At 36.0% G+C, this 144,179-nt stretch overlaps 3 protein-coding genes across 5 annotated transcripts; all 3 read right to left on the bottom strand.

Annotated features, from left to right (window-relative positions):
• Positions 1-39,944: 39,944 nt before the first annotated feature.
• Positions 39,945-58,955, bottom strand: LOC134842780 (uncharacterized). Of its 2 annotated transcripts, none has more exons than XM_063859265.1 (4): positions 58,769-58,955; positions 41,866-42,114; positions 41,406-41,636; positions 39,945-40,213 (listed from the first exon to the last, which is right to left on the bottom strand). In XM_063859265.1, exons 1-4 carry the CDS (start codon positions 58,890-58,892, stop codon positions 39,987-39,989), a joined length of 831 nt encoding a protein of 276 aa, XP_063715335.1. In that variant the 5' UTR covers positions 58,893-58,955; the 3' UTR covers positions 39,945-39,986. The 2 variants fall into 2 exon arrangements, with proteins under 2 accessions (XP_063715335.1, XP_063715336.1); XM_063859266.1 differs by having other exon boundaries at positions 39,945-40,207.
• A 2,791-nt stretch (positions 58,956-61,746) lies between these two features.
• On the bottom strand, positions 61,747-98,219 carry LOC134841538 (uncharacterized). The gene is made up of 8 exons (XM_063857568.1): positions 97,859-98,219; positions 95,729-95,912; positions 90,822-91,325; positions 86,231-89,916; positions 85,617-85,954; positions 80,964-81,254; positions 79,588-79,778; positions 61,747-61,944 (listed from the first exon to the last, which is right to left on the bottom strand). Exons 1-8 carry the CDS (start codon positions 98,083-98,085, stop codon positions 61,747-61,749), a joined length of 5,619 nt encoding a protein of 1,872 aa, XP_063713638.1. The 5' UTR covers positions 98,086-98,219.
• Positions 98,220-104,686: 6,467 nt separating this feature from the next.
• Positions 104,687-134,451, bottom strand: LOC134842573 (metal transporter CNNM4-like). 2 transcript variants are annotated; one of them, XM_063858973.1, is made up of 8 exons: positions 134,148-134,451; positions 133,360-133,978; positions 132,622-133,069; positions 131,954-132,226; positions 122,644-122,898; positions 110,958-111,143; positions 106,945-107,069; positions 104,687-105,856 (listed from the first exon to the last, which is right to left on the bottom strand). In XM_063858973.1, the coding sequence occupies exons 1-8, from the start codon at positions 134,387-134,389 to the stop codon at positions 105,434-105,436; spliced, it is 2,571 nt and encodes an 856-aa protein (XP_063715043.1). In that variant the 5' UTR covers positions 134,390-134,451; the 3' UTR covers positions 104,687-105,433. The 2 variants fall into 2 exon arrangements, with proteins under 2 accessions (XP_063715043.1, XP_063715044.1); XM_063858974.1 differs by lacking the exon at positions 110,958-111,143 and having other exon boundaries at positions 104,688-105,856.
• Between the last annotated feature and the right edge of the window lie 9,728 nt (positions 134,452-144,179).

The raw sequence follows: 144,179 nt of genomic DNA, 5'->3' as shown, positions 1-144,179 counted from the left end.
TGCAATGAAAGTTTTTTAATAATCAGCAAGATTTCGATGAGCAAAACAGAATTTCGCAACAATATTTGAGTTTGAGGCACAAAATTAATTATGTTGGACTAAATCGAACCTGAACTTTTTCAAACAGAATAATGATTGTTCTGACCATTGAAGATGGGGAAGAAGTTTTGATTCGGGAAGAACTTTTTTCCCGCGCAAAATCAGGTACATTTAATAATCATTGGAATGAGTTGAGTGCTATATTATTTTAAAACTATTTCGATTGTAATTCGAACGACATTGGAAGTCAAAAAAATCTCAGTGTCGAGAAAAACCGGTTTGAGTTTCAGTCGAACTTCCAGCGAGTAAAGCAATCAAATAACATTCTTCATCTAAAAGATTTAGGTTTAGAGCTAACTTTCTACATTTATAAAAATTTAGGTTTAGAGCAAAAAATTGTAGTTTATGTTTGAATACCGTGGAAAATTGTTTGCTACTCTGCCAGTGGAAGCTGGAAACAAACAAGTAAGACATTCACCACTGAGTCCCATACGCTCAAAAGTTCAAACTGGCTATCCTTGTTTCAGTTTGTACCGGGAGAGTGTTCAAAAAGGGCATCAAGTTTTTGTTTTAGTCAATATTTCTTGTCAAATATTCAAGAAAAACCTTGCCTAGCTCACTAAGATTACAACAAAACTCGGTTCACAGAAAACAAGCATCAATTCAAAATACAAAAAAAAATCATTTTTTAGAGCAAAATATTTAGCATTTACAAAAGTAATGACTAGCATTTATTTTTTCAGGCCAGTTTTTCAGGCCAAAAATATCCCACACAAAAACTTCCGTATAATTTCATCCCTAATAGTGCAAAATGGGCAAACAGAAAACCGCAAACAGAAAACCACAATCAAAAGCGGATTTAGAGGAGGCGGGAGAGGGGGGTTATGACGCCCTTCCCTCAGGGATTTGACCTCCTGCTCACCCAACGGGTTTACCCTTTGTACTATCTTGAGATATCCATTTTTGCGGACGGACCCTAAAATTATTCTAACGGCACCTTTATGGCCGAAATTTATCAAATTTGAAGGGAGGAGAGCGCGCCAAAAATACGCAATTTTCCTGAAATACGACTAATAACGCTTTTTTTTAAAAAAATTTTTTGCCTATGGTGCAGAAGCTTTAGTCAAACTAGGCTCTTTTTAGTTGTTTGGGAGAGCTCGGAAAAATTCGACAAATTTCTAGAAATTTTTCTGAAAATCCGTCTTTCACTCGAGAAAACCCTAAATCATTCCCCTGACCACGATCAAAATCTTTCAGATTAAAATAGCAACTGATAGTGTCGTACTAAGTAACCAGTTTATCAGGAGCGGATCTAGGTTTTTCTTGAGGTTTTCATTTAGGTTTTTGTTGAGGTTTTCATATTTTTTCAAAAATTTTAGTAAATTGATTAAATTGATTTTCCGAGCGCTACCGAACGCAAAACAATTTTGATTAGAATCCCCAATCAGGCCTATTTTTACTTGAATTATTTTGTGGCTGATTAGATATAAACGTCCCAGGCAAAATAAATTTAGATAAATAGATAAGAAAACTAGATTTTCGTTAATTTATGCACAACCCGAACAAAACTGATCATATGTGACGAAACCCTGAGTTTTCTCCGTCGTTTAACGTCAATTTTTTTATTGCTGCAACCCTGATCACTTCTAACTGCTCTGACAAAAACAATTACAGGAAATTTGATACGACAATTACAATGTGCTATCACCCTGTTTAGACCCGGTTTAACAAAGTAATTAAACAAATACTCTATTGCAGTTCAGGGGCGGATCTAGAATTTTCTCGAGGGGGGGGGGGGGCGGATTTTCAAAAAATTTTCCAAAATTTTGACGACCTTTTTTTTAGGTCGACCAAATTGATTTTTCGAGCTCTCCCAAAGCACTGTTTTGCCCCTATTTTGACTAAATTTTCTGCGCCGCAGGCAAGTTTTTGAAAAAACAGTCAAAAAAGCCGTTTTTGAAAAATTTTGACAAAAAAATAGCGTTTTTTGGCGCGCGCTCCCCCTCAAAGTTAGTATATATTGGCGCCAAAGGCGCCTTTAGAAAAATTTTAGGGTCGGTCGGCCAGAAATAGATTTCTGAAAAAGTATCAAAGGGGGGGACCCTTTGGGTCAGCAGGGGGTCGAATCCCTGAGATGGGGCGTAGGAACCCCCACGCCCCCCCTAAATCCGCCCCTGTTGCAGTTTATAGTAGGCCTCATATTGGAATAACAATAAAATTGCCCGCATCCAGTTTCAAGCGTTAATAATCAATTATATTACGATTTTAGTACCAATCTCACTGAAATTGAGAAACAATCAATTTTAATCAATTAATAATCGATTATAATCTCTCTTTTTAAAATCAAATTATAATATTGGTCTATTTTTCGATACAATTATAATCGATTTTAATTGATTATAATCCATTATTTTTATTCAAATTTCTAATTCACTAGTTTTGCACAACCAAAATCCATTATAATAGATTATATTTGATTATAACCCCTTTTGTTTGTCCATTTTTGTCTTCGAAGTTGCATCTAAATTGCTTATATTTTATGCTTTTTGTGGACGTTGGTTCCTATGAAAAATGAGAAAAATATTTTCAAAGTTTTCCAATTAATTCAAATTTATAAGTTTATTTCATTTCTTCCTCATTAGAGTTGTTTTGTGATGCATATTTTAAGCTTTTTAAAAAAAAACGTCAGCAAATTGATTTAGTTTCATGATTGATTCGGAAAATTTATTTTTCATCTACCGCGAGAACCTTTCCACTCATATGAAAGGAACTCTATGAAACTTTTGTTTCGTGGTAAAACTTTTTGTTCAGATGAACCAAAGTGTTCAAGAGATCTCTCTTCCAGAGATTTTCTTATTGACACAAAAATAATAACCCATAAGATATAAATCGAATATAGGAAAATTTCGGCAAAATAAGAGATTATAATCGATTATAATCAATTATAATTGATTTTAAGGGTTTTTAGTAAGAACTATAATCAATTTTAATCCATTATAAGAGATTATAACCTCTTGGAAAATATCACGATTATTATCAATTATAAATCCCTTAAAGACCTAATTTTGGTAATTATAATCGATTATAATTGTCAAAAAATCATCATAATAATCCGTTAAAATCGATTATTTACGCCTAAATTGGATGCGGGTGAGCCTGATAGTTAAGATTAAGAGCTAACAATTTCGAAGTCAAAAACAACAAATAATCCTGAGACCGATGATAGGACCCTGGACATTAGAAATATTTACGGTCAATACCAACTCAAGTAATCCAACAAGGAATCAAGTCGAAACCTTATAAACATCAAAGTGGCATATCCGCAGCAAAATTTCACGAAACAAGATACAACGCAGATGAAACAAAACTCTGGAAATGTTTGATAGACAGCATTGGTCTATCACGAACTTTTCCAAAAATATAAATTTTATAGACGTTTTGAGTATCAGAATAACGGTGTACTTGTCCCAGTACAAAGCATATACGTTCACTGTGCTACCACGAAAAGATCGATATGCTATTCTATTCGATCAGTCGGATAACCAGCTGGAAGATTGTCCAACCAAAGCCATGAAAGAGGCTACATTGCTAGACGTCATGATAGACGATTCAGCCTTGTGTACTCCAAAACACCATTGGACATTTTTTTGAGATTGATGGACTCCCCAGAGGGTACAATTGAGACAAAATGAATCCTCAGTACAAAGCAAAAAGGGTCAGAACACTCAAAAGATGGAACAACATGCAATGACGGCATGGAATTGAGTGATTAAAACAAGGAGAACAATAACAGGAAGCAAAAAATGAACACCGTTACAGAGAGCTCATTGATGAGCTCAACCAGAAACGAGGCACCTTCTCTTCTTGTAAATAATAATAATAATAAATTGTTTACAAATTAGATTCCATTCATTGTAAAAGTTACTACATTTACAACCAATCGAAATCTCATTGCGAGAACGCCGTGGAACTATGCAGCCCGTTTTCAGGCGCCTCTAAACCTGCTATGACTTCTGTTATTTTTTAATATCGATATTTAATCAAGAAATCAAAAAAAGATTTAATGATTAAATGATGGAATGACCTTGATATCAACCATGACGTTGAACTAAACCATATCTTTACACTACTTGAATGTCCATGATATTCAAGTGTTAGTTTGGTGACACTTAACTATGCAAGCTATTTTAAATATGATTGTAGCCTCACGCTTTGACAGATGCGGGGGGGGGGGGGGTTTGTAAGAAAAGGGATTATGTGGCATTGACCTCTGCAAGAGACAGAAAAGAAAAGACACGCCTAAAAAAAAGATTATAACCTGAGTTATACGTTATGGTTAAGTTGTTTTTACCGTTGCGTATAAATTTTAGTTTAGTTTTTTCTACCAAATGGTAACAGTAAAGCTATTATTCAATATGCTGAAAAATGACCGGCAAAAAAAATTCAATTAATCAAGTGGGCGATATTAACCAAAATTTACTTTAAGCTTAACACCTCTTTCTTTAAACAAATTGAGACGACAAAAGATTTCGAGGCGATAACAGCTCTTTTGAAATTGTATGAGGGCTTGTATAGCCAGGAAAGTAAGGTTTAAGAGGCAAAATGAAAACATATAACGAGTTTGTATCCACAAATTGAAAATTCGTGTAATCTGAGCTTCGTGTTTGCTTAAAACAAATCGTTTTAACTCTTTTGCTTTTTGCATTTAAATTGCATCACAAAAATTTGTTTTTTTTTTCTGCTAGTTTTTTTTTGAAAATTTAATCGTAATTTTGTCAATTTCAACATGGTGTTAATTTTGTGACCAGGTATAATGAAGGAAAAGTCTTGACGGTTAATTTTTTTGTACCCCAATGCACTCTTTTGCTGATTGTCAAGTATTCGAAAAAAAAATGGTTGGAGGTAGTTGATTTTAATCTTTGGTTGGAGGTAATTTAAAAGGTAAAAAAGGTTGCAAGTTTTTTTATCCATAGCTGAAAAAAGTTAGAGCAGACAGCGAATAGAGTGGCGAATCTTCTCTTTTTAAACTGAATTTTAAAGAAACTGACAGAATTATCTTTAGTCAAGTTTTTTTACCTAGTTTTTTTCTAATTTTTTCGGCCACCAAAAAAAACTAAGAAAGTATAATTTACGTACATTTTTTTCAGCTCACTGATGCTCAGAGTGAATTTGCGGTTTTTTACTTATTCCGCCCAAAGTTTCCTAATTCTGCGATTTTGTAATTTTTAAAAGTATAAATGCAGAGAAAAATTGTTGACCTCGGTGATTGGTTTGGTTAATACAAAGCGGTCAATTTCTGCTTTAGCCGATTTCTAAAACGGCCGAATTTTGAACAGATGTGATAATAGTCATTTTTTTCTGGAGCTATTTCTGGTGTTTTTTTTCCGCTCTGGGTACAAATTTGCAGCTTATTTGAAAAAAATGAATAATTTGCCAACCAATCTATATTTTTGACTAAATCGGCGTCATTATATTGACTTATGACTTATGTAATATTGACTTTTGAGCGGAATAAGAAAAAGGCCCATGATTTTTACGCCTGACAAGTTTCGACTTTTATTTGGTACTGTTGTTGGTTTTCTCCAAACTGTCTGAAGTTATGGATGTTTGAGAGTTGCCAGTTTGGTGAAAATGAGATTCCACAGGCGCGCGTTTTGTAATTTTTTGTTTAATCTTGGCTCAGAAACAACTCCAAGTTGAATTGAAGCAATCCTATAACCACAGTGACGCGTAACTAGAGAAAAAAATTGTAATTTTTAAGTTGATAATACTTCTTGGAAACATTTACAAAGCAATTAATTTTTCAAAATTTTTATTGCTTAAATTTTTAGAATTTTTAAACTGGAAACTATTCCAAATACCCTAAAAGGCAATCGAAAAATCAGACTCCGCCCTGATACGAGTTGTCTAACTATGCTTCCGGTCTGCTATTTGTAGCCCATTTTAATCTGAGCACTCGATGCTTTTACTTCTACTTTCGCTGATAACTGAAATTATTAGCGAAACATAAGATAATCTATTGAACACGACGAAAGCTTGATTGTGGTTGAATTAGTAATAATTTTCAGTCTTTGTCTAAAGTGAGTGTAAGTAACTTCACAGTCTACTGGTTATAGTTTGTTCCATTGCTTAAAAAGCTCTTTAACTAAGGCAGTTGTCTGATCGGATGAAATTTTTTCAAAATAAATGCCCGGTTAAAATATTTCAGCTTTTAAAAATTCTCTGATGCGGAAGTTTGAAGTTTTATTGACAAAGGAAACAAGTTAAGCATAAACTATTCTTTGGAATAAAATGCATTTTAGCTTTTTACGCCTAAAGATTCTGACTAAACTATACAAAATGTCAAGTCCGAAATGTTACGTTCTGTAGCAAATATCAAACTGATTTAAAACTGGTATTAACTTGGTTCTAAGTTATTAATTTTTAGCCAATCAAAATCGAATATTTTACAGGCAGCGCTTAGCAAAATTAGTGTGAAATAAATGCTCAGTTGGCAGATCTTAACTTGGTCTATCTGGGGGGAGGATGTTCACTTGATCCAAAATTTTAGATGAAGAATTCTTGGATTTACTTAACAATTACCCCCTTCAAGAAAAGGGATGGGGATTGAGGTAATTGTTAAATAGGTTGCAGTATTGCAAATACTACACGGACAAAGAACCATTGTCGAAACTGTTTACTTAGTATGTCCCAATTCTAAATTCAAGCGTGTCATTTAAAAGAAAGCCTCTACTCACTAAACCAGATATTGTCTGAATTATTCTTATTAGGACTAAAAAATTTTGTTTGAAAAAACACTTACTTTTAAATACTGGTCCAATTTTTCTCATTTTGTCATGCTCAGTATTTCAAAAGGCGGTGATTACAAACACGTCCCTTTTAACTATAACATTTAAGAAATGGATTAAATTTGAATAGCCTTGCCGGCTGCCCAAGATTTCTCCAGGCTTTGATAAATCAGAGATGCACCTGGAAAAATATGCACCAGAATAAAACACTGAATTTTTAATAACATAGATCTAAAGGCTGCAGTTTTGATCAAGAGGGACTAATAATTAAAGGATGTTTGATTTGAAAAACAAAAAAAGTCTAGATGAAAATTCCCTTATGATGAAGGGAGAATAAAGGAGCAGGTGAAACCTGAATACTTTGATAGATGAATCAGCCGCCGGATTATGCTTACGAGCCACAGGACTGGCCTCAAATCTTCGGTTGTTCGTATTGTTCAGTCAGAAGCAAATATTCAAATCTTGTAATTTCAAATTTCCGAAAAAGTAATTTTCCTTTTTTGTTTTTACCAATTTATAAAATTAGTTTTTTTTTGCAACAAAAACAGAATTCAGTTTTTTTCTTTAAACTTCGATAAAAAGTAAATCGAGATAACAAATAGCGACACAAATCAAGCCTGAAGATCACCGGGCAATTTCTCAGAAGACAACTCAGAAGAATAGACCCACCGAAGATTGACTCGAGAAATCTACCTCATCATCATCATTCGTAAAAAGATAAATTATAGGGTGAAAACAAGATCTAAAACCCCGTCATTAATAGGTATATATCCTTATGCTGATCGATTCCTTTATATAACCTAATAACCCTGTGCTCTGTATTTGGCAATATCAATAATTCATACTCTTTTCTAATTTTTGTTTCCACTATAACTTTTGTCAAGAAACTTGAGGATCTTAGGTTAGACTTATTACTCAAGATTGATTACTAAGCAATCAACCAGCAATGATCGTTTAGTAAAACATTAAAAGGGTTCGAGCAATTTTCGAGCATTTTTCGAGAAATCAAATTGCAGCAAAACTCGAATTTTAAACGGTCTAGTGAAAATTTACAACATTTTCTTATAGGTGCGGCAGTTTTTTTGTAGATACTATAGGGGGAAGGGGTTAGGGCGATTGTTGAGTAAATCCTAAATGTTTTACCCAGGTGGACTTGCAATTCACAAGCACACGGAAGGCAAAAAGAAGCTTGAACGCTCTTGCTAATGAAGAAGATAAGAAAACAAGGCTGTTCGTATCAGGGCGAAGCCCTGAATGTACTGACTGCCTTTTAGGATCTATGGAACAGCCATAATATGGAAAAAATAAATGTAATAGAAAATGTAATTTAAAAAACTTTATAAAAATTCAAGATTCTTTGTGAAAAAAATCCCCCCACACGCCATAAAAAACAAAGCGATAGATTTCGCTCGTATTAACATATTAAATCAATTACGGCAATTAAGTTTCCTTGAACCAGTTTGGAACGAATTCTGACACGGATTAAATCAACGCTTACGCTTTAATAGCGCGAAATATATCGCGCGTTAATTGTCCCAAATAGGCCAAAATGGCAATCTTTAAACCCCAATAAATTTACAAGAAATGATCACAAAATAACTATTTTTTCAAATTTAGGCTCGAACGACAATATTTTTGGAATGATATAAAATGGCTAGTTACCCGCACTGAAGATTCTCTGATAAAAATGTATTGAGAAAATGTTGCGGAAAATGTTGCCATTATAATCGATTATGTGTAACCAATTTAAGCAACACTTTTTATTATAATAGAAAGAAAATAGATTATTTTCATGAAGATTATATTGCCTTATAATTCAACTAAAACACTTTTTTTATCTCCACAAAATCTCAACAAAATCTATTTTTTTTCGCCCTGAAATTGCCATAAAATCGCAATAAAATCTATTGTATTCGCCATAAAACTGCCAAAAAATTGCAACAAAAACTATTGCTAACGCCATAAAATTGCAGTAAATTCTAGGACCCAAAACATAAAGTGGTAAACTGAAGGGAGGGTAAATAGATTATTTTGTCATTTTATTGCGGACCATATTATGACAATATAATCGATTATGATCCATGGGCGCTCGGTGCGGGAATCTATTATAATCCATTATAATTCCAATATAATCGACATAAAATTAAAGTTTTTAAAGGATTTTTTTCTCCATATAATCGATTACTCTACTCTGCGACCACAAAATCACCAGATAATATATTATTAAAAGAACAATTTTTTGTTCGACCACAAAATCGCCAGATAATAGATAATAATCGGAAAAACTTCGGTGCGGGTAAAAATTCGAAAAATGTCTGAAAAAAAATCCACCACGATCACAATTATTCCGTTACTTTCGTAACAAAAGTTGGAACAAAAAATCGTTTAGTGCCGCAACAAGAACACCAAAACAAACCAAAAGTTCAGAAAATTCAGAAGATCAAAGAAGACCAAAATTTTTTTTTAATTCGAACGATTTGATTTCTGAGTCAGTTTAAATCGCCTCCAATACTCACTTTCATGCCATTGGCAAGTTTCAGGAACCCATAAAAATGGATTTCAAGCATAAAATATCAATATTTTGTAGAAAGTGTAAGAAACGTGTCTGTACAAAACAACCCAATACAAAACAGTCCCATACAAAACAGTTCAAAAAATAGTCCAATAAAATGTCCAAAAACAGTCCCATTGATCGAAGTGATAATTGTTCTAGACACTGATAAGAAATTTTTTGTCAAAATTTTCCAAAAAATGCCCAAAAACGGCTTTTTGACCTGTTTTTTTTTTAAAACGTTGCTGCGGCGCAGAAAATTGGAAAAAATGTGGTCCTAATAGTGATTTGGGAGAGCCCAGATAGTCAATTTGGTCGACCAAAGAAAAGGTCTGCAAAATTTTGGATTTTTTTTCTGAAAGTGCGCCTCTCTCCCTCGAGAAAATACTGGATCTGCCCCTGAACCTAGTTTTGTTTTTGCTTAGCAATAGATCTGATAAAATACTGGGTTGCAATATCAGAATTACGAGTACGGCCCTTTTTAGACATTCCACGAATGTGACCAAATGTTTGTGCTGTTTTTCTATTTTTTTGAAGTTTCCTATGTTGAGTTTTTTAATTCGTAGATTTTTGGTGGCGCCGGAATATTCTGGGCGTCGCATTCACACTTTTAATCTTGATCAGACTTTATGCTGCTCTTGATGAAAATATGGTATAATCTAGTTTTTAGTGCGATGTAGGAAGACAAGTTAAAAAGCATTTAATCCTTCAAAAAATTCAAACCAATAAATTTGTTGCATCAAAACTTTTTCTATCTGGTTCCGAAAGCAACTATACACAAAAAACTTCGAACTTTTTTTGACGCACAGTTGGAAAAAAACAATAGCATATAAAAGTTATCTTTTCTTGAAAATCATTTTCAGAAAATTAGATCATTTTTTTTCGAAAACCTTAAAGTTTTCAAACGCAATCATAATGCATCAATTTTAAACACACTACAACCTTAAAAAACTCAACGCAAGCGAAAGATTTTTTTTGTGAACAAAAAGTAGAACCGGAAAACTATTTCAGAAAAACAATTTTCCGTTACCACCAAAAAACTTTCAAATTGCTAATAGTAAGATCCTGGTCGGATTTGAACTGTAGGCTACTGTAGTGACTCATGAGCATGTTCATTCCCTCAATTTCGAATAGGCAAACTTAGAAGCTGGAATTAATGCTAAAAAAGTAAACTGATAAAAGTATGTTGACTAAAGCAAGCTGATGCATTTAGTTGACAAATTTGTAACTTGGCAAAAAATCCGATACCGGGTACCATATTTTTGCTTAATGAAAAGGTAATAGTCTAGATATTTGCAAACAAAACAAAACTTTTGCTAACTAATGTTCATTTTTGTTTATTTCTGCTTGGGTTTCTAAGTTGGAACCAGTTCTAAACTAGAATTTATTATTGGCTATAATTATAATTCTCTATTTCTATACAATATTTTTAACTAACCAATCATATTCCAAAACTAACATTTACACTTGTAGTTTCAGCACCAGAGCAATTTGAATTAAACTTAGAATATATTTGTTCTCCTTCTGGAAACTAACTCGCACAAACCAGTATACATTAGATCTATTGAGACTAGGAGATATAAGAGAAAGATTAAGATCGGTATTAGACTAAGAAGTTGCACGAATCTATCCGGCCGAAAATAAGATAGCGTGACGAGCAGACGGTGTACCTTATCTGAAATTACTCTATGAGTACAGTAATCCATACATAACTCATCTGGTGCGACCAAAAACCTCGAACAAGACCTAAACTAACTTAGATTTAGAAAAAATATATTTTAGAATTAGACAATTGCAAAATTGCGAAAATAATACATGAAATAGACAATTTTTTGAGAAATGTCTCTCCGACTCAATAGATCACGGCCAATTTTCCAAACAATAGGAGAAAAACCAGGTATTGCGAGAAGACCAAGGACAAGGCACGATCTACGATTAGGAAGAAATCTACCAATTCATTTCATGATAGTACAACGGAAACCGGAACAAACCTATGTGTTTAGAATCCTTTACGCAGTAAATTTAGATTTTCATTTACTGACATAAAGTTTGAAGAAATCCTTCAGTAACCTCAATTAAAAACGACAGATATGATCTTGTAATCACAACGCTCAGACAACAATAGGATATATTAGGTCAAAAAGACAAACACAAAAAAGACAATCATAACAAAACAAATGCAAATGATCAAAAAACGATTTTCAAAACGACGAAATGCAGTCTCAGAATCAGAAACAAAAACAATACAGGAACTTCAAGTTTTAAAACATTAAATAAAGAAGGATAACCCGATAGAAGACCATTTAAAATTTTCTGACTCAGAAGCTACAGCATCATCATCAATTAAAGGAAAAAGTCATATAAAAAAAATACGCCTATATAATTGGAATTAACCAATAAGACATATTGAATGTTACACACGTACAGCTCTGCAAAAAAACATGATCGAATATAACAAAAATTTCAATGATAACTCGACACTTCCACTTTTCATACAACTACAAAGTGATCCCGCCCGAGGACAAGTACAATTTGGTCACAACTGAAGTGTAAATTTAATTGAAAAAGTAAATAGCCCATGTAAACAAAAATTACCTGAAGTACAAATAAAACAACAAATCCATGATCATTACCTAAAAGATATATGTAATATCACATCACATTATTGTGTGTTCACAATCGAAATTACATCACCAAAACTAAATCACAAAAAAAACCCAAATACTATATATAAAATATACAGCACCAAAATTCACAAAGAACTAATTCCATATTCACAAACGATGTATTCTCAATTTTTTATAGGTATCTATCCATACTAGAATTGAGAGAAACACAAGGTGACTCACCAACTCAAACATCCCGACACACAGCTGTAAGACAAGGAATAAGTTTTTTCGTCAAAATTTTTAAATACAATCCGTGAAAAGCTCACTAATAACGATATATCACAAAATGTTAAACACGATTTACACAAGATACTAGCAAGTTTTATAATTGAATATTTTGTCCATAATTTTGACCTTAGATCACTAGCAAGAAAAAGTTTTCAACCACAAAATTCAGACGATGAAACTATATTGGCAGACGAAACATATTATGTTTGGGACCCTGAATGGTCTCATCTATCATTTATTAATATACCAACTGACATCTAAAGTCAAGCAATTACCACAATTTCCATTAATAGAGATTATGTTAGAATAACTCCACTTACTATTGATTTAACACCTATAAACTTTAATTCAATATTCACCGATAGAGAAGGAAATAATAGTTTAAACTCTACATTTATTAATCAAGAAAAATTAAACGGAACATAACATTTCAAACAACAAGATATTCAAACTCCATCAAATTTCGTAAATCAAGAAATAGTTCAAACAATGCCAACAACAATACAACAAAGCATTTCTCCTATTAACCCAACACTTACAACTCCAAAAAATAAAAACACAGTATTTCCACAAACAACTATACAATCGACAGTGAAACCTTCAGTTATTCCAAAAAATTACAAAAGGACTATCAAACATTCAGACCAGTAACAACATCAAGACAAACAAATAAGCAAAAGACATCGAATAGAAATAACAACTCAGATCATAACTATAATTTTTTCCAAAAATCCAAAACAAGAAAACACCCCAATACTAGTCAAAGTCAACCGCAGTCACAAAATCAAAATGTACCACAACAAGCTGCTTAATCAGTATTCTTTAACGATCAACCACGAGCTACACTAGATCCTAGCGAAAATTGTCCATTTGTTCAACAAAATAAAAACATAACAAACAAACATCATATTAGGAATCAACCACATACTCAGAAGATGAAGAATATTACTATCAAAACCAACAATTTAATACAAATCATCATCACCATAACTGGAACATCGATCAACCAGATCCTTTCTATCAACCAGATCTTTTCGAACCATATACACGAAACGAACAAAGGCAAAATAGACATCACCCAACGTCATATAATAATAATTTTCAATCACAAAACCCAGTGAATACACAAAATTACCAACCAAGTCAAATGCAAAATTAAATCCCACTACCAGATTATCTACAACAACTCGAAATAACAAAGACTCAACTTACATTTTTTTTCTCAAACACCAAATGCCGCAGAATCACTACAAATGACTATTAATCCATACCTTATGGATGGATCCTCAAAATCTTCAAATAGGCCACTAATGGTATTCAGATAAGCAGATCCCGAATACTCAGTAGAAGATTATTTAGATGCAGTCACAGCAAAACTGATTTTAAATATACGACCTAAACAAGTAAATACACCACTTCATCAAAATTGGATACATAGACGCACAGCTCCAATCCAAACCACAATTGATGGCGCAGCCCAAAAATAATTTTCATTTTTACCTATAGATATTAAACCAAATTGGAAAAAATTCACACAAGAATTTTTAAAATTGTTCGACTCAGAAAGAAACAAACAACACCAAAGAGTTTTATGCAATGAAGTCCCAAACGAAACAAGAAAACGTAGAATCCCAAACGAAACAATAAAACAACATGCAGTAAGAATTGAAATACTAGTAAGAAAAGCATATTCTCTTAATACGCATGATTTTAAGAATACAAAAATGACAGAAACAATAATGATGACTCCAACACCTCAATTACAAAAAATAGCAATGAATACAAGGGCATCACATCCATCTTGTTTTCGAGAACCTGATATAGACTCCAGAAAACTAGTAAATAAACTAGAACAAGCTGAAATCACTATAAAACTGGAAGAATTAGAAAATTTAAAATAACAATATGTTAGTAATATGCAAACCACTTATTCACAAATAAAAAAAAATATTCATGATTCTGACACTGAACTAGCTCAAAAAATTACTCAAATATTAAATATCTACGAGAAAAACCCAAACTTTAAAGGCAAAAAAGGGTGTAACTTTTGCCGTAGATACGGACACAGCACTGTTGAATGTAGACAAAAACAACAAAATAATCAGAACAAACCACAAAAACATAGAGAACCAATTAATTCATTTTACCAATACATGAAAAAAGACCAAAATCTACCAAACAAAAACATCCACAGTAACAATGTTTCAGAAAAACCAATTCCTGACAACTATAATGCCTCTAGACAATAATCACCCTACAGATATAACTATCGTGGAAGATGTCCAGATCAAAAAAATTCACGAAATTTCTCGCAAAATAGATATAATTGATCAAAAAGTCAAAACAATCAATATCAAAATAATTATACAAGATCAAACTCAAACAGAAGCAACTATTCAAATTATAACAGGAATCGTTCAAACTCAACCCCCCAAAACAGATATTATTCAATTAATTGCTCTAGAAACTCCTCATACAAAAGAAACAGAAACTATTCAAACAACAGGAACAGACTATATCAAAAAAACAGATCACGAAACTATTCAAATAATAGTTAAAACTTTAATAATTATCACAAAAGATCACGTGAAAATTCTCAAAAAAGAAATTCAATTTATCAAAATCGACAAAAAAATTAATCTCAATCGCAGCACAGAAATAATATACAATATCAGATTTGACAACAAAACTATAGAAGTAGTACAACTAAACATCAAAGACAAATTAACCAAGTACAATCAACTGAAGAAACTCAATCAGACTCTCCCGGTATTGATAACACAGAAACCACAGAGTTACACCTAAATCACGTAAATTGCGAATCCACAGACGATGAAAGCGATTCAGAAAAAATGCTTTCAATAAACATGCTTCAGATTGAAAATGAATATGAAACACAAACAGAATCGAATTATTTCCAAAACAATAATAACCATCGCCAAAACCCTGGTAATATTCAAGAAAAAACAGACTATACTGAACAAAAAAATGAAGGAAGTTCAAGCACAAACAAAAAATGTCAAAACACATCAAACAGAATAAAGCTACCCCAAGAAAAAATTTGGAAAATACCACTTCATTTTGAAAGTCCAAAAATTAAAGATTTTCAATCACCAGACCTCTAAATTGATTTTTTATTAGACTCAGGTGCAGAAACAAATATCATAAACTTTCCCACCTGGAATGAAATACAAACTTTACATCCAAAATTATTACCCTCAGAAACCTTAAGCAAATTAGCTACAGCACAAGGAGCAAGTTTAACTAACTTTGGAAAAATCCAACTATTCCTTATTCCCATTCGAACAATGGAACAGAATAAACTTTTATACAAACCTTTCAAACAAACATTCAATATCGCAGTTATAAAACACAATGTCGTTGGAGTACCATTTATCACTAAATATAATCCTACTAGTAATATTTTAAATAGCATTATACACATAGAAGACAAATACACAAAAATAAAAAACTCATCCCTTACATTCTTCCAAAGACTATATAAACAACCGCCAACTTTCTCCAAATTATACGCTATATATAACCAAGAACGAAAACACCTGAAACCACTGGCAGGATATGTATATAATTTTTCAGTAACTCAACTCCATCAATATAATATGAAACAGAACAAACAACGACTATATCTGTCTGATTTTGAGCTCAAGCCAATTCACAAGTTTTTCCGAGTAACAAACTCATCCATCAAATACACGAAAAATACAAATTCAGATATAATTTCATTGCATGTATACAACAATTCTCCATACAAAATAACATTATCTCTAGGACTTCTAGGTTATTGCGAAACAAATGCAATAATTTCTCCCACATTAGAAGTAGCATATAGACAAAATAGTATTTTTGAAATTATTAGATAACAAACGGAACACAGACTATGTTAACAAAGTGATAACAAAAGAAACACTGACTATTTTACAAGAACACCTTATTTGAAACCGACATTTCAGATATCAAAATACACCACGGAACAATAAAAATTCCTCTCGATGTTCAATTTTCGACATTCTCAAAATACACAAAAAGAAATTGAATAACTAGCCGAACTGCTACTAAGATACCCAATGGTTTATGCCACATCTAAGCTTGATGTTGGAAAAGTAAACTCACCACTACACCTACCTCTGAAACCTGACCCAATTTTCAAAAAGCAACGAGAAAATAAAGTCCCAATTCACAAAGTTAATAGATTACTGAATATACTAGAACAATATGAAATTATTTTCCCATTAAATAAAGAAAAACAACCAAAAGGAAACACATTCTTAAATCCCGTTATTATTTTAGCCAAAACGGAATCATCAAAAATCGTTCTAGATGCAAGATATCCCAATTCGCTCGTAGATGAACCTAAATGTAATTGGCCTATAGAACCAATTCAAGTGCTTCTCTCAAAGATAAACATAAAAAATGGTTCACAACAATTGATATGAACAGTGCATACAATCAAAAACCACTAGATGAACAATCACGCCGCTTAACAGAATTCGTTATTGGAAACCAACAATACGAATTTAATAGACTTTTCTATAGAATTTCCATAGAACCAGCAGCATCCTCACCATTTTTGAGCAAAATTTGTCGACCACTCATTCTCAGTAAAAAAATCATAACATATTTAGACGATGTTTTCATGCAATCTTAGACCAAAAAATCAAAATGTTTAATGTCTTAGAAAAATATCATCGAATACTACTTAAAGAAAACATGAAAGCAGCCATGGATAAATCACATTTTTTCCTCACCCCTGTAAAATTACTTGGACATATCATTAAAGAAAAACGATCTGTCCATCAAAAGCTGGCATAGACGCAATCAAAAAGCTAAGCTTCAACCTCCATCAAATAAAAAGAAAATCCAAGAGTTTCCTGGAATGCTTAATTTCTTAAGTAAATACGTATAAAAAATGCAAGAATTTTTCATAACTTTCTCAGACACCAAAATAAATTTGAATGGACAACAGAACATCAAAAACGATTTGAGGAAATACAAACACTTCTCACTGAACAAATATCAAACACCATTCCAGATCCAGATCAACCATTTTATGCTATGTGCGACGCCTCAAATTTTGGCATCGGCGCAGCAGTTTTACACAAGCTGAACTTAGACTCTCTACATTTATTAGAGAATGCACAGCTATAAAACACACTCTCACAGAATATGAATTTTTAATACTTGGATCAAAACACCCAACAGTTCTTTTTACAGACCACGAAAAAAGCTTGCACTACCAGACACACTCAGTAGAAGCACACCACCTGAATTGTTAACAAGAAAAACAACAGAAGAAATGCAACAAAATATTAAGTTTTTTCTCACAAAAAACGAAACATCATCAAAACTAGAATGCAAATATGCAGTAAAAACGGCGTTGCTCAATTACAAATAAATAACTTACAACACTTTCCGTTATATCTAGATTTCCAAAATAATCACTACGAAGTAGACCTCTTGGGAAATTCTACATTTAAACAAATACCATATTCATCATGGATCAAAAACAACATACAACAAAAACCACTCAAATAAAAAATGTACAGGACAGACTTATTCCCTTTAAAAAAAAAGAAAATCTAACTGGTAATTTAAATTTATCAGGACCTCCAGATAACGATTCAAAATACACAATAAATCAAGTTTTTGACTTTCACGACCCTCTAGATAATATACCTCTCTCAAAGTTGAAAATTGAAAATATCTTTCTATCAAATACAGAAAAATTAACACTTGATCTACTAAAAAGTACCAAAACCTTGACCCAGTCACTTTAAAATTTTGGCACACTTATAAACTAAAACCCATAAAAGCAGATATCACAATTCTAGGAAACAAAAGACTTCTAAGATACTTTAGAAAATTCAAAAATACATCCATAAATGAGAACACAGATATTTTAGAATATCAAACACCTGGATTAAAAGTACCATGTTTACCACTAAGTTTGATACTTTAACATTTCACATTTCACATTCCTTAAACACTAAAGGACATGCAGGATCAGAAAAAACATTCTCAAATTTCATCCAAAGTTTTTGCTTTCCAAATGCATCGATTTGGATTAAAGTATTGTGCAATGATTGCAAAACATGCCAATTAAAAAAAGCCATACCCACATCAAAAGCAAATAGCAGAAAAACAAAATTTTAAAGGACAAAACTTAAACTTTAACCACAGAATCTCATTCGATACAAAAGAACCAATATCACCCTCTTCAGAAGGAAACTCATATATAATGGTTATAGTTTACGCATTTACACACTACGTAGCACTTAACCTAGTACCTCATTGTAATGCCTATTATGCATATACAACACTTTATGAACACTGGATAGCGAATTTTGGATTACCGCAAATCCTTGTCACATAGAATGGCACTGAGATCATTTATAATGAAATAATTACATATCGCCATCTAAATAATATGAAACACAAACCACGAACATCTCATGCCCCCTGGACTAATGGTTTAGTCGAAGGAATGAACCGTTCACTACAAAAATACCTCAGATGTATCATAAATGGAAACGATACAAAATATACTGAATGGTCAACAGATGTAAAATTATTTTCCTTGGCTTACAATTCACAAAAAAACAACAACCTTAGGACTATCACCTTATGAAATGTTTTTTTTTCAATCAAAAATCACGAAAACAAAATTATTCACAGAAAACTCCTCAAAAAACACACAAGGTTATTGCCAACCCACAACAGAATCAATGTGTTATTATCTACCATTACATACACATGATGAAGATCATTTTCATCACCCACAGTTTTTGAAATTAGCCTCCAGCAATATACCGAATGGATTTTAAACAGAGATAAAAAAAATACAAGGAACTTTATGAAAAAAATAGCCAAAAACTATTACAAAGACAGAATATCCATTCCCAATTGAATTCACGATTCACACCAGCTACAAATTTAAAAATTGGAAAATTCGTCTTAATCCCAAATTTTTTATTACAAAAAAAAATATCTAAAAAGTTACAACCAATCCGAAAAGAACCATTTCAAACTATTGACAAACCCACTGATGTCACATATAAACTTATTGTTTCAAAAAAAAAAAAAATTGTTCAACACAGAAACAATTTTTTACCTTACTACCCAAGAGACTTTTTTTACCATACTACTCACAACAACTCAGACAATAGTCAAAAACAAACAATTGATACAAATTGTTCACCACAATTTTTAGAAACAAAAATTACGAAAAAACTCGACAAAAATCCCAAAAAATAAGAAATAAACAAATACCTCAAAAACAAAGAAAAAACCAAAAATTAGAAGAAAAATTTTACCACAGGAAGTAAAAGAAGCCTCTCAACAACGACAATCACCACCACTTCGAAATCAACCACGAAAAGATTATAAAGCCTTCATTCCACAATCTAAAATATTAAAGAAATATGGATTCCAAAAACCTCCTTCTACTTGATTTCTTTTTTAACTTTCAGAAATATAGCAAATTCTTCTTTCCTTTTTTTATAATTTCATGCTGAAACCTTTGAACAACTAGTTCAACTTAAGCCAATCAGAAGCTATCTAAGCATCACCTCACTCTGACACCACTTCTTTAGCCGACACTTTGCAAACTTCAAACATATATGTAACTATAAATAAAGGACCTCCAGGTCAAAAACAAGCATTAAGCTCAAATTTGACAACCGGAAAAAACAAAATCTAAATGTTACAACCCTTCCCTATTATCTGGTACAAAAATCAACAATATTTTCCCAACTTACACTTCAAATTTCCCTTAAGGAAAATATTAAATTAGCGTAAGGAAAAAATAGGACATGATCATTTAGCCTAGAGTACGAATAACTCCTAAATACCCCCGATCATCCAAAGAATAAAAACAAAATCAAGAAGCTCACTCCTAGACCTTCACACTTCTCTTCGCCAAAAATTTCCCATTTTCAACCCACTTGTCAAAAATCAATAAACAATCTGACCACATTCAAATTTTCCCTCACCAGAACAAAAGTTACGGCAAGAACGAATCATTTGTCAAATGCTTCTTTCCGAATCAGTCCGCCTTCTAAAAAATACAACTTTTTCAAATCATCATATTTTTCATTGTAGATACTTTCGAATTATTTCTCTTTCTCTGCGAAATTTTTTGCAGTTTTTTCATAATTTTCTATTCACTCCACAAAACCAAAAGCCATTAAATGAACAATTACGCCGCTTAACATAATTCGTGATTGGAAACCAACAATACGAATTTAATAGACTTTTCTATGGAATTTCCATGGAACCAGCAGCATTCTCAGCATTAATGAGAAAAACTTTTCGACCACTCACTCTCAGTAAAAATGCCATAACATATTTAGACGATGTTTTCATGCAATCACAGACCAAAAAACACGAAATGTTTAATGTCTTAAAAAAGTATCATCAAATACTACTCAAAAAAACTTGAAAGCAGCCCTGGATAAATCACATTTTTCTTTGCCCCTGTAAAATTCCTTGGACATATCATTGAAGGAAATACGATCTGTCCATTAAAATCTGGCATAGATGCAATCGAAAAGCTAAGCTTCAGTCTCCATCAAATAAAAAGAAAATCCATGAATTTCTTGGAATGCTTATTTTCTTAAGTAAATACGTATAAAAAATGCAACTATATTTAAGAATATTTTATAAATTTCTCAGACAGCAAAATAATTTTGAATGGACAACAGAACATCAGAAACGATTTGAGGAAATACAAACGTTCCTCACTGAACAAATATCAAAGACCATTCCAGATCCAGATCAACCATTTTATGCTATGTGCGACGCTTCAAATTTTGGCATCGGCGCAGCACTTTTACACAAGCTGGACTTATACTCTCTACACTTATGAGAGAATGCACAGCTATAAAAGACACTCTCACAGAATATGAATTTTTAATGTTTGGATCAAAACACCCAACAGTTTTCTTTACAGACCATTAAAAAATCTTGCACTGCCAGACACACTCAGTAGAAGCACACCACTTGAATTGTTAACAAGATAATAAAAAGAAGAAATGCAACAAAATTTTAAGTTTTTTCTTACAAAAAACGAAACATCACCAAGACTAGAACGCAAAGATGCAGTAAAAACGGCGTTGGTCAATTACAAATAAATAACTTACAACCTTTTCCATTATATTTAGATTTCCAAAATCATCACTACGAAGTAGACCTCTTAGGAAATTCTACATTTAAACCAATACCATATTCATCATGGATCAAAAACAACACACAGCAAAAACCAATCAAACAAAAAATGTACAGGACAGATTCATTCTCTATAAAAGAAAAAGAAAATCGAACTGATAATATATATTTATCAGGACCTCCAGATACCGATTCAAAATACACAATAAATCAAGATTTTAACCTCCATGACCCTCTAGATAACATACCTCTTTCAAAGTTCTATCTGCGTTACATTATGGAATGGCTTTTCTCCTATTTCTTTGATAATTGAGTAAGAGTTAGTCGAACCACTTTGTCTAATTATTTTCAAATTGTTGCTTTCAATGGATTGAACTTTTTACACCAATTTATTTCAAATTAGGTCTCATAAAATTTTCTGGGCTCTTTTCCTTCCCCATCCCCCCGCCTGCGAGTTTTGTCTTGTAAATATTATGTTCACAATGTCTGATCATTACAAAAATTGGTATGCAGACTAATTAGGCCACGAAAAACACTGCAACCTTGTAAAACCTCTCGTACACCATAAAACTGATGCTTATGTGAGGTAGGGGGTGGGGGAGGGAAAGAGCAAATTTCTGCTTATGAATTTCCAAATCCAGACATTTTTAACTTTTATGACAAAAACTTCAAAATTAAAATAAAATGTAATGTTTGGAGATAAAGTCCAGCGTTTAGAGATGTGCGGCATCAATCCCCGAACCTCGCGCATGCTAAGCGCGCGCTCTACCATTTGAGCTACATCCCGTTATTGTATTCGGGCAGCAATTGTCAATGTTTAGACGAAGTGTTTTTCTTATTTTTGTTACAGAGTAAAAGCCAACAAAAACATGCAGCTTCACGTTGGCTTTAAACCTGATTTTTGATTTTTTGGGTCCATTGTTTACTTGATACACGGCCGGGGGGGGGGGGGGAACATTAACTTGAAAAGATAGAACGAGTGTGATAAAGGGGTCCCAAGGAATGGCAATAAAAGTATGGCGGCAATAAATTTTCGATGATGGCAATAAAAGTATCGCAAAAGTATCCACAAATGAGGCAGAAAGTTTTGAAACGAACGATCGGGGCTCTTTTCCAGTTTTCACCCCCCTCGTAAAATTACAAAACAAAGCTGTTCAAAATTTATTTACACGGCTTTTTTCATGTAAGAGATGTTGTAGAAACTTGTTAATCTATTCACGCTGACACGTTTTGATGCAATTCATAACAAGAAAAGTAATTTTAAATTGACTGTCATATAATGAATTTCAGAAAAAATCAAAGGGGGACTGGAAAAGAGCCACGACCGACGCACAATGATTAGTTAATTGCTGTTTTAGCTTCAAATAATGCAATTCGGGACCCCTCTATCACACTTGTACCGACCGAAAAGATATATCTAATTTGCTAAAAATTGACGCATGACGTCTTACCCGAATAAGTTGGCGAGATGTTCACTTAACCTGACCTGTTTTGATTCGAGCATAACCATTTGCATGTTATTTGCTGTCGTCTGGTCTATCGAGGACGCAGCAGGCTGAGCGGCCATGCTTGTTGTGATAGTAGCACCAGAGGGGCGGTTATGTTGCATCATAGGAGCGTGCGGGTTCTGTGTGTAGATCGGCGGCTGCTGCATCATAGCATGTTGCGGTTAGGTTGATATGGATTAGGAGCATTGTATGGAGAAAACATCGGAGCTTGTGATGCTTGTGCATTCATGCTTGGATTGTAAAGAGCTAACTGATTGCTGGTTGCATTACTCAAAGCTGAAAAACGGCAGAAAGTGTTTTCTTTTAGCTTTTGAATTTAGTTGCCAAAATTTCAACAATCAAGTACTCCAGAGATCTGGAAATTTTGAATGTAGATGCAGTTTAGAGAACATTAATGAACTAACAAACTGCATCAGGGTTACTGTACGCGCAGTACAGCCCAACTGGTTGTAACCCGAGGGAAACCTAGGTAAATAAGTGAAGGCAAAAACAGAGTTATTAGAGTTGCACCCTTGGATACCACATATAATCATCCTATGAGCCTGTCAACAAGCAATCGCTTGTCATTCAAGTATATTTTTTTAAGTTTGACGAAAATCTTTCTTTTGCTTGTCAGAATATTCGTGAAGGTTGAGGGGTTACAAATCGTTTGACAACAAAAAGTTGAAGCGTTTCAGAGTTTTGTAAGACACCGAATTTTGAGCTCTTGAGATCTTTAATTAAATCGACCCAAACTTAGTTTTGAAACACTATAATTGTTTTCAAGTAACAACAAGGACAGCAGGTTGCTGTGCAACTAGCAAAGAATGTTCCAACCACATTCACAAAACATAGCCAACAGATAGTTGGAAAAGAGTCAATGAACGCACATACAATGATAAAAAACACCGATGAAAAAATCTCAATTTTCGAATTAGCAAGAAAAAAATAGATAAACTCAATGCTCTTTGCAATTTTAGAACATTTTATTATCGACACGTTTTTGATAAAATTAACCCAATTCGGGAAAATTGGATCAATACATACATTTTTTTATTTCGCTAGGAAACTTGATAAGTAAAATTCATTTTCAAAATTATAAGTCGTTCACATTTTTCGTGACCTTTTTCATTTGTGCTGTTCGATGGTGAAGTTGCATTTCTTTCAACGAAAGAAATGAACTGAACTTAGACAGAAATCAAAAATCAAACCGCAAAAAAATCAGTTAGCGTGAACAAATTTCAGGACTTTTTCTGGAAAAAAAACTGAAAAAATCACCAGGACCTATATAACAGCGTACAAAACTAGCAAAAAATGCATATAGAATTACTGAATAAGGCAAAAACGACAAAAGATTTTGCCCTAAAAAATGAAAAAAAAAACTTTTTTTGTTTTTTGCACAATAATTATAAAATTGTTATTGTCAAGAAAGCATTGAGCAAAGCTTCCGAAGCCAACTTATATTTCAGTAAAACAAAATTTCTTAGTTAAATTACTAATTTTCATAACACGACCGTTATTTAATCGCTTAACTCGCTCGAAATTAGACGTAAACTCAAAAGTTTTAAGCCGGTTTTCCTCAACACTGGGTACAAATTTTTTAATGTCGGTTTTCAAAATGATACATCATTCAACCCGTTCTGATGATTTTTTGAGGTACCTGATTTTGCGTGGAAAATAAAAAACTAAAACATGCACGAATACAAAGTCCCCCCCCCCATTTTCAATGGTCGGAATAAAACTACTAAAATGTACAATGGATAATTTTTCATCTCATTTTCCCGGAAAGGTTTTGAAGTTGGAGTTGATACGGCTTTTGAAAGGTTGATACATTTCAACACCAGCCAATCAAAAATCGATGACTTTAAGCATGAAGAACCCTCTTCCCTTAACAATAGGTGTGTTAACCAAGCTGGATTGCTCATCATAGCACCAGGTAGAGCCATCTCAGATGCAGCCAGTTGCTCCTAAATAAATAAGCAACTTGGAATGAATTGAATATGTTCACACTAACAGAACAGAATTGAACTTCTTCTTACAACAGAATTAAAACTTCTATCAAATATTATAAAATCTACTACAATAATTTAAGTTATATGATTGGATATTGACTCATTGTAGTAATTGGGATTAGATCGTCTGCCATTCGTGGATCTAACATTACTAGACGACGACGAAGTAGGCAGAATAGCTTGCCCTAGTCGTGCCGTTTTCTCGATCAGTTTGGCCCTCGTAACTGCATTGGACTTGGAATCCTCGTTCGTAGTCGTGGTTGAACTTCCCTCCCCGCTTTCATCTTCATCTTCTTCGTCGTCTTCATCTTCGTCGCCCGAGGATACCTGTTCCTCTTCTTCGTTGTCCTCGTGGGTGACCGGGAGCTTCGGTAAAGGAGCTCGACCCTTCTTGGATGTCTCAGATGAACGCTTCTTGGAATTGGAAGAATCGTCGAGAATCTGACAACAATAACTCAAATCGAAGACGCTTTTTAACAGCTTAAAAATAATGCTCACAACTCTGTTCAGGATGCTATTTTTAAAACCTACTCTTAAACTTATATAATTCTGAATAACAGTAGCGAGCCTAATTTTGACGAATTTTGAGTGAGGGGAGCGCGCGCCAAAAAACGCAATTTTTTGATCAAAATTTTCCAAAAATGTCTAAAAACTCCTTTTGTGGCCTGCTTTTAGAAAAATTTGCCTGTTTTAGAAAAATTTGCCTTAGAAAAATTTGCCAATTGGTCGACCTACCAAAAAGTCGGTGAAAAGTTTTTCCAAACCCCCACCCCCAACCCCCCAGAAAATTTTCTGCGCACGCCTTTGCTGAATAACCAAGTTTTTTTATTAAAAAATACAACTTTTTCAAATCATCATATTTTCATTGTAGATACTTTCGAATTATTTCTCTTTCTCTTTGTAATTTTCGCAGTTTTTTCATAATTTTCTATTCATTCCACAAAACCTAGCTCAACTTTGCTAAAATCCTTGACAACCTCCTCAGGTACGGTATTTCAACAACTACCTTAATGTTGAGACAACTATTCAACAAGAAAGACATTTTTTATCTTTTAGTAGTATTTTGCACTTTTTAATTTTTCTATTTCTGACAATATGCAAATGTATAAAAAAGGCAATAATAACCTTTGCACTAGCAACAATATTGCTAATCATTTTCATAGAAGAATATTATAATCAACATAAATTTTCTTCATAGGTAAAAAATTTAAAGAATCTTTCAAAATTGCTAATCAACAACCCACACAACAGTCCCCATCGACTAAAACATCCCAGGAATTTCCAACAACACCAACATCCAGTCAGACAAACCATCCTCAACCATCAACACGTATCTCATTTCAAGAAAACCCATATACATTTGAACTAAGACATCCACTATTATCAGAACCTTTAGAACCTCTAGTTCGCCACGCACCCCTAAGCGAACCACAATACGAACCAACGTATAACATATACCCTTCCCTTCAGCAAGACCTTGATAGAACAAAACACCCAAGTCAAAACTAAAATATATCCACATAAATAGACAATTTATAGATCCAAGACGAAATAGAAGTTCTACAACTCCCAGAGTTCATTTTAATATACCCTCATCACCAACCCGAAATCTTTTAGATCTTTCCAGCAGTACAATTCAAAGTACCCCCCCCCCCCCCACCATTACAATCTAGCTCACAACAAAACACTCCGAGCGTAACATCAACCTTCTTAGGATCAACCCCCACATCCGAGCAATTTCGTGAAAATCCATTTAACCCCCGAACTACAACACAACATCTCCCACATTGGATGACACAAGCTTTCACTCAAGGTGAACCAAACTTGGTAAATGAACCAATAGACATCTCATCAGAAACATCTTTCTCACTACCAGAAACCCTCTCACTTCCTTCAACCCCTTCAATAAGTCAGATATCAACAACATCATTCCCTCCAAATTTCCCTACAAATTTAGACGATAGATATAAGGAACATTTATCCAAAATTACACCCCACGATTAGATTGGAATTTATTCGTAGCACCCCCTCCACTATTTGGTCTACACCTCGACAGTAACAGACTACATAACTGGGCACTCAACAGATTACAATATAGACACGACATTCATGAAGACATTTAAGAACACAATATACAAATACTTACACAAGACAATTTAACACTTAAATTTAAAAAAACAGTAAAATTAAACAATTTAGTGCATCATCCTCTCCCCTTAGCTCCACAAAATATAACAGCTCAGTCATTAATCATTGCCTCCCGCATTTATCACACGATAGATATACAAAAAAGGCACTTGGATACATCACATTCTATAATCCCTATTCAAGACTATCCTACACATGTACTTTTGAATAATTTTTCTCTTTCAGACCCTACTTTTTTTTACTTTTCCAGAAACAACAATCAAAAAAACTCTTCCCCTCGAACAGGACCCCAAGATTTATTAGTCACACACTATGACTGTGAAAAAAATGAACAAAAAACACTACATAATTACGCCATAAATCAAGTAACTCAATGCGAATTTGAGCTACAAGAAATAGAAACAACAAATATAATAGCCACACTTTATTCAAATGCCCGAGCTACAACATTAACAGGATACAAATTTACAGCAACATTCTCAGAGAAAAAATTACATTGTTCCCAAATCTCAAATGGAAACCAAAATAGACTTGATTACGAATCTTTCCATTAAAGTAATTTAGAAATAATTTTACATCTTAGCCCTGAAGGTTGTAAAAACGAACTTAATTGATTCAAATTAACCACAAATGAAGGCACAAACCAAAAATTGGTAAATTTTCAAGTTTTTTCAGACTCTGCACATCAAGCAAAACTTGAAAGATACCAAGGTCATATAAAAGTAGATGACAAATACCCATTCCACGGCGCACATGGACAATTAATTTATGATCTCCATGATAAAAAATGATTACCAGACATTGGAACAAACAACCCTTCTAATTGTAAAGCTGACATAAAAAACAAAGAATATCAAGAAATTATGTTTTTTGATTAGAAAAGCCAATTAGAAAAAGTAAAATTAACACGAGATTTAAAATATGACACTATAATTTATCAAGAAATACGGTTACCTTTTATTGTAAAAAAGACCAAGGATATTGCCATCCACCAACAAGAACACAAGCAACAATTGTTTGGTTCCCCGAAGACACTTGTAGCACATTTCAGGTTGCAAGAATACAGGCAAGAGTGATCAAATTTCATCAAAAATACTTTATTGAATCCATCCCATATGATGAAGAAAACCCCTTAAATAATCAGACAAATTAATCAACGTTTCAAAAACATCAATAATATAGAAAACAAATTAACACGTTTTCAAATCTACCCAGAAACGGAAGTCGCTTGCAAATACAACATTCCACTTTATAAAACACAAAACTCAGAAATCCTTGTCGAAAACGAAAAAAGTTTCGACATGAATAATGGAAAACTAATAGTTACACCAAATCCAACACATCACTTTCCAAATAGCGACAAAAAGTCATAGATCCCAGTAACATTCCTAAAAATCATAGGAAGAACTGGTGGAAAACTTAGACCACAAGACAAAAGCAGCACACGCTTACAGCTACTATCACTTATGAACAATACCTATTTTGGTGCAACTCACTATGACTTCCACTTAGATATGAAATTATATTACACAATAAGTAGAATTTTTCAAGAAATGTCACTATCAGAACTAGAAACGCTTCATCATTTATGTGAACTTGAACGAACACAAATACTGGATATTTGTTGTCAGAAAATAGATCAAATTTTAAAGACTACCAAGGAAATATATCATGGTATTACACATGTACGAAAAAAGTGTCACCATTATATGTATTTGAGGACAAAAGATGTTACAAGAGAATCCCCATTTTCTACAAAAATAAAGTACATTTTGTTGACACGCTTTCTAGAAGAACATATTTTTGGGATACAGCCGTCCCATGTGGATCTGAAAATAGCCACAATGATGTAAAGTTAAATCCCGATGAAGATAAATATTATCTTCTCACACCATACCCTACACTTATGCCACCATTAAAGAAGTTTTCACCAGAAAGTATAAAACTATTGCTAGAAACCCAAAAATAGGTCTACAATCAATAGTTATATACTCCAGATCAGATATACAACATCACATCCGCTCAAAACATTTTCAAGAACTCCTCACAAATATGGACACATTACAAAGACAATCCATTGACCAAAATTTCAGAAAACTTGCAGAAAACGCAGGATTTTCAGACATCTACACACAAGACTACAGTGGATACTTTAAAATATGAAATTATGTTTAAATAAATGGTGAAAAATACCGTCCACAAAATATATCACCCATCAGCATCTTTAGTTTTGTAAATTTTAAAAATGAACTACTCGCTTTTCTAGGATGGCCCTACTACATCTTGGAAAAATTGACTATATTATATGCAATGCTTTTTTTTGGATTCCTCTTTTCATTAATGAAAGGAATTCATAATACACGCGAAATCCACACACAAGTAAGCAAACAAGCAAGTGTAGCACGCATACTTTTTGCAGGATTTTTCGGAACGTTTTCAACCTCAATTAACAAAATACTTTTAGACGCTCAAATAAAAGAATACAATAAAAAACTATCAACCACACCTAATACATATGGTAATTCACAAGACACTAGAAACACCCTATCTACTGCACCACAATTATATACATTACAAAATAACCAACCATTATCTTTAGGACCACGAAATTACAGGAACATATCCCTAACAGAGCACATCTCTACAAGTCATAGATACCAACAAAGTCCAGTTACCCACATTGTAGCACAACAACCAATTGTCGACGAGACGTATGAACAGATTATGGAACAGCCACATACCACTAGTTTCCGTACTCAGAACAACCATTTTTTTAGCCCACGATGAGCCGCCAGATTGGATCCCTCAACCGTTACCTTTCATACCCATCCAACCTCCAACGTCACTCCCAGATCTCACCATTTTAAAATATCCCTCCCTACCCTGAACCATCATATACTAATAATTCACCAAGCATGGATTCAGACAACAATTCAACGAACACAGTTTTCCACACTATTTCACAATTTAACAACTCTGATATTGAAATCCCCGTTGAATTTGCAGACTCCGAACCTAACCCAACCACTTTTTCCCTGCCCCACTTTCAACCTCTCTATACTGAAACCCCCGATGAGCCTTCCTCAGCCCCTTCCTCCTACACTGATGCAACCCCAATCTACTCCCCAATGACCAGCGACCCACCCGACCACTCTAGCCCCGTCGAAATTGAACTCGAAAAGGAATTAGATAACTTCATAACCCTTCAACAACAGCTACAACACCCTAACACACTAACCATTCATGACCTATCACAATCCATGATATCCTCAGAATCCTCTAACTCCCCATCCACTACCGGAGAAACCCGAGCCCACCGAGTATTTAAACGAAAACTCCCCAATACTCCATTCCCTTCTAACCCTCGACCAGCTCAAACTTTTATGGATCATCCACTTCATACTAACACAAAGGAATTTCTCCCAGTATGCTTACCATTTTTTCCACAATATATCAACTATCACTCAAATTTAATAACGAACAACCAAATTACCCTAACGAAAATGCATTATTTCCTACACTTTTATGGACATCATACTATCATTTCAGTAACCCGTTATCACTCCCACAATATAATAATCCAGATGACAATGACTATTATCACACTAGGCTATAGCATCTAACTACAGGACTTCACGAAAAACAGTGCACAACCAACGTATTAAACCAAACACTAGCTAGATTCACTGTAAAAAAAGCTAATAGATTTTCCCTTAACCATTATGATCACGCCATTGCACGACCCAATGAAGATATCTTTTCAAATGACGATGCTAACGCTAACCCTCAACTAACTGAGAAATTTTTCCTCAAATCCTCATTTGTATTTACTATCAACTGCATGAATAAAAAATATGATCTTATTATATCCGCAGCACTTCGCGACACAAAAGCAAACGACTCTTATTTCAGTAAATTTAACCATTTTTCATTAACCCTTTCTTTTCCTAACACTAAAAAAACGTGACTTACACTGCTCACATCAAATTATGTTACGCACAAAAGAAACTCGCACATACACTTACTATAAATTCATACAACACCATTACACAACCAATAGACCATCACGAAACCGACACCATCGATTTCAATTCATTAACTCCAAATACACTTCACTATTCTTCTTAATTTTCAAATAGTGTAGCAAAGACAATAACATGCAAGGAATCCTTAAGAACTACGACCCTATCCGACAAATGTCTATATTCTGCCCACTGACCAGAACCTTTATTGTTGATGAATCTCGTTCACTAATTGTCCCTCACGAATATATACAGCCCGTTGAAATCCCAATCCTAGAATACATTCATAACATCAAATATAATCATACGCTTTGTAAACTAATCCAAATCACACCGCATGAATTCTCACCAAGTAGTGAAGAGCACAAGATTATCAAAGCACGTGAATTGCTTTGGCCACTACTGCAAACTAAATATATCACCCGCTACTTGCTAAATTTCTAACAACATCAAACGTCATTCACGATATTTTTCCGAATGTGTTTTTTGCTGGTGATTAAATAATTATATTAAATATCTTACACTTATAAATTCAAAACACAACTAACCATTCTTTATAAATGTTTCACTTTCTTTTTACATCCATCATCTAAAACAAACAAAAAACAAATAAAAAATTGCAAATTTCTTTCTTAAAAATTCTAAACTCGTATAAACAAATCGCAGTATAATTAAAAAGCAGTAAATTTCTCCCAAATAGCTGTAAATTAATAATTAATCCCCATTGCAATAAAATTCTTTTTACCAGGCATTAAATTCAAAAATTTAAATTCCCCAAAAGCAGTAAAATTAATATTTCAACGCAGTAAATTCATAAAAATTTGCAGATAAATCCAGACAAGTACTAACCTTTTTATAGGACAATTTTTTTATAAGATTTGAATCATTCACCCATAATTTTTTTCTACAATCGCACAGCTCGCCCACGAAGAATTGTTTAAATAATGAATTTTAAGTTTTAACACTCACTGATAACAACTTTAACCAGTTTTCACACGTTTCAAACTTTCCTTTAACCCGGTTGGAAGGAATTATATAGTAGGCTACAATAACCAACGCAGCGTTTTAACGTCAAAAAACCAGAAATTAAAGCCCAGGGTACCCAAACCAGATTAAAACTGGATAAATTAATCTTTTGAAGACCACTTTCAAGTCTCACCACAATTGAATAAAACACAAAAAAGTCGAAAGACAAAACCAAAACAAAAGATTCGATTTTTTAGAAAAGGACAGAGACAGAAAAAAAAAGAAAAAAAAACAAGTAATAAAAACGAAACAAAAGGTTGAATACAAAAAGAGACTCTGCACAAAGAGACTTCAAAATTATACCCCACTCCTGGCCTCACCAACCAGAGGGACGTCCTGAGCATGCTCAATAGCCGGCCTAACCCACCGCGCTACATCACGCTTTTTGACCCACACTTCTTTTTTTGCCAAGAGTTGCTCTAGGGTGAGCGACTCTTTAAAAGTAACCAAACTAATATAAAAACGTTTTTGCGATAACTATTAATAGCAAATCATAACTAAAACAATAATTAACAAAGAAAATTATATATGTTAACGATAAACGCAGTATGTATAGTTTTTGTAAAGCCCAAAAAACGAGCAGCAAAGGAGACGACAATCTAATCACATTCCAACTTCGGAATGGCAAAGCTATTTGATTTGCTGCCTGAAGTCACTATCTCAAAGGAATTAAAGTGTGGGCCCAACATCGCAGCAAAGGAAAACCATTGAACCAGACCAATGGCTATCTCGATGTTAACTACACGTACAGATCCTAGTCACTTGGCTTTTCGCACGGAAAAGTCAAACTTCACCCTGCACGCAGTCTCGCTCCAAACTTGACGCTATCGATACATCATTGCATCGATCAGAATCCTTGACACAATCACCCAAGACTACCATGATCAACGAGACCCCTCTACAGTTACGAACATGATAAACTTCACCCGTCAAACACCACTCGAAACTTACAAGACTCGCAACAAGACTCGAAGCCAATACTCGCAACTTCTAAAAGAGCCTATATCACCCGTCCTTCACTACATCAAAACAACAAAAACTAAAAACTCTCTAAACCCCGGATGGGTGGAACCAGTTCTAAACTAGAATTTATAATTGGTTATAAATTTTATTTTCTAATTCTATAAAATATTTCTAATTAACCAATCTTATTCCAAAACTAACATTTACACTTATTTGTAAGCGCTGAAACTACTTGACGTTTCAGCACCAGAGCAATTTGAATTAAACTTAGAATACAGTTGTTCTCCTTCTGGAAACTAACTCGCATAAACCAGTATACACTAGATCTTTTGAGACTAGGAGATATAAGAGTAAGATTAAGATCGGTATTAGACTAGGAAGTTGCACGAATCTATCCGGCCAAAAATAAGATAGAGTTACGAGCAGAGGGTGAACCTTATCTGAAATTACTCTATGAGTACATTATTCCATACATAACTCAAAGGGTATTGGAAACATTGAGGGCGTCGTCTGATAGGAATAGTCTTGTTGAGGATTTATAATGCAGTAAAGAGAATTATACAAGGGTAATTTAGTGTTCAGATACGGCTAAGACAAAACTGCTCGTATCAAGGCGAAGCCCTGAATCTTCCGACTGCTTTTTAAGTTCTACAGCAGTGAAAACATGAAAAAAATAAACAAAATTGAAATAAAAAAAATTGAGTTTTTTTTGTAAAAACATCCCCCCACACGCCATATTAAGTACAAAGTGATAGATTTTGCTCCTATTAAAAATTGAAAAAATAGAGCATTTAGGCTTCCTTGATATAGGGGCATATAGGGTGTGCTCAATCTCAGTTAATCATCAAATATGAAGGTTCAATAAGTTTAAATTAATGAGAGCATTTTTCGGCAAAAACTTATCATAATTTCGGTAGAGCATAACATCGTAACTTAAATAATCAGCTTGTTTTGGTACAAATCGGCGCAATTTAGCCAAAAGAACAGGGCGGTAATGTCCTTGAGAGAAGTTGCTCTTTTTGGCGGTCAGCCTTAATCAAGGCTGAACCGAATTAGGACCAAAAAGCAGTTAAAATAGGATATAACCCCCTTTTTTAGTATATTAAATCATGGGCAGGTAGGGGACTCGAACCTACGTCAATTATCATGTCACATTGTCTTAGTCCGCTTGTCCATCTGGTCTTATTTTATATGCATTTATACTCTTGTTTTATAATTGCGTTGCAACATCCTCCCCCCTGAAGAAGGAAGAACTGGAGCGAGCTTAACGGTCGGCCGAGTGACTTCACGTGTTGCGGTCTTAACAAGGGCGGATTGGGCGCAGCCGTCCTGTCCGTAGTTTAGCTTGACGATTCGGGCCAGAGGGTAGTACCCACGCGGACTATCGGGCTCAATCACCCACACGAGATCGCCTGTTTTAAGAGTGAAGTCAGAATGAGTGGGCCACTTGACATGCTTATTCAGCGAGGGAACATATTCGCGAAGCCAACGAGACCAAATCGCGTTAGCATATGACTGCGCTCGCACGTACCTTTTCTTGTGATCGAAGTGCTCCCCAGGTAAAAGCGAAGGAAAGATTGTGGCATGTTGTCCAAGCAAAAAGTGGTTTGAGGTTAACGCTTCTAACTTACGTGAATCAGAACTAACGGGAGTGATTGGCCTCGAATTCAAAGCCTGCTCAACTAAGCAGAGTATTGTTCCTAACACCTCTTCGGTGAATTGCCTACTGCCTAGTATATCCTAAAGCACGCGCTTCACGCTTCGGACAAGGCGTTCCCAGGAGCCGCCATGATGGGGTGCGCCTGGCGGCTTAAATTTCCAAGTAACACCTTTGTGTGCAAAAATGGTTGGAGCCATGCCATTCCAGCTCTTGATGCAGGCAAGTAGTTCCTTTTCCGCACCAACGAAGTTCGTGCCGTTATCCGACCAGATCGTGCTTGGTGTACCCCGATGCGCAATGAACCGTTCAGTGCCCATGACACAAGAACTAGTGTCCAGAGATGGTACAATCTCAAGGTGTACAGCCCTGGTGGTGAGGCAAGTAAAAAGGAATCCCCATCTTTTTTCAGTGCTTCTGCGAGCCGGAACGTAAAGCGGTCCAAAGTAATCCACACCCGTATGATTAAAGGGCGGTTGCTTGTATCCGAGACGTTCGACAGGTAAATTGGACATAATAGGCTGGATGGTACTTGCTTTGCGTTTACGGCATGTTACACATTGATTTTTGATAGACCGAAGTAGTCGACGCAACCCAAGTATTGCATATTTCATATTTAAAACGGAGCGCGTGTAATCTAAACCTTGATGAAAATGCTTGTAGTAAAGGCTGCGGGCCAACAAACGAACAAAGGTATGTCGGGCGTCGAGTAATATTGGGTGCTTAGCATCAAACTTGGTAATCACCAAGCGCACGATCCGTCCGGTGGAACGAATGAGACCAGCGGGACCTATAAATGGCGAGTATGTGGCAGTTTTACTACTATTCTTGATAGGTTTGCCAGCGGTGAGTGTTTTTAACTCAACGGGGAAGGATTCCATCTGAGCAAGATGAATCAGTTTCCTTTCTGCAATATCAAGTTCAGTGGGATCGGTGATTCGTAAGTCTTTACCACGAAAATGCTTATGTGAAGGCAGCATCCTCAACATAAAAGCGACTACTCATTTATATCTCGTAAAGGAACTGAACCTTTCGCATTTGAACCCGTGTTCGGGATGTTTGATGGATGTGACATCGATGACGAAGGAAGATGATGTCTCCAACCAATTATCAACATCACAAGAAGGACTCTTCAAACGAATTTTATTGATTACACGTTCGTCGGGAATAATCGGCCAATCAGTAGTCCTGAGAATGCTCGGACCAATAACCCAGCTGCTATCCTTGAGGGCTTCTGAAGAAATTCCCCGCGTACCGGTATCAGCTGGATTATCGCCGCTCAGAACATGGTGCCACTCATCAATAGTGGTCGATTCGAGGATTTCGCCGACACGGTTAGCGACGAATACAGGTAATTTTACAGTGGAGTTTAGCCACTGCAAAACTGTTGTGCTATCTGTCCACATATAGACATGGTTAATGAAGACAGTAAGGCCGGTCAGTATATCATCTTTCAGTCGTGTGGCGAGCAGAGCAGCTTGAAGCTCTAGCTTCGGTATAAATAGCGCTTTCATGGGCGCAACGTGAGCTTTACCAAAGATGTGCGAACTCGAGAGTCGCGCACGCAAAATTCCAGCCGCACAGAAAAAGTTCTGCGAGCTTTTGTGCGAACTCGAGAGTTGCGCACGCAAAAATCCAATCGCACAGAAAACGTCCTGCGAGCTATCACCGAACATGTGGAGCTCAATTTGATCCACAGGCTCTGTGAAGTAACAACGGGGAATAGTCAATTGCCCTAAGAGAGGGAAACAGGAGTGCCACTCGAGAAATTTATCTCTTATATCTTCCGGCAATTCATCGTCCCAACTTTGGCCACTTATTTTCCAAATATCTTAAAGCAAAAGACGGGCCCTAACTGTGTATGGAGCTACTAACCCAACAGGGTCAAACACAGAAGAGACGAAACTCAAGACGGTTAGTTGAGTTATTGCCTTATCGAGAGGACGATCCACGCCTCTGCTGACAACCAATATGTATTAATATACTAAAAAAGGGGGTTAATTCCTATTTTAACTGTTTTTTGGTTCTAATTCGGTTCAGCTTTGATTAAGGCTGACCGCCACAAAGAGCAATTTGTCTCAAGGACATTACCGACCGGTTCTTGCGGCTAGCTTGCGTCAATTTGTACCAAACACGAGCTGATGATGAAAAGTTATATGATTTTATGATCGATAGAAAATGCCGAAATTTATCTATTGCCTGAGAGTTATTTACCGAGATATATCTCTTATTAATTTACGAATTTGGATTAAATTATTTTCGTTTGGAGATTAGAGCGGCCATATTTTGGAAAATCACAGTTAAAATAGGATATAACCCCCTTTTTTAGTATAATTATACTTGCGCAGGTGGGGCTTCAAACCTACGTCAACTGTCATGTCACGTTGTCTTAGTCCGCTTGGCCATCTGGTCTTATTTTTATAGCATTAATACTCTTGTTTTATAATTGCGTTGCAACAAATTTGGAACGATTTCTAAGACGGATTAAATCTGCGCTTACGCGTTGATAGCGCGAAATATATCACGCGTTAATTGTACAAAATTGGCCAATATGGCAATCTTTAAAGCCCCATAACTTTACAAAAATTGATCACAGGTGATATATTTTTTCAATTTTAAGCTTAGGACAACAATAGCTTTGGAAAGATATGAATAAAATTCCGTCAAAATGGCTAGTTAAAAAGTCGAAGTTTGCTGAAGAAAAAAAACCCACCCCGAGCACAAATTTTTCGTTATTCCCGGAGCAAAAAAGCTGAAAAAGAACTTCACTTTAAAAAATTCATAATTTTAAAATTGAATTTTGAAGTAAAAACAAATGCTCTATGATTCTGAAAATTTAGAAATTCACTCTGAAATAGATCGCTGATGCATCAAAATAGCTCATCATAACAATGCTGCATCCACTTTTCGATATTTAATAAGTTGATGAATAATGTTTGAAGGCAAAAAAAAAGATATTCTTTTGGAGCAAATAAATAATAGTTTGAAAAAATCATCGAAAAACAACTTTTTTTAATAAAAAACCTAAATTTATGAGTGAACTTTATCAATGAAAAACGTGTTTTAATTTCTAAAATGTCTAATTCTTGTAAAACATTCATAAAATGAGTTAGAAATTTTGAAATGATTGTCGTAGAAAAACTGAAATTTACTTGGGTCAATGGCTCTTTTTTCTAATACACAAGGCGCAAAAAGCGCAAAGGGGACAACTGATAATTGAAACAGCAGCATTTTGTGGGGATTTGAACAATTATGCAACTTAATTACTTAAAATCAAATTGTGGACATTTTTTATCACTTAAATGCTTTTTCCACTCGAAATCTTCGAGGCGAGAGGCTATCAAAGCTAAATAAAATGTCAACAGCAGAATTAAAATGATAAAATTACATTTTCTTTTGGTTTTGATCGTACATTTGCTGCTTCACTTTATCAGTTCCCTTTTTTGGTTGACGAAGACGTAAGCTAGAATTAAAGGGGGAGGGGCTTATATATCAAGGCGTCAATTTTTTGAGAGGATGGTATCTCTCCTCCTTCGCGCGAAATCCACCTCTAATTATTTTTCAATGTTTTTATTGATGTGTATTTGGCTCTTGTTCCTTTTCCACCCCACCTGCAAGTTTTTATGATTAACATTACTGTTCACATTGTCTGATTGAGATGCTGACTAGTTAAGCCATGACAAACATATTTGGTCTTCATAATCAACTTAGTAAAACCAATCGTTAGACCATAAAATTTATGCTCGTGCGAGGTGGGGGGAAAGAAAAAGAGAGCTGTCTAGTTTTATGAAGATCTTTTGACATAGGCAGGGGCGGATCTAGAATTTTTTCGAGGGGGGGGGTCGGACTTTTGTCGACGGTTTTTTATAAAGCGACAAAATTGAAACTTTGAGTCCTCTCAAATCACCATAAAAACCCCTATTTGAACAAATTTTCTGTGCCGGCCAAAAAAGGCCTTTTTAGGCACTTTTTAGAAAATTTTGCCCAAGAAATCGCGTTTTATCAGCGCGCGCTTCCCTTTCAAAATTCAGAAAAATTTTAGGGTCAGTTAGCCAAAAATAGATATCTAAAATTAGTACAATGGGACCCTTTGGGTGGGCAGGGGGTCAAATCTCTGAGGGAAGTAAGCGTCCACCCTTCGCCCCCCTCCCTCAAACTAGTGTTCGATATAGGATTATTTTTATCATTAAAAGAAGCTATTTGTCAAAATAAGCTTTTATCAGCAAATATCCATCTGCACTAATAAACGCTTTATCAGCGAAGAATTACCCAAATAATTTAAGCGTTCGTTATATATTTATATCCGTTGATAATTTTTTAGATCAACCCTAAATTTAATTTTTCATTGGTGATTATAAACAAAAAACTTTTCAAAAACATTAATCAAAGCTCACAAAAACAAGCTTAACCAATAAAATCTGACAGATTTTGAAATATCGATCAAAGCAGTTTCAGAAAACTTCGCATATTATTGTTCCGAGGAATTTTGTATTCGGATGTCTTTTTGTTGTTTTGTTTTCCAAGCAAAATCACGAACCACAGATAATCATTGGAATTCGACTGATATTTCATATTGAAGCGCTTTCAGCCGTGACTAGAAGGACATTTCAAAATTTTCCAAAAAGAGTTTGTCTAATTTCATGAGAGTAAAGAAGCGATCGTGTAAAAACTTGATTTTACTAAATGAAAAATCTTTAGCGTTTCCTTGTTTCCAAATTTTTTTCAATTTAGCGCTGCCTAGGCAAAAAAAACTCCAAAAATCTTGATGATTTTTTTTTTTCATTTTTTTTTCTTAATTTCATTTTTTTGGACATATTAAGTCGATTATGCCTAATTCACTATTTTTCTACACGTTTGTATAATTTTCTCATTACGCCGCGTATAAACGATGACTTTAGTTCGGACAAACCTTTTTTGTACATGGTTGCAAAGTACTGTGGCTCTTGTATACCGGCAGTCCTTGTTGCAAATTGTGAAATGCCTAAAAAAACTTGAAAATCGTTTGTTGGGTATTCTCATTCACTTGAGGCGAGGGTTCTTAATAAGAAATATAGCAATTCACTGGGAAAAAATGAAAATTTAAGATTTAATTCTGGTCGACTGTAATCTCAGTTTTAAAATGCCCACATGTTTTGTATTAAACAAATTGTCGCAGTTGAATAATAGTTGAGAATGAATTTTGGTGAATGAGTATATTTGGCTCAGTTTTGGGACTACCAATGGCTGCTGCTGCTCTCGGGAGAATGAATATTACTGTTCTGGTGACCCGCGTTGACCTCTGGGTGGTTTGACTCTGGAGTGCCTTGAGTTATGGGCTCACTGCATATGCTCGAGGCACCAGTTGTGTCTGAGCCGGCTCCGAAAAAGTTGGAACCGATTGAGAAGTTGGACATCGGCGATTCATTGCGATCAATCGTCTCGGAGTTTTTCAAATCTTCACCTAAAAACAAAAATTAACTGCCTTGGACCAACAAAGCCTTACAAAGTATTCATGGATGTTTAATTTAATTTTCTCGAGCGAGTTGTACGAAAGTCTTTTCCGATCTAATCGAATATCCCCCCCTCGCTTAACAAAAGGTATTCAAATTGATTAATTTGAGCTTGTGAAATTTACTTAACTTTTGATTTTGTATGAGCAGTAATTTTAAGTTATTCTGAATGAAAAATAAACATTCATATTTTTCTTTCTTATTTATTATGCGATGCCACTAATCAAGCGTTTTTTCGCGTGCTTTTAATGGTATTTTTATTCAAGCAATTGCGAGAAGCATAAAACTGACTGAAAAGGAAAACATTTTAAAAAATTATTTGGAATACATAAAAAAACTTTTATACATTTAATTGACCTGATATACTACTATGAATGGCGGTTATGCATGGCACTCAATAAGATAAGCCAAAAATGCATTAACACGGATTAATGTCTTTACCGAGATCGAAAACTGTCAAGTGCGCCAAAAATTATGGACCATTCTCAACATCAAATAAAGATAGAAGGATACTTATATTCAATTTATTATTTTAAATTTATTCCAGACGCGCTTCCTCAGGAATTCGAACCCCTCGTCACCCAGAGGCCGAAATTTTTTTTATCAAAATGTTCTTCAAAAAGGTTTTTGGTACTATTTCGCGGCATCAACTTGCGGTTGGCCGTCTGACCCCAAAAGGCGTTTTTGGCACCATGTGTATAACTGTTTTAAGGGGAGCGTGCGCGAGGAAATTTTTTTTCCAAAAAATGCCCTTTGCCGGTGTTTTGACCTGTTTTTTCACGAACTTTTTGGCATTCTTGGCGTATATGGTCTGTTTTTTCAAACCTTTTTGGCTTTTCGGCCGTTTTTGAATAGTAGATTTTTATACTAATTTAGAAGACATCAGAAAATGAATTCGGTCGACAAAACTCCGATTATTTCGAACTAACATTGAGTGGATAAAAAATCGTCAATAAAAAGTCGTCAATAAAAAATCGTCAAGAAAAAATGTATTGATGGATTTTCTCCCAAGCCGAACTAAGTTTTTGGTTTTCTCGCGAGCTGAACTAAATTATAAACTTACAATTTTAAACAATGTTTACTTATAAATTTCTGGAATTAAAAAAATATTATGATTATGATTATAATTAAATCTAAGCGCACCTGTCTGAGGTTTATAATGGGCACTTGGCGACTTTCGCTTTTTCTTCTTCACTTCTGGCATTTCTATCTGGTTGTGACTCACGAAGGCCTCTTTGATCTCGGGTGGGGCGAGTACCATCATCCAGTAGAGAATAACAGAGAAAAGTGCAATTACTGCTGCCTCAATCACGTGGTACATTAAGCTATCCTTGTCCCATGCGTACACGGTGAAACCAAAAACAGCTGGGCACACTGCAAAACAAAACATTTTTAACGTGTTTTGCTTGACGAAAAAGGTTTTGTGGAAGCGCTATTTCTAAATGTTTTTTTTCTAATAAATAAATAAAATTTGCTTCCTTGAACAAACAAAATTTATTTTAAATAATTCAAATTTTCGAAAAACGAAAAAGCATAATCACTTGGCAAAGTTATTATATTAATTGAAAAGTCAAAAACTCATTTGTTGATAGTTATAACTCACGCATAAGCAGAAAGTTAGTATTTCTGTGAGCCGATTCAAAGTACAGAATAACTTCCTCCTCGTCCAACATCAAAGACATGTTTTCAGTCGCGTTGCGAACAAAGAATGCCAGCAGCGCACCCAGCAGAAGGTAGAGTCCACAGGGACCGAGAGAGAAGGCCCCGGAGATGGAGAGGAAAGGGGGGAAACAAGTATAGAGATCAGAATAGTCCGATTGATCCAGAAACGAGACCAGCAGAGCGTGCGTCACTGAAATTCAAAACAAACTATGAGGAATTGGTTGCTATGCAAGTAGCACAGAATGTTTCGATAAAAATGTTTAACTTCTAAAAAAGCAAACCATGGCAACCAACAGAAAGCAATTGAATTTTAACATTGAGTGTTAACGCACAACGCAAAATTGGTTACATATTTACAATTATTCATTTTTAAACCGTGATATGATTGAAAGTAAGCATGTTTTTAAATTGTTGCATTCCGCAGTTTATATTTAAAAAAGTAGATCAGACTTAAGCAAAAAAGTTTAAGAGTAGAGCAACCAGCTGATAGCATGGTTTATTGTTCCGACTTTCGAAAAAAGTGCGGAATATTTATGCTTGGGGTGATTTTTTTATTCAGTCAACTTTCGACTTTTTTAACTAAGCATTTTTGACTCAATTTCTTATACCATCTGAAAGATATTGTTTTCTTGAGCTCAAAAACGAAAAGATGTTTCACCTGTGACTATTTTTTGTAAAACTATGGGGGTTTGAAAAGTGCTAATTTGTCCATTTTAGGATAATTAACGCGCGATATATTGCGTTCTTAAAAAATGACTACGCGGTTAAGTAATGCGTTTCAAATTAAACTAAATTGAAAAAAATTAAATTTTAAATTGGATTTGAGGGATGCAGTCAGAACTTTCAGGGCTTCGACCTGATATAGGAGCAGTCTTGTTTTATTTAAATGTTTGGTTATCGTTCCGACTATTTTAGAAGAAAGTGGCGGAATGTTCGTGCTTGGGGTGGTTTCTTGTTCAGAAAATTTTACTTTTTAACTAGCCGTTTTTGACTATCCTTTTTTTATCATCTGAAAACTATTGATGTTTTAAGCCCAAGTTTAAAAATAATAATTAAACTGTGATCTTTTTTGCAAATTTAAAGGGTTTTGAATATTGACAGTGGAGTTGAGTCATTTGGTAGTATATTATTGAAGAGGAGTCATTTTTATAAAATGAAGAAAAAAGGTTCAAAATACCTTTTAATACCATTTTTTAGATTTTTTAAATCAATTGTTCAATTGTTCTGTTAATTTGCGCTAAAGTGCAGCCTGAATATTCAGGGCTTCGCATTGATGTACGAGCAGTCTTGTCATTTCGACTTTTGGTGACTGTATAGGAAAACTCGGAAAAATATTTGTGCTGTGATCATTTTCGCTGAGGGCTATGAGTGTTTGAAATCTGCCATTTAGGCCAATTTGTGGTAAATACCTAATGCTAATAAAAATAATTGTAAAAAAATTGTGATGCTTGTGACTCGCAGAGGAGCTAATAGTAAGTTTTATCAGGCCTGCCGACGGATAATCCGATTGTATTATCTCCCCACATTCCACACGGTTATTTTGTTGAGCGACGCTCGTTATTGCGACTTAAGGTGGTTTGTTTTTGCATCTAGAACTTTCATGTGGTACCATTATTGCAGTCCAAATTGGTCATGCTCTGGTAGACCTTATACTAGAAGTCGAGTGGGAGCTCGTCTATTGTTCTGAACAGATGGTGTAGTGAAAATATCTTAAAACGCTGGCACCGCGAAAATGTGTTCTAGTCCTGAGTATTCCGGAAACCATTGCCAGTTTCGGGAATTAAACCTATTAAAGCGTAAGCGGGGATTTCATTGGGATCAAAAACCTTTCCAAACTGTATTGAAGCATGCAAATTCTTCTAATTTATACGATAGTGTCTCAAAATATATCAGTTTGTACTTCAAAAAGCATGTGGAAGATGATTTTCAGAAAAATCAAACTTTATAAAAAGTCTTTTTTTTCTCAAAAATTTCAGCATTATCGAACTCTATTCCAGAAAAATTGAAAATCAAACTCGAACTCTATTACAAATAAAATAAAAACTCTTTCGGAATATTAAGGGTGTCTTGTTATCTATACGCTCCTTTCTCATTTTTTAATTTAATTTTGATGCAATTGACAATTTGAACTATATTCCCTTTAAGGAGAAATATATTTTTTCTGCCGGTCTGAACAGACCGTGAGTAATGCAGAAAATGCTGCAAAGTTGCATATAATTTTGAAACTTTTATATGCAAAAAAAAAGATTTAAAATGGATTTGAAGTCTATTTCAAGCTTTAATGAATTAAAATGGAATTTTTATGGTTTAGAAATCCCTTACAATCTGTTATTTCTCCTAATACTTCACTAAGATTTCTTTTTTCACCATTCCTAGCTTCATTTTATTATTAAGAAATGAAAGAGTTTTTCAGAGTTGAAAATCAAAACAAGGGGTACTGAGTAAAAGGGGGTAGGGGGTATTGGATTACGTCGCTATTTCGTGCAACACGTGCTTGTCTCAAAACTTCGGTGGCAAAAATTTTCCATTTTTATTGGATTCCAGAGTCAACTTCATCTAGAATAAAGATTTTGCCGGGTAGAAAAGTGGCGATGAAGCACTGTGTTGTTCGCTTTACAAAAATCGAGCTCAAACTCGGGCTTTTACTGGAAAGGTTTTTAATAATTTATTGTTAACCTGGACCAAAGTGACCTATCAGCAAATCTATAGAAAACGGACTTAAAAAACTGAGCGAATAGATTCACGACAAAAAAGGTTCTGACGTACTGAAATTTAAATTGACTTTTTAATGAAAGTCTAAAAAGTTATTCATAGAACAGAATATACCCATGTCAGCTAGATATGACGTGTTGGTATGACTTGTAGACCTAATATGTCGGCCATAAAAGCAGAACATTCTAATTGAAGCTCCATTTGTTTTTCAAACTTTGTATTTTCCACTAATTTTTAAAAGCTTCATAATGCACTCAATTATTTCAAACACACAAAAAAACCTTTTTGCTCTCTTCTTGTTTTATTGAAACTAATTTGTAAGTAAAAATAAAATTGAAGTTAAACCCAAAATACGCGTCACAGTCTTACTATCCGACCGTCGATTATAACTTACTTTCAAATACTTCAAGTATTTCATGGCTTTAAAAAGTTATTTGATCATAGAAACAGGTGAATCAGGTTCATAATCTAAAAAACAGTTTATGATTCTTCTACTCCTTCAGAAAAGTGGGAGTTTGTTCAAGTAGAAAAGTCGTATATGTCTAACCGCTGAAATAGTCCTTTAAAGATGTGGAAACTTTATTCTAGGTTTCAGCTGGGGGATGGTTATAACCAGGGGCGGTTTGGGGGGGACGCCCCTCCTCAGGGATTCAACCCCCAAAGTGTCCCCTTTTTGTACTATTTTGATTTTGGCGCCAATATATACCAATTTTAATGGGGGGAACGCGCGCCAAAATAAACGCGATTTTTTTTGGTAAAAATTTTCCTAAAAGTGCCTAAAAACGCCTTTTTTGGCCTGTTTTTTTTTTAATTTTGCCTGCGGTGCAAGAATATTTTGGCCAAAACAGGATCTTTGTAGTGCTGTGGGAGAGCTCAAAAATCAATTTGGTCGACCTAATAAAAAAAAATTGACAAAATTTTCAAAATTTTTTTTGAAAATCCGTCCCCCCCCCTCGAAAAAATCCTAGATCCGCCCCTGGTTATAACTCAATTTTCCTTGCTGAACATTGAGGCTGCGGCTCAGTTACGATTAATTAAAATATCGAGAAAAAAAACAGAAAAATGTTAATTGTTTTTTCCCACTCAATACCTGTTTTACAATCCCTTTAATCCCCCCTTGAAAAGAGCTTGATAAATTGTTGGCGATGGTTGAATGCATGCCTCTCACACATGTCTTGGAAGCTCACGTACAGCCAGACTAATTTGATCTTAATGAAACCAGATTTAAAGCAGAGACAGAACTATCAGTCGAATGGCCTTTGCTACCTCTTTCACAGAATTTCAACTGTTTTACAGATTTTAAATTGCACCTCAAGAGCATTTACTCGCTGCCAGTATAAACAGTTTGCCTAGTATGACGTTTAAATTTACTTACAGTTCGCCTTTTTTACTTGGAATGTTGAAATTAATGTAGCATCGATGCTACAATAGTTTTAACATTTCAAGAAAGAAAGACGTACTGTAAGTCAATTTAAGGTCTTATTAGGCAAACTGTTTATGCGGGCAGCGAGTAGTCGATCTAGAGGTGCAATAACTAAAAAAAATTGTACCCAAAAATATGTGGGTAAAAAAATCATAGGAATTCTGCTGCTCGCTACGGCCTAATCAGGCCTGGAAGAACTTTTTTAAGTCTGGAAGTTTCAGCAGCCAACATTATACTATGATACTTTAATTTAGTTTAAAATATTGTTGCTTACGTCAAATTGTACAACAATGAACTTAAATTTGACGTGTATGTCATGAATGATAGGCCAAAATATCTCGTAGCAAACAAAAGCAAAAAAAGAAACAAGACTGCTCGTATCAGGGCAAAGCCCTGAATGTTCCGACTGCCTTTTAAGGTTTATGGAGCAGTAAAAACATTTAAAAAATTAAAATGAAATAAAATAAAATGAAAAAAAAAAAAATTTCTAAAATTTGAATTTTTTTTATGAAAATCATCCCCCCACACGCCATATAAAGTACAAAAGGATAATATTCGCTCCTTGTAACAAATCAATTATGGCAAATAAGCTTCTTTCAACCAATTTGCAACGATTTCTATGACGGATTAAATCTCCGCTTACGCGTTAATAGCGCGAAATACATCGCGCTTTAATTGTCCCAAATTGGCCAAAACGAAAATCTTTAAACCCCCATAACTTTACGAAAAATGATCACAGGTAAAATATCTTTTCAAATTTAAGCTCAGGACAACAATACCTTTTGAATGATATTAAAAAATTCCGTCAAAAATAGCTAGTTAAAAAGTCGAAATTTGTCTGAAGAAAAAAAAACCCACCCCGAGCACAAATATTCCGTTACTTTCGTATCGAAAGTCGGAACAACAATGAGAACAACATTTCTTATAGAAAGATTTATGATTAACAAAAATGCTCATATCAGGGCTCAATTGTCAATAAAAAAAGTAGTCGAGTTTAAAAGAAAATTGATGAAATTGATGATATTTTCAATAATTAATGAGAAAAAAAAGATATATTTTTTTAAATCATCCCTTCACACGTCATTTAAAGTACAAAGTGATATAAGTAGGGGAAGGCGACTTTTTATTGGATAGAATTTTTACCAGAAAGCAAAAACATGAGCTTTTTAACACACTTGGAGCCTTTTACCAGATAATTAAACTTAAATGACAAATATAGTGACGCTACGCTGTTCACTGAGGTTAGAGACAATTGTTTCAAAATTTCTCAGAAAAACTTTGCTCAATTCAAACACTTCTTCGTCGAATCTCCACTAACTTCGACTCATTTTATTTGAATTTTGGGAGTGTAATGAAAGAGCCAAAATAAAAACCGATCGAAATTGCGCAAAGTACATAATCCAGCCGAAAAGTTACGTTATATGAATGAAGCTTGCATGAAATTATTAATTATTTTATAATAATTAGATATTTTTGGCTGGTTCATGTGGTAGCTGGCTTATACTTCGACTGGTTTCTATACCAGAAATTTTGTATTGTGGTCTGTTAGCAAGTCGGTTTGGCTAAAACATGGTTTAGTAGGACAACTAGCCCCATATTCAGCATATAGTGAAGGTATTGACAAGACAACTAGCCTGCCTCAATTCATTTTCTAACAAATTTTGAGCCGGGATAAATCCTCGCGGTAATTGCCGCTAATCGACAAAATGCGGTTTTGAAATTTTTGGCGGTAGAAAAAGCTACAGATTTATTTTAGTATAGCTCAAAATCATTCAAGTGCTCCGAAACAACACATGTTTCTAAAAATAAACTTTGACACAGTCTAACAAAAACTGAAATTGCCGAAAACACTTGGATCAATCGTACAACCCCCCCCCCCCCCCCTAAGTGACCTACCGTAGAATGCCCTCCGAAAGTATGTGTACGGTTAACTTTAATCAAATAATCAAATCTAGGCTATACTCAAAAATATCTTATGAAAAATCGATATTCCCCCTTCCTAAATCGACTTGATGTGATCCAATCCAATTGGATAATTGGCCAATCAAATTTCAACAGTATTGTCAGGCTTTTCATTAAAAACTGTGCAGATAAAATTTTAAGCCAAAATGACCAAAAATATACAATTTTCTCTGTTGAATCTATTTTACTCAATTGTTCTTGATTGTTCAAATTTCAGAGTTTTATTTGAATTTAATTTGATAAATTGTTTAAGTTCTACGTTTTCGGTTATTTTGGCTAAAAAATTCATTGAAAAATTCAATGATTTGTAGTTAACCTGGACCAAAGTGACCTATGAGCAAATCTATAGAAAACGGACTTAAAAAACTGAGCGAATAGATTCAAGACAAAAAAGGTTCTGACGTACTGAAACTTAAATTGACTTTTTAATGAATGTCTAAAAAGTTATTCATAGAACAGAATATACCCATGTCAACTAGATATGACCTGTTGGTATGACTTTTAGAACTAATATGTCGGCCATAAAAGCAGAACATTCTAATTGAATCTCCATTTGTTTTTCAAATTTTGTATTTTCCACTAATTTTTAAAAGCTTTATAATGCACTCTATTATTTCAAACACAAAAAAAAACCTTTTTGCTCTCTTCTTGTTTTATTAAAACTAATTTTTAAGTAAAAATAAATTTGAAGTTAAACCCAAAATATCCGTCACAGTCCCTAAATCGACTTGATGTGATCCAATCCGATTGGATAATTGGCCTATCAAATTTCAACAGTATTGTCAGGATTTTCATTAAAAAATTTGCACATAAAATTTTAAGCCAAAATGGCCAAAAATATACAATTTTTTCTGTTGAATCCATTTTACTCAATTGTTCCTGTTTGTTCAAATTTCAGAGTTTTATTTGAAATTAATTTGATAAATTGTTAAAGTTCTACGTTTTTGGTTATTTTGGCTAAAAAATTCATTGAACTGCTTGACATTGTTGCTTGAATGTGATTGGCTTAAATTAGCCAATCAGAATCGACCACATGAATTTCAGCTCAAGATAAAAAAATATTGATATTGGGCCGTTTGTGCGCGTCGCTGAGAAACTGTGAAGTCATTGCCTTCAACCAGACTAAACGGCGTCATTGCATCTGTCAATCATATTTGTTTATCGAGTCTTTTAAAAGGTCAATGTTATAAACTTTTGGTGAAATGTCGGTCTGGTAAAAGGTAGGTCCCCAGTGATTATGAGTAAGCACAGTGATTGCTGAGATTTAAAAAAAATCAGAGAGCAAGTACTTGACTTTTCTGCCTCTAAACTGATGCTAATCGCGAATTACCCGTGTATATATTTGCGCTTAATATGACAATCGTATAAATAAATTTTTCGCCTAAAATTGAAGCAGTTCTGTTGATGTTTTGATTTTTAAGAAACAATGTATTCTGTCGTTCTGTAATTGTTCTAAGAGACAGCCAGAAAAGTACAAAAACTGACAACTTATCTCCCAAAAAAATTCTTTTGAGATTAGTGATAATATTGAGTCATAGTCGCCCCGCTATAGCACAAATTTGGGTTTTTTGGTTATAGCCCCTCCCGTAAGAAATGAAAAACGAAAAAGATAAATTTTAAGACAAATGTCGATTGGTATTACAACAAAATGGCAGGCAGTTAATATTGCGCAGGCTAAAAGAAAGCAAGATTTTGAAGTAGTTTTAAACAGGTACTTTTTCATAGTTTTTGCCGTTTTCTTCGCATTTACTTCCTAATATCAGTCCAAGTACGCAAGAAGTTGTTCTTTGTTTCAAGTGTTTGCGACTATTTAGGTTGTTTTGAGGTTCTGAGCTTCATCCCATCATCTAAAAAAATATCAACCAAAAATCGGAATATTTTTTTTATTTCATTTTTGTTCGGATTCTCCTAACGAAAGTAACAAAATATGTGTTCTCGGGTTGCTTTTTTTCTTCAGACAAATTTCGACTTTTTAAGTAAGAACTTTTGACACATTTTTTAAACCAGTAGAATTGTATTGTTGTCCTGAGCTCATATTTAAAAAGCTCTTTACTTGTGATCATTTTTCATAAAATTATGAGGTTGCACAGATTGCCTAAATTAACTTGTAGGCGGAGATTTGATCTCTCGTAGAAATCGTTCCAAATTGGTTGACACAGGCTATTTTTCATAAGTTCTAAGTTACTAGGAGTAAAATCTATCACTTTGTACTTTATATGGCTTTTGGGGGATGATTTAAGAAAATTCAAAATTTTTGTAAATTTTTTTTGGAAAATTTGTCATTTTTTAATGCGAACAATGCTTGATATACCTTAAAAGACAGTCGGCACATTCAGGGCTTTGCTCAGATACGAGCAGTCTTGTTCGTTTTAGAAATCGTTCCAAATTGGATGAAGGAACTTATTTGCCGTAATTGGTTTGTTACTAGGAGCGAAATCCATCACGTTATACTTTACATGGCGCGTGGGTGGATGATTTTCACAAAAATGCCAAATTTACAAAAATAAAATTGTTTTTCATAACATTGTTGTTCAAGTTATTACTGTCCCATAGACCTTAAGAAGCAGTCAAAATTTTAAGAGCAGTTTGTTCATCATTAAAGGTAGAATAGGGTCGGAGATTGGTTAAACCAAAACATCCCCACATTTTCGCAGAGGAAAATTTACCATGAAGTAGAGAGTGCTCCTTATTTCAGAATGAACTCTCTTTGTTAATGTGAATTTATTTCAATTTATGATAGATATATTCGAAGATATTTATAAAGTTAGAACCTACTGATGATGTCCAAGATTGTGTGCAAAGCAGCGAACGACGCAATAATCAAAAAATCATCTCTTCAATATCAAAAACTAAGGTAAAATTCCCAAAAAAAATGAAGAATCACTTTGCTGAGAAATAAACTCAAAAAGTTCCGACCACAAAGAAGCGAATACGAGTCGCGACATAAACGCATTTGACAGACGCGACTGTAAATTTTTTTCATCGCTTTTTTTCTTGTTTGTTTTAGGTGAGGGGATGAAAGCTAGCAAAAACAAAGTGGTATGGATTTATTAAGGATTGATAAAACAATTCAGCAATTTGGGCTTAAATTGAATTAACTAACCCGTCTTAATTAACTAATAAGCTCGCAAAACGTTAGCTGTTTTGAGCAAGCTATACATGCAATAAACAACTTCAGCCAAATTCATATCGTGAATCGGTTTGTGAAACTCAAGTTCTCGACGCAAGTCATTAAATAGATATAATTTTACTTTTTTTTAGCCTAAACCAGTTGGGGAATCTTTTTCAAGCAGGCCAATGTAGCAATGAGTTTTGAAAAGGTTTCTATGCAAGTTATACGAGCAAGGAAATTTTGAAATTTTAAAAGTTATTTCATACCATGAAATAAATAGCTAGAAAATCGTCTATACTGAGTTATTAATTTTGAAAGCTATGAAGGTTTATAATATCATGAATGGGTTTCAAAAAACTTGATTTTTTAAGCAAGCTACTAAAGCAAGGATCTGGAACCTGATCTAGACTACATTTTATGATTGGATAATTTAGATATTTTACCAATGTAAAGTATTTAATATTAACCAATCATGATCCATCTAACTAACAACCCACTTATTTGTAAGTGCTGAAGTTACTTGTAATTTCAGCACCAGAGAGATTTGAATTTAACTTAGAAATTAGTTGGACTCTCCCGAGCACTTCAGCAGCCGCAATAAACCAGTATACCCTAGATCTATTGAGCCTAGCAGAGACTAGTTAAACAACCTGAGACTAGATAGTATAAGAGTAAGATTAGGATCGGTATTAGACTAAGAAGTTGCACGAATCTATCCGGCCGAAAATAAGATAGCGTGACGAGCAGACGGTGTACCCTATCCGAAATTACTCTATGAGTTAACCAACTCGGTCCTAACTCATCTGGTGCGACCATAAGTCTCGAACAAGACCTTAATAGCTTAGAATTAACCAAAATAGATTAGAAATTAGACAAAAACATTTACAAAATGTTATACGACAATAATTTAATCGAAATGTCTCTACGACTCAATAGATCAGAGCCAATATTCCGAACGATAACAGAACTACCCGGAATTGGAAGAAGACCTCGAACCAGAGACGACATACGACAAAGTAGAAACTTGCCATATAGCTATATGATAGTTAGGCAAAAACCAGAACAAACTTTTATATTTAGAATACTACTGGCAATGAATTTAGATTTTCATTTGCAAACATAAAACCTTGAAGTTAATCTTCAAAATCATTTCAGGCGCTAAACAAAATTATTAATATACAATAACGATTGATAAAAAGATCTAAGATCGTTTTCCTAAAACTCTGCAGTAATATACAAAACATGTTTGAAAAATATTTATTGAAAAATCAAAATAAAAATTAGTAGCATGACAATAAATGGTTAGTAATCATAAATCATTTTGTTGTTCCAGCTCCATCATCTAAAACATAACAGCAATCATAAACCCACTAATATCATCAAAACACTAAATCTTTCCTTTACACACATTTAAAATTTTATTAAAACTTAAATTCACTTAATTTTAAAACCAGATCATCAAGGCTTATCCTTGGATCTTAAATCATTTTCTACTTAATTAAATTTCAAATTTGATCACCAAGGCTTATCCTTGGATCAAACAGAACAACTTTGTTCTCCCCCACCCACTTAATTAGTGTCTAACGACCTCAAACGTCGATTCACTATCCAACCCTTTCTAAAGACCTAAGACTAATAGAAATTTTTAAACAAAACTAATCATTCAAATTAGGATAAACAGTGAAGAACTTCGGTTATTCATCCTTCACTTGACCCCCCCCCCCCCTCTTACCAGACCCAGGATAAATCTTAGACTTAGTAAGTTTAAAATAGTATCTAACGAACTACTCGCGTTCTAATTATACCTGAACCTTGTGGATCGATTTACTATTCTCCAACCCTTGACCACAATTACCACCTCTACCAAATAACCATCCACTATCCCTAGTCCCACGAAATTTTCGAAATTTAGCCATCACACATAATCCAAATTTTCGACTCACCACATCACAAAGTCCCATCCAACATATAATGACACACCAGTCACAAGATCAAAATACTTATGAACAAATTATTGAACAACCCCATACCACCGCTTTTCAGTCTCAAAATAATCATTTTTTTAGCCCACGATGAGCCGCCAACTTGGATCACTACACCGATCACATTCCCACCCAACCAATCTTACCTCTCCAATCCCAATAATACCACTTTTTGCTTTTCCGCCACCCGATTTTCCATCTAGTAATGTAACATCAGGCATGAATTCCGACACTAATTCACACATCTCAGTTTTATATCACATCTCACAACTCAATAACCCGAATATTGAAACCCCCGATGAATTTGCCGACTCAGAACCATCCCCATCAAATCATTTTCATAACTCTTCTAATTTTTCTCAACCCCCTTTTCAACCCATATTATCCAATAACCCTGACCCAATCACTCCCACACCCTCTTATGCTTCCCAAGTTACCCCAACCTACTCCTCATACCATTCTGACCAATCATCTCATTCTCCAGACACCCCGCGAATCTCCCCAGAGCTAGATAATTTTATTACCCTTCAACAACAACCCTACCACCTACATACCCCAACAATAAACCAAATCTCCTCCACAATCAATTCATCCAACCCCCCTACCCCTACACCCTCTTCAAATTATACTGAATCATTAGCACCATCATCAACATCAACTGAATCTTCACTCAACACTAATAGAGCTTACCGCACTTTTAAAAGAAAGTTCCCCAACCATCCTTTCCCAGCAAAACCAGGAACAGCCCGTGAATACATCAACCACCCCAAGCATACTAACACAAAAGAATTTTTAGCCATCACCTTACCCTCATTCCCACAATACACCTTAAACACCCCCCACGACACTAACGAAACACACAACTTTGTAGATGAATACGTTTTAATGCCCACTCTCTCTTGGACCTCATATTATCATTTTACTAACCCTCTTTGCTTACCTTTATCTAACACTCACATCGATATAGAGCGAAATACGGACATGCTATATCGACTCACTACACCACTAACCGCTAGACAATTTACTTACGTTGGATATAAAAAATCACTAAAAACACACACTGCACCTAGAGCTAACGAATATACACTCGAATACTCTGATCACAACATCATCAGAGCTAACCAAGATCAATTCTTAGACGACGATCGCTTCGCTAATCCACAAATTACCGAGAAATTTTTCATCAAGACACCATATATATTTACACTAAACATCTTCGACCGAAAGTTTGATCACACTATTTCAGAAGCACTAACAGACACACAAGCATACGAAAGTTTTAAAGAACGCTTCCAAATATTTTCACTAACCTTTCATTTCCTTGCACCACACGAAAGAGATTTGCACTGCTCACACGATATTATGTTGCGCACTAAACAAACCCACACATATAGTTATTATCGCTTCATCCAAAATCACTTTGACCTACACACACCCTCTAGACAACCACACCATCGCTTTCAATTCATGAATTCCAAATACACTTCACCATTTTTCCTAAATTTCACATATTGTATTAAAGACACTAACCTTCATGGTATTCTTCGTAATTATGACCCCATAACCCAAATGTACATCTTCTGTCCCATCACCAAGACCTTCAACGCCGAAGAATCCCGACCCTTCCTTATCCCGCACGAGTTTGTACAACCCATAGAAATCCCAATTTTAGAATTCATCCACAATACTAAATTCAATCACAAATTATATAATCTAATCCAAAACACACCTTATGAGTTTGCAGTTGGCACTGAAGAACTAACCACTATTAAGGCACTTCAATTGCTTTGGCCACTGCTTCAGACTAAAAATATCATCCGCATCTTAGCTAAACTACTAACAACTTCAGAACTAATTCACGACATCTTCCCCCACGGTTTTTTCCCCGACGACTAACAGGTAAGTATGAATTAAATGAATATTACTAACTAATTAAATATTAAAAAACTCACCATACTTTATCCATGTTTTCTTTAGATTTTTAGCCTTCATCCGACGATCACCTACAAAAACCACAAAAAACAAATAAAGATCGCAAATTTCATCAAACAGATTTCAACAATTCTATTAATCTCTTACACTTATAAATTTATAAATTTAATACCAATGTAGTAAATTCATTTCTAAAATTTTCCCCACAAGCAGTAAATCTAATTATGATGAAAATTTGTAACTTAAAATTCCCCCATAACTAGCAGTAAATTTCCAAATTCTTTGCAGTAAATTAGTAAAATGCAAATGCAGTACTAACCTTTTGATATTCTCATTTATTCGCACAGAAATTCTATCCACACTCGCACAGCTCGCCCACGAAGAATTGTTTAAAATAATGAATTTCAGTTTCAAGTTTTCACACTCAACAACTCTAACATATAATAACATGTTTCAAACTTTCCTTTAACCCGGTTGGAAAGGAATCATATACTAAACAAAACTAACCAACGCAGCTTACTAAATACCACAAATCATAGAATAACAGCATGACTAAGAAAAGGAAACCAACGGTACCCAAACCGGATTAACCCAGTTTAAAACTGGATAATTTATTCTTTTGAAGACTATTATAAAGTCTAAGAAAGAAATAATAAAACACAAAAAAGTCGAAAGACAAACCCATACCACGAACAATTTGCTTTTTGGAAAAAGGACATAACCAACAAGACATAAGAAAAACCACAACAAACCCAACATAAAACGTTGTCACATAACAGGACCCCTCACAAAAACCGCATGAAATCATACTCCCACTCCTGGCCTAACCCACCAGGAAGGACGTCCTGAGCATGCTCTATAGCCGGCCTAACCCACCGCGCTACATCCACGCTTTGTGACCACACCTCTATTTTTAATAAGAGCTACTCAAGTGTGAGTAACTCTTCAAAATAACCGAACTAAAACAAAAAGCTTTTGTGAAAACAACTAACTAAAATCATAATTAAAAAATATTAAACTAATAAATGTTTTATAAAATGTAAATTACATTATGCAATACATAGATCAGAATACAACACCAAGGACGAACATCTAAAGACAAAACGACCCCACTACACTCGAGAGAGAATGACCAACCACAATCGATATGCCACTCACAATCACAACTCAAAGGATTTAGAGTACGACTTGACTTCGCAGAAAAGGACTTCATTGAACTAGACCAATGACCACCTCGATGTTCAAGTATACGTACAGATCCGAGTAACCAGGCATCCCCTCCACGCACAATCTCCACGCAGAACAGAAAAACCTGACATAGCAAACCATTCTGAAATCAGATTTGAGTTTGTTGCAAAGACTTAGTCGTTGTCACTAGAAGACACAACGTCTTACGTCTCTAAACTCCAGCTTCCTGGAACTTCTTTAACAAAGAAGAAACAGAAGAAATAAGATGTTCGCCAAACACCAACGTCCATCATCCATCCTTCGAATTGCAGAAGAACTATTCTAAAAAACTCTGTAAAACCCGGATGGGTGGAACCTGATCTAGACTACATTTTATGATTGGATAATTTAGATATTTTACCAATGTAAAGTATTTAATATTAACCAATCATGATCCATCTAACTAACAACCCACTTATTTGTAAGTGCTGAAGTTACTTGTAATTTCAGCACCAGAGAGATTTGAATTTAACTTAGAAATTAGTTGGACTCTCCCGAGCACTTCAGCAGCCGCAATAAACCAGTATACCCTAGATCTATTGAGCCTAGCAGAGACTAGTTAAACAACCTGAGACTAGATAGTATAAGAGTAAGATTAGGATCGGTATTAGACTAAGAAGTTGCACGAATCTATCCGGCCGAAAATAAGATAGCGTGACGAGCAGACGGTGTACCCTATCCGAAATTACTCTATGAGTTAACCAACTCGATCTAACTCAGATCTTCGAAACTTTATTAACGTAAACTTTATTAGCGCTAACGATATTTTTTTAACGTAAATCGGTTCGCATAATCTTCAAAAAATGTAGAGCGCTGAAATTGTGAAAAATAAGCAGATCCATATTTTTCCTAGAGCACAACAATTCGCCAGACATTTAGTTTTTTTAAAGCAAACTATTCAAATTTTTAAGTTGTTTCAAAGCGTTGATTGGTTAGCAAAAAGTAAAAAAATTTCCACCAGGCGATTGAGCATTAACAATTCGAAGATAAATAGTCTACATCTGTTCCGTAAGAAAAAAGCTTTTGTTTCAGCCCATGTTTTAGCCCTTGCCCTTGGTTACATGATCCGCGGCCAACCATAAGATCACAGGGTTGTGAATTTGGTGATATCAACTTATTAGGTACAAAATCACTGAATCCGCCTTTGGAAAGTGTACGCAACTAATCTTCGTAATGTTGTTTTTTAGCAAAAACCAATTAGCAAAAATTTAAGTTTTTAAAGCGAGTGTTTGAGCAATTGAGTTTGAAATATTTCTGCCGGCTTTCATAAACTGAATCGAATCGCAAAGAGTTTTTTTAAAAAAACTATTGAGCGAAAAAGATTTGTACTGTTTCAAAGTATTATCACCTAAATTGATTCGCAAAAATTTGAAGTTTCTTAGAGCCGGTTAATGGGCAAAAAAACTTTCAAGTTAATTTCGTAGCGTGAACCGGTTAGCATAAAGTTAAAAATTTTCAAGTAAACTATTGAGCAATAACATTTCATTTATATTCAGGTTGTTTTAATAGATTGATTTTTTTTTTAAAAATTGTTTCAATCAACATATCGTGCAACTTAAAAAAATGTTTAAGTTTGTTTCGCATCCTCTGAGTCAATTTGGTAAAAGTTTGAATTTTTCAGCTAAGTTTTAAGCACTAAAAAAAATTAAACAGTTAAAACTGATATTTTGAAGTATTTCAAGCTAGTTCATAGAGATAATTGGTAAGCAAAAAATTTAAATTTTCTAAGCAAGCTGTTCAAAAAGCCAAGTTTTGACCAACTCACAGAAAGAATCGTTTCAAAAAAAACTCATGCCATCAAACGATAAAACTTTTAAAACAGCCTGCAGTTTTTGATAGTTTCATTTCATAGAGCACATTGGTTTGCAAAAAAATTGGGTTTCTTACCAAGAAACTTGCTGTCTCTACATAGTTCATTCAGACTGAAACGAACCTGTGCTCGAAAAAATTGGGACAAAAAAAGTATATTTACTGTCTAGACTGGAAGTTGAATTGATTTCATGTGGTCCAAGCAATGTCTTTTTCAAAAATAATTCTAGAATATTCTTGACCTTCCTTCAACCGTTGAACCTAAATTTTTTCTTAAATAGTTGCGCTCCACGAAAATAAACTTTGCCCCTAGCCCCCTAACACTTCGAAAAAGCAAATTTTTCAAAAACAGTTTTTCCTGAAAAAGAACGTGAAATTAAATTTTTTAGACATTTTTAATGTCGGTTGAATCTCGATGGGAGTCCAAAAGGCTGTAATATGATATATCCTTAAGCCGCATCTAATCTGAGGTTTGTTGGCGGTAGCTGGTTTTACGTGGAATTACAAAAAAAAATTGAAACACCCAAATACAAAAAATTTCTAGTCACTTTGCGGTTGGAAAACTAAAAAAACCTGCTCACATGCCTTTCTTGTTAGAAAACAGGTAATATTTAAAACACCATTTTGATATGATTTGTGTCATTTTGAAGAAAATTAGTCGAAAAACAAGCCGGTGCAGACTTACATGGAAGAGGAAGTATGTTGCAGAAGTAGATGAGGTTCGTAGTCTCGGGAAGCAACTTCTGCTCGGAAACTTCTTCCAGGTGACTCACTAGAATGTTGATCACACTGCCCATGGCCGCCGTCATTCCAAATTGAACTAGAATGCGACCGGTGGTGCAGAGTCCAGGGACACTTTTGGAAAAGAGGGAACTTCTATATCAACGGCGAGAGCATTTAATTCAAGTTTCAAACACGTTTCATATTACAAAACCTTTTTCGATCTCTGTAGTTTTCAACTTCACAAGTTTAGTGGAAAATAAATAACGGGGTGAAATTTTTTAGGCAAAGTTTGACTAGATTATCTTAAAAGTACAATAAGAAAGCGTAAATAATGAAGTTGAATAAAATCTATCGGTTACATCAGCTTGAAAAAAGTGTCTCCTTTCTCCTTCAGGAGCAAAAATTTCTAATTCTTTTGAGTTTTTAGAACTTATTTAAAAAATGAAAGGTTTCTGTCGGAACTAGTGTTGTCTAATCAAGACACCGGTGAGGGTCAGGACTCTACATTCGATAGCATTTCGTCAGCTAAATTTCACTATCAGCAATGCGAAACCGAGATACGAGATGCTTATGCGATTCATTTTACACATGCCATTAGCTTGTTTTGACTAAAAAAACTGCAATTTTTCAGCTAATCACTGAATATTATAATATGCATCTGGGGCGGATCTAGGATTTTCTTGAGAGGGAGACGGATTTTCAAAAAAAAATCGAAAATTTTGTCGACCTTTTTTTAGGTCGACCAAATAAACTTTCCGAGCTCTCCCAAAGCACTAAAAAGACCGTTATGGCCAAATATTTGGCGCCGCGGGCAAAAATTAAAAGAAAACAGGCCAAAAAAAAAGACATTTTTAGGCACTTTTTTGGAAATTTTGACCAAAAAATTGCGTTTTTTTGGGCGCGCTCCCCCCTCGAAAAAGTGTATATTGGCACCGAAGGCGAGTTCAAGAAAATTTTAGGGTCCACCAAAAATGGATATCTCAAAATATTAGAAAGGGTGGATGGACCCTTTGGGTCGGCAGGGTGTCGAGTCCTTGCGGAGGGGAGCGTCCGCCCCCTCATCCCCCTAATTCCGCCCCTGATATGCATACATATAAATACACACATACATTCATTCAATTTTTGTCCAGCTCCAATTTTTGTTCCCCCTACCTAAAATTCTTTAAAAAAAAACGGCTGAAACCGCACTAACAAAAATGGATTAGGATCGATTTTAGTATGAAAAAAGTACGTTGATTAAATTTAGATCGATTTTAGTATAAAAAAAGTACGAAGATTAAGTAAAAAAGATGAAAATTGATTTGGATCGATTTAAAATCTATTTAAATTGATCTTAAATCCCAGCTAAAAAAATTGATCCAAATCGATTTTAAATCAATTTAAATGCATTTTTCCTGTCTGAATTTGTTTTCATTTTTAAGGGGATTAAAATGGATTTAAATCGATTTAAATCGATTTTTTTCATTCGAGTTTTATCAGTTTCAATTTTTTATTGCATTTACTTTATGACAATCATTTTTCATTTTTCATCCATAGCGTATTGTAGCATAAAAAAGACCAAATAAACAGACCAAAATATTGATAAAATTCTATGATTTTCTTGCATATTTTGAGTTCAAAAACGGATCTATATTTACCCTTTTCTTGATTCGTTTCATAAGTTGTTGCTTAAAATTTGATTTACTTTCATGTTTTTCTATGATTTTATTGCATATTATTGAGATCACAATTTAATTTTACCTGACCCTTTTCTGGTTTGTTACACAAGATTTTGTCCATAATCTGATTTACAATGGTTTTCTATGATTTTATTGCAAATTTTTGAGTTTAAAACCTGATTTATGTGGATCATTTTAATGAATTCTATAACATCTGGCAAGAGTGTTTATGTTTAAAAAATTGAGAATAAAAAATTCCAACAACTTTTTTAAAGGGTATGTTTTTTTTTCGCCGTGTTAGCGAAAAAAAATTTTAGTGTGTCGGAAAATCCATCGAAATTGATTTAAATCGATTTTCAGGCACTTAAATCGATTTAAATCGATTTAAACTGGATTTAAGTGAGATTCTGATGGATTTAAGTGAGATTCGAATGGATTTTAGTGAGTCGAAAAATCAATCAAAATCGATTTAAATCGATTTTTTAGACACTTAAATCGATTTAAACTTTTCAATAAGATCGATTTAAATCGATTTAAAATCCATTTAAGTTCGTAGAATGTACATGGTTAATCGATTTGGATCGATTTAAAATCGATTTAAAATCAATTTAAATCGACTGGAAAACATTTCTGTCAGTGCGGGAAAGCAACAAAATTGGGTAACAAAAATCTAGGTTCCGCCGAAAAAAAAATAACTTTTACAACAGACAACCAACTTTACTTTACAAAGTGCACCTGAATATATGTGCGTTATAACTCGCATTTCAATAAAAGGGAAAAATTGATTATACTCGAGTTTCATAGTTTTTATCTATAAAAGTGAAAAGTAATAGATTAAATTCTTTTGGAATGGTTTTTGTTGCTTTATTAAGTACAGGCATTCTAATCCATTTTTAGTTGATTGTGAACACTAAATCTCGCAAATTAAATTACAAGGCTTGCCATGTTAACCCAATTAGTATCAAAACAGTCAACCATGTTTCAGTTTTTTTCCGCAAGCAAGCAATCCCGGATTGGCCCTGCCAAAAATAATCAGTCCTACTTCAGTATACAAACAGTTTTACATTGTTTGCAGATATTATTTAAAATCAATTTGGTCGACCTAAAAAAAGGTTCATAAATTTTCGAATTTTTTTTTGAAAATCGCCCCCCCCCCCCTTGAGAAAATCTTAGATCTGCCCCAGCTCGTAAGTATAGAAAATTCGAACGGTTGTTGTAACTTCTCATGCAATTAACGCAGCAAACATCGTATCTCTTTACTCAACTACAAATTGTTTATTTTTTAAATGCCCGTCACTTCCCTATCCCCGCCCAGCAGGTATCCAATCAGCACCAGGTGTATGGCTACAAGGAATGTCATTCTGAGGAGGACGAACTCCTTGTCCAGATCCTCGAACAGGTAGAGGAGGATGAAAAAGGCGAGGAGGGCGAGGAGAGTGGCGAAGATGAAACCCAGCTGGGAGATCCAGTGGAAAGACTCCTGAAACATAATAAGGATCAAGTTAATACCCCCCTTCCCAGCCCTTCCCAGATAGACCAAGTTAAGAGCCTCCACCCCAGTGTAAATTGCTAATTTAAATTAGCTAACTTTGAATTAAATTTGCTAAGAACTGCATGTAAAATGCTCTATTTTGCTCTATTTTGATTGATTGGCTGAAAGTTCGAATTCAGAACCAAGCTAACATCCAACCCCCCTAAGCGGCTTTGAGGGGGGATGTTAACTTGGTCCATTTTAAGGCCGGGGCGAGAGCGTAGCGATAAGCATGCGTGGACCAAGTTAACATCCCCCTCAAAGCCGTTGGGGGGGGGGGGATTTTAACTTGATCGCATGTGTTTGCCTATTACAACGCAACAATTGCTTAAATTAGGCGTTCTTTCAGACGAAAAACAGGTTATCCTCTACTTCTAAAAAACAAATAAAAAAACTTTTAGATCGCTGTGAAGAGAATGGGGACCAATCGTTTACCAGACCAATCTTTGTAGTAGTTAGAACATAGTTAAAAGATGCCCGAGGGGGAAAGAGCCCGGCCTGAGGGTACGAAGTGCCCGAGTGCGGCTCTTTTGCCCGAGGCCATCTTCAACTATGTTCTAAGTGTTGAAAAGTATGTTTTTGAACTTTCTGAGGGGAAGATGCCAGAAAATTATGAAAGAGCCCAAAAAATTGTGAAAGAGCCGGGAAAAGTGCGCGAAACTATGCAAATGATTTCTTTTTTTATTCATGCTTTCTAATATTTCATTTCTCATTCATGCCTTGTCGTGAAAGAACTTTTGTGAAACAGCAAAAATCTACTCTTCTAGCATAAAAAAAGATAAAAGAGTCTTTCAGCAGACCAACGTAATAAAGTGATGGATGATTGATTGACAGACTCAAAAAGACGCTCAGTCTGGGGCCAAGCTTCCCCAGTTAAATCATTTATCTCACGATTACTCAACAAAACTATCAACTTCAAAAACACAACAGTGGAAATTAGCGGCAAAACAAAGATTTAGGCGCAAAATAACACTCGTGTTGAATTGAAGCGCAGCGGAGCAAGCGGTCGCTAATCGCCAATGCCGCGTTTGAAAATAGCTATCACACTTTATAATGGCTCTGAGTCTGCTAAAAAACTATCTGCTTAAAAAAACCGGTCAGCTAAAATCTCTAGCCCCGAAGAGAATATAAAATTTTGTTTTCACATTACTAAATATTCAGCGAAAATCACGCAATTCAAACTTGTAAAGTTGAACTCGATTTTTGAGGCTGCAAACGAATCTTTTACATAGTCTCATGCTATTAGACTGGAGTTCGGTCTCTATTTAGAAAACTGCGTATTCAGACACTGTATTAACCAATTAGAATCGAGACAAGGGAGAAATGGATTTCATATCTTCCTTGTCTCGTTTCTGATTGGTTAATACAGTGTCTGCATACGCGGTTGCCTAAATACTGCTACGTAACCCTTATCTCTAATACGGCTCACAAATTCTCGTTTTTTTAATGTTCAAATATGCATCTTAAGGCTCAACTCTGATTGGTTGAAATCAATTAAAGAGAAAGAGAATATGAATATTCCTTATAAACAGAAACATACTTAACAATTCGGTAATTTCTGTGTCATACTTCTCTGTTTCGACCGTATAACAGAGAAGACCACATTGCCTTTTAAACTGAAGTGTAACCACAGAAGAGCCGCATTCCCTAATAACCGAAAAAAAATATATATATAATTCTTGTTAACGGAATTAGCAAAAAGATACGGATCTACTTAAAAAAATTACGCTCCTTTCAAGAAAAACCCGGGGGGGGGGCTGGGGTTGGGGGGGGGGGGGTGGGGGAGATTGTTAAGTAGATTAAAATGGTCAATTTTACGACCAATCTGAATGCAGCAAAATTAGAATTTTCAATACAAAGCACTAGCGCTAATTGACCGTTGTGGTTCCGAATTTCAAAAAAAAACTGAATTTTTATGCTCGGTGTGGTTTTTTTAATCAGCCAATTTCTGCCGATCGAAGTAATAGTTTTCAACACAAAATTTGTGTACCCCATTGAAGATATCGACTTTGGACTAAATTATGTGCGCTTTGAAAAATTTATTCATAATGCTGAGAGCGTAACGCGAATTATTTATGCGTGGCAAATTATCCCGCACAGCAGAATCGTTCCAAATTGAATTGAGGCTAGCTAATTGATCGTATTAATTTCGTACAACTCAAAATTTCACACTTTGATATTGTTCAAAATGTATAAGTTTTCAATATTTTCTTTTCCCAAAAACTATTCGATACGAATTAAGGGACAGTCGGAACATTCAAGGCTTTGCCCTGATGTACGAGCAGTCTTGTTATTTATAGGGGGGGGGGACAATGTAGATCGAAACATCTTGCAAAATCATACTTTCATAATGAATAGAAAAATTTGTAACAAAATTTGAACAACTTTTATTTGAACAATTAATATCTTTATTTGCAAAAAATATAAACTAATAAAAAATCAAATGAACTCACAGCAAATTCTTTAGGTAATTGGTGTATTTGTTGGTGTATTTGTGTATAATTGGAATATTAATTGGTGTATTTTCAAGAAATTAGATAGCAATAAAAGTGCAACTACACTTGGGCGAATTATTGTTTTAAGCTAACAAAAAATGTCGGTCAACCGGGAACAAAATTGTATTGTGGCTATCTAGTAATTTACCAAATAACAGCACTTTTAAGTAACAGCGTTGAGAGGGAAGCGGGGAGCACGCACCAAGAGAGTGTAGGAAACCAGGATTTTTTGTCAATTTTGAGTCAAATTTGTCTCAAATGATTAAAACAACAATTGACCAAAACTGATTGACCAAAATTGTCGGCATAGTATTTTGGGATAGGTCAGTCAACTTAGGTCAACACAATACAGAAAGGTCGACCAAAAATGTTGTTCATCCGATAACTCAAAGTTTTTCTGGCTATCAGAGAACAAATTTCATTTTGGTTAGCTGAAAACTTACGCTTCTCTCGGTTAACCAGGTATTTTGCTCAGTGACACGCTGCCAAAGTATTGTTCGAGAAAATGTTTCTTATTTGATAGCTTTTTATGCTGTTGATTAACTAAATTATGTTTCCTTGTCCTTTCTTGGCAAAACGTTCTGCGACAGACTAAGCTTGAAACAAATTTGGCAATTAACCCGGTTTCATACACTTTTACTCCTCGCTTCCCTCTCATTACATATATCAAACAGTTGGGGAAACATCAAAGGTTTCCCCAACTGCCAAAAATATATTTTACTGGATAGTCAAAAAAGGTTTCCTCAACTGCCAAAAATATATTTTACTGGATAGTCAAAAAAGGTTTCCGCAACTGCCAAAAATATATATTACTGGATAGTCAAAAAAGGTTTCCGCAACTGCCAAAAATATATATTACTGGATAGTCAAAAAAGGTTTCCGCAACTGCCAAAAATATATTTTACTGGATAGTCAAAAAAGGTTTCCCCAACTGCCAAAAATATATTTTACTGGATAGTCAAAAAAGGTTTCCCCAACTGCCAAAAATATATTTTACTGGATAGTCAAAAAAGGTTTCCGCAACTGCCAAAAATATATATTACTGGATAGTCAAAAAAGGTTTCCCCAACTGCCAAAAATATATTTTACTGGATAGTCAAAAAAGGTTTCCCCAACTGCCAAAAATATATTTTACTGGATAGTCAAAAAAGGTTTCCGCAACTGCCAAAAATATATATTACTGGATAGTCAAAAAAGGTTTCCCCAACTGCCAAAAATATATTTTACTGGATAGTCAAAAAAGGTTTCCCCAACTGCCAAAAATATATTTTACTGGATAGTCAAAAAAGGTTTCCGCAACTGCCAAAAATATATATTACTGGATAGTCAAAAAAGGTTTCCCCAACTGCCAAAAATATATTTTACTGGATAGTCAAAAAAGGTTTCCCCAACTGCCAAAAATATATTTTACTGGATAGTCAAAAAAGGTTTCCGCAACTGCCAAAAATATATATTACTGGATAGTCAAAAAAGGTTTCCCCAACTGCCAAAAATATATATTACTGGATAGTCAAAAAAGGTTTCCCCAACTGCCAAAAATATATTTTACTGGATAGTCAAAAAAGGTTTCCCCAACTGCCAAAAATATATTTTACTGGATAGTCAAAAAAGGTTTCCGCAACTGCCAAAAATATATATTACTGGATAGTCAAAAAAGGTTTCCGCAACTGCCAAAAAAATATTTTACTGGATAGTCAAAAAAGGTTTCCGCAACTGCCAAAAATATATTTTACTGGATAGTCAAAAAAGGTTTCCGCAACTGCCAAAAATATATTTTACTGGATAGTCAAAAAAGGTTTCCGCAACTGCCAAAAATATATTTTACTGGATAGTCAAAAAAGGTTTCCGCAACTGCCAAAAATATATTTTACTGGATAGTCAAAAAAGGTTTCCCCAACTGCCAAAAAATATATATTACTGGATAGGCGAAAAAAGTGATTCTACTAAAATCTAATTGTATAGAGCAAACAAACTAGCCAGAAAAAGTTACTTTTAGCCTCTTGGATTTTTACTAGCTCACAGTTTCAGAAAAATCGACGATTTTGTTTGTTTGAATAAAAGTAGTTCAAATTTTGTATCGAATTTGCGTATTTAGCAGCTTTTTTTTGTTTCTATTTCCCCGAACAATTTTTTAAACGTCTTTCCGGGAATGCAGTTCTGTGGCTAAGCTCCAATATATTCCGCACCCTTGTTTCAGATGCATATTTGCGGAATTAAATTTCAGAATAAATGCGTTGCTACGGGGATAAGTCAATTAGGTGGGACTTCTTACGGTTGATCTATTTTTTTAAGAATATCAATAGAAAAATTATGGTTGAATCTGGGAAGTGCACAGGGATTTTTTAATGAATGGACGTTCTTTTTCAAAAAATGGGGTGAAATTTTTTTAGATAAGACCTTTCGAAGTTTTTGTGCTATGCTCGAACTCCTAGAATTATCATATTACATATTTAGGCGCCGCACGCAATTATTTGATTAAAGCAGGCCAAAAATGACGTTTTAGACCACTTTTTTGAAACCTTGGATCAGTTTTTTTTTCGGTGCGCGTTCCTCTCATTACCTGAGTTTATATAAGAACCAACTTTCGGAAAACTTATAATAGTACCAAAGGGGACCCTTTGAAAAAATGGTAGCCTAAATTGAGATGTGCACAACCCCCCCCCCCCCCCCCACACACACACACACACACACACACACACTCGGCACGCTACTGAAGATGACATAGGCAGTCTATTACAATAGACCCACCTAATTTTGTACGCATGAAGCTATTATAGAGGAGAATTCGTTTGAGGAAACCATGCTATCATTGAAATATTGCCAACACAAGTTGAGCTCTCTTCGCTCTTTTGTTATCAAACGGATTTACCTTAATCTTTAGAAATTTGAATCAAACTACGTCAATCCTTTTCTTATCTTCATCGTCTGAATGAGCTTTAAAGTGTCCGGAAACTGTCATGAAAATGAATTACTGTTCTCGGGGGCGTAGCGTCTTGCATGCGTTACGCTTAGCATGCGCAGCTAAATAGTTGCTCACTTTGTTGCTCAAACTAATAGCCGCTTGCTAAATGGCACGCATGCTAGTAGACCGGTCCCCCTTTTCTCAATACGATAATTATGTACTATAATTAACTACCGTATTCACAAATAGAAATTCATTTTCTTTAAAACTGATTCATTCGTCTGGGTCATCAAAAACATTTCACAAACACTTCACAAAATAGTTTTACTAATTTAAATTGAGGACAAAAAATCAAAAATAGTTTTTTGACAACCAACTGATCACGAGGAATGATAATTTTTCTAGTTGGCCACAATTGAATGACCTAACCTGAAAGGGTTGAAAGAAAGAAGACGTTGACCAATTTTAGAATAAAAAAGACTCAGCAAACCAACCAGACTATTGAAATGAAAACCACAATTATTTTAAAATTCAATGGAGTCGCTAAAGTATTTAGCTAATTGCCGCCGTAAGCGCCCATGCTGAAAAAAAAAGCGCAGCATTGAATGGAATTATTTTTCGACTGAATTGTAAAAACAAAAACTATGCAGAAGAGTGCATTAGTATTAAGTTATAGGAGAAAACCGGTTCCTATGAAAATTTCAATCTATATTGGATTAGAAGAACAACATTGGGGTGTTTTGCAGTTTTTCAAATTAGTTTGAAGGCTCAAACTAAAATTCTTGCAATTTGTTTTGATGACTTGATTTGGTGAAAAAAAGCAAAAAAGAAGACTTTTTTGTATTCCAAACTAACTTGACTTAACTTATGCGATCGACCAAATCGCAGCTAGTTAGAACAAGGGGTCTTTCTGAATGTTGCTAAGACTTTCCTATTCTTATTCAACAGACAAAGTTTCTTTCACTCGTAAATAGGTATATTATTTCAAATATAGAGGACACACATCAATTTTATATCAAGAGACATTGGGGTATGGATTTGTAGTTATCGAGACGGAGATTTGAGATTTTGGTTATTAGGATGGTTGGGGGTCTCAGTATGAGAGTGGTTATGAGATTTGAGAAAGTGATGAAGTGATGAAGTGATGAAGTGATATTTGGTATATTTTCGCTTGGCTTATATACCATAGATTTTGATATTTTCAACATTCCATCTGTTGGTTAAACCAATCAGAAAGAAACAACACATGCTGTAATGTTTGCTTTTGGTGATATTTTATCAACCGAGCAAACACATAATTTCAAGTCAGAACATGTGGTAAAAGTTTAAGAATTATGTTTCTGATTTCAAAAAAATTAAAAGCATAATATAATTTACAAAACATCGAAAAAGTTTTAATAAAGTTTGCGTAAAGTTTTTATTCTGATTTTGGTAGTTTGTTCGTAAAGTGGCGGCTTGTAGTGTAGTCGGTTGATGAATGGCTGCTTGTCGTCGGTTGAAGAATGGCTGCTTGTAGTCGGTTGAAGAATGGCTGCTTGTAGTCTATGTGCATGTAGAGTAGAGCAGTGGCGGCGGCCAAATCACAGCTGGATACTTTTGAGAAATATAACATCAAATACAATTTTTCAAAATTTGGTTTAGCGAATATACTTATCAGCAATACTGGACTATAATTGTAGAAGCATACATACTTTTTAAAGTGGCGGCGGCCAAATCACAGTTGGAGTTGAAAAATAAAAAGAACGGAGGTTAATAGATAGTCTTGAAACTAATAGTTTCCTTCCACCTGGGTTTTTAGGCTCAGATATTTATTGCTGAGATCCTTATTTTTTTCCCGGAGCACTGTTATGGTTTTCTGCATTTGGTTGATGCGATTTAAGTCGTTTATGTAATTCTTTTGCACTTCATCCGTGTAGAAGTCAAGGATTGGACTCTGCATTAGGGCAGTTAAAAAGGCTGCAGGAACACAAATATGTTGATGGTGGAGTTGTGGATTAACCAGACCGTATGCACCATTACCGTTTTGGTAAGGGTGATAGGTGTCTATTTTAAATCGGTTAATAAAGGGAGAGAGCGCATAATTTAGACTGGTGTCAAAATTTGGTGGTTTCTTGGGGCTGAGGTTTTGTTCCTTTTTGACTTGAATCGCGATTTTTGATTCAAGTTCTAGAGAGTTTGCAGATTGGTGAACTATTACAGTTTCAGATTGTAGGTTTTGCCTAGTTGAAGAGAAGGGGAGAATTTTGAAAGGTCGGACAATTGCTTTTCTCTTTTGAATGCAATTAGAATTTTTCACTGGTGGAATTTTAAAATTGGTATTCAATTTTGGTTGATTAATCGGTTTGATTATTTTGGATGGCATTTCCATAGGGTCATTTAGAGACAGAAGGTTTTCGAAATCGAGCAAGTCTTCTTCAAGTGGAGTGTGAAGAAGATCAGTGGGCATATCCTAAAACATAGAATAAATTAGACCGGTACAGCGGGTCGATTATTGTAATCGACTAGTTGGAGTCTAGGATAAATTTTTTCCTGATTTTCATTTTCAGAATCCTCTTGTTGAGGTGCCTGAGGCCTATGATTAAGCTCAATATTTTGATCGTTCTCATTTTGAGCGAATATTGAAGTCACTATAGAAGTGAAAAGTATATTGTAAGAGGCGGCTAAAATAATTTTTCCGAAATGAAGAGTTCGGCCGGTTAGTTTGTGTATGTGTAATACTTTTATTACAAATACAAGAGCGTCGAGTATAAACTTGACGAAAAGGAAAGAGGCGAATATTATTCCGCATCTTTCTAAATAGTACTGTATTGTACCAAAAACACGAGTGTACTCGTTCTTCCAAAAATCAGGCGAGATAAGATAGTCTAAGTATATGTTTTGCTTAGATCCGTATTGACTACTCGAGTCCGGATAGAAGTGTTTTCTTGCATTAAGAAAAGTTTGGGATACTTTTTGTAAAATACCCTTCATTTCAGAGTGATCAGTAATCATGCTCCAAAATTTTTGCATTTGTGCATAAGTGTAAATAGAAGCATCATGACTAGATGCAAGAGAGTGTTTTACTTGCCGTTTAACTTCTTTCGGCTTAAAAAGATCTGGACCTTTTACTATAGTAATAGAGGGTGTGAGTTCGATCCAAGAATTATCGTTATCAACATCTAGTTGATAAAGATTTAAATGCTTATCGGAGCAGTCTTGTTGATCTGCCGATTTAAAAGTTTGTCGAGTGATTGGGTCGACGAAATGAATTTTTTCGCGATACATAATTGGTATCCGATTATAGCATGCATCCATTAATTGTAATGGAGAATAAAATTTTGGGCAGTGGTAGAGCCAGGCAACATTGCCATTGGTCTCTAAACACATAGACCTATTTCGGGTCAAAATATAGCCGGCTAAACGCGGGCTTTCGATAGAGAGCATTAAAGTATTGAGAATCATGGAGCGTTCTAACTCACATTGATTCGTTAAAAGTGCCAATTCGGCAGTTCGAAGCATGTAAAAGCTTCGAAAAAGAATATAATCTAGTTTTGTTCCTAGATGAGCTCCGTAGTCTATTTGTCCCGGTGCAAAGGGATAATTTTCATTTTTTGCGTATTTTACGTAAGTCAAATTTGGTTCCGAATGAATAATTCCTGTATTAGCACTCGGGTTTATTTGTAAACCAGTATCCATATTAAAACCGTTTTGGTATGCTATGAACAATGATTCGTATTGGGTCGGGTAGACTATTTTTGGGTGTCCACATAAAGATTGTGGTTTATTTAGTATTTTTAGCATAAATTGTTGAGTGTCTCTACCTCGAGTATGGTGGTTGGATATTTTAGTAAAAGAGTCTTTTACAATATAATAATTTTCTTCATTTCGAATCATTTTGCTTCGAATTTATTGAGAACCGAAAAATGCAGTTTTTGGGCTCGTTCCAAGTATATGCAAAAGGGTCGAGTGATGTTGTTTCACATCTGTTTTCATATACAGGACAAGGTAATGGAATGTTTTGCCAGTTATTAACGATGCCATCTTTTAGATTGACAGTTAAGGAAATTAAGCTTACAAGTATCAGGGGAAATGTGTATATCAGTTGTGATTAAATTTTGGCGAGCGTCTATTCTGCTTGAATCGAAAGAATCACAAAACCATCGGATGGATTGGTGTTTTATACGACACATTGTCGCGTTAATTTTTGTACTATAATGCCGTTGGTAAAGTGTAACCTCGGCTGTTGTAGTTTCGATGTTTTCAGGTTGTATTTTGCAGGGAGCTACTTTATTAGGTGAGAACATTTTATTCGATGTCATTAGTTGACAATCAAAATGCGCAATTTTTAAATCTTTTGCTGTATTAGCGTAGAGATTGTGCTCTGGATTAAAAGCGCAGATTTGTTGGGGAAATATTAAAAGAGTGTATATAGCTAACCAAAAAATTTTTTGTTTTAGACGGCGGCGGAAAATAGAAATTATACTTACTTTCAGCAAATCATCGATTACTTGGTCCGTTGATTGATCAAGGTCCATTATTTCACCTTCTTCGAGATCGGTGATTTTAGGCATCATTTTTGAAATTTATTGATTTTTGCAATTGCTGAAAAGTATCAGAGGAAGGTTTTGGAGGTTGAGAAGTTTTTGAAAGAATGATTTTGGGCTTATTTTTGCTGGTTTATATAGATCAGATTCTGATAAAATTTGTTTGTTTAAGACAGGTTTTAGCAAAGCCAGCTGTTCAGTAATAATTGATATACTATACTGTGCCGTATTTACTTTTACTGGCACGTGTCTACGGCCGTTGGGAGGGGTTTTATTTGCAATTTAAGACGATGCTTGAACCGATGCTTGAATCGATCTCTACCATCAGTGAATCTTTTTAGGAAATTTTTTTTTAGTTCAGCCCAAGTGGTAGCATTAGTTACCTCATCAGTATACCATTCAAGAGCTGTTTCTCTTAATAAAGAACCAAACAAACGTTTTTGTCTGTGATCATAGTTAGGCTGAGCGTCTGTGGGTCGTTGCCCTAGTGAGAATTCAATTTTATTCTCAACTAAGGTCCAAAAGGCTTTTGCGTTTAGGTCTGAATCATTTCCTGAGAATGATACAAAAGACAAGTTAGGATGGGTGATTGGGTGATCGGCCATCTTACTTTTTTTAAGTCAAGATATCCAAATTAAACTTTTGAAATTTTGAAATTTGATAATTTCAACTTTAGAAAGTTTGAAAATTTGAAATTTTGATAATTTCAATTTTTGAATTTTTGATAATTTCAACTTTATGAAAATTTGAAATTTTGATAATTTCAACTTTAGAATTTTTGATAATTTCAACTTTTTAAATTTTGATAATTTCAACTTTTTCAAATTTTGATGATTTCAACTTTTTGAAATTTTGATAATTTCAACTTTTGAAATTTTCAACTTTTTGAAATTTTGATAATTTCAATTTTTGAACTTTTCAACTTTTTGAAATTTTGATAATTTCAATATTTGAGTTTTTGATAATTTCAACTTTTGAAATTTTCAACTCTTTGAAATTTTGATAATCTCAGTTTTTTAAATTTTCAACCTTTTGAAATTTTGATAATTTCAACTTTTGAAATTTTCAACTTTTTGAAATTTTGATAATCTCAGCTTTTTGAAACTTTGAAAATTTTAATTGAGTGAAATTTTGAAACTTGTGTGCCTCACTGGTCGCACCAATTATTCCAAACTAACTTGACCTAACTTATGCGATCGACCAAATCGCAGCTAGTTAGAACAAGGGGTCTTTCTGAATGTTGCTAAGACTTTCCTATTCTTATTCAACAGACAAAGTTTCTTTCACTCGTAAATAGGTATATTATTTCAAATATAGAGGAAACACATCAATTTTATATCAAGAGACATTGGGGTATGGATTTGTAGTTATCGAGATGGAAATTTGAGATTTTGGTTATTAGGATGGTTGGGGGTCTCAGTATGAGAGTGGTTATGAGATTTGAGAAAGTGATGAAGTGATGAAGTGATATTTGGTATATTTTCGCTTGGCTTATATACCATAGATTTTGATATTTTCAACATTCCATCTGTTGGTTAAACCAATCAGAAAGAAACAACACATGCTGTAATGTTTGCTTTTGGTGATATTTTATCAACCGAGCAAACACATAATTTCAAGTCAGAACATGTGGTAAAAGTTTAAGAATTATGTTTCTGATTTCAAGTCAGAACATATGGTAAAAGTTTAAGAATTATGTTTCTGATTTCAATTCAGAACATTTGAAGCAAGCGAAAGCAAAGTCATTGTTCCGAGCATTGAATAGAAAATTGAATAAAAACCAAAATATCCTGAAAAAATCTGTTAAAAACGGAAGGAAACGAGCCACTAGCGAACATTCTGTTTCTGTTTCATTTAGAAAAACAGCACAAAGACGTCCTAAACATTGAACATTTTAAGCGGTTCTTTAATTATCGTTAACATGTCACCCATCAACTTCTTCAGCAGGTGAAGTGTGCGCCATTAAAATTACGTTCCTCTATTTTGAAGACGTTCCTCTATGTTTATGTTATTGAGCGTCTTCTCGCAGCTGATCGAGAATGGAAACATGCATGTGAGCATTTGAATATGGCTACGACTATTCAAAACTGACGGGTTAAAGTTTTTTGGTAAAGATGCAAAAAGTTTCAGTGTAATGAAAACCAATGCAAAATGAAACACCATCATCGTTATTTTAGCAAAAATAGCAGCTAAAAAGAATGGAGTACGCCGTGAAATAGTTTAGGGAGGGCAAATAAAAACTGGGACATTTCATGTCAAAAATCTGACAGCAACTAAAAAAAATCAAAAAACTCGTCAAGATCATCCAACGAAATAGCATATATTGCTGACAACAACCTAAAAAGGAACAAAGAACCGATGAAAAAAAGTCTTGTAGTTCCAAATTCATCAAGTTATGCTGGTAACTAAACCTAAGAAAGCGATTAATGGGAACTTTCAACACAATTTATCTATAAAAAATGTTTTTCTTGCATAACTATTTTTACTTTGTCTTGTTTTTTTTGCATAAGTGAGTTTGTACAACACAATTTTAAGTTTTTTGCATGACGCCATTATCATCATTTTGCACTTCTACTCGGGCAAGATATTGGTAAATGTTCGACAATTGGGACACCAACAAATGAAAAAAGATCAGACTAAAAAAAAACTTGATCAAAAATCGGATACTAAAACCGTCAAAAACGAATTGTCAATTATTAAGAGCGCAGAGAAATATAACAAATTGTTTCTTTCGAAAGGTCAAACAAACGTTCTTCCATGGCAAAAGTGGATCGAAGACTGTTTCTTATTTTGTTTCGCAAAGATCCAACACTGAATCCAGAAAGCTTTGATGAAGACATTTCAAAGGTTTTCTGTACAATTATCTACAATCTTGCTGATATCACCTGAAAATGGATTAAATAAAGAACTGAAACTTTTCTGACACAAATTTTTTAAAAAACTTATTCTGGTTCAAACCTAAGAAATTGTCAAAGTTTTTAAGTACTTGAAAAAATCAATAACTTTTTTAAAATAAAAAATCCAAATTTTTTTTTCATAAAAAGCATTTCTGAACAGTTTTTCCAGCAAAATTTATCCTCTCTTATTTCCCAATCTTAATGGGCCGATCAATTTTTTAAATACGTTCTCTAAAGTTTGGATAGAAAAAAACAAAAGACGCCTGTTCTTTTTATTCAAAAAAAATATCTTTCTGATAAACGTGTTTGTGTCGATCTCAAAAATCGTGCATTGATGCTTTACATAATTAACTAAATAAATTCAAAAAACGTCCTCGACAAGCTACAAACGGCTTAGGCATTTTTCATTCACCTCAAGAAAGCCTTTGATACGCTTTCTCATGACTTGCTTCTGCAAAACTTTTCTGCAAATATTTCAGTTTTCGCGACCTGTTTCTACCTAGAAGTTAGGTATCTAGAAAACAGACATCAGTTTGTAATAACAACAATAATTTGCTCCAAGAAATTGGTTTTTAAATTTGGTTTATTTGACGTTGGGCTCCAGGAAAGCTAATATTTTATACATTTATCAGCGATACGCCAAAATTCAGAAAATTTACTTTTTGCTGATGTCAAAATGACTTAAACGGAAACTCTTTTCAACAATTTCAAAACAATTGGCTAGAATCTCAAAAAGTAGGTAATGCTTGATTGCATTTTTTGAAAACTCAATTGCCTTAAATTTATACCCCAAAAGCTTCATCAGTAAAATCCTACAGAATTCTGGTTTCTGGTAACACAAACATAGTCCATCCAGAAGAAATACACAATTTTTCATTAGGTTATGGGATCTAACTGGTTCAAGAACAACGGAATCTCTCAGCTAGAGTCTACTTGATTCTAAAAGATGTCTAAAGAAAGAAAAACAAGCAAAATTACCACCTTTACGAAAACATATTCTTCAAGATTAAAATGAATTCTAAACAGCCTACAGAGAAAAAATATGATTCTTTTTGTAACATTTTCTTTTTTTCCGGATACATGATCTAAAACGTTCGAAAGTTTTTTGTTTGCCTCTAAGTTATATCACACGACTTCTGAGGTTAGTTTGCCAGCAGAAAAAATAGTATAAAAAATATAATCTCACAGACAAGCAAAATAAGCATAGATAAAAAGGATTTAAAAAAGAATTAAAATAGATATTAGTGATAGTTCAAAAACTGGGAAAAAAAGATTTCTTTATCCAAATAGCGGAATTTTGAAATTATAAATATATATATATATATATATATATATATATATATATATATATATATATATATATATATATTGTGCAAAGGTTCTCACTTATCAATTACACGAAACATGTTGATACAGTTTTAGAATCAATTAGCACAAATACCAAAGTTAACTTGGTAGGTTATGAAGCATCTCTGACTAAAATAAAATCTCAAAACAAAATAAACCGACAAACAAAAAAAAACGTTCCTGACTATAGCTTATTTGCAATGTTTCAGAACCTGTGAGTCAAAAACTGAATCCAAAAATCTTTGATTTAGACATTTTCAGCAAATTTCTACATTTAGCTCGAATCTTGAAGATAACATAAATAAACAGAATACATTTGAATTTTTCCTACAATGGAAAAACTTTTGAACTAAATCTTTATAAGCCCTCAAAACTGTTTAAGCTTGTAGGTACTTGGAAAATCAGTAAACCACTGGTTAGGATGGAATAAGAAAAAAATAATGAAAAACTAACCACCAAAACAAATGCGGACAGCTAAGCAATTTTTTCAATGAGTACATTCCTGAACGCTTTTATACCAACCGGCTTGAAGTAGCAAAATTTATCGTCATTTTCCAAAACGAGGACTCTTACAACCCCAGTAACTTTAGTCATATCTTCTTTTCAAGTAGTCTTGAAAAATTTGAAAAAAATGCCGTTTTCTCTCCTTAACAAAAAAGTATTTTTTTTGGATCAGTTTTGCGACAACCTAAAAGTTCATCCGTTAATACTTTGATTAACTTTATTAAATTTATTTTATTAGGACCTACTCGACAAGCGTCAAACGGCTTTAAAAAATTTTCAATTGACCTGATACGCTCTGATACGCTCAGTCATGATTTGTTTTAAAAAACTTTTGAATCATTCGGTTTTCGCAGTGCTTTTCTAACTAGAAGTGAGATAAATGCAAAACAGACATCATTCTGTAAAAAATGGAACAAAATTCTCTACAAAGACGGAATTCAATTCTAGTGTATCTCATCGTTCGGTTCTAGGAACGCCAAAATGTCAAACTTTTTTCATCGATATGCCAAAAGAGCTTGAAAAATTCCAAACATAATTTTTTGCTGATGAAAAGAGGAGTTTATACGGTAAAATATTTCAACAATTACCAAAAAATTTTACCCAAAAGTTCTTGTTCATGTGACGCAATTGCTTCAAAATAATCTATCAAAAATGATACCAGTAATTTTCAGCAGAATCTTAGTTTTTTGGTAACACAAGTATTGTTTATTTAGAGGTGTTATGAAATCTATCAAATTTTGAAAAGATGTTATGAAATCTATCTGTTTTAAAAATACGGAATCTCTCAGGGCGATGATGAAGCAGGAAAAAATTCTGAATAGGAACAAAATTTAAGAGGATGAGTTGCTTAAAGAGCTTTATCAATTATTCAGACGCAACAAAAATGATATATTGTTGAAAAAGTTGTAACACACCGTCGTATCATTCGTAGTTTTAGCAAAAGTGTACTTTTAATAGTGTTCTTTCACAGCACAGTCATCAAAAAGTTTCTCAGAAGCAACCTAGCTTTGGCAAAAAATTGGCTTAATTCTCGGGAATATTATGTTACGCTCGTTTGATACTTTCAAAAATTGAATTGTTTTCCACAAATAGCGCAACGATATAGTCATCGATTCTGAAAGACACCAAAAGGCTGAAAAAAGCAAAAGTAACATAAATCTACAAAACAATTCCACTATATAGATAATAGATTATGAATTTTGTGTACACATTGTTTTTGTATAGGAGCCCACTTTTCTCTTGTTTGGTTTGATTTTTCCAAAGTGGTTGGCAATAATCTGGGCAAATCAGCCTTTCCAGAAAATAACTTACGTTTGTTCTTATCATTCTTCTTTTTCGGAATAGAGGGCCTCAAATTATCATATTGAAAAACAAAACAGATAAAACTACCTTGTGCACCGTTAAATTGTATCTTAGGCTTGTGTGGTCAGTTTGTGAGCAGACAACATGGTTACAAAGACGAGCAAAATAAGCATGGGTAAATGAAATTTTTCTACAAGAAGATTAGTAGAAAGCGATTTCGAGATTTGATGCAATAACTCATTGCAAAAGATTTAACTGATAGTTCGGAAAATGGGAAAGTGGGGAAAAACATTTTCATCAATTAGTGCAATTAAAAAAACGAGAAAATTCTATAAAAACTTTTTTTTGATTTTAAAGTAGAAAATCCAAATAATCAGGTTGATAAAAAAAATAAACTCAATTGCAACAAGTATAATAAACTTGAAAGACTATCATGCACCTCTGTAAAAAAAATGAAATTTCGAAACAGAAGAAACCGTCAGAAACGAATAATCAATTGTTTATAGCGCAGAGAAAAATAAAAAACAGTATACTTGGAAATGGCAAAAGAAAAACCAACAATGACCAAACTAGACTGAATTTTAATCAATTTCTAGCGTCATGGTCAAACCATCAAGATGGCAAAAAGCAGGGGAAAATCTAGGATTTTCTCGAGGGGAGGGCGGATTTTAAAACTCTAAGCTCTCCGAACTCTCCCAAAGCACTAAGGAGACCCTGTTTTGGGCCGCAGGAAAAAATTTGAAAACAGGCCAAAAAAGGCGTTTTTAGGCACTTAATGGAAAATTTTGACCAAAAACTTGCGTTTTTTGGCGCGCGCTCTTCCCTCAAAATTAGTATATATTGGCGCTAAAGGCGCACTTAGAAAAATTTTAGGGTCAGTTATCAAATATGTATATCTCAAAATAGTTTAAAAAGGGAACCTTTGGGTCGGCAGGGGGTCGAATCCCTAAAGGAAAAGGAACGTCCGCCCCGCCGCCCCCCCCCTTTCACCTAAATCCGTCCCTGGCAAAAAAAAGACTTTTTGCGTCGTATAACCAAAAAGACCCATTTTTTGTCTAGGGTAAAAAAATATCTCAGTAGAGTTTTTAGTTGGCTTTTTTCCATTTCTCACTAATTTCAAACTTCCTTTCATTGCTGTTTTGCATGGGACAAACGGTTAAATACTGGATGTTAAGATGTAAAAGAATAAAGAAACAAGCATACTCGCTCGGCAAGCCGAAGATTTCCGGATCGATACTCATTCGCAGTTAACTTTTGTAATTTTGGTCTGAATAAAAAAAACCCACCCCAAGCATATATATTCCTCACTTTCTTCAAATGTCGGAACAACAATCTTCTTCCAAATAATTTGTTTGTTCGCCATGTAAAAACTCACAGCATAGTAGCAATGTTAAAACAATTCTTCAAAACTGCAATTCAAGGGGGGGGAGGGGAAGGGAAATAATATATTTTTTAAACTATTTCCCATTTTTTGCAAAAAGGGGAGATTCGTTTCTAGGTAAAAAGTTCATATACTCCTAACAATTGAACTATTTATTTATATAGATGGCAATTCGTTACTTAGTGCCAAAAGGGGATATAGTTTCAGAGATCCGAACATGCTGCTTATACATGTTTCTCACCAGTACAACTGGGTCATCCTTTTGTTGGTCTACAAGGGTGAGAACTGAGAAGACGGTGGTGTGTGGGGACTTGCAGATGGCTCGGGTGGCCTCCATATAAACCACTGCCTCTTCATCCTTCATCATGTTGAATCTCTGGCTTTCCTCGTTGAAGAAGGCACAGTGCGAACTAGTCCGAGTAGTGTACAATCCTAGAAATATCAACTGTTTTTTCAAAAATTTGCCGAAATTTTGGCCATAACAGGGTCTTTTTACTGCTTTGGCAGAGCTCGGAAAATCGATAAGAAAAAGGTCGTCAAACTTTTCGAAAAATTTTTGAAAATCCACCCCCCCAAAAAGGTCGTCAAAAATTTTGAAAATTTTCGAAATTTTTTTGAAAATAAATATATTCCGTCAGTTTCTTCTGAAATCAGAGCAGCAAGCATAGTGTTTAATTCTAGAGTGAAATTGACGCTTTTGCACTGCAGACGAATTTTTAAAAATTAGCCAAAAACGACGTTAGGAAGGTTTCACCAAAAATAGGGCTTTATGTCGGTGCGCGCTCTCACCTAAAATTAGTTGACATTTAAGGCACCTTTAGAAAAATTACTGATGTATTGCAAACTTTAAGTCCCCTAGACCGCAATTACAATAAAATTTTTGAACAGTTGAAACAGTTAAAAAATACAAATAATTTTGAATTCTTTCGTCATTTATTTATAATCACAAGTATACACTTTTTGAATTTGAAAAACAATTTCCTTCATGATTCATTTGGAGGCAAATCATTGGCTGCTGAATTCAAACTTTGATGGTTTATAACGTTCATCTATTAATGAACTATAGATCTCTTTCAGCGGAAACACTTAATTATGACTGAGAAAATTTCACTAAATAGGAACTCATTTAAAATTATTTTTGACGTTTCAGCCGACTTTGATTTATGTGATGAAAGATACGCTCCAATAAGCTATAGGTCTTTCAGGTATCTTCGAAATGAGGTTCGTAATATCCTTTTTGGTCAGTTGTTAATCTTATCTAAAGTTAGTTAATTAATCTAAAACTGCTCTTTTTGACGTCAGTAATCAACTTTTAACTCATTTCAGCAAGTTAATTTTAAATTATCAAAAAATCCAATTAGTCTGAAATCAGCGTTTAGTTAATTAATCAAAATTTGCTCTGTTTGACGTCACATATCAAATTTTAACTCACTTCACAAGGTAAAATTAAGTTAAAAAAATCTAATGAACATAAAAGCACCGTTTTTTGACCGATAAATTTGGTCAAGGTCACCAGTCTAAGCAACAGTTTGGATTTAAATGTAAAAAAACCGCGTCCAGACAATTCGGCCAAAGAATAAAATTATACAAACCTTGCGTGAATAAAATTTTACTAGCCTTCCTCAACATGAAGGGGCACTCTCTCGTGGTAATTGAGAGCGAACTGAGCTCCGATAGAATGAACAACTGTCAAGTTAGGCGTGGACAAACTAGCCACGAACAAATCGGACACTCGCTTCGTGAACTTAGAGTTCATTCTGAATCTGTTATGGACTCCCAGCGGAGTGGACACTGGAAGAGACGCTTTCCTTTGTTTCGACTGAGTTATCTGTCGGTTAAGTAGTAACATCACTATTGTGTAACCTGCCTCTATTTGAGAAGTGACGTTTTCTGTGTAGATGAAACCCTCTAAAATGAGAATAGCCGGCCGGTTTCTCTGCAAGTCGTACATATTGTTCGACCAAACTGATTGAAGAAAAAACAGAAAAATGTTCGAGAATCGAACAAAAAAATATTTGAAAAAGGTACCATTTCTTTTGATTTTTTTCGTTCAGAGTTTTTTTGCTAATTTATTTCTAATTTTTATGTGAAACACTGCAAGAATGATATAGCTATAATCAGGCAGCGGAGACAATTAATTTTTTGGTCGCAAAAGTGAGTTTTTGGTGACCAACAAATAAGAAACAAGACTGCTCGTATCAGGGCGAAGCCCTGAATGTTCCGACTGCCTTTTAAGGTCTAGGGAGCAGTAATAACATGGAAAATTAAAATCTAATAAAGTAGAATGAAATTTTTTTTAATTTGATAGTTTTAGTGAAAATCATCCCCCCACACGCCATACAAAATTCAAAGTGATAAATTTAGTGCCTAGTAACAAATCAATTATGGCAAATAAGCTTCCTTCAACCAATTTGGAACGGTTTCTAAGACGGATTAAATCTCCGCTTACGCGTTAATAGCGCGAAATATATATCGCGTTAATTGTCCCAAATTGACCAAAACGGCAATACAGAATTTTTCAATTGTCGCCTAATGAACTCTTTTATGTACTTACACTTTTCTACACTTTAAACCTTTTTAATATCGGTTTGGTCGGTTGTTAATCTGATCTAGAGTTAATTAATCTAAAACTGCTCTTTTTTACATCAGCAATCAACTTTCAACTCATTTCAGCAAATAAATATAAATAATCAAAAAGTCCAATTAGCCGAAATCAGCGTTTAGTTAATTAATCAAAATTTACCCTGTTTGACGTCACAGATCAACTTTTAACTAACTTCACAAAGTAAACTAAGACAAAAAACTAATGAACATAAAGCACCGTTTTTTGACCGATAAATTTGGTCAAGTTCACCTAGCTAAGCTACAGTTAGACATTAATAGTATGTAAACAGTAACTGCGTGAATAAAATTTTATTTTACGATTCATTCACAGCATGAAGCGGCATCCTCTCCTGGTAATTGAATGACAATCTTTAAACCCCAATATTTTTTTAAAAAAATATTCACAGGTGAAATGACTTTTCAAATTTAGGCTCAGGACAAGGTGCATATACAAAATAGTCCCATACAAAAGAGTTCGAAACATCAAAAATTAAGTTCTAAAACAAGTTCCATACAAAACAGACCAAAACCATTTGAATTTCTTGACCTTGATCTTTTAGCGCCCACAGATCTGATCTACGCTTTGAAAACTCAAACATGGGCGTAATTAAAGGTCAAAGAGTCAATGTTGGAACGATAATTCGAATCAAAATCAAAGGCCTCATGTTATAGTGGTTAAAGCGTTACTCAAAAGATCGAATCCCCGCAAAAACTGTCCAATTTTCCCAAAAAAGTTAAAATTCGGGTAAATATGATAACGGGTATATCTAGGGTCAACCTTAGAGGGTTGGGCGGGGAGAACACAAAAATCAACACCATGTATGTTTCAATTTTTCGCCGGTTTCAATTCGACTCTAGCTCAATTTTGAAACATCAAGGAAAAAAGATGAACTTGGAAAAAGTTTTAATGCTTGGCAAGGTGGAATATATGTGAAAATTGAAAACAACAGAAACTTCTGTTTAGAATTTAAAATTATAACTACCTCCTTTCAAAAACCCAATGGTATAGTTGGGTTGATATGACCTAATCTTAGTGATTACGTTTTTGTCGAGAGTTTGGTATTTAGCTTTTTTGGGTCTGGCTATTTTTTGCCCTGGGCACATTTTTTCTCACTGTATTTCCGCATTTTGTTGCTCGTCCTGGAACTTCTCGATCAATTTGTGAAATTAAGGATGCTTACTGTTGACCAGTTTCACGAAGTTGCTGCTCCAACCTTCTACAGCGTTGTTGGTGCGGGGAAGCTCATTTTTCTCTCTTTAATGGCAACTCCATTGCTCCATACCAAATCTGGGCTTCTGTCGTCCTTGAGAAGTCAGTCAACCAATAAATGAGTCCTCAAATTAATTGGAAATCGGTTGAATTTTTTCAGATGCCAAACCTTGCAGAAGCTCGAAAGCAGTGAGGTCGTCCTCTACGGGAAGAAATTCTGTTGCGAAAAGCATTCTAATAAGTTCGCAAAAATTAAAATCATTGTTGTAATTGTGAATTTTGCCTGACGACTGAACATGTCGCCAGACGCTTTGAATCATATGGAAAAAACAAAACTGCTTTTGAGCACTCTGATGGGTAGCTATTATTGAGTTTTGCACAGCTACTTCAAAATCAATTGTGACCCATTTTGGGTATCAACATTTAGAATACTGAGAAGGCAACAAAAAATTTTGATCCTTTTTGTTTGGTAGCAGAGCGTAAACAGTAGGAATAAGGCATCCTTCAACAGAAGCGTGTATTGTATAAACTTGATAGTAAACATTGGGAGCAGTCGAAAACGTTCCATCACAGAACCAACCATCCGATTAGGAAAGCAGGTCTTACCCAGGTAACGTGGCGAACACAATAACCCCATTTTCATCTTGTGGACGAGAACCGCGAAGAAGGAACTGCTCTCCATTGTGAGTTTTCTGTAAAGCCAGTGGTAGTTCAAAGCCAGTCAGCGAAGTTGACTCTGCCATCTTTGGTCTTTTTTCGCGTCGAACTCTATTTACAGCTTACTGATTAGCAGAACAACTAGGTAAATGAACAGCTGTTTCTCTATTCACATCACATTCACATCACATCTTCAATTGTTTTTCTGAACTTACGTTTTTCGATGTCAGCTGGATTGGGGAAGTGAGAGTGATCTTTAACGATCTGAACGGAGTCCTCTTTTGTACGCACACGGCCATTGCAACTAGTTTTTGCGCAATGCCAGGAAAGGGAGTTGTCTGCCAGGGTTCGGTGTTTGAAATAAGCACACCCTTCAAAAATCAGTAACTCAGAAACTTTGTTTGTAAGTATGATTTCCATCGATAGTAAGTGAATTTCGTTTCTATTGAGTGTTGCCAAGTGTTCGCAAAAGAAACAACTTGAACAACCTGCCACTTTTCGCGTTTTTTTAATTGCGTTAACTTTAATGTTTCACATATTATTGCTTTTTATGAGTGGCCGCTGCTGTTATCTAGGTTGTTCTAATTTCTCTGCTGTACAACCTATTGTTGTCCGGATTAATTGGAATAAATTTATTTATCAGCTCTGGAACAATTATAATTTCGATCAATGAGACTGTTTTTTTGGACTGTTTTTTGGACTAATTTTGGGAATGTTTTGTATGGGACTATTTTTTGCACTTTGCTATGATTTTTCGGACTGTTTTGCATTGGACTGTTTTGTACAGACACGCAGGGCATCAATACCTTTCGAATGATTCAAAAAAAGCCCGTCAAAAATGGCTAGTAAAAAAGTCGAAATTTGTTTGAAGAAAAAACTCACCCCGAGCACAAATATTCCCTTACTTTCGTTGTGAAATCCGACACAAAAAGCAAGTAAAGAAATTTTCAATTTTCGTCTGATGAACACTTTTATATTCTAACACTTTTCCAAGTTTTCATCCGTACTTTCCGGGTATAAACAAAATTGGCAAATTCCAATTTATGGTCCTTTTCAAAATTTTGATTGTTTTTCGAAGCAATATAAAGCAAAATTATATGCTTTTGCTGACTGTTTTTATACCAAATTAAGGGCATAGAAAGTAACTTTTTTAAATTTTTCTTGAGGATTTTTTTACCACTCCATGGTTATAATAACTGAAATTTTATAATTTAAAAAATGTTTAAGAATCAAAAGGGGAGTTAAGCCTCCCAACAATTTCCGTCTTATATAGTATGAAAACCGATAATATTCAGACCAATTTTTCTCGAAGCTGAGACAATTTTTTGATTTTTTTTGGATGCCACAACACGGCCTAATTAAAGCGTTTTAATATGGTGTCACACTTAATTCTCGGATTAATCAGAAAACAGGTCATAGTTGGAGCAATTGATAGTACAACAGCTGCTACCTTCTTATCAAAAAACAGCAAGCCGTATAAAAACTGTTTGTTGTTAACAATTTATGATAAGGGCTTCGAATTGTTCTTCAATTGTAGATAAAATTTCTGCGTTTATCTGCCGTCCCCACCTTTAGACGAGATGAAAACATCAATTGTACCGTGCAAACTTTGGTTTCAAAAGGTTGTATGTGAAGCCACGTTTTTTTGCAATCAGTCAGTGTATTAAAAATGCCAAACTACTTAACTTGGTCAAATTTTAGCAGTTCTATAACGTGAACGAAATATTTCACTGATGAAAAACACAGGTGGGTTCGGAAATAACAGAAAAAATTTTTTATGGTCTACAATTTTGAAATACCTTGAATAGTATGTCTCGTAACACCATGCAAATCCACGTGTTTTATTTTAAACTGTTCAGGAGTATTTGTGGAAGCTTGAACAGAGTCCAAATGAATGGCCTTCAGAGTCGTGTATTGGGTCTCCATGAAGATATCGAATCCTTCCAAGCTCCATTTCATCAGCCAATGAATGTAGTTTTCGAAGGCGTTGATTTGATCTAACATTGCAAACTCGTTGCTTTTTAGAGCATCGCAGCGAGACACAACTGTCTCGAAGAAGTCGAGAGATATGTCGCCAACACTCGTCGTCAAATCTTTGAGGTCGTTGGTTGTCGGGTTTTCGAGAGTTGAGATGAGGCTATAAAAACGATCTCATATTTTTCTCTTTTCAAAAAAAATTACTAAATTCTGAAATTAAAAGAAGGCTCACAAAACAAGTCAGAAAATCCGACCAAAAAATTTGACCCGTTTTTCACGACACTTATACTTCATAAATTTGTTTTTTTTTTCATCGAGATCAGGGCTCAGATGGCTGTAAATTCATACATCACTCAACCCTGTTTTACATTTATTTGAGGTCTCATTTTGTACGAAAAAACACCCGAGAACAACAAGCTTGATGTTTTCGACTTACGCAACGTTGGGGATTTGTTTGAACATCGCCAAGATTTCAACTGCTCTTTCTTCCGTCAGTTCGTCGCCGATTAGTCTGTTTATGCCAAGAAAAGTGGCTTTCAACATTCCGTCTTCAATAGCTTCGCCGTACAATGATACCCCTAGGATGTTGTTCAAATAAATATTTATAAATCTATCGTCTGGCGACAAAACTGGTTCGTTGTTGTTCAAGTTTGGATCTCTTGTTGTCGTAGCAGGAATATCAGAGTCTTGATCAGGTTTTAGAGTAACGTACGAGTCCGAAATATTCGCAGGTTGTGCCATCACTTCAAACGCGTCAGGTGTGTCTGTGACCATTTCTACGTCGCCATTTTTGTAAATAGTAAAAGTGCTTCGCACGCTGTTGAAGAGCTTACATCTACATTTAGCGTCGCCGAACTCCCGGGGAACTTCAACGCAACGTTTCGCTACATATTTCGTATCATCGTATTCGTAAGTGGTGTTGTGGTTATAAAGAATCATAAGATTGTCACTTAACTTGTAGCAAACCAACTCAACGTTCCGTGGGTTTACATTCAGAGCGCATGCTTCGCAGCAGATCGAAACAGTATCCGCGTTGCGATCTGTTTCAACTATCTCCAAACGTGACCAAATTTGGTGGTTTTTAACCGAGTCTGCAAGCACGAAAGGGTTCTCGGGGGCAAAACTGTTTGTACTCGTCATTATGCATTCTACATCTTTGTCGGCGTTCGGGAGTTCGAACTGGACCAATGAAACTCCAGTGTCATATGGGATAGTTTCAGCGATAATATTTTCATTACCCGATCCTGTACAAGAAACAGTTGCGACTATGTTCGAACCATACATGGGAATTCGACCTACAACTTGACCTCTTTCTTCCCCGCAAATGACCGCATAATCAAATGAGTAGTCCCCCACTGGACCTGACTGATGACCCGTGATCTTGAAAAATCTGGTCTGTCGGCGCAAGGTTGTTTCGGCTACCGTTCCTTCTAATCCGTCAGAACAATTTAAGTAATACATGCCATTATGTTTAAAGGCATCCAGAGGACTGAAGTTGATGTAGAAACAACGTCGTGTAGTTGTACATTGTGGGTTTTCGTCTAGTTCATCATACCAAGTGATGCCCTTTTCCCCCTGAACCAGCGGTGAGTCACTATCGAAGGCATGCAGTCGAACCCAGTTGCAGGATCCGAACGGGTTTGCTTCAAGACACGCACGTAATGCTACATTCCGACCGTAGCATGGTTGTTTCATAGTAACATTGCCGTCCCAACACCAATAATCCAGAGGCTCAATTTCAGCATCCGTTATCAATTCAACTGGCAAACTGTTGAAAGTGAAATCGAACCAGCTAACTGGCTGGTATCTTAAGCCTCCAGACGTTTTTTGAATACAACGGAATGCGTTCACATCTCTTTCTTCAGGATACGGGATGCTATATTCTACAAAACTAAGAGGCATTACATCACTGTATGATTGGTTGATGTAAGAACCATGCGGTAACGCCTGACATTCGATGTCCACTCCAATCTCGCCATGAATCACAGGATATATTGTTTGTTTCATCCCAATTTTGAGGTCCAAAGGTCGATACATACACTCCGTTGGCGCTTGGTAGAGGTTCCACAAAACACCCCGTCTGAATTTACACAGAGCACCTTTGGGTCCATCATCGGTATCTGGGTCTTTAAAAAATTGACCGCTAAAGAACTGAACAGTTTTGCTTTCATACACAATTTCCTTTTTTCGAACAGTGAAAAAGATCGATTTCGGGTCTGAAGGTTGGGGATTAGCTGTGTAATGTAAATACGCGTTGCATGTTAGAGCCAGCCAGAATAAGTTCAGGTCAAAATTCTGATAGGCTACAGCTTTTCCGTCATCATCATCAATAATACTGTTTATAACGGGGTCAAATCCATTCACAACATATTCCCCGCCTTCAGATGCGCAAACTTCTTCAGGCCTAGCATCACTAGCGTGCATCACTATTTTGTAGAAGTAGCGGTAGTCGTTGTTGTCGAGGTACGGCGCGCCGTCTCCCAGGTAAAGCGCGCGTGAATTGTTAGAGTAACTTTCTTCGGGTAAATAGACTCTGCCGACATTTTGGTTCAGCGTTATTCTGAACAACTTAAATTGATCGTTACTATCTCGCGAACAGCTGTTTACGTCATCGAAAGTAACCGGAATAATTCTACCGGTGCAGTCGGTGCCAATTTTGGAAGGTCCAAAATAGTAACACAACGATTTATTGGCAGTCGAAACTTCCAAATAATATGTTCCAACGTTCCATTCTTGCGCACTGTAGAGAATAAAGGAAACGTTCGCAGTTCGGAGAAAAATGGAAAACGTTAACAAATCTCCTAGAATAGGCGAGTACACCAAAGGAGTTTCAACTTGATTCTTGTATTCACATGGATTCAACCGGTTGTAATCTGGAATGTCGGAGTGGTACTCGCTTTTCCAGAACCTCAAATGAAAAGGTTGGCTTTCTGGTTCTACTTCGAAATGTTCAGAAGCAACCAGAAGATGATGCTTAATCGTGCACCAAACTCTAACACTGGAACCAGGCATCACATTGTCGACACAAGTAGTTCCACAGTGGATCCCAAATGGGTGGACAAACTCAGTTATCAGTTCCTTGTCTTCACCTCCGGCTGTTATCGAAAACCAAAACAGTCCCGAGTCTGTGGGAGCCAGATAGCTGAAAGGCTTCTTGCCGGTCGCTTTAACCATAAGATTGAAGCCCGAACAAACATACTCCTTAGATGTACTGATGGCATCTTCGTCTTCGAATTTTCTGCTCCATTCGCCAGACGCTGGTTGAAACCTGTATCCGAACCTTCCGATCAGGTATCCTGATGTTTCGACCACTATTTCATACGGACCTCCAAAGTCTGATTCTAAGAAATATGCAATTCCACTGTAAAGCGGAGGACTGGTTATTACGATGTCAGAGTTCAAGTTCAAGGGCAAGTTCAGAACACCTGTTGTGGGAGTGTAGATCCTGTCGTTTTTTCGACGACCACAGTAGCAATTGATTTCCACAAGCTCCTCGTCTATGCGAACTTCTATCGAGTAATGAATCGTGTCGCCCTGTGAAAGAGTGAACTGTCTCAACTTTCCGCTAAGAGATTCGCCCCAAGAATCAAAACCGTCGCACGTTATCTCACGTTGCACTAGAGATCCGATTATTAAAGGCCTGGCTGTGAAGCTGACAATAGCTTTCGCTCCTTCCTCTTGAACCGCGCAAGAGTCTTGCAAAATTGGAATGGCATTCACTTCGGCTTCGTAAAAGTAACAAAAGACGCCGGCAACTGACTGACCAGAACATTCATACACGTCAAAAACTCCAGTCGCTGGGTCGATATGCGCACACCACAAAATCACTTCATCTTTGAGAAATACAAAGACACTACCACTGACGTCATCGCCTATTTTGGTCCCCAGCGTCTTGTGAACTAAAGACTGAAGCAAGTAGTTTGTGCCTCCCGCTTGAAAAACACTGAAAAAGTATTTGCTCAGGACATCCGCTCCCTTCTCGGCTAGACATGCCGATTTGACCGAGTCGAGAGAGCCGATTGGATCCGAGTTGTCGGAGCTGTATGACGTAATCGTGACGAAAAAGTTACCCTCGTTCAGTTGAATGTAAAAGTAGTCCGGCTCTCCTGGGTCTTGTAGAATCTAAACAGAACTGGTCGATGAGTGATTTGTCTTAAATGAAATCTAATTGATGGTCCAATTGCCCTAAATAAGAATATCAAAAGGCGAAGGATTATTAGTTAAAATTGAAACAAGGAAAAACTAATTTCCTGAAGATTTTCAACTGTAGAAATTTTTTTCTAGACGGTCAAGTTAAATATCGACGTCCATTTTTATTTCATTTCAAACAAAACCAACTAGCTCCTTGGTACAACAAGTAGCGCAGAATCTTCCGACCGTAGACTTAGAAAAAATACCAAACATTTTTTTTCAAAATAACGCCGTGTTTCAATTTTCTTTTCTGCGTGGGGTGATAAAAAGATCCAAATGAAAAAACAAAATTTAGGCATATTCGAAAACCATAGTAAAAAAGCCATTGAGAAGCAGTTTTTTTCTTTGAAAAAATGAACAGAAAAACGAAAAAAAATGTAAGAAAAACAACCAAATTTCAAAAAGTTTTTCAATTAATTTTTGCAACTTTTTTTTTCAAATTTTTGAAGTTTTTGATTCCCATAATGGCTCAAACAAACTCCAAAAACTAACTTTACTCGAGTAAATTTAGGTTCTCACAGCCTAAATAAAGTATGAAAACGCTATTGTAAGCCTGCATGCTCACCTTATTAGCTCGAAATTAGACGAAAAATCAAAAATTTCAAACTATTTTTTTCTCGACAGTGAAAAAATTTTTCAAAATTTTTAAAGTAGTTCGAGTCATGACTAATAAGGCTCTGATATGATATATCTGATAGCGGTAACTGATTTTGCGTGGAACAGGAAAACAAAAAAATAGAAAAAAAAGTTAAAAAAAACTAAAACATCCGAATTCAAAGTTCCTCCCCATTTTCCATATTCGGATCATTAAGATTTAAGCCCAGCATAAATCAAACCTCAAGTTTCTCAGTGAAGCTGTATCCATCCACTGCGAAAGAATATACGTCGTTGTAGCTGTACTGAAAAGCCTCAATTTGGAAGGTGAAAGCACACTTTTCATATTCCTCCAAAGTTTCCCAGAGCAAATGAACAGCGTGTTCCATTCCAACAATATTCGTCGAGCTCTCCACTAAAACTCTTCCGTTTCTCGACACTTGTACCTCCATTGAAGGTCCGCAATTAGCCTGACTGTCTTGGAATATTTTCACTCCGACCCGAGCTTGGAACCCAAAGTAGAATCGACTGATCTCGTGGTACGCGATTCTAGGAACACTCGGGAGCTTCTCGACATAGGGTATGAAGGCACTGGCGATGTTTATGACGTCACTTGAAGGAAGGGAGGGTTCGGGTTGGATCAGAATGAAGCGGGCGTTGATTGTTGTCCCATCTGGCGGGTTCCACAAACAGCCGCAGTTGAACTCTTCATATTTGTCGGGATACGACCCGAAGATGATTCGACTCTGCACAAACAATTTAAATTTAGTTTTTTGAGCACATTTTCTTTAAAACAAGCTTTTCGATAATTTTTAATCGACCAACCTGTGCTGATATTATGCGACTTCTAATTTTTGTGTAAAAATTCTATTTTTTTTTAACGCGCATTTGAAGCGAAACATAAAAAGGGGAGCACTCGGAAATTGAAAATTTGAACAGCAGCGGAATTTCAATTTAACGACCTTTTTTAGATCTCCCTAAGCACTGTTTAGTCCCTGTTTTGGCCAAATTTTCTTTCTGCGCCGCAAGCAAAAATTTGAAAAACTGTCCAAAAAAGAAGTTTTAGGCAATTTTTTGGAAAATTTTGACCAAAAAATCGCGTTTTTTCGGCGCGCGCTCCCCCCTCAAAATTAGTATATTAGCCAAGGGCGCCTTTACAAAAAGCTTAGGGTCAGTCGGCCGAAAATGGATTTCTTGAAAAGTACCAAGGGGGACCCTTTGGGTCGGCAAGGGGTTGAATCAATGTCGTTGTTTCTTCATTTTTTATTCAATTTTTAAACAAATTTTCTTTTTATTTTTCTAAAAAAGGCGGTTGGTTTATCTGAAAAAGTTTTTGAATAGCCTAAAGCCCAAATAAACGGTAAGAAATTGTAGTAGAAATAAAATACATGACAAACATAAAACAAAAAAATTAACATAAAAATAACATAAAACTTTGGTAGACCTATTTTTTTCAGCATTTTTCATTTTTTGTTTTTGTGTTTCATATTTGTGATGTATTTTAATTCTACTACAATTTCAAAGATTTCTTACCGTTTATTTGGGTTTTAGGCTATTCAAAAATTGTTTCAGATAATTCAACCGCCTTTTTAAGAAAAAATAGAAAAATAAAAAGAAAATGAAAAATGCTGAAAAAACTAGGTCTACCAAAATTTAAATTTTCTTAAGTCTTATTGGAAGTTCATTTTAAGCAAAGAGGCCAGATATTTGAATGTTAAAACAGCAGCAGAACAAAACTTACGAAAAAGAAATAAAGCCGACAATCTTTGAGCTGACACAAGTTGAGCCGAAAAAAAAAATTATAAAATTTGAGAAAAAAATTGATAATCATAAAAAAATTTAATAATTTATTGAATGAACGAAAAAAATATCAATTAAAAATTTTTTTTAAAAATCCTGAAACTACGTTGAACAATATTTGTTTTAGCATTTTTGATGAAAGCTGCCAGCACAACAAGCAAAATCCGTGATAAGGCAACTAATCCCACAATCATTGAGAAGACACAAATGGAGCCGAAAAGAAGATTTTATATAGTTTATTTAAAAATCTTCCTGTACTCCTGAAAGTAGAATAAACAGAAATTTCATTGCAACTGCAATGAAAGTTCCTTACAGCACAAGCGAAACCCGTCATGTGGCAATGAAGCCGGCAACCTTCGAGCAGACACCAGTTGAGCAAAAAAAAGCAATTTTATAACACAAATTGAAACAAGTTTCAAGTCCCCCGAAACTACATTGAACAACAATTGCATTTCTTGCACTTATAACTACCATGCGAGTTGCTTACAACTCAAGCAAAACTCTCGATGTGGCAACTAACAAGACATTTCGGTGAAAATCCGACAAATCAATTTTTACCGGAAAAATTTCAATTACGCTTATAGCTAATTTAAAAAAAAATCGGCCGGAACTCGAACCCCTAATCTCAGGGTGCAGAAGCGACTGCCTAGGCCAAGAAAGAACGAAAATGAAAATTTTGAAGCTTCAATAATGAAGTAAGAGAAGCAAGTAAGATATACAACAAAAATTGTTTACGGGAAAAAAGTCTGGTTCCGATTACAAGACACCTGCTTTCGAAACTGTATGAATCTAATCAAATTGTTTAATTTAGTCTGAAAATCTACAAACTCCCACCAGTTTATCCGGGCCTAATATCAACTTTTTTTATTTTTTTCATACATTCGAATCAATGCTAAAAAAGCTTTATACGAACACTATACTTGACCTCCACTGAACAAAAAATCATCCAAATTTGTTTCAATTTTTAAAACAGTTCGACTCATTTTCAAACATTTTCCCCACGGATCATTTTTTTCCAAACTGAGTCAACTTTGGTTTTTTTTCGAATCCCAAAAGTAACCCTATTTACAATCAAATTTACTGTAATATCAAACTTCACACGCTGCAATTTCTTCTGGAGGTAGCTCAAACCCGACAAAAACGAACCCTTGAGCCACTAGTTCGTCCCGATCACATGCGGCGATCGGACGACTATTATATAAGCTTTAAAAAATTTTGTAACCAAACCGAAGACATTTCAATTGTTTTTTTTTTGGATGATTGTGCTTCATTGAATGCAAGAAACACGGAGCTTTCAAAACATTTTAAGTGAACTATGGCAAGGTTATTGCTCAATAAAAAAATTTACAAGAACGATAAACCTAAACTGCGGCCAATTTTGCAAAACTTCTCCTTCAATTTTTTTTTGATGATTGAAAGGATTTTTCATGAGATCTTTTCTAACATCAAACAGCTTAATTAACGCTTCTGTTTGCTCGCAAGCTTAAACAACTCACTCTTAATTGGATTAAAAACTTTCTTGTACATTATCAAGATTGCTCTGTTAGGGCCAAGCCTTGAGTATTCCGACTGCCCCTTAACTGGTCTCGAATAGTTTTGGTTAATAAAATAGTGATGGCAAACTATGAATTTTAATCTATTAACATCAAGTTTTAAGTGTTCAAAGTTGAGGCAAGTATGGAAATAAAAAGACCAAATGGCTTGCCTAAATCCAATTTGGAACGATTTGTAGTGCCTGAAAATTCGCCACGGGTAAACAATGTGCATCGAAGCAATACCACTTGCAGCATCGAAGTATAAAACGATGCTGCAAATGGCTAGCCTCGTGTCAACTTATTATAGTGGTGTGCAAACTTGGCAGTGCCCACGAACATCCAGGTCTAGCCTGGAACTTTAGCTAGCCTCGTGTCAGCTTATTATAGAAGGAAATGTGCAAACTTGGCAGTGCCCACGAACATCCACGGATTGATACCCGAGAAAAAGTCCTCTGAAAAATGATCTGAATAAAAAAAACACCCCGAGCATATTTTTTCAAAAGTTGAAACAAATTTTTTAAAAAAATTATCGAAATTGGAGAGCGCTTTTCAGTAGTTGTTTGGTACCGATCGAACTGAAAAACAAAACAGATTACAAAGTTCAACCCCCATTTCAGTGATCAGAAAAAAACAACCAGTTTCACTTTACAAACACAAGTAAAAATGGCTAATGGGAGCCTTAAAATACAAGGAAGTACGAACTCAGTAAATAAGCTTTGGAAAATAAAAATTTTTTCCCTCTGAGGAATTCGAACGCCCAACTTCCAGAGAGAGCTCCCAATTTCTAAGCAAAAGCGTTTGTTGTGGTTTAAAAAATGGATAAAACACATTTTCAAAATAGCTAATTTTAAAGCGGTAAGCAGCTTCAAAAGCAACCTAGCTTTTGATTTATTTTGACAATAAGCGTTTTCTGCCTCAAATTTTTAGAAAAACGTCCAGTATCCAATAATTGTACACCAAATATTGAGCAAATCTTTAAAATTCGGAACAATTATGCTATGAAACTCAATTTGCATTTTTACTACAGAAGGTCAGCTGAGACGTCTCTCAGTTCATGTGGCACTATCGGTGGCCTTGTTGGCAATATCCTTGACCTCGAGCAATGTAATTGGCAAAAACTATAGTTGGCAAAATCGGTGACCTCGAGCAATTTAATTGGTCAAAAACAATAGTTGGCAATATCGGTAACCTCGAGCAATTTAATTGGTCAAAAAATAGTTGGCAATATCGGTGACCTTGAGCAATTTAATTGGTCAAAAACAATAGTTGGCAATATCGGTAACCTCGAGCAATTTAATTGGTCAAAAAATAGTTGGCAATATCGGTGACCTTGAGCAATTTAATTGGTCAAAAACAATAGTTGGCAATATTGGTGACCTCGAGCAATTTAATTGGTCAAAAACAATAGTTGGCAATATCGGTAACCTCGAGCAATTTAATTGGTCAAAAAATAGTTGGCAATATCGGTGACCTTGAGCAATTTAATTAGTCGAAAACTAAAGTTAGCAATATCGATTACCTCGAGCAATTTAATTGGTCAAAAACGATAGCATTTTAGGTTAATTTTTTTTGGACACAATTTTATGTCAGGAAATCAGTACTAAGATAAAACCGATGTCAAAAAGAGCAGTTTTAGGTTAATTAACTTCGTTCAGATTCGTTGATTGAAAAGATATTGGCATTTGGCATTAATCCATATATAGTAAATAGCAAAAAGTTGGAACTGACAGAAATAGTTAAAAAGGGAAATCTGTCTATAAAAACCATTCTCAGCAGCCTCTCTATAAAAACCGTTCCATTATACTCAATCTTACCTCTGAGAAGCCGCATTTGAAGTCAGTCACAAAGTCACTCGCAGGTTTGGACTCTGTAGAGGTGGAATTGTGGTAGATGAACTGTTTGATCTGCAGTATTTTGTGGGCAGTCTTCAGATCAAATATGATTGAGGTGAAGTTGTCGAATGCAAGGGGAGTCCACACAAAGGGCAGTTCCTCGAAACTAGAAAAAAAAGACAAAATCGAAACTAAGTATCACTGCCTGAGCAAGAACCCCTCACGCCGTAAAAAATTCCTCGAAACTAGAAAAAAGATAAAATCGAAACTAAGTATCACTGCCTGAGCTAGAACCCCTCACGCCAAAAATCAAAATTCTAAATTAATTTTTAAAATGTTGAGTCCCCCTTCCCCTCAGAACACACACATGCACACAGAAACTATTTTCGGTCAACAAACGACGCAATAAGAGGCCACTAAGCCGATAGGAAACCAGCCGAAACATATTTAACCGAAAAAAATACAAAAAAAAATTGAAAAAAAAAAAAAAAAAAAATTTACACATCGAGTTGGTAAAATTACAACCAACATTTAAGAAAAAAATTCGATTAGGCTGGATAATTAAAAAGCTTACATGTTCAAAGTTTGTCTGTTGAAACAGAAAGGACCATTACATAAACGAGCCCAGGAGATGAGTGCTGTAAAAAAAAATTTTACGGGGAAAAACTATTTAATAACAACTAAAGGATCTTGTTTACTAGAAAAAAGGGAGAAATTGTTACTAGTTACGAAAATTTGAAAAATTCGGTCTCGTATCCGATTGCAAACCACCAATGGTTTAACACTGAATATTTTCCGCTAATGTTCTGATGTTTGAAAGTGCAAAAAAAAATTAAATAAAACGCACAAAAATTCTGAATTCCCGGGAAACTGTCTCAGTTGGCTTATAGCATTGCCGCATCAAAAATCCCCCGGGCAGCTAAATATGATTTTTTTTTTTGGAAAACGACAATCTTTCTCGGAAACTATAGTCCCCCTTATGTCGTGTACTAAGGTTGAAGCAGCCAATGAAATGAGTAAAATTTTGCCTTTCGCAGGTAATCATTTACGTAGTGTCTAAATAACCTGGGCATAGTCCGTATGCAAGGGAACTTACCGAACGAAACCTGAACCCTTTTTTTAGATTGAACCCAAAATCTCAGATGTGTGAGGGTAGTTTCGAGAAAATTCATAAATTTTAAAATAACGGTCAAAAAGTCAAAACTTTCCGAGAGCAATAACTTTTTAAGGAAATAAAATGTGAGTAGCTGCTAAAGCAGGGGAGCTAACCACTACATTTTATCTATGTTGAACCTAGAATCTCAGGTTTGGAAGGTTTTTTTGAGAAAAGTCAAAGATTCAAAAAACGGTAAAAAATCAAAAATTGGACATTTCCGGGGCCATAACTTCATGTGTAGAAAAATTTGGGCGTAGTAGCTAATGCAGACGAGTATTAACCTAACTTTTTCATTCATTGAAAGCAAAATATCAAATTTGGACGGTAGTTTCTGAGAAAATGAAAGAAAAAATAAAAATGTGGATTAAGAAATTGAAACGAAATCAACTTTTTCGAAGGCTGGAGACAAAAGAGTAAAGCAAAAGAGACTTGAAGAAAATGCACGGACACAAACGAACAGGCGGCATCTTTCTATTGATATCCTTTTATTGAAAAATGGTAGAATTTTTTTTGAGAAAAAATGAAAATTTTTGTAAAATATGAAAAAATTTTCGAACGCGTCTCAAAAATTAAAATAAAACCCAATCCCATACATTTTCATAATACTTGTTTTTATCAAGCAAGGTTTCTAGTCAAACATAACAATCAAGATAATTGAATTTTAAAAACATGGTCCGGCCGGGTTTCAACCCCAAACTTTAGTAAGCAAAGGCGACGGCGTTTCCTCAAGGCCAAGTGCGAAGAAACCTGGAAGTTGTTAAGTTTCAATAATAAAACCAGTTGAAAATTTGAAACAAAAGTTGTGAAGGGCAAAAATTCTAGTTCCTGATTACTAGTCACTTGCTTTCGCAAAGGTAGAAAGAACACTGAAACCGATTCACGGCCCCCATCGGCGAAATTTTACAAGAAAAATGTTTGTTTAGATTGCCCGATTTTTGTGGGGGAGACGAACTTACTCGTAAAGACCGCAGGTGTTCAAGACATCCACGGATGCTGTTATGTAGGGTGGATTTATGTACAATGGGTACTGTAGGTTGGTGCTTCTGCTGGACACCAAATGGGGGGCACCATCGTACATCAGCAGTAGATTCTCATCCGCCCCCGGATCCCCCCATGCACAGTGGGCTACTGTCAGAACCCATGTTATAATCAATTCAAGCTTGAAATCTGCTAACCAAGACATCAATTTTATGGCACTGTAAGTATATTATACGTTGTCAATTTAACATCACGCCGTTAAAAACTCCGGTTTTGAAAATTGGGACGAAAATTAAACTAAAGGAAAATTCTGATAAAAAATTCCCAGCTGGTTTGCCAAAATGTTATGTCAACACAGCTGCTAGTGTAAAACGTAATTTCAGCCAATTTGAAAGGTAGCTTCAATTTTGTTCGCGAACTCAAATCATTCCGTCAATCATATGCAAAAAACGACTGAAGGAAAATACAGGTGTGCAAATAAATGGCGATGGCGAAAACAGTTTGTATGAATTTCAGTTTAATCACGGCGAATATGTTTTTTTTTGTTGACAACATTTTCCGTTCGAAATTAAATGCAAGAAGAAAGCTATCTGAACAATCATAACAGTTATGTTTTATGTATACACAAAGTTTTCTGACTGAGTTTGAATAACGAATCAAATAAAATTGGTCCGAAACTGAATCAATTTATTTCAATTTTGATTTTTTTTTCACATTTTTTTTCAATTTCATTTTCTAGTAACATGGTGAATGAGAGTTTCTTGTCGGCTTCAATACTGCCGTGTCAATTTTCTCGCATCGAGCTTCCCTTAGTCGTTTTCCAGAATTCTTATGATAGCAGGCATTGAAAATGAGTTGAGCCACATTATTTAACCAAGCCAACAGAAAATTGGAAAAAACAGACAATTGGAAAAAAAAATTGTCAACGATCAATTGAACAGGAAAAAAGTGTAATTGAACAGAAAAAAATATACTGACCTAATTTTTGAAAAAAAATAGCAACTTTCGTATTTGAAAGAAAAAATAGATGGCCTTCAAGTTGTTTGAACCTCTAGAACAATTATGGTTGACTCTTCTTTTGAGGAAGTTAACACAAAGTGAAAAAAACTGGAGAAAAAACTGGAGAAAAGGGAAACCTGAAAAATAAAACCCGCCTACAAAATAAGAAGTCGATCTGGTTTTATGTGATTTTTATACGTTTTCTGTTCGATAGTGGAATTGCCTTTTTTTAACATAGGATGAACTAAAATTAGGAAGTCAACAGTTAATCCGCGAAAAATAAACTTGAGCCTCAACTAATTTTAAGACTTTTTCCTGAAAAAACAACATACAAAAACCACCACGACCTTCATCGAAACCGTCTCCATACGAAAACAGACCTACATTGAACGAAAACTAGCAGTCGTCTAAGTCAGCTGCCAATCACAACTAAACCCTGAACTCTCCAATTTCTGACCCAGCTAGTTTCTTCAACTACCCGTGAAAACGCGTTCGACCCTCTTTTTATCAATAGCAATTGGAAGTTTGTTATCATGATTAATTCAATTTGGGATTATCTTAGTGAACTCCGCCTGGTCTGTCTTGCTATTAAGATAGAACTGCCGGTCCCAAGCCCGGAAAAAGGAGGAGGGTGGACATCAGGAAGGGCACCCGATCCATAAAAACTTTGGTCTGAAAATGCTCTCTAGAGGGCACCGCTCCAAGCAACTCATGGAAATTCAAACAAGCGATGGCCCTCAACCCCTTGCGCCCCCTCAATGGGAAAGGGGTGCTAAGAAACTCACGGTTTCAACTAGTCGTTTAAGGAAAACTAATAAGTATAGGACAAAAAAACCACCCTAGAGAAGAAGTCGTTCCGACTATGCTCGTTGAACGTTGGCACACGTTGGCACACGCAAAGTACCTTGAGATATGCAAAACTAAAGAACAAAACATCGGTAAGTTGTCTACAAGAAACTTGATTCAAAGAAAGCGGCACAAGAAATTTTGGAAAAGGCTACCACAAATTTGAGCTTTGCCCTGGCAAGGAGCCTCAGAAGGCATAAACGAAGTTGCAAAAGCCATCATTGGTCGACTCATTGAAAATGTACTGGAAGTCAGCAGAGTAAATGAACGTGTTGGGCGCCAAAAATTTTTATTAGGGCATAATTTGTGTAATGTTGTATCTGCGTACGCACCACAAGCTGCGAGAGATGATTCAGAAAAAAAAAAGATTTTTAGAACACGCTAGAAGATACTAATTTATCTCTGCCCGACCAAGAAAATGCTTTACTGTCGGATTAGTTGAACGGACATTTTGGAGGGTAGCGCCAGGAATTTGACTGCAAAATTGGCCCATTATGCTTTGGTACTTAATACTCAGATGGTCAGATACTTCTCAATTTCTGCTAGTCACAAAAACTAGCCATCCTAAACACTTTTTTTTTTAAACGTTGCGAAGATGATTACTGTAGATTTCAGAATGGAAAAAACTCCACCCATATTGATTTTATTCTAACACGATCGTCGCAGAGAACATGTGTGGAAAAACTGAAGAGTGATTAATGTGTGTGATTTCGATCTTGAAGTTCACATTTATCGCCATAAGTCGAAACCAGTTGGAAGAAAAAAATCGTGGAATTTAATTAAAAACAAGTACAAAAAGTCAAAAAGATAGAAGCTATAAAATAATCAAATACAGTCCATATGGGAACATTTTAAGTCCACATAGGAAAACTAAAGTGGAGGAACAAAAAAAAAATAGGCAAAAGATTCAACAAGAAAAAAAAAGTTTCAAAAACTGGCACAGGTATGAAAATGAAGAAGACCGGTGATATATCGGAGGCAGACCAGAGTCGTGAAACAACTGGTTGCTGAAGCTAAAAAATCCAGCCCGAAAGAGTGTCAATATCTCTCAAAACAGATTCCATGGGCTCTGCGGCAAAAGAGCTCCCGAAAATCTGATACGACTAAAAAAGTTCCTGTACACCGAGTCGAAAACCAGAGTTTGCTGGCCCTAAGGATGACTGATTACTTCGAAATTAAAGAAGGCGCGCAACAAGGATCGGCACTTAAATCAATGTTATTTATAAAAGTAATAGAAAAAGCTACAAGAAACTGTCATTCCATGGTACCATGGCATACGCTATTTGCAGATGACCTTCCGATATCAAGTGAATTGGAATTCCATGTTATTGAGAAGTTAAATAGTTGGATAAAGGCTTTGCAAAAATGCGGTTTAAAAATCAACGTGGCTACGACAAAGCACTTGATTTTAGGAAAAAAAGTATTTACTCAAAAATTCGGAAAATATCTATACGCTTGTTATTTGAAATGATTCAGCGCCAATTCAATAAGCTACAATTTTTGTAATAAATGAATGCATAAAAATTGCAGTAGAGTGAAGAAATACCTAAACATGATACTATTTAAGTTTGTACAAGATGCAATAATCCTTCCCCTTTTCACTTACATCAGAATGCTACTCTACGGACTAATCAGTTTGAAACCCTGAGTACTGTCAAAATTTCTGCTATATGGCTGATATGATTTCCGTTGAAAGTGACGCAATACGTGCATCAAGGGCCAGAACAGCAGCTTCCAGGACGAAATGGTAGCAAATTAAAAGATATGAAAGTTCTGTGAAGGATTATTGGAGTCATATAGAAAAACAGAGTTACAAACGAATCAGTGATTAAAATGACAGGTCTTGTTGATCTGGACAAGCTACAAGTGCAGTCGCGGCTATGATGGTATGGCCATGTTCACCGACGAGCAAATCACCATGCGCTAAAATCAACAAATTATGTTTCAGTCCCAGGGAAAAGACCAGCAGGAAGGCCTAAAAACGCTCGGATCCGTTGTGTTTATCAAGACCTGAAACTTTTAAGCCTAAAAATTTCACGTCTTGATAAACACAATCGATCCAACGTTTTTAGGCCTTCCTGCTGGTCTTTTCCTTGAGACTGAAACAATATATCTAGAAATTCATATATACAGATTGCCTTGATCGAATAGCATGGAAAAACGTGTTATCCTCTATTTAATAGCTTGTATTCTACTCAGAATGCCCTCATCTGAACCATTGCTAATGCGCTTTCCGGATGTCCAATCTCGCAACAATGGGAAATCGGACAATAAACGCTTTAGTAAGCAAAGTAGTTAGATTATCTTTGTGCAACCTTTTTCAAAAATGTTTTCTTTTCTCCTCTCAAATAAGCAACCGAGGACCTCTTCTAAATTTTTATCTTGGAAATTATTGTTACCTTTACCTCACTGCAATATATTTGTCATCAGATTATTTTTTTTGGAAACTTCAAGTCAATTAGCAAGCTTATCGCAACTAAAAATCAAATCACTTCAGCTGGTTTATTTAATCAATCAAGTGAATTGTTGGAGACCCGAAAATCAATTTTATTGCAAAACTATGCTTAGCTAATGTTTTCAATGAAAACTGGGCACAAGTTATAACCTTTCCCTAAAGCGTATTAGTGGAGGATGTTACCTTAGTTAAGACTGCGGTGGAACTTCCAGCCACTTAGAATTGAGCCTTTTACACGCAGTGCTAAGCAATTGTAATAATGAATTGTTTGCATGACACTTACGTAAACTTACACCTGCCTACGAGACCGCCATTGGATCTACAGATCCATTTTCAAGTGCCTCTCAGCGGAAAAGCTTGTCACTATTTTGAACTAACTACATGAATTGAGAACAATTTCTTATTACTAAATTCAACGCAATTCGTAAACTCATTTAAATAATTGGCTGGAAAGAAACGGCAAAAATGTGGTATATAAACCGACCGATAAAACACAATTGTTATATAATAGTTATGTAACATCTATGTAACTGTTACGAAATTAAGCAATTTTCATTCATAAGACTTAACTTTTCGGCTGGTTTATATACTCTGCGCATTTCCGGTTGGTTTACAATTCGGCTGGTTTATTCACACTTGTCTAAAAACGAATCAAACTCAAATCCAAACAAGACTGCTCGTATCAGGGCGAAGCCCTGAATGTTCCGACTGCCTTTTAAGGTCTATGAAGCAGAAATAAGATGAAAAAATTAAGTGTAAAAAAATTGTAAAATTTTTTTCAGATTTTTTTTGAAAATCATCCCCCCACACGCCATATAAAGTACAAAGTGATAAATTTAGCTTCTAGTAACAAATCAATTATGGCAAATAAGCTTCTTTTAACCAATTTGGAACGATTTTTAAGACAGATTAACTCTCCGCTTACGCGTTAATAGCGCGAAATATATCGCGCGTTAATTGTCCCAAATTGGCAATCTTTAAACCCCCATAACTTTACGAAAAATGATCACAGGTGAAATATTTTTTCAAATTTAAGCTTAGGACAACAATACCTTTTGAATGATATAAAAAAATTCCGTCAAAAATGGCTTGTTAAAAAGTCGAAATTTGTCTGAAGAAAAAAAAACCCACCCCGAGCACAAATATTCCGTTACTTTCGTATCGAAAGTCGGAACAACAAGACTGCTCGTATCAGGGGAAAGCCCTGAAGGTTCCGACTGCATTTTAAGGTTTATGGAGCAGCAGTAATAACATAAAAACATTATATGAAATAAAATAAAATGAAATTTTTTTTTCTAAAATTTGAAATTTTTTTATGAAAATCATCCCCCCACACGCCATATAAAGTAAAAAAAGATAGATTTCGTTCCTTGTAACAAACCAATTATGGCAAATAAGCTTCGTTCAACCAATTTGGAACGATTTCTAGGACGGATTAAATCTCCGCTTACGCGTTAATAGCGCGAATTATATCGCGCGTTAATTGTCCCAAATTGGTCAAAATGGCAATCTTTAAACCCTCATAACTTTACGAAAAATGATCACAGGTGAAATATCTTTTCAAATTTAAGCTCAGGACAACACTAACTTTTGAGTAATACAAAAAAATTCTGTCAAAAATGGCTAGTTAAAAAGTCGAAATTTGTCTGAAGAAAAAAAAACCCACCCCGAGCACAAATATTCCGTCACTTTCGTATCGAAAGTCGGAACAAAAAGGCAATGTCAGTGGAGGATCTCAAGTTGGTCTAAAGAAGAAAATGATGTTAACTTGATCCAAAAACAACAGAGTAGAAAATATATAATTCAAAATATCGGTGAAAATTTACAAAAATTACAAGGTCCAAATAGTTATCTTGCTAATTAATATCGAATCATCAACGACACAACATCAAAAGCAATGTATTCTAGTTCAGAACTGACATTTGCGGCGTTAAATTTACAGATGAATATTAGCATACAATCTCTTCTTTTCTAGGAAAGGATAAACAGAAAGTAAGTATTTGCATATATCAATAGTGTCGCTTTTTAGCATTCACAACTTTTTAAAAAATCATCCAATTTTTCTGTTCGCGTCAGTAAAACATCTCATCGGTTAAGTGTATCTCGTAATCCAGAGCAAATCCAAAACTTTCTTCAAAAGCTCGATATACGATATCTGTAGGCTTTAAGTTTTCAGAAATACTATATTCTAACGATAAATAAATGAAGGCCATTTTAGATCCACACTTGCGATGATGAGTCTTTTGTAAGAAGAGAAGTATTTTTTTAATGAACTGACATAAAAACCAGGCAATAAGTGTGATAATGATTTTATTTTATTCGACAAAATAGTCAACGCGAGATAGGCTAAAGAACCAATCCACGGCCAAATCAATCGGAATGCATGTCGACTTTAAACTTGAATTAAAAATATTCGAAATTTAGTTTGATTGCATTTTTGAGGTTGCTGTTTTAATATAATAATGCAGAAATTGACTCTTTTTATTCTGGAGCCTTGCCCTCTAAAAATTCAAAAACGTTAAAGCTGAGGGACTGTTTTTTGATACTAGCTTGTAAAAGGATTATATAAGAAAACAGCCCTATAAACTTCGTGTTCGTAAGCGACATGCATTATCATTGATGGGTCCTTCGAGCTACAAACTAAGTTGGAAAACTACTGGAATTTGCGAAAATTTATGAATGGAATTCGAAATGCAAAAATGGTACGAATATCGATTATAGAGATAACTTATTATATCAACTAAAAATTTAAACTTCAATTTAATCAGTTGAAAAAATCAGTTGATCAAAAAAATTGATTAAAATTAAATTTGCACTTAATGCGATGAAAAATTAAAGACCAGTTTCAAACTTTTGTGATATAAGAGTCAGCAGCTGCTAAAAATAAGACTAGCAACCATGTTTTAGCACGGATCTTGCAAAAAATGAACATTCAACTTTTAAGGGTATATTTTAACTACATATACCGGCCAAAATTACGCATCAGATGAAAACATATATTTTTTCAACTGAAACCTTGATAAAATTAAAACCCAATACCTACAATTTCGCCGTAAAGCAACTATAAGGTGAATTGCTATTTATTAAAGTATATACATCTTTTTGAAATCATATGCAAATGAATATAGATGACATGTCGACAAAGTTACATGTAACAACTTCTGCGCTTTTTTAAACAGTCAGATTAACAAGTCCAAACTTCTGATGTTCAGTTTGTTCTGTTTCGCTTCATTTTTGCAAAAAAAAAACAATTTTAAGCTCTGCTTTCCTCGATCCCATTGATTCCTTCTTTACCGTCAATTTTGACAGCCGTGCTTTCATCTTCATCCATCGAACCTCGACTATTTCTGGTTTTATTGGGCTTGGCTTCCGTAGCTACAAATCGCACGTTCTTTCCCACCGTCTCGCTATTATTCGTCATATTCGTCGATTCCTGGGAGTAGCTCGTGACCGGATCCTGTGCGTTCGGAATCATCAGTTTGTCATTCGCGTCAACCTTACTCAACTCATCACTTAAGATTCGCTCGACGTTCGCCATTTCTTTGATCTCGTTCGTTTTGGAGTCCAGGTCGTCGGGACTCGTTTCGTTTGAAGCTGCACTCGTCTTTTCAGCTCCTGACTGTGCATATAGCAGATGACTAGCTTTTACAGCGGCCATGTAATGTTTCTGCTTTATCTAAAACATATGACAAATTCTACATTAAAACTAGTTTAATTTATCTACAATGAAAAACTTCATTGAAACTCGTTTGATTTATCTACGAGGAAACGGAAAAACGTGCGAGCTGTTTGGCTAATTAGCAATCAAATTTTGACCGAGACTCGTTCTTGACATTCTCAATTGATTGTATCATTAACTTTCAGTCAACGCCACAGCAATCGTTCCATTTTATTCAAAAACATGAATACCTCCTTTATAAAATTACAACCATTCACAAATTTCATGTCCATTACGCAGCTTCCACAGAGCGTGTTCAATAAATGTTGTATAACTAACAAACAAACCTATTAGAGCCTCCCTTTACTCTGATATGATAAGCTACCACTCAATTTTTATCAATCAAAACACAGTAAATCTACCACAACTGTGTTCGCTGTGGCCTATTTGCCCGCTAGCAATCAATCAGCTCACTATTCCGATCCAGTAACCACCTCTCGGTGACTTGGTTAAAAACCACAATCCAATTGCCTAAGATTTTTTTGGTTATTCTCCGTTAACCGTCCAAAATTGTTTATCAAATTTGAGGCCCTATCAAAGTTTGTAAAAATATATTTAACGTACTGAATTCGGGCATCAAAAAGTGAACAAACAACCCATGCTAGCTAAAATTATTTTTTTTTGTTTTAGCCGTAAATCAAATGCAAAAGATTCATGAACATGGAAATTTTTGTACATGCAGTCGCGTAGGGTAATTTTAGTCATTTCAAATAACAGTTTCCTTCCGCATTTCATGGCTTAAGCTTTTCTCAACACTCGGTCTTAAAGAATTACAAGTCACAAGCACTGCCAAAACAAATAATCATCGTCCTTTTAGCCTAAAAACAGATGAAATAGGTGGATTAGCTACTGAACGTGAATGAATTTAAGTTTGTTACAGACTTCAAGATGCAGTCGGAAACTTAATCTCAACATTAGTGGTCATGTCACAATTTCAGTATAGACTACCAATCAAAGTTTTTTTGACAGCTTCAATAAAAATTTGAATATCTAGTTAAGAATTTTTGTTCAACTAGGTCTTGGATAAACTGTATCACAAGTCTGACCTTGAAAACGATCAGGTTCGTGGTGGCGGTGGCTGTGAAGTCGGGGATGAAAGAAGCGTCTTTTTGCGCAACAGGCACAGCTGGCGTCCCACTCTCCTCGCCAGTCGCTATTTGACCCGAATTAGCTAAAAAGGCAACCAATAATTAATTAGAAACATGAACCTGGCTATTGACAGCAACATTGAGTCTATAAAACAGCATGAGAAACTTTATACGCTAAATAATTATTATAGCTGTATTTAATTACCAAAAAGATTCTAATATAAACAGACAATTAATCCAGTTGGTAACATACCTTTCCGGTACAATTAGGGTCCCTGTTTTTCGAAAAGGTCAATAATTTTAGTGCACCACTCGTACGTCAAGTGTTCTGTACAATTAGGATGCTTGATCATCACTTTCTTTATTCTATGTAATGACTTTAGAAGAAGAGGAAGAAAGTGCTGCAATGCAAGTCAAATTATATAGAAAACATCTAGAACAGTCAGTTAGTGTAGGTCAAAGGTGCAACAAAAAGTACAGCTGTAATAGTCGAATATATAAAACTCCAAAACAAGCCCCAAACGCAATATTGAAGGGTATATCGCAATACTCCATTACCCGGCAACTAGGTATTCCATTCATTGCGATCAAGGAAAACAAAAAAAATGGGCTCAATGATAATATTGAGTGAAACTTTTGAAGAAATCAGAAACATAGAATCATGTTTCTCATTTATTAAGGTACATTTCCTGACAGGAACGTTTACATCTTTCAGCAGTTTCTATGATGTTCACAGAACCAACTGAGAATGTCGGTTCAGTTGTTATTTTCGTTTTTATGAAGGAGTTCTAACAATTAACACATTTTTCTAACAACACAAATCTGATACATAAAATGAAGAGCAGCTATCTATAATAAAGAAACTGAATGATAAATTCAACTTAGAGCATAGCCAATAGACAGTTGGAGCAATGTCAGGGAAGTAAAAAAAAACAGTGAAAAATTATTGACTTCTTTGAACATTTTTCTACGCTTTTTGATTTAAAATTTCAACACCTTTTTGAGATTGGCTTTTTTCATTAAAATAACTCACTTCTAAAATTTGAATTAATCTGGTGATGTTTTTACTCCGCTGGGAATTCTATAAAGTGAAATCCACTTTCGACAAGTCATTTGCTTTCGCAAGTAAAAACAAATCAAACACGTTTTTGCGCCATGAGCACTTGTTTATGGGAGAACGTAATCCTGTTATCAAATCGACTTGAAGTGAAATTCAAGAAATCATCAAATATAGCCAATTGAAGATTGGAAAAGAGTAATGAACGCAAGAAAACATAAAAAAAACCAATTTTATTGAAAAATCTCAACTTTCGAATTTCAAAGAAAATAGATGCCCTTTAAACTCTTTGAATTTCTAGAATAATTTATGATGGGCGCTTTTTTGATAACATTAACACAACTAGATAAAGCTGGATCAATACACTAGTAGTCAGACAAAATTAAGCGCAAATTCAGGTTTTTACTCTCTAAAATGCCTGTTTTCAATGTCCACTTTGGACAACATTTACTTCGAAATTCAGTAAAACTTTTGCATAGACTAAGAGCAAATGATCAGAGCTACTATCTATGAAACTATCAAAATTAAGTTTCAAAGACTTACCAATGAAAACCGGGTCTGAAAATGCCAGTTTTCCTCGACTGCACTAAGTTTCGCATCGTAGTGAACTCTTTCTCGAATAAGCGGAGTAAAAAAAATCTTTCATGCGACGTGAAACATTCTCAGCGAGAAAATGGAAGCAATCAGTGTGAAACTTTACTAAATTCCGACGCTTCTTACTTTTACACGCGAACTTAAAATCTTAGTGCATATAAGGAACACTGGCATTTTCAGAACACTTACATTGGTAAGTCTTTGAAACTAAATTTTGATAGTTTCATAGATGGTAGCTCTCATCATTTACTCTTAGTCTATGTAAGTTTAACTGAACTTTGCAGTAAATGTTGTCCAAAATGGACATTAAAAACAGGTATTTTAAAGATTAGAAACCTGAATTTGCACTGAAATTTGTCCACTAGTGCAGCTAAAGTTTTTATTCAACTGGAAATCTAAAGATTAAATTCCATTTTCAAAACAATACTTTCACGTATTTTTGCGCCAATTCCACGTTCGCATTTGGAGAGTGCTATTTACGCCACTTTCAGCAGATGAATTTCAATTGAACTCAAAAAGTGCATATATACCTAAGTGCATTCATAAATGCATCAATATGTATGAATGCACATCTGTAGTTATTAGAGACTTTTAAGACTTTTCCTGAAAAAAAAAACAAAAAAAAATCAGCAGGACCTATATAGGAGTCTTCACTACATTCTTTACTCTTAAACAGCAAAAGATTAAATGTGCGCGTTAACAACAAAGAACGACGCAGCCTAACTAGATTTTTTCACTTCGCTAATTGACACTTGTGTTTGGCCAAAAAGTGTTTTTTTTTATTCTGCAGGGAATTCTGAAAAAAAATTATTTTTTGAAATAAAAATCAATCTCAATTTTTGCGCCATTTGCTAAGAGCTAATGACCAAACATCACCAAAAGTGGTAGTAGCTTGGATAATTTTTCGGAAAGTAAGATGAAGTCATGTGAACTCTCTTATAAAGGAACCTATAGTATTCATTGGTAAAGAAGCGACAGCAATTACAAAATTTACAGTAAAAATGTAAAATTCAGGACAAAAACTGATTTCGAAGCGTATCAAGCTTTTCAGATTGAATTCTAGCGAATTGTTCAGCGGAAACCAATTTTAAATTTTCGAGAAATACTAATATACAATCATCGCATCATTTGCAAAACAAAAAGACAGAAAATGGCAAGAAGTGAAGAAACATTTCGAAATAGAACAAAAATATTTTCCATACGGAAGCCCCGCAGCATAGTGAAAAAAAGAAATATTATTGTGCAAATAAGAAACACAACTAAAAAGCTATTTTGGGAGTGAAACAACGAAAAAGGCATTTATAAACACAGAGGCGAAGCTTCGCTTCACAAACACTTGCGAGAACACGACAAAAAAGCAGCTCTATAAACTGCAATAAGAAAAATTAGAAATAAGCCTCGAATAACTAAAAAACCAGCTATGTCTGAGATTCGAACCATCGACCAAAAGATTAAGAGTCTCACACACTAACCACTCAGCCACGAACGCTTAATAGGTACCAAACACAAGCCGCAACTAGAGCAGAGAACTGATGTATGCAATTTCCAATACTACAGTGAAATTTTCAAACAAGTGAACACTTTCATTTGCGAGTTAGGTCAGAAAAAAAGAAGGTTCGTAATAATACACCAAGCTGATTGCAAGTGTAAACAGATAGATGATTATTGTGGATATTTTGCGACATTGAGCATGCCAACAGCTGCTGTTGAAACTTAGAGAAAATTAAAGAAGTTGTTTACAGTAAAACATCTAGTAACCGTTTATAAGGCACTTGATTAATCAGACAATTTTGGGAAAGTTCAGGGATTTAAAAGGGAAACAGAACATATCTAGCAGCTAAACAATCGTATTAAAACCATGAATTTAACACAAAATAGGAAACTTGTCATAATTTTTCAAGTTTAACTTGCTGAAATCAGCAACTATGTTTCTTTTTCATCGCATAGAAATCCAGAACGAAATAGGTTGGTTTTTTGGTGCAATATTAGTGGCGTCAAAAAGTTCCCTGTTTTGATTGATGGATCGTGGTATAATTAAGTGCACATTTAGTCTTAATAATGGCTCTTTTCCACTCCCCCGGTTAAACTGCCATTTGCAAACACTAAGTTTAACTTATCATTATGGTGTAAAGTTTGCATTGTGAACCAATTACCAATTATCTATTCTGAAAACCACTGTTTTTCATATCTTGCATCGTAATAGCACGCATTTAGCTAACATATAAAGTTTCAGTAACGTGAAAATGGAGAACTTGCAAATTTGTTCACATTTTTATTGGCGAGGGGAGGAGAGGGGGGGGGGGGTGGAAAAGAACCGTACTTTTCCTCGCGGGTGATCGCGTCAGCGCCACTTGGGACAACAAGGGCAAAGAGTCCGCCCACGGGATGCTAGCCCTGCCTCGGCGAGGCGCCGGCTTTTCCGGTTCCGTAATAACAGGAACCATTGAGTTCCTTTGGGATTTAGGCGAAGAACGCCTCGATCTTACGGGTGAAGGCAGTGCCGTTTCTAAAAATGAAAACATCCAACACATACACAGGACTCTAAGAAGCGAAAGGGAAAGCTGTTTGGCTAGACGTGCAGCTGCGGTTTTGCTTTTTGTTAATATACAGACTGGTATTATTTTCATTTTTCGCCTATGATATGATACCAATATCAGCCATTAGTTTTTCTTTTTGTGGAAATTCAAGTGAAATGTTAGATCTCCATAGAATATCTCACCAAAAAATAAACCCCGAACTTATGAGTGGACCTGTAAATTTCTTGATGTGGCTGATTTTTTATTAAAAAACAGCTCATCTATACAGCCTTTAATTGGAATTTTCAAGTATTGTAGATAGCGGTTGTAGTTTTCAAAAAAAAATTGAAAACCAGGCCACAAATGGCATTTCAGACTTCTTTTTAATAATGACATTTCCGAATTCTTTTTTAATACGTCTTCGGTAAAAAAAAAGAGCCGCGAGCTTCCTTCCCTCAAAATTAGTTTGACGACAGCGGGTGGTCGAATGGTTGAATAGTTCGACAGGGGTCATTGGCTCACAAAATTTTAAATTTTCACTTTTCGTATTTTCATGTTTCTACAAGAATAATATTGATATTAAAAACAGATGCAAAAAGCATCATAATTGCTGGCACTTTTAGGAATTTAAAATTAGTTTCTTCGTACATTAAACATTCGCCAAAGCACACATCCATTTTTATCAATCAAATGCAAATACAAATTTCAAAGTGCCAGTATGCATATTTGGGCAACATTGAACTTTGAACGCAAACACGCTCATTATTCAGTCAATATTGCAATACCTGTTCAAACACTGTCTAATTTAGGAAATGATTTTATCAGAAGTCCCGTAATTTTTTTAAATTGAGGAGCCAAAAAACCAGATAACAGTTGTTTTTCATCTTAAATATTCAGTACAAAACGCTGTATTAATCTAACTATTGAATTCAATAAATTGAATTCAATAAATCAGCTTCACTTATTTTGATTCTGATGATTTCAAATATAGTAATAATTTTTGACAATATTACTACTCTATCGGAAGCTTAATGAGAGCTCTGCTTAGAAAACGAGCATAAGATCAAATTTCAGAAAATCATCCTCCGAAAAATGTTTGGTTCTCAAATTACATAAGCCCCAAAACGCACGAAGGAAATAGTGACAAAAATGTCGTGCAATTGTTTTTCATAGAACCAATTTTTTCGAAGACAAAATTTAAAATTAAATTCAGAAAAGCAAATAATTGCAACATCAATCAATGGTTGACATTTTTTTTTTCTGGAATATACTTTTCAGATTTTTTTTTATAAAACCTTCAATTAAGTGTTAATAGAAGGTTTTTACGATAAGTTTTCTCAGTTATTTGGAAGCAAGCTTTCAAATCTTGGTTATATGCACTAACAATATGACTATTCACGTCTGCGTTCTATAACATGCCATTTGGGTAAATTTTGATTGTGAAAATCACCAAAAAATTCAAGTTCAATTTCAAGTTCAAACTCAAGTTCATTTCTACCCATTTTATTGCATATCTTCAATTTTTATAACAAATTGGAGTGAAATAACAGCAAGATGCTTGAACCTTAGCTCCGATCCTGCACTGATATCCCCTCAAATCATTCGGTTACCACTAATTAAACCTCAAAATTCCAGATCGTTTTCCTCATATTAGGTAACATATAGAGAGAAGGCTAGAATTACTCTGAACTTAATGTGAGTTACAGGGTATTTCAGATTAAATTTCCAAAAACAATCTAGATGCTTAGTAAGATATTGAGCTGAGGTAATGATATTTTGAGCCTAAATAGAAATTAGATGGAAATTTGAAAAAGATGAAAAAAAATGTTTTCATGCATTTCGGTCGATATGTACACCAAAAATTGCTAGACAAAACATAAGTTGAGTCCTCAAGATTACGAAGTTGTTATATGGAAAATTATGAATAGTTTGCTCGTTTAATTTTAAATGGCTAAAACATAAACACTTCAAGGCTATTTTTGAGCATATTTATCGAATTTCAAAAGAGGCACTTGTGGAAAAGATGCTAGTTTTTATGATTCAATTATGTAACAATTTTCAATTTGTTACTTAAGACAAGTAACTAGCTACTTAGCATAAATTTTTATGTTAAATAGTCAATTAAAGAAAAAGTGACTTATGTCATATTTACCATCTGTTTGACTGATTTGATATCACAGTCACATAAAACATAAAAACAAAACTTTCCACTTGTCAACTTCACAGTATCAATCTTTCAGTACCTCATCTGAATTAGTCAGAAAGGAATTCTATTATAGTTTGGAAAAGCATTTATCAGATACTCATAATAATTTAAATGTTTTCTCGAAGTCGCAACCTGATTTTCTTCCCAAAACGTGCCGCCAGTGGGCATGTTGCGCTTGCGTCGCCGCAATAACGGGCTCTATGTTTCGTATAGAGTCCTACCTTCTGTTGGCAAGCTCGAAACACGTTGGCGCGACTGCGGCGGTCACTATTTTGTTGTCTGAACCAAAGACAATTCTCGGCCTTCCGACTTTTAAAAAATTATAAACTGTTTTTCAGACTGTTTTGTATTGCACTGGTTTTTCGGTTTAATTTCATACTTTTCCGGACTATTTTACTGTTTTGTATGGGACAAACACAATCACAGGTGTTGTTAAACAAACACAATGGTTAAACTCTTTGGATTACAAAAATCAGTTATACAACAATTATAGGATGAATGCAACACGACGCTCAAAAACAAACAGAAATTCGAGCAAGGTTACAATTGACGCAGGATGTGGAACGATATATAGAGCTAAAATTTATTGAAATTTTTCCAAGAAGTCCTAGCGGGGTTGACTACGGGCTTTCAAAAAAGGTGAAAGAGTTTTATCGATATCAAAAGTATTGCCGGACATCTACAGAAAAAAACTCAGTAAATAAGCCGACTGAAATAAAGCGGAATGCCAATTAGCTGAAACTCAGCCGAAAATTTTCGTCAAAATAATGTATTGAAAATATTGCATGGCATGTAACGCCCGAATCCACGATAGGTAAATGAAGTGTTTGCAAAGTGGATTTCAGAATTTGAAAAAAAAATAGACCGAGCTTAAAAGCACTAAACCGACAGAGCAACAATCATTAAGCCGAAAAATCAATAGCAGAAAAATAGTATCGAAACTCTGCAATTCTATAACAAATGGTTTGAGTTCTAAATATAGCATATACCAGCGGTAACTAGTAACCACCCAGTTAATCGCAAGCGTAATTAAAAAGTTTCCCGAAAACCTAAACAATTAGAGAAAACTGGTTCAATAAATAATTTTCTACATCCGCTCTGAATTTCGAAAATTCAAGTCCATTTTTTAAACTAAAACTCATTCTCGTTTTTTTTACGACATTTTCAGTTCTATCTTTTGTGCATTTCATTTCGAATACTAGTCGTCTTCACTATAAAACGCCATTTTGTGTTTTAAAAGAAAAAAAATGAACAGATTTTTAGACATTTTGAATTTTTGAAAGTTTCATTAAAAGTAGTCCTTAGGCTTATATAGAAATTAAAACCACATCATTTTAAATCTAGTAAAACTATTAAACAATTAAAATATTGAACAGTTTTTCTCCAAAATTAACCCAATTGAATAACATAGCCAACAGACATAATGACTTTTTCAAAAACTCTCAACTTTAAAAAAAAACAGATGACCTTAAGCTCTTTGAGCTCCGAGAACAATTATGATTGACACACGTTTTTGGTACGAACTGTTTGAGAACAATGGATCAATAGGTAAATTTGTTATTCCGCTGGGAAACCTGAAAAATTAAACCCACTTTTGAAACTTCATGTCAATCGCGTTTTTCGTGACCTTTACCCGTGTCTACGACATTTGAACTTTAATCTTTGCCGAACCTAATTTTACCACATTTTTGACATGATTATGCCGCCAAATTAGTAAACTGAAAGACTCAAAACTCAAAAATCAGAAAGAAATCATTTAAAAGCAACAACTAAACTACGATTTGAAATTGGAATCTGAATCACCCAAAAGTATTGCCATTGTCATTGGCGCCCAATAGTTTTTAAAACAAAGAAACCGAAACCAAGGTTTTTTTTTGTTGGAAAAATCAACGAACCCATCCTTATACTAACCAGTCATATAGTTTATTATTTTTTTTTTGGATTGTAAGTTCCAAAGAAAAAAAAAAACTCAAAATCATTTTTTTTTGTTACAATACAATTGCGAGGGTTCCATGTAATCAAAGGAATTACATATTGGCCATTTACATTTTTGTCTGACACGTCAAAAAGTGAATTAAGTTTAGGAGACAAAGTCAATTAAAAATGAATTCAACCTATGATGCTGTTTTTAAAGTCATAGAAACAGACGTAGAAATTTTAGCAAAAGCAATTAACCAAGCCATAAGCGATTCCGACGAAGTACAGATCATAAACGATTTCTTAACGGAATTGAAGAGCTTGCTTGACGATGCCAATAACGAAGCAGTCAAGATAATACACACCGGAACGGACCAGCAAGACTCAATCATTGAACGATTGAAAACTTTGAAAGTTTTGTACCGAACGATCCAACTACGATCAAAACGATACGAGCGTACCCTCAACAACACTGCCACGTCTTCTTTAAACTCATCACGAGTAGCCAGCAACGTCTCGACGCCTTCAATAATACGACAAGCCTTGAAAAATCTTCCCCTTCGACGCCAAACGGAAAGTTTAACCCGTAGTACCACTACACAAAACGTCACCATAGACCAGGACACCCCGGACGATTTGCCACAATTTTCAGGATTGCCAGCAAGCTTAAACGCTACTTCAAACCACAGATCAAATTCCGCCCAGGACAATTCAGGACTCCTACTTCGCCCCGGATCTAACAGCGACGCCAATACCTTGGATCATCGCATTCATCAACAAAAAACAGAAACTCTTGGAACTCAAACTGCCCATGGAACTCACCTCCATCTTCAGTCAAACCTCTCATTGCAGCAGTCGAACGCCGACTTGTCACAAAGTTCAAACCTTCAGCCGAACCACCCAGAAGCTCAACTTCAAGGAACGACTATAGAATTGAACAATGGAACTCAACTCCAAATCGACAATCAGCAATTGACAGCAACAGTGGGACAAAGACCGAACTCAGAAGCTCAACTTCATGAAACGTCACCACACTCCAACCCTGGAACTCAAATCCAAGTTTTCAATCAGCAGATGAACGCACCAGCAACCCAACAAAGAAATGTTTCAGCGCCAATATTTCTTCCGACAGCAACTTCAAAAGCAGCTCAGAGTCAAATGATTGGACAGCAAATCACACACCCATTTCTTGCTCCCCAGACAGCTAGCCCCCCACATGGACTATACCAGCCTTCAAGCCAACAACAGAACCAGCCTTCAAGCCTACAACAGAATCAGCCTCCAAGTCAGCAACAGAGGACACATAATCCGAATAGCGCCTTTAGACCCATCTTGACGATTGGAAATCAGAATTCAACCAATCATCCCCCCACCAACGTGTTCAGTGGACACCAGACGACAGCTAAGGGTATCACAAACATCAACGGAGTACCGATACCAGCACAACCAGCACTACTGCCAACAAACCAAGGAGATCAACGAACAGCAACAAATTGGACCTCCAGCCAGCCGACCCTGACTCACCAATGTACACAACCTGCCATAAGATCGTACCAGGAAGGATTTCTGGGAACCACGACAGCATACAACCCTACGAACATGCCGACATCATCAACAAAAGCCTTCACTCATGCAGGCTGCAGGGGACCAACAGGATCAACTCACCAAAATATCAACCGACCTCCCCCTCATCAACATGCAGTCCATCAACATGCAGCACATCAACATGCAGCACATCAAAACCAGCCGTCTTATTTTCCTCCGATTCCTGCCAACCTTGGAACAGCACCGACAGACCACACCCATCATCAAACGATCTCGAAGACATTCAGGAAATCAGTGCCCATTGTCAAACCATTCATATTCGACGGAGAACCTGAACAATGGTTAGATTGGATAGGACTGTTCAACGCAACCATCAACAGCACCGACATGACAAACTCGGAAAAGATGACACATCTGCAGAAACTTGTATCCGGAGATGCAAAATCTCTTATCCGAGGATATGGATGCAATGGAGCAATGTATGACGCAGCCCTTCAGCGACTGGAAAACGACTTTGGTAACCCGACGAAGATAGTTACATCCTTCCTTCGACGACTCGACGCCATCAGCGGCCCCAATCTACGACATACCAGAAGCTACAAGGACCTCGCCAACTTCCTACAGACAATGGTCGATACATTCACGACACTTGGATTCCAGCACGATCTACACTCTACGACAAATGTCCAAACAGTTTTGTCAAAACTGCCTACCCCTTGCCGACTAGAATGGAATAGATACAATCTGCAATGCAACATCAGACAACCATCACTCATCGACCTCACCAATTGGTTCAACATCTACGCCGAAGCATGCAGCGATTTGCCGAGCCACAGCAACAACAACAACACCAGAAACAGCAGCAGCAACAACAACTACAACAGCAGCAACACTCAAGAATCATCATCCAACGGTCACACCCACCAACATGGACCATCGGATCACCGCGCCAATCAGAACCACCGGAACCAGCAACGCAGCCAGCAGCAACATAAATCTGGACAAAAGGATCAACGACGAGATTTTTGCCCGGAGAAACGCAATTGCCAGTACCTTGGAAAATGCCATCACTTCATCGCAATGAACCCAAAGGACAGATTACAGCATGCCAGGGACCTACAACTATGTTTCAACTGCCTCAGCCCCCACAAGTTCGCCGACTGTCAATCAACGCAAACCTGCCGGACGGACGGATGCAGTAAGAAACACCACACACTTCTGCACAACAGCAGCACCTACAACTCGACGACACAAAGGGAGACAGCCAACCGGAACTCCAGACAACATGACGACACCACCAACTGCAGCACCAGCATAAACAGAAGGAAATCGACTCGCCACATTCCGACCCTGCCAATAACGATCTCTCATGGCAAACATACAGTTCATGCCTATGCAATGCTTGATTGTGGAAGCAAACTGACATTGCTTAAATCATCAATCGCCCTCCAACTCAAACCAGATCTGCAGTTAGACGACACCATCCAGCTAAACCAAGCACTGACATCATCAGACACAGCTTCTACAAAGATGACGATTGCGATTGGACCCTACAACCAGCAAAAGCAGCCATTTCAACTAAATGACATCGACGTCATAATGGATTGGAACCTTTCCCAATTCAACCCTGAACTCGTCAACTCCATCTGCCAAAGAAACGAGCCTCTTCAACACATTCGGATAGCCACACTGCCCTCGAAAGAAATCGGAATCATCATTGGATGCGATTTCGCCGAACTCGTGACACCTTCAGAAGTAATCCATTCAAAACAAAATGTGCCTATTGGATGGAAAACGCCACTTGGATGGTCTCTCTGTGGACGAGACAATGCAGCGACACCCAACGACATCAACACAATCAACTTCACGACAGACGATAAACTCTTTCGCCACGTAGCTGAATGGATGAAATTGGACGCCGAAGGGATTTCAACTGACCAACGCAGCCTCTCAACAGACGACAAGGAAGCTCTCCGCATCTTGGAATCTTCAACAACTCGCTTGCCCAATGGACACTACGAAATTGGAATGCTTTGGAAACGTGGACAACAACTGCCAAACAATAGATGGCTTGCCAAGAAGCAGCTCGACAGCCTTCTCCGACGACTGAAGAGAAACACCGAGATGGCACAGAAATATCAGGAGACCATCGACACCGACTTGCAGAAAGGTTTCATAGTCAAAGTTGATGATTCCCATGAAGACTCAACAGGAAAATGGTACCTTCCTCATCATCCAGTGACAAACATCAATAAACCTGGCAAGGTACGCCGAGTCCTTAATGCATCGAGCATCTACAAAGGAGTATCACTCAACAGCAACCTACTAACTGGACCAGACCTCCTCACAAACCTTACTGGAATCGTTATGCGATTTCGCGAAGACCAAATCGCTATTTCTGCCGACATTGAATCAATGTTCATGCAGGTCTTCGTGAGCCCAGAGGACCAGCCGTATTTGCGATTTCTGTGGAAGGACAACACGGGCCAACCCACAACCTTCCAATACACCCGCCACATCTTCGGAGCTACCGACTCACCATGTGTTGCCTGCTACGCCACTCGACAATGTGCGAAGGACAATGCCGACAAATATCCAGCCTTGGAGCAAATCACAAAACGCAACATATACATGGACGACCTATACAAAGCCGTTTCAACGCCGACGGAAGCGACACAGTTAATGAACGACCTTCAAAAGATGTTCAGCCTTGGAGGTTTCAACCTCACAAAATGGACCTCAAACTCTCAACAATTCCTCACAACAGTTAACGAGAACCACTTGGAAAACAACGACAGCCTCACCAAGAAGGAACGACCCCTCGAAAGAGTTCTTGGAGTGAAATGGAAACCAGACACGGACGTCTTTCTTGTGGAAGCAAAGAAGTTTCACGCCATTGACAAGAAGGACTTAACGCAGCGCAAACTATTGAAGTTTGCTTCTTCAATCTTTGACCCGCTTGGAATTACGATGCCACTGACAATTCGACTACGACAATCACTTCAACTTGCCTGGAGTAATGGACCTCAATGGGACAAACCTCTAAACATGGATCATTTAACAGACCTCAACGATTGGATAGACAAGCGAAGCCAATTCAACGACATCTGCCTGCCCCGGACTTACTTCAAACCAGAAACGAAGATACTGGAAACCCAACTCCATGTATTCAGCGACGCCTCCGAACTTGCCTTAGCATCAGTTGCTTACCTCAGAATCAGATACGACGACGACACAACGGAACTCAAGTTCGTCATTGGAAAAGCCCGAGTAGCACCCATCAGCAGAATGACAATTCCAAATCTCGAGCTTCAAGCCGCCACTAACGGAGCTAAACTGTCTCGTTTCATCAAAGAACAACATGACATAAGAATCGACAGTACGACACTATGGACAGATAGTACAACAGTTCTTCATTGGATAAACTCGCCGAATCAACGACACCGGATCTTCATTGCCAACCGCCTGAATTTCATCATGGACTCAACATCTCCTCTGGACTGGAGATACGTGCCCAGCAAAGACAACCCTGCAGACGACGGAACACGTGGTTACAAAGCATTTGACATGACTACCGATTCACGATGGATCAAAGGACCAGACTTCTTGTTAAGACCATCATCCGATTGGCCTAATCACCCGCCAACACAACCTACAGCCGATATTCATCTGACAGACAACGACCCACAACCGCCAACATCAGTAATCGACTTCAACCGATTTAGCACTTGGACAAGAGCACTCAGAGTTACTTCATATGTTCTTCTCTTCGCAGAAAACATCAAAAGGAAGACACGCCAGAGCCTCTCACTTCAACACATCACCTTAGGATTCGCATGGATCATTAAACACTCACAGAATCAATCATTCCCCAAGGAAATAGCATGCCTGACAAAGAAATCTGACATTCCACCCCGCAGCCCTCTACAACCTCTTTGCCCCTTCATCGACGATCACGGATACTTACGTGCCAAAGGACGACTACAGAAAGCCCCGCTTCTACTTTGCAGCCGACATCCAGTCATTCTGAACGCAGAAAACTACCCAATACAACTCTTCATGAAGCAAACACACGAAATAAATTCCCATTGTGGAATGGAACACACCCGAAGCATTCTTCAACAGGACTTTTGGATCATAAGATCACGCAAGCATCTGAAGAAAACTATTCGACAATGCATACCTTGCCGACGCCTTCGACAGGAACCAGTGAAGCCTCTGATGGCAGATCTACCCCTACAACGACTCCCTTTATCGGAAAACAGTTACCCCTTCTACTCAACAGGAATTGACTTCTTTGGACCCTTTGCCACGCGGAACAACGACGAGTACAGTAAGCGATACGTTCTCTTCTTCACCTGCCTCGTCACGCGAGCAGTTCATTCAGAAATATGCCAGCAAATTGACACAAACTCAACTCTACAAGCCATACGCCGTTTCATCGCTAGACGCGGTAAACCCAGGATCATCTTCTCTGACAACGGAAAAGCCTTCGTTGCAGCTGACAAGGAATTACAGGAAAGCCTTTCTGAGATTCAACACAGCAACGACTTCAACAATCAATGCCAATTACTTGGAATAACCTGGAAGTTCAACCCACCTGCAGCTCCTCACTTTGGTGGATCATGGGAACGCCTCATAAAAACATTTAAGATTGCCTTCTACAAAGTCATTGGAACACGGGCACTGGACGACGAAACTCTGTCAACCTTCACGTGCGAGGTTGAAGCTATGATGAATTCTCGCCCGCTAACCCACGTCTCATCAGACCCAACCGACGACGAGCCCCTTACACCCAATCACCTTCTACTAGGACGACCAACAAACAATTTGCCTCCCGGATTGTTTCTCCCTCGCCACACAACGGACAAGAAAACTTGGAAACAAGCTCAAGCCTTGAGTCAACAGTTCTGGAACAGATACCTCAAAGACTACTTGCCAACCTTGACGACCCGAACGAAATGGACAAAGCAAGTGGAAAATCTTCAGCAAGGAGACCTTGTATGGATACTGGAAGACCTAACGCCTCGAGGTCTTTGGCCCCTGGGACGGGTACTTCGTACTTTCCCAGGTGCAGACGGAATCGTTCGCTCCTGCGAAATTAAAACTAGCAGGGGGATTCTACACCGACCAGCAGTCAAACTCTCGCGAGTATTGGACCACAGTAACAACTAGATGACCAACATGATCAACGACAGCTAACAACTAGATGACCATTACAATCAACGACGACGTACCATCAGCTTCAACGAACAATTTTCTAATTTGCAACCTGCAAATGGGCCCGGCTATGTCTACGACATTTGAACTTTAATCTTTGCCGAACCTAATTTTACCACATTTTTGACATGATTATGCCGCCAAATTAGTAAACTGAAAGACTCAAAACTCAAAAATCAGAAAGAAATCATTTAAAAGCAACAACTAAACTACGATTTGAAATTGGAATCTGAATCACCCAAAAGTATTGCCATTGTCAACCCGTTTGCTGTTCGGTAGTGGACTTTGCCTTCCTTTTAACGAGGGAAAGGAACTGAAATAAAAAAGAAATCAAAAGTCAAACCGCGAATGAGTAAATTTGAGCCTGAAAAATTTTAAAGATTTTTCCTGAAAAAATTGCTATTGGACCTAATTATTTTAACATTATTTCCAATAAATTGTAGCAAATCTTTCCTCGATGCAGATCGATCCTATTCACGATGCCAATTACACAAACATTCACAGTCAATCAATTCATCACTGAATACACAAAGAAAACAGAGTTAAGCCAGCCAATTCAAGCTATACAGAAACTACTTACAACACTAACTATTTCAACTTACTATTTAGCAGACAGGTGCCGAAGTAGTGGAATGGTCCGGCCTCGAACTTGAGATTATCTCTTCCGACACTGATCATGGCACGCCCCTCCAGAATCATAATGAAGTATTCCGAGGGTACATTCTTCTTGTACAGCACGTGTTCCCCGTCGGCCGCATTGCTGATGTTGTCTAATCTGACCTCAAAGAGGACATTGCACTCCATCAGTTTTTTCAGCACACTCGAATGCATGAGGGCCGGACGGAAACCCTCAATTTCTAAAAAAAAAATACAGACGGATTGATATTCCTTATAATCACAAGCGGAGGAGGGAGAAACTTTTTAGGTTTAATTAAGCCTTTGCAAGGAAAAAATTTTATTTTAGAACTTCCAAGAAAAAACATATGGCCTTGAAGCTCTCTTTGACTTTCGAAAAGATTAGATGACAGCTAGGAAAGAGTAAAGAACAAGGAAACCCAAATGAAGTAGGACTTTCGAGTTTTGAAGAAAAAATATCAAAATAAAGCTCTTTGAATTTAAAAAGCGTTTTATGATTGACATTTTTTTGGATAAAATTGGCCCAATTTGAAAGCTAGATTTTTTATTCCCTTCTGAAAGTCGTTCACGTTTTGTGTGACGTTTGTTTTTCGTAGATTTTGCTCTCCTTTCAACATGAGCTGATCTTAAAAATTAAAAGTCAAATAGCGAAAAAAATTGAGAGTCAACCAAATTTTCTACTTTTACTGAAAAATCATCATCATCATCACCTATTAAAGACTTCACTACACTAATTGTCTTGAAGCAGATTCATTGAAAAATTACAGATTGAGAAACTAGCATGACTTATAGGTGCTTGATACCACATTAGCCCCCTTCTTTGCTGAACAAAATTCAAAACCAGACTTAAGAAGAATTTATACTTTCAATAGATTTCACCAAAAAGTTATCGAAAATAAATGAAGTTGTTTAAAAAAAAAGCTTTTTCTTATGCACAACTTGGTTCACACAGCTTCAAAATTGCATATTTCAAAATTGCATCTTTGCAAGCTTTATTTATAGATCCGGTCATGCACAAAAATGTAAAAAGAGATTTTTCCGAAAACTAAAACCATTTTTTCCGAAAACTAAAACCATTTTCCGAAAACTAAAACCATAACAGGGAAGACTTCCACAAGCAGGACTCTCCATTGATATCGGTTTGACAAGAAATTTTTGGGAAAGGTCAGAAAGTTTGCAAAGAAAAACTGACAAAAATTCAATTATAGCCAACAGACAGTTGGAAAAGAGCCAGCGAACGGAAGGAAACAGAACGTAGCTTCTATGTCGAAAATTTTTCCTGGAAAAAGTCTTCACATTCATCGAAAAAAGATAGCAAAAATTAATTTTCTACAAAAATTAGTGCACAGCTGCTCAGGGTGGGAGGATTCCCATAACCTGTCTTTCAATTGAACCTTCAATCTCAGATTTGGCAGGCTAGTTTCCAAAAAATCAATTCCAAAAAAAAACGAACAAAACCCAAAAATTAGAAATTTTCTGTTAAATGTGTAGTTTTTCTGTTAATTGTTTTTACTGGACTTTGCTTTTATTATCTCAGATTGAGCCGGGTAGCTTTAGCAAAAAAGTGCCTCACAAACTTCTAAAGACCCTAAAAAGTCGATTAAGGTTAAAAAAAAGTTAGCTGAGCACACAGAGGAAAAGCCGGTCTTCGAACCCAAGACCATAGGGCACTGAGACAAGCCTGTCACCTCTAGGGCAAGTTGGAAGCAGTCTCGAAGTTGCTAAAGTTCACTAATAAAGTAACTTCCATTTCAAATTCAGATGTAAGAAATATTTTACAGGAAAAAAGTCCAGTTCCCGACTATAAAACACTCGCTTTCGCAAGTGTAACAACGCAAGCGTACGATTGCAAGTTATCGAACAGAGCATGAGACAGAATAGCGGATGCAAAACTTTTTTGGGGAAAAAAGAAACAGGCGAGAAAAAGAACCACGAGCATTAAATAAACTTCTGTATTCATCAAACTGCCACTATTCCGACAAAACGTGGGTACTGCCACTATTCCGACAAAAATTGTTGGCAAAAAAGAATTCGAAAGAAAAACTCCAAGACTTTGAACGTTTACACCACAACCGACATGAATTATCTTTTTAAAACAAAAGTCCAACTAAATTTCTCAAAAAAAATTCAGGCCGAACATAACTTTTGAGCGACAAAAAAATTCAATTTTACAAAGAAATTATTCAGTGAGGGTTAGTAAACTCACAAATTGCAGGAGTAAATCAGCATCACGTGCAGCTATATGAAAATTGCTTACGGTACAAGTAAATTCCGTGATATGGCAAAGAAGCCAACAAAACATCAGCAGACAAATGAAAGTGACTTTTACGGGGAAAAAATTTCAATTTCATACCTACTGAAAAAAAAACAAGGTCAAGCTAGGATTCGAACCCCAGTCAATAGGTAGCAAAGGCAACTGCGATACTTCTGGACCAATATGACATTTAGTCTCGCAAGTTTCAAGAAAACTAATGGTACCGTTTGCTAGTCGACCACAGCATGAATTGTAATCAATTGATTGAAAGAAAGCCAAAACATGGTAAAAAAACTCAAGTAAACAAAGAGTGAATTGCTTTTCTAATAAAAATCTTTAATTTTTAACTTCAAAGAAACAATAGATGTTCTTAAAGCTCTTAGAATTTCTAGAACAATTTAGGATTGACACTTTTTGAACTAACTTGAACTAGTTTTCGAAAACTGAATGAATAAGTTTTATCTCGCTACAATCGAGTACTACCCTTTTTCTGTGAATAACTGAGCAGTGTATTGCTGTGTATTTTATTTCAATGGAAATCTGATAACTATTTTCCATTTTTGAAATTCAATCACGTTTTTCGTGACCTTTACTTTTTCGCTGTTAGATAGAAGAGTTTGCCTTCCTTTAAACAAAGTAAATCAACTGAACTTAAAAATAAACCAAAAATCAAGCTATGAAAAATTGAGCATAAAAAAATTTTACAATTTTTTCTTGAAACAAATCAGTCGCGATCTAAATAAGATTCTGAACTAAGTTCATCGACTCTTAAAGAAAAACGGACTTGTTTTTTGAACGGAAAATTAAAACTTTCCAATTTCAAAAAAAAAATATAGGTACTCAAAGCTCTTTGAATTACAAGAACAATTTATGATTGGCACTTTTTGGATTAACTTAGCTCATTCCACTGGTAAATCTCAAAATTAAATTGCATTTTCGAAACTAGAAACTGATCACGTTTTTTCGCACCATATTTCCACGTTGGTATTTGGATAGCCCGCCCAATTTGACTGCCGATGAACTTCATTTCAGCAGATGACTTCAATTTAACTCAAAAAAATGCATTTATACCTAAGTGCATTCATAGTAACAAACTGTTTAAATGTTCTCCAGTAGCTATTAGAGCATTTTAGGACTTTTCACGAAAAAAAATCTAATTCATTAACTTTTTTTCACTTCAATTACTGTAGCCCGTGATAATTGCACAGCAACCAGCCATCCTATCCCATCTATGTTCTGTATCACTGGCAAAGAGCCTTCTATATAAACCAACTGAACATGAAATTAAAGAAAACTAGAAGGATTTGAGCAGTCATATTTGGCGGTAAAATTACTAACTCCTGAGAGTACCCTGACAGAACCTCATTACAGAGATGGAAATTTCAAGTTTTGTGAAATTTTTTAAATCTAATTTTCTGAAAAATTTTGAAAAAATCCAAAAAAATGTCATATCTCGAAAACTACAAGGATTTGAGCAGCCATAATCAAAGGCAATATTCGCAACCCCTGAGAGTACCTTCACAAAATTCAAAAACAGGATTGGGTTCTTCAACTTTTTGGAATTTTTTAAAATCTAAGTTTTTGAAAAAATCATAAGAAACGTCATATCTCGAAAAGTACAAGGATTTGAGAATTGAGAATTGGAGGCAAGATTCGCAACCCCTCCGAGTACCCGGGGGGTTGCGAAACATGCAAAAACAATACGTTAAAAAAACTTAAGCATGGCGAGATAGTGAAGCCCGTATTTAAATATATAATAGATAATAGATATATAATTGATGAAAGTTAAAAATTTAGGCGACGGGTAGACAGAAATCAAATTAATTAAAAAAGCACTTATACAGACAGACCGACAGACTTAATTTGGCCTCGAAAAAAAATACTGAAAAATTCATGACCTTGCGAAAAACTAATTGAAAAATTTTCTTCAGCATTGCAATATATGCTATAGCTTAAACATGAAAAACTTCTTTCGTTAAACATGCAAAATTATTATGCTTAAACATGGGAGATAGTTGTCACTCGCATTTAAATATAGTATAGATGTAAAAAGCAAAGCAAATAAATTTTAACAAGATGTGACTTGTGCCTTGATCGAATTTCTATCTCGCAAAAATGGTCAGTATGCTCTTCTGCTTACAGTTTGAATGACTCGTTTTAGTTTTATTGCTCATCCTTCAAATAAGTGGCACAACCAAAATTCGTTTTTGGAATCAAAACTCAATGATGCTTGCTCTAATTCCAGGAACGATTAAAAATGCATGTTTTCAGTAGCAAGCACGGAATTTTAAAACGGCCGTCATATTAAACCAAGCCTCAATCAAGCTCTAAGAACCAAAAGGCAGATGCATCAGTTCTTTTTGAGCAGGATTTGTACCTTTGAAACAAATCAGACAAGGTAAAGACACTGTGCCAAGCTTTAAAATAGAAAAAGGAAAATGTCAGCTTAAAAACACGAGAACTGAAAACGTTCCTATTGTTGGTGTTTGCCTATTATTTCACATGAATAACATTGAAAAACCGTTAGTCGAAATTTACTTAAGGCATTGAGAAACATCAGCTTCGCCTTCAAAAAACGAAGAGATAGCATAGGTCCAATTAGAAACCCCGGAAATCTAAACTGCCCACGAAAATTAAAATGCCCAAATAAGGCTATCACTTAACAAATGAAAATGAAATAACGCAATTTTCAGATGGCCAATTTTAGTGTAAGGCAATGCAAAACATGCTTTTTTGACAATTAGATTTGCTCGCAAAAACTAAGCATGCAAAAAAAATCAGAGTAAGAAACATTTTTTCCCCTTATCAATTTTTTTGCGAGGTTCTGATGTATTCTACACTTCGCACCAATAAATCAACCTTTCATATCTCTGATATTTGACATATGAAGTGATTAAGCCTGACAGAATGATTTATCCTGACACCTTCATTTCCATATTCGAGCGAAATAATTTAGGCTTCACTTGGAAAGGATCGATTCGATGTAGCTAACTGATATTCAAGTGTCTATAGCAAACAACAGAAAAAATATAATCTAAGTTTGGCAATGAAAACAACTTTTAAAAACAAAAATGAAAATTTGGGGAAAATGCAGACTTTAAAACAGGCTGTCAAATCAAACTAGTCAGTCAAACTATCTCTTTATGAAAGAAGAATTTATTTCTCAATGTTAATGGTAAATATGCATATAACGAGAAGTAAAACATGAAACAGCAGAAACAGTGAAGGGACACTTAACGAACCCAATTGGGTTACAGAGCACTGCACGTTTTATCAAATGAAATAAGAAATTTGAGATCTCCAAAGAAAAGGAAAAATATATAAAAATTGAAAACATCAAAGAAAATATTGGAAAAAAATACTAAAATTTGAACAAACATAAAGCAGCAGATTTATGGCAATTTTCTAGACAGATTAATGACATAAGGTCCAAGCTCTGCATCAATATTGAAAATGATTGTTCAATCGTAGTCGCTACAAAACCAAATTAAATAAGAAAATAGTTCAAATTCATCACTCATAATTTCTTATGTGCTTCAAGCAAATGATTCAGGAATCAGAAAAAGTTCTCAGCCGTACCCCGGCCTGAAATCGATATAACCGAAGGCTGATTGCCGCGTTAACATTGAAAAGGCCCACATTGACCTTTAAAGGACTTGGGCCGAACATTGAACGCCGCATAAGTTTATTGATTCATGGGTTTTCGGTTCATTGCTACTCAGACTTATTGCACCACATTTCTCATACCTTTATTTATTTTTGTCATCTCAATTTCCCGTTTTTTAATTACAACAAAGGATAGCCGTTTGCTATGTTGTTCCGAGCAAATTGATTTAAAAAAAAAAGAAACTCAAAAAAATATCACAAAAAATTTAAAATGTAGTTTTCAATTTCTGTTGTCTATATTTCCTGATGGTGTTTTTTCTACGAAATGCTATTGAAAAGCGATAAACGCAAAACAAAAAAAAACAGCAAGACTTATATCAGAGTCTTCACTATGTTCATTACTCTTAATAAAAGCGATAACTATAGCTTAAAACATATATAGCGTTAAAATCCTACTAGATTATAAGTTGGTAGGTCAGCCTTTCATCAAATTTCGTCCAAGTTATCTGCAAACCGAGAACATTTAGCCCAGTTTTTATCAAAACAGATTTTTTTTTCGATTTTTTAGAATCCGAATTACGACCGAAAAGGTTTTAATATATAGACCACAATTGACCACCTGCGAGCTTTCCTTGAGTTAGCCAACACTGGCTGGAAAAAAAAAGAAAAAACCTTTTGTCAGAACAAAAATGAAAGCACAATTTATTTTCCTGTAACCCAAATTCTTAGCCCTGGATATACTCACATATGCACAAAGTAAAAACGCAAAATTCGCGCAAAAGGACCAAAAAGGCGTCGCTAGTACCTAAAAGACGTTTCCAACTACCGAACAGAAAAATTCGAAGAAAGAACCAAAAGGGTGTTTCAAGCTACCGAATAGAAAAAATTCGAAAAAAAACAGCTACAAAAACTTCAAAACTTAGTCTGGAATGATGTTCTATTTGAAGAAACCACGTCAAGAAACAGAACCTACGGCAAAATAATGTTCTAAAATTATTTATCGAGCGGCAGCTGAGCCAAAACAAATTGAGTAAATTCCCGTTGAGACGAATGCAAACGTGTTGCCATGAAAAACTTGCCAAGTTCTAAGAGTTTTAAATTCTAGGCCCCACCTCTGGTCTGGAAATATACGAAAGCTTACAAATCTAATTTCTCTTCAAACGACTTAAGATTAGGTCACTAATCCTACAAAATGTACGACGAAAAAATTGAGGCAACTAAGACTTGAAATAATTTTTTTAAAAAGGGATAACAAAAAGTCAGGTTCAGTCATCTTACAAATTACAGTAAAAATTTTATAACACTTTCAAAACAGAGGAGACGCTGAGCTTCGCACCACTTGCGATACAAAACAAGAAAACCGAAAAAACGACAAAAAAGCTAAATTGTCGAAATTCGAAATCTACCGATATAAAAAAAGTCTAATTTTAAAACAAAAAAAGCAAAGACAAAAAATGTGAAAAAAGCATCAATCACAAGAAAATTTACTAATAGGTTAAAAAAATCTTTATTCGCTCGTCAAATGAAAAAATATGAGACGACTGAGCAGATATAATAGAGGCCGAAACCTATCAAGCCGAAAAAAAACTAGAAAGATGAAAAAACCGAAAAAAAAACAGATCAAAAGTTATCAAGTCCCTCTCACCATCAAAATACAGACACACACATTAAAAAAGCCGATATAATTCAGCCGATACCTATCAGTAAAAAAAAACGAAGAAAAAAAATTTTAAGAAATCGAGTTGGTTAAATTAGGACCAACAAATTTCGAATAGGTCAGGCATTGAAAAAGATAACAAGAACAAATATTTCTTCAGCGGTAAATGTTTCCTACCACATTTACCGCAACTTACTAAAATTACCGCAACTTCGCTTCGCAAACACTATCGAGAACACGACAAAAAGCAGCTCTAGAAATTGCAATAAGAAAAATAGAAATAAGCCTCGAATTGGCAAAATTCGGCTAGGTCTATGATTCGATCTGCGGCCTACAGCAATCAAGAGATTTTGAGTCTCACGCACTAACCACTTAGCCACGCACGCTTAACCACCAATAAACACTAGTCACAAATAAAGCAGCTTCATGTGCTAATTAATTGCCAATGCTATTCAGCTTAAGTGGCACCAAACACAAAGTAGACACGATTTTGCAATTAATGATTTGGAATATAACAAACTGAAGCAGCCACACCAACTTTACATGTAACAAATCGCAAAGCATAAATCTGCATTATGTAAAAATTATACATTTCAAAAAACTGCGAGATAAATTGAGTTAGAAAATTTCTGCAGTCGAGTTTTTATTATTGTTATGTTGTTAGAAGCAAATAGAGTTTTTCGGTTCATTTGATGAATTCAAAATGCATCAACTGTGTTAACTTATTACTATTCGAATGTCGAAGCACGTGCTATCAAAAAACTGTGAAGGTGCCCAAAAAGTTGCACCAATATTTGTGACTTAGATTAGAAAAAAAATAAGTTTGTTAATAAGACACTAAGCTGACGCTAGTGTAATAAACAAACTAAAAAGCCGAAAAATGATTTTTTGTTAATAAACAAAATTCAAAAAAAAAATTAATGTTTATTTTGTAAATTTTATTAAGGAAGGCCTAAGACAGATATTTAGACTTTTCAAAATTTCTCGTTAGAGTTCAACCATTTCATTTAAAAACAACGACAAGAAAACAAAAAAACATGACGAAAATGAGCCGACAGAAACAAAGCCGACCGACCTCTGTGCCAAAAATCTACTGAAATATTTCGGCACCGATAAAAAATAATTTACAACTTTTAACGTTCACCCAAGGTACATATTTGTAGTTCATACAATCCAACCATGCGATTAACTAAGCTGTTATAAAATTTACCAATTGACCATTCTGTGAACAAAGTTGTTTACGGAAAAAAAATCTAGTACACCGTTGCAATACCCTTGCTTATCGCAAGGGTAATTACAATGAAAATTGCCTACAGCATAAAAAAGTGCAATCCATGAAAACGCAACTAAGGAGCCGTTCAACATAAGCAGACAAAAAAGACCGCCAAAATGAAAAAAAAATGAATTTACCTAAGAGTTTACCTATGTTGTTAGAAGCAAATAGAGTTTTTCGGTTCATTTGATGAATTCAAAATGCATCAACTGTGTTAACTTATTACTATTCGAATGTCGAAGCACGTGCTATCAAAAAACTGTGAAGGTGCCCAAAAAGTGGCACCAATATTTGTGACTTAGATTAGAAAAAGTGCAATCCATGAAAACGCAACTAAGGAGCCGTTCAACATAAGCAGACAAAAAAGACCGCCAAAATGAAAAAAAAAATGAATTTACCTAAGAGTTTAGAAAAAAACACGACCTATTAAGTCGAAATTCACTTTTTGCGTTAACAGTCAATAAATTTCAGAAAATAGAAACTAACCAGAGTGTAAGTATTGGAAGCAGGCTAGTTTAAGCTGCGGAGGGAACATTGTTGAAGTCGGCTGGTTAATGAACACCTTGAAGTCCATTTTTCGATGCCTGTTCGCTCTGTGACGTCCCGTGTTGTCCACGAATTTGTCGGTCTCGTCTATGATCTCGGATCCTATCATCTCTTCGAACACGTCTTCCAAAGTGACCACTCCTGTGATCTCGTAGTACGGATCCATACCCGCGACGCTCACTGGCTTCTGAACTATGGCCATGTGAGAAGACCCTAAATGCAACAATAATCTCAACATGATAACCAGTGGGGATTGATCTCGTCTAAATAAAAGCATGAAATAGGCATTTAGCATTTCTTAAAATAATCGTAGTTGGTAGTAACAACTTTCGCAGAAAATATTAATTCATAGCTTCGCAAGAGCTCAACAAATCCATTCGATCAATGAAGGAAGGAAGGAAGAGTCCTCAAACATCCAGTGAAAATATTTCGCGAAAAATCATTTTACCTCTGCTTTTTCAGCAAATACAGGATTCTATTTATTTCTCGTCGTCTATACAGGACTATTTATACCTCTTGCATAAAAGCTATATTTACTCAACTTGTATCTAATTTTCTTTCTTAACTTCTCGACTATGCCTTTGAATGATTGAAAAATTAGTACATACCTGTTTTGAATTCGGCTAGCATTTGGTCCAGTGTGATTTCCTCATATGTGAACATGAGCTGATGGTTGAAGTGATCGCAGATGGCCTTGATCGGCATATTGTCCGCAGGGTCAATGAAGATCAAGTCCTTCACAAACAAAATCCCCACGATATTCCTTGTGTCACCCTCTTTCTTGTACACAGGTATTCTAGTATACCCATTTTCTGAAATCTTAGAGCGCAGTTCAAAAGTTAATTTCTCGTTGAAATCAATCATGAACACTTTCTCGATTGGCGTCATGACATCACGCACTACTTTTTCCTTCAGCTGGAAGGCACCGTCTATTATGGCCACAGTGTTCGGGTCAAAGTGTTCGTCTCCCTTCTGTTGACTGAGTTTGGCCATCTCTATGAACTTGTCTCTGTTGTTCCGCTGACCGATTTCCTCTCCGAAGAGACAATCTAGAAGCTGAAATAAAAAAAATATGACGTAAAAGTAAAAGATCAGAAATCCATGTAAGACCATTTGGAACCCAAAAAAATCAATTATTGTTGCTGGTTCCTTCGTAGTTCTCCGCATTTAAACTTCACAGATTCTAAAATTCTAAAAACAACTTCCATTTTAAAACTTCCGATGATTCTTTAAATTTCAACAAAACATCGCTCGCTGATCTTCAAGAGAGATTTAGTATGTTGTTTAAAAAAAAACATTTTCATTTTTATTTTTCAGGCTAGGGTCAAATCGCAAATGGAACTAACTTTGCTTAGAGGCCAAGAAATAACCGCAGTCAGAATCATGAAGGTCTTGGTAAGCCAAATAGTCTTAGCGCCCACCGCCAATCCATGTCTCGTGCACACAGATTGAGGAACTATTTCTCCAAACACCACAATGCCTGCAGCTGACCCGAAAACGGCTGCGAAGCCACTTCCTGTCAAATTATCCAGCAGTATTGTCGCTGTCGTATTAACGACAACATTTCCAAGAAGCAGAGTACACAGAAGAAAATTTCCGTGTTTCCTTATAGGTAAAATCTGTGATGCATACTTTTTCTCGACTTCACTTCCGACATTTTTCACCACTTGGAGCTCGTCTGGGTTCAGAGCCATCAGACCCAGATTAAGTCCACTGAATAACCCGGACAAAACCAGAAGAATGGCAACACTGGCTATTTGTAAGCCAAGCATCCACCCAGGCTTACCGTCAAACGTCACTTTAAGTCCCACGTATTTTGAATCAATGGGCCATAGTTTAAAAGTCGTAGCTTCCATCTTCTCGATGCATAGAAACCAATCACCAGGGTTTTCAAAGTACTCTTCAATTTCAAAGCTTATTTCAGTAATACTAGCCTTTGATTTCTTGGGAAGACTATCCCGTTTCCTAAAAAATCAGAAACTGCAACAATTGAAAATGACGGAGAAATTGGAACCGAACAGCTTCTGTGGGTAAACTACAAAATAAAAAAAATTCACAGAATTACATAAAAGCAGAAACATTCTAACTAATAATAGAAACCTCAAATAGCATAAGCACTTGTTCAAATACCTACCTTGTGCATGATCCATCTGCATTCTTCGTCTGGCTGAATGCTACCCTTGTATCATTGTCAAAATTGACTCCAAAAACGACCATTTTGATTTTCGTGGCAGTGACGCAGGCGAGAGACCCGCTTTCATCGATATACACCGATTCATCTGCCGGTCGCACACCAAACACCGTTGATACATTATCAGCAAGGCAGCGGCAAGTACCAAACGTAGCAACAAGTACAAGCCAATTAGTTACGAGCATTTATATTTTATAAAAGGCACTTAACTAATTGAGCACGCCCATAATTGCTAAAAGCATGACTCTGAACTGAAAATGTTGGCTCAAATTGAACAAGAGTAAAGAATACAGAAAACTGAGCAACTAATGTGAAACTATTGGGCAAAAAAATCTTCAATAAAACATCAACTCAAAAGAAAACGATTATCAAAAGCATATGAAACTGTAAAAACGCATAAATTCAACAGAGACGAAGAGGACCTCCACCCACTGGCAATATTTACAAGAAAAAACGGTAAGTTGAAACAAACTGAAAAGTTTCGAATGTCGAAAAAGTAGATCTATCAACAACAACAACAACAAAAGAAATTCAATTACCCTGTTAGGGAATAAATCAACAATGATTATAGTAATTTATATATAGTAATTTAGTTTAGGTATTCACTTGTTTTTGAGCCATGTGCTAGCATCATCAGAGTATATGTCTCGGGTTTTCACAGGTTCACAGGTTAACTTCTGATCTGTAGGCCTCCCAGGCCTGTCGACCAGCTCTTTCTTGGACGTCCAATTCGTCATTCCATAATCGATGCGTCATATATTTCAGAAGCCCATAGTTTGTCTAGTCTTGATTTGAAAACGTGTACTCTCGCTTGATATTACTGTTTCGGGTAACGAGTTCCAGTCGTTGATGGCTGCAACTGTAAAGAAATTTTGTCTAGCAGTAGTTCTGGTCTTCTTGGTCACAAACTTGAAAGGGTTTCTTCTTGTGTCTCTTTCGTTGATTGTAAAAAATCCTTCAGTCGCTGCTGTATCGTATAGACTGTTCAGAATTTTGAAGACTTCATTCATTCTACCGCGTTTGCGTCTATACTCGAGTGTTGGTAGTTTCAAAATCTGAAGTCGTTTCGAGTAGCTGTATTTGCGTATACCTGGAATAAGTTTCGTTACGCGTCGCTGAACATTTTAAATCGTAATTTTGTCTTTCTTAAGGTATGGATTCCATGCCTGATTTGCATACTCCAGATGTGTTCTTACTAACGCTTTGTACAGGGTCGTTAGAATTTCAGAGGTCAGGTTCACGAAACTTTTCCTGATTATCGCGACTATATTATCCACTTTCGTCTTTTTGGCGATGTGCTCACGGTACTGTAATCTTGAATCAACGATAACTCCCAGATCTTTCTCTGATTCAAATTTGCTCAGTCATTTGTTTACATTTCTCCTAGTACGGTCAGTCATTTCTACAGACCTCACCTAGGTACCACCACTCTTTCTGTTTGCGACTTGAAATTAATTTCTTTCCGGTTGGTATTACTAGAGTATTCAATGTTCTTAATTCCGTAAAAATATGTTTCGCGTTTTGTCTTTGGCAATAAATAATCGCCTTAATTCGCCAGGTATAACTTCTGAGCGTATTGATCAGATTCGGGACTTTTTCTGCTTTCTGTGCCAGTCGGTCATATTTGGAAGTTTGACCTTGAGAGAAGCAAAAAACACTTGATTTTGGAGTGAAATTTAATTTTTCAAAATTTCGAATGGAACCTGTCATGCACGATTTTCTCGCGAGAACTGAAAATCAGAAAAAGAGATCAGAACAATTTCAGAACAATTGAGTCGAAAACGCGGGAAAGTCGCAAGAAAAAGCAGTGGGAAATTGCTATTCGCAATTTCCATCACTATAATAATCGAGAGTAGAGCTGTCCCATCTGTGACAGAGACGAGAGCATTCCCTCGAATTGGATTATAACGACTGGAGTATTATTCGGAACTGGACTAGAGTGAACCTTCGGTGGAAAGGTGGACAGCTTGAGTGTCCTAATGGTTCACAAGAAAACTATTGTCTAGAGTATAAACTCGTTCTCATTGTTAAAACTATAAAACATTAGACTCATTTAGTCACGTTATTTAATTCTTGAGTTAGTTACCGACTGGATTATTTCCCACTTCTTGAGCGTGCTACTATGTGAGTACAAATTTAAATTCCTAGAGTGTGTTTTATGATTGTTATGTTGAGGTAAGGCGAGTTTTAGGTTGATCCATCTGAAATGGATCAAAGTTCCACTGTCTAATAAAAAGTAACTTAACGGATTGTTCCAACCCGGTTTTTAACGGCGTTCATGTATTTTGGGTATCTAGAGACCTAAGTATGGGGACGTTTCTAATTCTAGAGTGGGGGGATATTTTAGTAGTAGCCTTTAAGCTGTAACGGGTCGTAGTCTCATGTCACAAGCGAACCGAACTGGCTCCGACCGTTCTTGAGGTAGAAAAACACAAGAGATGGTGTCCCTGACCCTTGAGCCAGTGGTTATAGGGCCTATTTTTCTTAAGCCTCATGTGTGACTGCAGTAGACGAATGTTACATAGTGTTTTTATGGCGCTCCTGGGTGTTTACGACATCAAGACTACGGAGTCGAACCCACTTGAGACAGCTTCGGGCTGAAAGCCCATTCTAGAGTACCGGCGGTACGGTTCGACAGGAACGTGCAAACCTTCCGATTGTACCGTGATAGCTTTTTAAGAAAACTCGAGAAAATTTCCTGGTACGCTCTCCGAACGAGGCTTAGCTAACCGAGTAAAAGGGGGCAACTAGGGGGACAAAAACACGAGCAAAAAGACAAAAAGCAAAACAAAAACCAAAAAAGAATAGAAAAAGGAACAAAAACCATAAAACGAAAAAAGACAGTGACTTTGACACCAGATCAGTTGGATCAAACCTTTATATTAATTAAATAGTATACCCATACTGTTTTATAAGTTCGATCGTTTCGATCAACCTTGCAATTTAACCCAGTAACCGTAATAAAGTGCCCGAGTGTGGGGCGTTGTCAAGGGTTTTCAGATAGTTTGGAACTTAGCTGGACCAATAGGAGACTTCACTGGAAGAGGTGACCAGCCGAGTGGGAAAGTGGTTCAGGGACACTTGAGCTGAACCGATAGGAGACTTGACTGGAAGAGGTGACCAGCCGAGTGGGAAAGTGGTTCAGGGAAACTTGAGCTGAACCAATAGGAGACTGGACTGGAACAGGTGACCAGTCGAGTGGGAAAGAAGCCAAGAAGGATTTGGCAACTCTCGAGTTCTCAAGTTGGGCAGAACGGGTATCGTTAAAATCCACATTACATTATAGGAGATAAGCGTAAAATAGGATAAGCGACACCCCCCGGTTTTGAGGAACGTTTTTACTTGAGCAGGCCTGGAGACAGGTCTACGGTTTTCTCTTGAGAGGTTTAGCACCCGGCGCTTAAGGTAATTTTAGGCTTAAGAAGGGGGGCTAAAAAGGGAGGAGGTTAGAAGGGGGGCTGGTTAAGTTAGAGGTTGGCGGTTGTAAATTGTAAAAAGGGGGAAATTAGAGTAACTAATTAGTCGACATCGTTGACTTAGTTACATTAGAAATTAACACGCGTTGGTAATATTAGGTGGAGATCGAAATTTGAACTCGAGTTAAGGAAGGTACCCTGGTCGGATTGGTAGGGGGGAAGGGACATAGACAGTTTTTGTAATACCCCATAAGATCGCTAGCAGGGGGGAAGGAAAACGCGTGGCAATTAGGTACCAGACATTTTTTTTAGACGAAAGGTAGACATTGGTCACCTTTGAATTTCAGGTGGACTCATTTTTCTGTTTTTATTATTTTTCTTACTTAGATTTTTGTTGCATTTTAGTGAGGATTTGTGTTTGGTTTTATACGAACAGGTGATCACAAGATACCTGCGCACCTACATTGAAATAGAAACAACCAAAAAGAAGAGGGGGGTCAGCATTTGGCTTTTAAGAGAGGGTTTTTGGGAAAATTTTACTAGAGCTTGAGTGGTGGTACAAGGTACGGTGATTCAAGAAGACCCTACAACGAGGAAGACACTCCGTGACGAGTCTTGGGACAGTACCGAAGAAGTCTTGGGACAGAGCAGTCTTGGGACAATGGTCTTGGGACAGGGTCTTGGGACAGTGGTCTTGGGACAGGGTCTTGGGACAGTGGTCTTGGGACAGGGTCTTGGGACAGTGGTCTTGGGACAGTGGTCATGGGACAGTGGTCTTGGGACAGGGTCTTGGGACAGTGGTCTTGGGACGGGGTCTTGGGACAGTGGTCTTGGGACAAGGGTCTTGGGACAGGGTCTTGGGACAGGGTCTTGGGACAGTGGTCTTGGGACAGGGTCTTGGGACAGGGGTCTTGGGACAGTGGTCTTGGGACAGGGTCTTGGGACAGTGGTCTTGGGACAGGGTCTTGGGACAGTGGTCTTGGGACAGTGGTCTTGGGACAAGGGTCTTGGGACACTAGTCTTGGGACACTAGCCTTGGGACACTGGTCTTGGGACACTGGTCTTGGGACAGTAGTCTTGGGACACTAGCCTTGGGACAGTAGTCTTGGGACACCAGCCTTGGGACACTGGTCTTGGGACACTACCCTTGGGACACTAGTCTTGGGACAGTAGTCTTGGGACACTAGCCTTGGGACACTAGTCTTGGGACACTAGCCTTGGGACACTGGTCTTGGGACACTACCCTTGGGACACTAGTCTTGGGACAGTAGTCTTGGGACAGTAGCCTTGGGACACTAGTCTTGGGACAGTAGTCTTGGTACAAGGGTCTTAGGACACTAGCGGAGAGTACTGTGATAGTGACGAATAGTCTTGGGACGGTATAAAAATTGAAGTAGAATCACAACAAGTGTGTCTTAAGACAGAATAAGACAAATCGAAATAGGTACGGTTAAGACCAAATTAAGGAAAGTTTTTCGGAGGTTTTAGAAAGAGAATTGGATAAGGTTTTTAACACGTTGTACAGAATTTGTTACAAAAAAAAAAAATATATTTTTTTTACCCTTAGAATAGAATCGTGTATATAATAAAATTGTAAATAGGAGCAGTTGTAAATAGAAATAATGAGGCGGAGTAGGGTACCGGTGCTCGAAAAAAGGTCAAGTGGATCAAACACGAAATATAATTCATCGCTGCGCGGAACGACATCAACGGGCCCAAAGATAACGAAGACGAACTTTTCAGTTAACATGGTCAGCACAAGGAGTACAGCGGAGAACAGGGAGAAAGAGGGCATGGAAGGGGAGCGAGTAGAACCCACCATCGAGATTGATCTAGAGACACCCGATCAAAGTGTGGATGAAACAAGGAAGATGGCGACAGAGTCAACTCCAATGCCCAATGCAGAGGAACCGAACCAGAAACCCATAGAGTTCTCACCGATAGACGACGCTGAAGATGCAATAGGCAACACCGAAGAAACGGTGAAAGAAGACTCTCAAGTAAAGAGGACATCTTTTACGGAAAAATTGGGAATAATGTTCGGAATAAAAACAAAAGAAAACGTGACTGAAGAACCAAAAGCAGAAAGAGCACGAACATTTGGGACAGTGAGCACGAAGACCTCAGAAGCCAATCCAAGAGAGGAACAAGCTAAAGCAGAGGCTACGGCCGAAGAGAGACCGACAGCTGACCATGAAGAGACTACCATTGAGCTGGGTGACTTGTTGGCGAAATTAAATCAGATTGACAAAAGACTTAAGCACAGTGAAGAAGACAGAGAGGTGATAAAAAAGGAGATAAGATACAACAAGCACGAGTATCTAGACAGTTATTTTAACCTAGCTAAGGCAACAGATGAGAGACTCAAGGAAATGTCAGATAAGGTAGAAGCCACCAATGAAGAACGAGAAAAGAACATCAAAACAGACATGCAACAGTTGAAGAACCGATATGATGATGTCAACAGCCAATTAGGGAGCCTGGAAAGGAGAATGGACACAATGAGCAAGAGTCAAGCCGAGAGTTCGTGTGCAATACAGGCGAAGTTGGATGCAATCTTGAGAGGTTCCACTCCACAAGAAAGACCGGCAGCGGATCGTACGCAAAGCACCAGAGTTGACTTTGTAGAACCACAAAGGAACAAACGGCAATCGACACCGTTGCCCTTAACCAGGGATGCGATAAGCATAGCACTAACAGCTGCGAAAACAATAATGAAGAATGGAACGTCGAATACAACGACTGCTCCGGGAGATTCAACAGCGAACAGCAACACAGGACCGGATGCTATGACATGGGCCAGCACTTGGGAGATGATGAACAGGACTCTAGAGGCCTTCGCCACGAGGAACACTGACTCGAGCGACAGGAGAGAGGGAAAATCAAGAAAGACATTCAAGAAGCCAAAAGAATTCAAGGACGACTCCGATGGATGCATTGACACTTGGGTGGAAGTGATGAGATTACATCTAGAACAAGATAACTTGAGTGACGAAAGACAAGCATGTACAGCCATACTGAGCAACTTGGAAGGAACGGCATTAAAATGCGTGGTCGCAAAGAAGGAGGAAGAACGCGACACCGCGGACAAGATCTTCGAGATATTGCTGAATCGATTCGGGTCAGGCATGAAGGGTCACCAAGCGATGATGCGATTTGAAAAGAGAAGGCAGAGGGACGACGAGTCAATAGATCGGTTCCTAGATGACCTCGAGAGCTTGAGAAGGAGGAGTGACCCAGAGGAGTCGACAAATAGACGGAACTTTAGCATTGCCTCGAAGTTCATCGATGGGGTGAAAAGTGATGACTTAAGGACAATGTTAGCAACATACTACACATTGTCGAAGGACAGCGCACCCACCCCAGAAGAAATGAGACAGAAATCAAGAGAATACATGCTGATGAAACCTAAGAAGTACTCATATTCCGAAAACAGGAACACGCAAGGGGGAAGCCAACCCCAGAGGTCATCATGGTACAAACCTAGAGATGATATGGACAAGCGCAGATCATGCGCGAACTGCGGGTCAGCGGATCATCATGTGGCTGACTGCACAACGTACAAACAAGGCATGAAGAGCCTAGGTTATGCACCGGACGAAGAGGATATGAGCCAGATGGAGGAACACGAGTACTATAATGGCTTAATCATCAAGATAGGCGCCAGATGCTTCTTCTGTAACCAGGAGGGGCACTTCAGAATGGATTGTCCCTTGTTCTGGGAAGCGGTCAAGGACCAGAATCACCCCAAACATAAGTTGGCATTAGCGGCGGTGCAGAATCAGCGGAACAGGCAAAACGAGTTTGAATCTAGGAACTTAGGAGCACCAAACACCGAATTGCCAACGAAGACAGTGAAAGCTGTAACACATGTTAGCGGTGCGTTAGAGTCCGCGGCCGGGAGCTCTCTAGAGATAAATTATGAGAAAGCGGCGACGGAAGCAATTGCCAAAGTGAAACAAGATCTGGCTGCGAAAGAAATAGAGCAACGACTAAAGTTGGAGATCGAAAGACAGAATTTTAACGAAGCATTAACCGGATCGAACTCAGTACCAGAGGCTAGAACGGGCTCAACAAAGAACGGGAATTGTAACACCGTGAAAATGGTGACAGGTAAATCTTTTGGAATATCGAAAATCGGAGCAAGAATAATGTCGATAATCACAGTGGGCGGACACGAGGTAACCAGAAACTTGAGCGAGCCGAGCGACCAGACGATAATGCACATTGACGTGTATGCAGACTACTTGAGTGGAATAAGTCCACAAACGACTTCCAGAGCGCTCAGGGCACTACTCACGAGAGGGGGCAGCAAGTCGGTACGTGTTGATAATAGGTACACTGAAGCTTATGGTCCACACGAGGTCATGCTAAATATAGATGGAATCAACATCTATACCAAGATGATGATAACATGCGACGAAGACCTAATTGGACAAATCTATGTAGGGAAAGAGGAATTGAAAGTAAGATCGATTGGACACTGTGCTATGCTTGAAGAAGATGCAATGCACATCGGGACGGAAGCAGACGTGACAGGGCACGTGCTAGACATAAATGGCAAAAAGACTCAGTTACGTGGATTACTTGACACGGGAGCAGTCTTGAGCGTCATACCAATCGAAACATGGGAAAAGATGGGCTTTGACAAAGGTGACTTGATAGACTCGAGAATACGGCTGTCAGCTGCAAACAAAGGGGCCCTTCGGGTGTTGGGCAGGACGCCGATAATAGCCCTCAATTTGGGGGAACGTAACCTGTGGATGAGCTTCATCGTGGTAGAAAACCTAGATGAATCTGACCAATTCATTTTGGGCAGAGACTTCATCAGGAATTTCGACGTAACGATAGATCTAAATAATGCAATGTTCAGGATACGGAACCCGGATAGGAGGTACGCAATCAAACCGGTAAATTTAATAATGGCAAATGAGAACAAAGCACCGGTATTCTTGAGTAGGAGAGTGAGGTTAAAAGCTAATGAAGCGACAATCGTAAGCTTGAGGATGAAAAATTATAATGAACTAAGTGACAACAAGCAAGTGTGTATAGTTCCAAATCCTAATAGTCAAAGCGCTGCTGTTTTAGGAAGATCATTTTCGATAACGAAGAGCGGCCTCTGCGTCAGTGTCTTGTTGAATACCCTTGATATACCGATCACGATACAGAGAGGGAGGAAGCTGGGATATGCTTTACCGGTTAAAACTCGATATGAAACAATTGAAAACTCAAAACAAAATGAAGTTGTCGATTGTCCCAACCACAGGGACAAAATTTGTATCTTGAGACGATTGCAGAGAATAAAAGATTCTTCAGGTCTTATCAAATCACTTAAGTCAGAAACGGACGATGGGCTTTCGAGCAGTTCGAACTTTCCAGAGCGACCCGCACCAGATGAAATGCAAACTGATAAACCGGTTCTGCCGGAGATTGAACATTTAAGGGGCAAACTGAAAGATGAACAGCTCGAAGCTATCAAGGACGTACTAGAGCGGAACGAGGAGGTTTTTTCAAGGCATAAGGCGGATATCGGGTGTTGTAATTTTGTTGAACATGAAATAGAACTTGAGGAAAACGCGGTACCACACAGGGAGGGGGCGAGGCGCATGACCCCACACAAATCGGACGCGTGTAGAAAAGAAATCGAAACGTTACTAGAGTATGACATGATAGAACCATCCAAGTCACCGTGGGCGTGTGGAGTAGTGATGGCCAAGAAGAAAGGCGACCAGTTAAGGTTTTGTTGTGACTTTCGATACCTGAACTCCGTCACGGTGAAGGATGCCTATCCCATACCTAGAATTGATGAGAGCCTCTCGAAGTTAGGTGATGCGAAATTTTTTACGACTCTTGATTTAGGCTCGGCCTTTTGGCAGGTACCATTAAGGAAGCAAGACAGGGACAAGACAGGGTTCGCCTGCGAGTTGGGTTTGTTTCAATGGAAACGGATGCCATTTGGACTCTGCAATGCAACAGCCACGTTTCAGCGGCTGATGGCACACGCGTTGATAGGCGTGACGAAGAAGTACGGCAACCTGGTAATGTGCTACGTGGACGACGTGGTAATAGCAACGCCAACACTAGAAGACCACATCGAGAGGCTTGACGAGGTGTTCGCGTGCATGAAAAGATCGGGGCTGAAGTGCAAACCATCAAAGTGCGAGATACTCAAGGACTCGATTAAATACTTGGGCAGGATGGTAGATAAACACGGTATCAGACCTGACCCAGACGCCGTGGAAGCAGTCCTAACCTGGAAATCACCGAAGACGGAACACCAGCTGATGAGCTTCCTGGGTTTCGCCAACTATTATAGAGAATTCATCAAGGGCTATGCGGACAAGGTATACCCGATGCAACAATTAATGAGACATAAGGGCAAGAAGTTCACGTGGAACAACGCGGCAGAAGAGTCATTCCAGAGAATAAAGAAAGAGCTGTGTGAGGCACCAGTACTGGGTATGCCGACTGAGAAGGGGATGTACGTGCTAGACACGGATGCGTCAGTAGTCGCTATTTCTGGGATTCTCCATCAAGAACAAGAATGGAATGGGAAGAC

Source organism: Symsagittifera roscoffensis, chromosome 3 (genome assembly GCF_963678635.1).
Source record: "Symsagittifera roscoffensis chromosome 3, txSymRosc1.1, whole genome shotgun sequence".
In the NCBI taxonomy this organism is placed as follows: Eukaryota; Metazoa; Xenacoelomorpha; order Acoela; family Convolutidae; genus Symsagittifera; species Symsagittifera roscoffensis.
The sequence above is the reverse complement of the archived record's forward strand: the minus strand, read 5'-3'. Positions and strand labels throughout refer to the sequence as shown.

Excerpts from the sequence above, each read along its gene's own strand:
- LOC134842780 (XM_063859265.1), bottom strand. The coding sequence starts at position 58,892 with ATGACGGCGGCCATGGGCAGTGTGATCAACATTCTAGTGAGTCACCTG. Across the intron at positions 42,115-58,768 it reads CAACATACTTCCTCTTCCAT|TGACGCACGCTCTGCTGGTC; the intron begins GTAAGTCTGCAC and ends TTTGAATTTCAG. Across the intron at positions 41,637-41,865 it reads TACTAACTTTCTGCTTATGC|TGTGCCCAGCTGTTTTTGGT; the intron begins GTGAGTTATAAC and ends TTTGTTTTGCAG.
- LOC134842573 (XM_063858973.1), bottom strand. The coding sequence starts at position 134,389 with ATGCTCGTAACTAATTGGCTTGTACTTGTTGCTACGTTTGGTACTTGC. Across the intron at positions 133,979-134,147 it reads GCAGATGGATCATGCACAAG|GAAACGGGATAGTCTTCCCA; the intron begins GTAGGTATTTGA and ends CTGATTTTTTAG. Across the intron at positions 105,857-106,944 it reads CGAACCTGATCGTTTTCAAG|ATAAAGCAGAAACATTACAT; the intron begins GTCAGACTTGTG and ends CATATGTTTTAG.
- LOC134841538 (XM_063857568.1), bottom strand. The coding sequence starts at position 98,085 with ATGTCTTGGTTAGCAGATTTCAAGCTTGAATTGATTATAACATGGGTT. Across the intron at positions 89,917-90,821 it reads GCTTCACTGAGAAACTTGAG|ATTCTACAAGACCCAGGAGA; the intron begins GTTTGATTTATG and ends AGTTCTGTTTAG. Across the intron at positions 85,955-86,230 it reads AAACAAATCCCCAACGTTGC|CCTCATCTCAACTCTCGAAA; the intron begins GTAAGTCGAAAA and ends TCGTTTTTATAG.